The sequence below is a fragment of the Tympanuchus pallidicinctus genome, unplaced genomic scaffold (assembly GCF_026119805.1).
Source record: "Tympanuchus pallidicinctus isolate F22 unplaced genomic scaffold, pur_lepc_1.0 scaffold40, whole genome shotgun sequence".
NCBI lineage: Eukaryota > Metazoa > Chordata > Aves > Galliformes > Phasianidae > Tympanuchus > Tympanuchus pallidicinctus.
Window position 1 is genome coordinate 1,794,673 of NW_026294759.1, and position 130,815 is coordinate 1,925,487.

At 47.7% G+C, this 130,815-nt stretch overlaps 7 protein-coding genes and 1 long non-coding RNA gene across 35 annotated transcripts in view; 4 read left to right on the top strand and 4 right to left on the bottom strand.

Moving 5' to 3' along the window:
• Nucleotides 1–14,134, bottom strand: part of ING4 (inhibitor of growth family member 4) — a 16,133-nt gene extending 1,999 nt beyond the window's left edge. For 2 of the 5 annotated variants that reach the window (XR_008210699.1, XM_052701634.1), the window contains exons 1-5: nt 13,657–13,788; nt 1,074–1,145; nt 732–898; nt 443–557; nt 18–126 (exon numbers count right to left, since the gene is read on the bottom strand). Coding sequence is in view for 4 of the 5 variants with exons in the window: in XM_052701634.1 (XP_052557594.1) it covers nt 18–126; nt 443–557; nt 732–898; nt 1,074–1,145; nt 13,657–13,693 (500 nt within the window). In the remaining variant the exon portion in view is untranslated. Of the gene's footprint in view, nt 1–17; nt 127–442; nt 558–731; nt 899–1,073; nt 1,146–6,938; nt 10,421–12,839; nt 13,256–13,656; nt 13,789–14,021 lie in introns of those variants that run through there. The other 3 variants (XM_052701636.1, XM_052701637.1, XM_052701635.1) reach the window with 3 other exon arrangements.
• A 289-nt stretch (nt 14,135–14,423) lies between these two features.
• Nucleotides 14,424–20,106, top strand: LOC128089833 (uncharacterized). Its single transcript, XR_008210700.1, has 2 exons — nt 14,424–15,311; nt 16,649–20,106. It is a non-coding gene; the product is annotated as an uncharacterized LOC128089833 (long non-coding RNA).
• A 1,789-nt stretch (nt 20,107–21,895) lies between these two features.
• Nucleotides 21,896–43,915, bottom strand: ZNF384 (zinc finger protein 384). Of its 20 annotated transcripts, none has more exons than XM_052701627.1 (12): nt 43,584–43,915; nt 43,193–43,241; nt 42,489–42,590; nt 39,342–39,412; nt 38,949–39,189; nt 38,300–38,630; nt 33,573–33,653; nt 26,782–27,006; nt 25,947–26,129; nt 25,059–25,137; nt 24,078–24,236; nt 21,896–23,923 (listed from the first exon to the last, which is right to left on the bottom strand). In XM_052701627.1, exons 4-12 carry the CDS (start codon nt 39,405–39,407, stop codon nt 23,648–23,650), a joined length of 1,641 nt encoding a protein of 546 aa, XP_052557587.1. In that variant the 5' UTR covers nt 39,408–39,412; nt 42,489–42,590; nt 43,193–43,241; nt 43,584–43,915; the 3' UTR covers nt 21,896–23,647. The 20 variants fall into 20 exon arrangements, with proteins under 20 accessions (XP_052557587.1, XP_052557578.1, XP_052557571.1 ...); XM_052701618.1 differs by lacking the exon at nt 42,489–42,590 and adding an exon at nt 42,160–42,319 and having other exon boundaries at nt 33,573–33,650; nt 39,342–39,408; nt 43,584–43,914; XM_052701611.1 differs by lacking the exon at nt 42,489–42,590 and adding an exon at nt 42,160–42,319 and having other exon boundaries at nt 39,342–39,408; nt 43,584–43,914.
• A 17,705-nt stretch (nt 43,916–61,620) lies between these two features.
• Nucleotides 61,621–74,096, bottom strand: PIANP (PILR alpha associated neural protein). 2 transcript variants are annotated; one of them, XM_052701736.1, is made up of 7 exons: nt 73,928–74,096; nt 73,515–73,655; nt 67,340–67,409; nt 66,669–67,234; nt 66,192–66,273; nt 65,832–66,059; nt 61,621–65,652 (listed from the first exon to the last, which is right to left on the bottom strand). In XM_052701736.1, exons 3-7 carry the CDS (start codon nt 67,354–67,356, stop codon nt 65,631–65,633), a joined length of 915 nt encoding a protein of 304 aa, XP_052557696.1. In that variant the 5' UTR covers nt 67,357–67,409; nt 73,515–73,655; nt 73,928–74,096; the 3' UTR covers nt 61,621–65,630. The 2 variants fall into 2 exon arrangements, with proteins under 2 accessions (XP_052557696.1, XP_052557697.1); XM_052701737.1 differs by lacking the exons at nt 73,515–73,655; nt 73,928–74,096 and adding an exon at nt 67,944–73,458.
• A 5,224-nt stretch (nt 74,097–79,320) lies between these two features.
• COPS7A (COP9 signalosome subunit 7A) lies at nt 79,321–82,384 on the top strand. The gene is made up of 7 exons (XM_052701740.1): nt 79,321–79,527; nt 79,621–79,696; nt 80,152–80,240; nt 80,316–80,518; nt 80,951–81,056; nt 81,347–81,498; nt 81,778–82,384. The coding sequence occupies exons 1-7, from the start codon at nt 79,366–79,368 to the stop codon at nt 81,815–81,817; spliced, it is 828 nt and encodes a 275-aa protein (XP_052557700.1). The 5' UTR covers nt 79,321–79,365; the 3' UTR covers nt 81,818–82,384.
• A 10,764-nt stretch (nt 82,385–93,148) lies between these two features.
• On the bottom strand, nt 93,149–100,689 carry MLF2 (myeloid leukemia factor 2). Of its 3 annotated transcripts, none has more exons than XM_052701744.1 (9): nt 100,666–100,689; nt 100,065–100,140; nt 97,985–98,111; nt 97,485–97,520; nt 95,960–96,013; nt 95,088–95,213; nt 94,583–94,742; nt 94,256–94,496; nt 93,149–93,750 (listed from the first exon to the last, which is right to left on the bottom strand). In XM_052701744.1, the coding sequence occupies exons 2-8, from the start codon at nt 100,112–100,114 to the stop codon at nt 94,318–94,320; spliced, it is 732 nt and encodes a 243-aa protein (XP_052557704.1). In that variant the 5' UTR covers nt 100,115–100,140; nt 100,666–100,689; the 3' UTR covers nt 93,149–93,750; nt 94,256–94,317. The 3 variants fall into 3 exon arrangements, with proteins under 3 accessions (XP_052557704.1, XP_052557703.1, XP_052557705.1); XM_052701743.1 differs by lacking the exon at nt 100,666–100,689 and adding an exon at nt 100,277–100,444; XM_052701745.1 differs by lacking the exon at nt 100,666–100,689 and adding an exon at nt 100,277–100,444 and having other exon boundaries at nt 93,149–94,496.
• Nucleotides 100,690–105,885: 5,196 nt separating this feature from the next.
• Nucleotides 105,886–108,661, top strand: PTMS (parathymosin). The gene is made up of 5 exons (XM_052701749.1): nt 105,886–106,070; nt 106,707–106,778; nt 107,482–107,563; nt 107,733–107,797; nt 108,332–108,661. Exons 1-5 carry the CDS (start codon nt 106,023–106,025, stop codon nt 108,380–108,382), a joined length of 318 nt encoding a protein of 105 aa, XP_052557709.1. The 5' UTR covers nt 105,886–106,022; the 3' UTR covers nt 108,383–108,661.
• A 14,671-nt stretch (nt 108,662–123,332) lies between these two features.
• Nucleotides 123,333–129,731, top strand: LAG3 (lymphocyte activating 3). Of its 2 annotated transcripts, none has more exons than XM_052701726.1 (8): nt 123,333–123,985; nt 124,128–124,317; nt 124,448–124,674; nt 124,920–125,177; nt 125,348–125,641; nt 125,975–126,265; nt 126,524–126,639; nt 128,935–129,731. In XM_052701726.1, exons 1-8 carry the CDS (start codon nt 123,937–123,939, stop codon nt 129,040–129,042), a joined length of 1,533 nt encoding a protein of 510 aa, XP_052557686.1. In that variant the 5' UTR covers nt 123,333–123,936; the 3' UTR covers nt 129,043–129,731. The 2 variants fall into 2 exon arrangements, with proteins under 2 accessions (XP_052557686.1, XP_052557687.1); XM_052701727.1 differs by having other exon boundaries at nt 124,146–124,317.
• The last annotated feature ends 1,084 nt before the right edge of the window (nt 129,732–130,815 follow it).

Genomic DNA, 130,815 nt, shown 5'->3' on the forward strand with positions numbered 1-130,815 from the left:
GTGTCTTAAATGCTTACGTGCGGACAAGCTTTAATTTCTTTTGGGCAGTCTTTGGTGCCTCCTCATCAGAATTCTTCCCTTTAGAGCGTGCACGTGCAGCTTTCTTCTCTTTTTGGGCTCGGCCCTCTGGTAACAAGAGAAAAAGTTATTGCGTATTCCATTCTGTTAAAACAGACACCTGACAGTAACAACCTCTTCAGCACCAAAATGCAATCCTGCTTTGGAATGTACATTGGCTTTAGGCCACGCATCTCATCTTAATTTTTATCTAGTGGCCTTGAATATGCTCACACAAGAAGAGCCCAGGTCACCATCTTTTTACCTGTCCTTCAGATTCCAGCGTAACAGTCTGTACCACTTCAGTGCCTGCCTTCATCCCCACCACTTCCACAGTCACTTGGCTGCCTCCTGTATCAATCTGCAGCCCAGTGGTGGTACTCACTCTTCTTGCCCTTGCTGGAAGAACTGTCATAGTCACTCGATTCTATCTGCTTCTCCTTCAGGTCTGCTTCAAAGCGAGCAAGATCTGTGTCCAGCCGCCGGATGTGCTTATCGACCTGCAAAAAAGACAGTGACCAAGAGTTACCACAGAACAGAGCCCAAGACAGCAGAGACAGTACAGGGCTTGCACTAAGAGCAGAAAAGCAAGAGTGGGTGAAGCTCGAAAGAGAGAGATCGGGGTCTTCAGCACAGTCTTTCATAAAATAACCACCAGACACTTCCCTTCATACCATCTCATAGGTCTGCATAGCCAGCTGAACCTTGTCATCCCCAAATTCTTTGCATTTCCCGTAGGCCTCCTGGATTTGCTTGAGGAGCCCCAGTTTTTCCTCTGACGACAAAGTCCGTGCGTTGCTGATATACTCTGTGGCCAGCTTATCGATCTCCGCCTTGAGGTCTGAAACAAGTTGACCATTCAACACGTAAATATGTGTACATACATACACAGGGTCCTCATAGGAAAGCTGCAGGTTTCCTTCTCTTCCCCGAGGTCCCAGATGAAGGCAAAGGAAGAAAAGCCAGCCAGGCTGCACGATTCCTTTCTCATCACAGAAACCATCTCTAATCCTCACCTTCTGTTCTCTGATCCAGATCTCGCATGAGCTGGAAGTTTCTCTGCAGTTCAAAAGGCAGGTTCTCAATGCCTGCAGGGAAAGAAGAATACATAGAGAAGTCAAGTCCCTGTCCACGATGTCAAACCAAAGCTAAGTTCAACAGTACTGACTGCTCAGCTTAACTAACGCCACAGCAGTCCAGCGATTCCCAGCACTCTCTCCTAGTTCACACTGGCGTGCCTCTAGCTGCTGTCAACCATAAAGGAGAAAGACTATAAAAACTTGATGCGTTTAACCCAGGTGTTCGATTCTACAGCACCAGATCAGCTAACAGAAAACTGCCACGCAGAAAGGCATGAATTATAATAAGCAGAAAAGCAGAAAACTTTTTTTGTAATACAGTCAGTCATTCTGATGCAGCATTCTAACCCCATCCAAGAACTCACTTCACTAATAAACAAAAAAAACCCAAAAAACAGCACAACAGCTGGTAAATAACACCATTTAGTTACTTCTATGCAAAACTAAAGCTGATCAAATGCTAATTCACTAAAAAGTGAGTCAGGATTAATATTTATTTTAACAGACAGAGATAGGAGACTTCGCAGAACCAATGAACAACCCTGAGGCAGGACAAAACAGTAAACAGCAGCCGTAACCCCCTGCTCCTGCCTTCTACACCACAAACTCAGTATGGCCTGCCCCGCACATGGAAGGATGCTAAACATTGTGAACAATAAAACATCTGTACAGCTCTGAACCAGCAACATGAAGCTGATAGCCAATTAATTTCCAACGCGCTGTGCTACTCAGCACCTAGTCATCACCACATGCTCAGCTGACAAGCCTGATAAAAACACTTCTTATTTTGCCATGCCTGTCTAATCACTGAGATTGACTGTCACCACATTGACCTGAAGTCCAAGCTTGATTGTTGTCAACTTTACACCTAATAAATAGCTTAAAAAAAAAAAAATCTTGCAAGTTGCTGCTGTTATTATTAAAAACAACAAAGGTGGGGAGGAGTATGGGGTTGTAGAAAAAAAAGCTCTTCAGAAGCACAACAGGAGCATTTCTGCTTCCTGAACCACCCTGCAACACACACTGTGTAAATGAAGGCATCCCTACCCTTACTCAAGGCTAACACATCAGCCCCAACAGCAGTCTCTATTTTTCACCAGCACACATTTCTACAGCAGAGACATTTCCGTGAAAAGCAATCACCCAGCAGGGAAGGTCTGCACACAAAGGAATTCAGTTATTTTGAAACAATTGCCATACACATGCCACAGAATTAATTTCTACAAATGTAAGAATGACTGTGGGCCTCGCTGGGCTTAGAAGCTGTTTCTTTAACAAATAAGATAACAAGTAAGTTTCCACACAATCAGAACATAATTACTTATAAGGATTTTGTACGTCACTTACTCAATATTGCTTCAATCAATTTTGGTTGCCATTTCTGTTTTAAGTATCTAAGAAATGTGCAGATAGTAGGCCCTTACGTACATGGATATATGACCACTCAGCACGCAGGCACCACTGCCCTGCATTCAAGGTTAATACTGCGAGATCAAGTTCTCAAAAAATTAGGAAGCAGCAACATTAAGGTTGTTTGCCTATTCCTAAATGTTGTGCTTCCTTGTCCACAGGGCTCAAGCAGCCCACTACCAGATTACGTCCCTACGGCTCAAAAAACAAACGCGCACCGACTCAGAACACAGGGGGCACACAGAACTGAAAACCGTCATCGCTTACAAAGAGAATTTGTGGCAGGGATGAAATTCAGCTTGAGAATCTTAATATCATCCCTTTTTCTTCTGTAATCCCCAGCTTCACTGACTGCAAACCTTTCAATTTGCACAGCAAACGGAACATGGTCATGCAGCAGCACGCTATTTTTCACTCTCTCCTCCAGGAGAAGTATCCTCTAGAGAAAACCAGCATTTGTTCTTGTGTGGTGCACAGTACGTCAGATATGCACAAATCCCAGGCCATCTGAATTCTTGGTAGTTTTTTAAAAAAAAGATGGATGTAATTTCCTTTTTCTCCATCTAAAAAAGAGCTCATAAAAGCACACGTTCCATCACATACTGTTTCCCCCAGCAAGGCTAGAAACTGTCAAGATACAGAGAATACCTCAGCTAGCTCAAAAACCAGTGGGATGCTATTCTCTGGACAGAACAACCCTAAATGAGGTTATGGCTAAGTTTCACACTCGTGCTTAAGAGAAACTCAGACAGGACTTTGCTGCTGTTGGAGAACCTGAAAGGAATCATGCCCTGGTTTTTACAGGTATTGCAGCAAAAAGAAAAGCGTCTCCAGCTGTCACACACACCAGTACCCCCACCTGGAAAAGCGTCCTTTCTCCTTTCACCTCTACAAGATAAAGCTGCAGCTAAACAAGTTTTAACTGAGCAATTTCTATGGCAGGCAGCTTACCTGTGTATGGGAAAGCTTTCTGCTCTCTGCTGCTTAACCCAAAAGAACTTATCTATTCTAACAAACAAAAGTACTAATAAATAAACAAATGCTCTTCATCACAGTATTTTCCAGTGGTCTGAAATTACTTGGCCAATGTTGTGACGGCTATCAGAAAACAACACTTCAACAGTCCTATAACAAACAGATGTCTTGGTGGCCTTTCACGATGGAGTTACATCAGTGGATAAAGAAAGAGCAACTGATGTCATCTACCTGGCCTTGTACAAAGCATTTGATGCTGTCCTGCATGACAAAATGGAATTGATGGATGGATCATCCACTGGAATAGGAATTGGCTGGATGGTCACACTCAGAGAGTTGCAGTCAATGGCTCAATGTCCAAGTGAGACCCGTGACGAGTGACGTCCCTCAGGGACCAGTGCTGGGTCTAATGCTATTTAATATCTTTGAAGGCAACGTGGACAGTGGGCAGTGTCACATGTGACAGTGGGCATGGACAGTGCATCCTCATCAAGCCTGCAGACAGCACCAAGCTGAGTAGCACAGCTGACACGCTAGAGGGAAGGGATGCCATTCACAGGGACCTGAACAGGCTTGAGTGATGGGCCCATGCCAACCTCATGAAGTTCAACAAGGCCAAGTGCAAGGTCCTGCACCTGGGTAAGGGCAATCCCAAGCACAGATACAGGCTGGGTGGAGAATGGTTTGAGAGCAGCCCTGAGGAGCGGGATTTGGATGTGTCAGTTGATGAGAAGGCTAAAGATGAGCTAGAAATGTGTGCTTCCTATCCAGAAGGCCAATCACATCCTAGGTTGCATCAAGAGAAGTGTGGCCAGCAGGTCAAGAGAGGCAATTCTGTTCCTCTACTCTGCTCTTGTGAGACGCGCCTGGAGTACAGTGTCCAGTTCTGGGGCCCCCAACACAAGAAGGATGTTAAGCAGGTCCAGAGGAGGGCCACAAAGATGATCAGAAGGCAGGAGCACCTCCCCTACAGGCTGAGAGTTGGGGCTTCAGCCTAGAGAAGAGAAGGCGGGGACCTTAACGTAGGCATTCCAGAACCTGAAGGGAGACTATAGAAAACCATGGACTCTCATTATTGCGACTTCACTCATTTGCACAGATCGCAGAGAGCAATGCACAGCCCCCCATGTATCCTGCATTCCTGCCACAGCAAGATTACCCTATGCATCACTGCACGTCTCCAAGTTTCTGCCTCCCCTTCCTTTTCTTACCTTGTTTTCATTCTCTATTACAGGTTAAACTTTTTATTCCTTTCTGCTTCCCAGGTCCTTGTCCTTTCATCATCCCCATTCTTCACTCATCCTTCATCCTTTTTCCTTGCCATTCCTTCCACCATTCCTGTTCTTCTCTCAACACATCTCTTTTCCCAAAAGAGCCACGCAGACCCTTAACTTTCCAAAAATTAGAATCCAGCACCACCCTCCTTCCTTCAAATCAAAAACAAAACAGAAAACAAATCAATAAAAGTAATGGGTGAACAGCTTTCAGTGCACGCAATCGACATTTAAACTTCAGCTGCTGAAATGAGATGTTAATTCACACCCACAACAAGCAAGCCCATGAGCCCATGGAATTGTACAATCTGGTAACTTTTGCTGTTCCTCATCCTCTCACTGTGCATGTTTCAGCAGTGCCAGACAATGGGTTTGTACTGCGAGTGTCCACATTTCCAAAGAGATCCATGGCACCAAAGTACTACACAAATACATGGTGCTTTTCCCAAGACATCCGCTCATCTACCATGTCCAGGTATGCTTACCTTTATTAAAAAGTCAAAATGCATTTTAAAACACAATCACAGTGCTTTATTAAACAGTACAGATTTCAACAACCAGCTTTAACGCTACACTGCTGACAGCAATTAAGAAATCCTGCTTGCGACAGACTGGCAAAGAAACAGGATAAGTTCCTTGCCCTCTGGAATGAAAAACTGCTGAGCTCTCATGAGGGAAGAACACAGGACTTTTTGGTGCTAAGAGATTTCAGAATTTTGTAGCATTTGAACTACAGCACAGATCAACTGGCTTGGGGTAATCTTCAGCAAGTTCCTTGCTTCCTTATTAAGTGGAATGATGTATCCTTCCTTCCCTCCCTTTACACAACGAAACCCTTTTAAAGTGCTCTGTCTACTTTGCTTGGTGTTCTCCATTTATTAGCTTCCTACAGAGTCCATTAAAATCTGAGCCAGAGCATAATGTACCTTTCTCTCCATTCACACAGTGCTCAGCACTACAGCAGCATGTGCAGCCTAACCTCCAACATTATCCTCACCACCACCTCTACAGGAACAGCACTACAACTAGTACTCAGGCACTCAGCAAATTGAATTGTTCAAGGCCAGCCAGGAATTCTGCTGCATTAAATATCCCAAGTGCTGGGCCAGTGCACTGCATGCCAGTCTAAGGCACATCTACGTCATGCACTGTCCAGAGACACAGTAACAGACAGCAACAGCAGTCCACGCAGTAGCCATAGAAGCCTAACAATCCCCAAAAGAGTGTGTGCCCTTTCCTGAAGGGATGAAGGGTTCTTTCTGACTTTTCAATACTACAGTATCCACAGGCTGTACTGACAGGAACTGTATCCCTGTGTTAAAGATCTACCTCGATTTCAGAAGTTTGCAGGGTACGGAAGACTGGCAAGTCAAATTAGAAACACTCCAGGCATTCCCAGCCCTCTGCAGATCTCCAAGGGCACCACCAAAGAGAGAACAGGAATGTCTGACAAAATGGTTGCACCAGATTCGGTTTTGGTCAAGCGAAGAAACATGGAGAAAATGCAGAATGTTTTGTCTTATAAAACCATTTGGCGGAAGCTCTGAAAAAATTACCAGTCAACAACAAAATCAATTTTAAACGAACTGGCCATTAGCAGTAATAAAAGCATTAGCTGAGTGTGGGTTGTGCCTGTAGCTTTCACACAGAAACAAGCGATGCCTATGAATCACCAAATCCTCTCCCTTTCACGAGATCCTTTGTAATTTTCCATAGACCATATGTGCTGCGTCACAGATGCAACTAATCCGAAGTCTCATAAAGGTGAAAGGCATCTTTCAGTACGCTGCACTAAAACAATTTAAGAGATGTGTGCATCTGAAGTGTAACGTGAAACGATTCATAAGCAGGAACTGAAGGCTATGGCCACATACTGCACTGGTAAGAGACATTCCCGTGGCAGCTGCAGGGGAAGAAAGATGACTTTCAAGAAGGTGGATGCTGCTACTGTTGCTCTGTGCTTATTCAGGAATAAGCTTTCTAATACTGACAAGCCTTGAACCAGTACATGTCCACATGCCAGTAGAATAAAAGGAGCAAAGGAAACTTGATGTCTCCCTCATAAGGATAAATAATAATAAATAAATGAAAATCAAAAGGGAACATTCCCCAGAAGTGACTCCACAGTACCGTGCTAACTTACCAGCTGAGGACTCCATCGTGTCCCAGTGTCTACTCCTGGAATAGGCCCTGACTGGCAGTCTCCAAGACAACGGGAGGAATGTCAAGCAGCTATCAGAGCAGACAGACCAGTGACATTCTTTTGCTTCTTGAGCTCACTGAGGCTACTAGCTCTCATCTGATGACTCTTCCAAGTATTTAGATCTAACTTAGACCAAATGTCGGCAGAATCTAGATAGTCAGAGGTTTGGGGTGGGAGAAGCTGGAAACTACTTTTTTTAAAAAATTGTCCCTTATCATCATTTTCCAATGACATTTATTCACTAACTCAACTATAATGAAAATCTGAATTTCCTTCCGTTCTGATACACACTTTCCAAATGGAATTATAAAAGTTTACGTTCAGCAAGGCAAATAAAGCCAGAGCCTCATCTGTCCAGATTGAAAAATATGCGGTGGGCAACAATGGCTGGAACCAGCAGAGAAGGCACCATTTGATTTCCTAAGGGTTACAGACCCTTGCAAAGTAGGCAGATGTATCCTTATCATAAGGAAGCAAGCAGAGTGCAGTTCACAGTAAATTCAGGCACTAGACAGTTGGAGAGTGGTACATTCCTCGGTTCTGCTGCCATAAAGGATTTTTGTGATACCACTACCTGTAACTTACTTTATTCTGACGTCCTCTAAGTAAATAAAGAGATGCATTGACTTTACTACAAAGACAATCCCTACAGTCGTGACACTTTCACAGAGACTCACAAAAAACTCACAGAAAACTGTAATTTCCCTCTATCCATGCATTTCATTGATGCCTACTAACAGCTCTACAGTCCTCTTGAAACATCTAAACACAAAGAAAACTCTGGTGTTTGCATCTTGTCTTCTAGAAGATCTGTATTAGTCACCCTTCCTTTCTCTCCCTTAAAGCTTGCACTAAGTATTTCTAGCTCTGTAAGAGAGCAAACACTGAGCCAAACACAGTAACTAGAGTCTGACCAAGCACAAACTCATTAGAACAGCTTTCACACACATGCAATCACAAAATACCACGGTTTTCTTCCCTATTACTCCTCCTCCATCCCTTTCCACATTTCTAATTCCTTTGCATCCATGGCTTCCTCCAAACTAAAGTTGTGTTCCTTTCTTGGCATGGAGGAACACACTTCAGTATCTGGCTTTCTCTCCTCAGAAGGAGACATTAAATACTTTATAGACCATTAAATGCTTTAGAGAAGGAGAAACAATATTTGAAGAGATGGAAAACTTTTCATGCTTAACTTCAGTCACTAAAGGAAGGTGAAGAAAGAGCCACACAAATAATCAAAGAGAACAGAACTGGAGCAAGAAACATTCCTCCCCTCTCTTTAATCCTTTGGCTCGGTATTGTCATCAAAGGGACAGCTTCAGTTTGGTGGAGGAAGGAAGGAGGGAAATCAGAGAAGACCCAATATGGAGCTCCTCTGTGAGGCAGCTCAGCACAGAAGTAACACAGACATTTTTTCTGCTGCAGGAACACCTGCTGGGAGCATAACATAGTTCAGACAATTGAGCTTTAAAATTAGCACCTTACAGCAGGGGCACGGAAGGGTGTGTCTAATCCTAAACCTAAAACCAGTTTTAAATTACAACAACCACTTGAAAGCCAGTAAAATACCAGGGCTAGGAAACTGACAGACAATTCTACCAAGAACTCTGCTGATAACCTGGCTAGCACAAAAATCTCCTGGAAAAAAAATCTTGAGAGGTCCAAAATAGAGAACTCAAAAAGTCACAAGTTGAAATAACTAAGCCTGTATGTACAGCTTTGTCAGATCTTCTGTGCATTTTAACATTCAGGCTTCAGTTGCCACATGGAATGGTCATACCAGCTGTTTCTCACACCAAACTACTGACTAGTGACTGAAAATTTATTTTGTCCTTTTTGCTTAATAAGAGTCATCACATACACTATCCAAAACCCAATCTGAAACCCAACCAGGCAATCAGCTTTTCAAGGTGCTCATTAATATGACATGAGAATGCTTTCTCATGACACTGCTATGGGATAGCCTGCTTCCCTCACCAAAGGAATGAAAAAATGAGATAAAGAGTTAAGGCCATGTAATTGCAAACACGCTTCTTTAGATGTCTACAAATGCTACAGTTTCTCACAAGTTGGAACTATCTGCTCAAAGCACATTTCAGATGCATTCATCATGTGCATTCTGCAAGTCTATTTCTCTAACTACAAATGTTCACCCAATTTAAGGGCAGAATGATCTGTTTGAGAAGAACTTGTAAAAAGCACGTCCTAAAAACAAACACAGACATGAAACTCACTTCATCAGGGTGGTATCCAACTGCCTCAAACACGAGACCACCTTTTTAATTCCTACCATCTGCACTAAATTCATCATACACCTTCCTTTCTTCAAGGATTTGAAGAGGTCCTACAAACAACTGCCCTCCTTCATCACATCCTCCTCACACATTCCCTGAGCAGATCCAGCCAGTGAACGACATGGAGGAGAAATGCTGTGGGAGGAAAAAAAAAAAAAAGTCAATGGAAAACTGTATCTAAACTAGGTGCTAAAAGAACACTCTTTTCTTTAGTGATTAAGCTACAGTTCGCATCACATACTTGTGGTACCAGAAAGCATCTTGCATCTATAATAACAACAAAAAGCATAAGATACATTAAAATGAGTTTAAAAGGCTACATAGGGCTTCTGAACTCATTACAGACAATTACAAGCACCACTCATGCAAATCACATGTGAAGTAGGCCTTGATGCATTAAAGAAGTGTATCTTGCCTGTAAGTGAGATAGACTGGAAGAACAAAAACAAAAGGAACAGACCACTAGGGCAGTAAGACAACAGTCTAACTCCTGATACATTTTATCTCGTCTCGTGTAAAGTAATACACTTAGGGAAAGTAAGGGATAAAGGATGCCAGACCGTATTTCCAAGAAACAGAAAGGCTTGATTACTATGGCAGATAACTGCCAAATAAGAACTTCCAGCTGAAACACAACAGCCAACAGGGATAAGGGCATGCTCAACAGAGGAGCAATAACCTGACTTCTTTAGTTAGCGCCATAAAGAAGACTGGTACTAAAGGACTGCATTTTCAGAAAGTCAGAAATTCAAAGCTGTTGACAGAAGATTAGAGTAGGTTTTGTTTGTTTGTTTGATTGCTTTAGTTAATTTACCAGAAAGAAGATGATTTATTTAATTTGAATCCACACAAGCAATAAACATTTAGTAACAGGACACTTGAACGTGGCAGGCAGAAGGCATTATAGGTGCAACAAAATATTGAAACTGTGAAAATGAACTACTACAAAACAGTGACAGGAAAACCAATCAGTAAACTAACTCATTGAAGGATGATATGATATATTCTCTTCCATAAGTATTAAAAATTACATACTCCGCTTTTCTAAAGGAAACTCCTAGACTGAGCACAGCAGCTCTCTTACAGTTAGCTAATAACGGGATGTTGCATGTGATACAGAATCACAGAATCACAGAATTGTAGGGGTTGGAAGGGATCTCCAGAGATCATCGAGTCCAACCCCCCTGCCAAAGCAGGTTCCCTACAGCAGGTCGCACAGGTGGGCATCCAGGCAGGTCTTGAACATCTCCAGAGAAGGAGACTCCACCACCTCCCTGGGCAGCCTGTTCCAGTGCTCCGTCACCTCACTGTAAAGAAGTTCTTGTGCACATTTGTGCAGAACTTCCTATGCTGCAGTTTCTGGCTGTTTCCCCTTGTCCTGTCTCCACTCACCACTGAAAACAGTCTGGCCTCACCATTCTGCCCCCCACACCTTAGATACTTAATAGACCTGGATCAGGTTCCCTTTCAGTCTCCTATTCTCAAGGCTGAACAGACCCAGTTCACTCAGCCTTTCCTCATAGCAGAGATGCTCCAGGCCCTTCACCATCTTTGCGGCCCTCCGCTGGACTCTTTCCAAGAGATCCCTGTCTTTTTTGTACTGGGGAGCCCAGAACTGGACGCAGTACTCCAGATGAGGCCTTACCAGGGCAGAGTAGAGGGGGAGGATCACCTCCCTCGACCTGCTGGCCACGCTCTTTTTAATGCACCCCAGGATGCCATTGGCCTTTTTGGCCACAAGGGCACACTGCTGGCTCATGGCCAACCTGTCATCCACCAGGACACCCAGGTCCCTCTCCGCAGAGCTCCCCTCCAGCAGCTCATCCCTCAACCTGTACTGGTGCATGCAATTATTCCTCCTCAGATGCAAGACTCTACACTTGCTTTTGTTAAACTTCATCCGGTTTTTTTCTGCCCAGCTCTCCAGCCTATCCAGGTCTCGCTGAACGGCAGCACGGCCTTCAGGCGTGTCAGCCAATCCTCCCAACTTCGTATCATCAGCAAACTTGCTGAGAGTGGCCACTGTCCACTCATCAAGGTCACTGATGAAGATGTTGAACAGGACCACACCCAGCACAGACCCCTGAGGAACACCGCTGCTTACAGGCCTCCAACCGGAATCTGCACCACCAACAACAACCCTCTGTGCTCTGCCAGTCAGCCAGTTCTCAACCCACCTCACTGTCCACTCATCTATCCCACACTTCCTCAGCTTTGTTATAAGGATGTTGTGGGGGACAGTATCAAATGCCTTGCTGAAATCAAGGTAGACTACATCCACTGCTCTCCCTCCATCCACCCAGCCAGAGACAACATCATAGAAGGCTACCAGGTTGGTCAAGCACGACCTCCCCCTTGTGAACCCGTGCTGACTACTCCTGATAACCTCCTCTTCTTCCAGTTGTCTGGAGATGACATCCAATACAAGCTGTTCCATCACCTTTCCAGGGACAGAGGTGATGCTGACTGGCCTATAATTGCCTGGGTCTTCCTTCTTGCCTTTTTTGAAGACCGGGGTGACGTTGGCTATCTTCCACTCTTCAGGCACCTCCCCCATCCTCCAAGACTTCTCAAAGACGACAGAAAGCGGTTCAGCAATCACCTCTGCCAGCTCCCTCAGCACCCGTGGATGAATCCCATCGGGTCCCATGGATTTGTGAACACAGGATACCAGGATACCAAACAAAAATCAAAGAACACAAAGCCACTGTAACAAACACTTTGCTCCTCCTAACATCTGTTTAGCCAGAAGACACATTAAAAAAAAAAAAAAAAAAACAGCACCACTCTATTAACATCTACCTGCAGGACCACACATCCTGGCTGAGACATAAAATAGAAGCTTGTAATTTTTGCTGCATGTTTGTATTAGATGAGGATGAAAGAGTTTCCACAGAGTTCACAGACTTTAGCTGACAGTGACAAAAATCCTGAGGCACTTGGCATTGATGGGAGTACTCTAGCTACCAAACTCATCTAAAGCTTTTCTCATCTTCAACTTCATGCCTGCCATACATCACTACACTCAGCAGCAAATCTTTCTCATTCCTGTCTACTGGCTGTAAAACTCAATCTTTCACTACTTCGTCTTCGCAGCTCTTAATATACACTTGTGCTCCCTGCAGTAAAGAAACACTGCATCCCCCACACGCTTACTCTTCATTTGTCTCCTTTGCTCCACTCTTGCCTAGCTCCCATCCTCCCATCTACCAGCTATCTTTGTCTCCTTGTCCAACTTTTCTTCCTGCTTTTTGCATTCTCCTTCTTCAAAGCTCCTAGATCAATATTCTTGCCTGTCCACTACCAGTGTCTCTTCAGCTTTTTTGGCAAAACATCATGTATTGTGGTTCTTGACCTTCCTTAATTCACTATATGTTCCCGTAGATCGTAACGCAGGGAATGCTTCAGCTCTGTTCCCACAGAGCAGCTCTGTGCTGGAGGAGATCTAGATTAGCACAATTCCTGAAGAACCATGCTCCAGTGCTACCTAGCATATGCCAACAGATGTAACTTGGCCAAGTAGACTGAAATAAAAGATACATACCACTAACATCATGCTCTAACACACCAAACTTTTTCATCTCCAGTGCTGACATCCAATCAGAAAATGTGAAAACTGCATTCATCAAAGAGGTGACCCAATCTTAACCTATGAGTATATTTCTTCAAGCATAACTCCTCCAATCACTTTACTGGTCTATTTTAAGAAGACCGGAGGGGAGAAGGAATATATTTATATTCTAAGTCTGACCGTGCGGAGAACATAATTTGATACAGTTATATGCAACTTAAAGGAGTACCATCAGTATTCATTGCAGAAATAAGGCTGCATTTTTAAAATGTCAGCGAAAGCAGCTGCAGCAACAATCCCCCAGCAGACACAGAAGTTGCCCTCAGCTTCATTCCACCAACGCTGCACCATCAGCGAACCCAGAAAGGCTCCCGAAGCCGCGCTGCCGAGGAGCAGCAGCAGCCGGCAGCTCCTCCGGGGGCAGGCAGATAGCGCGGCGCCGCGTCCCCACGGCCGGAGGCAGGGCCGGGCTGCCGAGGCAGCTCCTCTGAGCCCCGCCCGGCAGCAAGCTACGAGCGAGTAGCCGGAGCCCCTGCCGCCGCCTCTAAGCAGCCCCAGGACGCCTCTGCGCGGCGACGAGGGAAGGAAGGAAGGAGGAAGGGAGCGCGGCCGGGAGCCCTCACGGCTCCGGGAAGCCTCACAGCCAGGCATCGGGCAACGCTGCCATTCGCCGGGCTCGGGGCAGCCGCGGTTCGGCCAGCGCCCAGGCAGGGCTCAGTCCCCGCCCCGAGGCACAGTCTGCCCGTCCGTCCTCAGCCGCGGCCCTCGGCCCCGCCCCGGCAGCTCTTACTGTCCAGGTAGTGCTCCAGGTACATCCCCGCCGCCATCTTGGGACCGGACACACTGGCGCTTCCGGCAGGAGCCGGACACCGGCGCGCCCTCTCCTCCGGAAATAGCTCGTGCCATGCCGCCGAAGCCGCTTCCGCCCTTCTTCCCAATCGTTTCCGCTTCGTTGCTGTGGACATGTGGGGCTGCGGTTGGGGGGGGGGGGGGGCTGCCTCTTCGCCCGCTCTTGGCGGAGCGCTGACCTGAGGGCTGTCGCACGGGGCTGCGGAGAAGGGAATTGCCCTGCGCGACCTTTCGCCGCGAGAGGTAAACGCCTGCATCCTTCTTCTCCGTGCTAGAAGAATCAACCCTCGTCGTTTGGAGGCTTACCAGAGGTCGCTCCTGGCTGCGCCTAACTTCCGACAACCCGTCTAGGCGCTCCCGGGGGATCGGCTGGGTGAGGAAGTGCTGCTGGTTTGTAGTAGTTGGCGGTTTTGCCATCCACCATGCTGCTTGCCAGCCACGAGTAACTGCTGCGCTATTACAGTTGGACTTTGCTGTACAGTGACAGCAGTACAGACTTTAGGTACGTACCGCACCGCTAGAACAGTTACACCAAGTTAAACACGTGAGCGTGCTTTTTTTTTTTCTCCACCTCTACAAAACCGCTTTTCTGACTGTGCACTGCCACGTATTACTTCCAGGTTACAGGCCCTTCTGCTACAGACTTCAGGACTCCTTCCCCTAAGAGCCCTTTGCCAGTGGCTGCACATGCAGCGTGCAAGGGTGAGAAGGTGAGGACACAAGTCTGATTATGAAGGAACTGAGACAAAATTATCTTGTTTCTTTTGATCTTTAGACCAAAACATAACATCCAGGATTGCTGTATCAGGAGACTGAGTTGATTTTCTACGATGCAGTGTTGAAGAGACAATGAATTTCTTTGGTAATGTTAAATTTCATTTGCATTTTTGCTGCCTGCTTTTTTTTGTTTGTTTGTTTTGTTTTTCCCTCTCCTTTTTCTCCTGACTGACTATACAACAGCCATTGTTCAGGGTACCTTGTTACTAGATACCATCCACGAGGAAAATTGATCATATTTGATTCTTCTTGTTCCTCCTAAAAATCTTCCAAGGCACCAGATCTTTATTTATATGGACCTGCAGGGATTAAGTGTTCTAGCAGTCTGCAATACAAATGTGAGAGGCTGCGACAAGAATGAATCGCAGCTGTTGAAATTATTGACCGCTTTGCTGACAGACTATTTGGTTAATGCAGAGATCCACAATGTTCTGGAGATACAAATAGTCCTGTTCCTGTAGTCATTAAAGTTACTCAATATTTTTAATCAAAACCTTTTCTTACTCTTTTTGGTTCTTTCATGAAGCAACTGGTTTCACTTAAGCTGAGCATTATTAAGCCTCACTTTGTTGTAAAGTACTTCAAAATTGTTATACAAATTGCCTTATACTCTTTAATTAAAGAGAAGGATATGGCTGTTATATAAAAATCGTATTTCCTATATCCTGTCACAAGACTAAACCACAACCCCAAAAAGCATTTTGTTTGCAGTTACCATGGTGGATGGAGCTGATTTTAAGGAAGAGGTGTTCTTCAATATTACCAGTTTGGTCAAGAGACTACTCAGGAATCCCAGCTTATCCTCCAAGCCAAGGCTGTGTATGTGTCAAAACACTATTCCACTGAGGTAGAAAGAAAAACACCGTCTGGCTTTGCTGTCACTGCTGATATGAAAGACAGTATACCTTTTCCAAAAATATAAATGATAAACCTTAGCAAAGTGCACAAATGAATCTTTAACCTCATTAACTACTGCTGTAAAATTGAAAAACAAAAAGGAGAGGGAATTTTGTATACTCATGTGGCATCATGAGCAGTAGAAATAAAAACTCTTCCAACAAAAAACTAGTTCCTGAATTGAGAAGTTTGCTTTCTTCCTGTTTATGCTTTCTTTAAAAACTCAAGATTAATGGAGAAGTACATCTCTCAGGTTTCCAGAAGAATCCTGACCTGCAGTGAGGTTACTACTCTTGTTACTGCTGAGGTGTGACATGTTTTAGCATAAACACTTCTATGAGTTAAAGTACCAGTGTAGCAGTGTTGGATGAGGTATGAGCTAATAAACCTCCCAGTAAGGCTTCCTCAAGGTTCTGACATCCTGAGACGTGCCAGGACAGGTGTCCAGTGCCGCACTGGAACTGGTTCTCTGGCCAGGAACAGAGGCAGAGAATTATCTGGAATCTCTTTCTGCTTTTCTGTTGCATTTTTCAAGCATCCATCACATACATCCTGGCTGTTCCTCACGAGGAAGGTGGTTGTTCTGCCCTGTGAAACCTATCTGGAGTACTGCAACCATGAGGCCGTCAGCATAAGAAAGATGTGGAGCTGTTGGAGCAGGTCCCAAGGAGGCCACGAACATGCTCAGACTCTCCTCCTATGAAGAAAGGTTGAGGGAATTGGACTTGTTTTGTTTGGAGATGAGAATGCTCCAGGGACACCTCATTGCAGCCTTCCAGTACGCAGCAGGAGCTTATGAACAGGAAGGACAGCAACTTCTCTGATGGTCTAATAGCAATAGGACAAGGGGGAGTGGCTTTAAAGTGAAATAAGAGAAAATTAGATGTTAGGAAGAAATTCTTTACTCAGAGGGTGGTGAAGCACTGGCACAGGCTGCCCAGCAAAGCTGTGGATGCCCCATCCCTGGAGCTGTTTGAGGACTGGTCGGATGGGACCCTGGGCAGCCTGAGCTGGTGGGTGGCAAGCAGCAGATGGGTTAGAGTTCAGTGATCTTTGAGATCTCTTCCAACCTAAGCCATCCTATGTCTGACACAGGTAACTTTAAAGGAAGATAGGTTGAGTAGGTTCAAGGCACAATATCATCCACTGCTATCCCCCACCCAGCCTCACATATTGATAGTTGAGTTACCATTCTCCTCACCAGAGTTCACCATTTCAATTACACCCTGTTGCTAACATGGTGACGTAATTTCACGCAGGATCTGACTGTACCCCACAGAAGGCCTGCACAGCTCACAGAGGGAAGCTAAACAGCCTACTGAAGACTAGTGGTTCTCAGCCTTTATTGATCTACAGATGCCTGCATATTTTCCCTTGGAAATGTAAACACCTGCCTAAAATGTAAGCCTCTGGTTTTTCAGTTACCTTACAGACCTCTTAAATGTTGTCCACGGACCACAAGGTGAAGGTCAGTACTTGAGAGCGATCATTATGCACACCCAGCAGGTAGCCTACAATTTCAAAGTCTCTCACTTAGTTCCCTTTTTTTGCCATAAAGGTACACATTCAACTCTTCTTGGAGGTCCCTGCTCTGTATTTCCTCTGCAGGAAAGACTAGTTCCCCACCCCCACCCCCCCTCTCACTCCATTCTCACAAACATCAGTTGATCTGGAGCACTTTCCCCACGCGTGGTTAATCAGCCTTGCATATGAAAGACGATGCCAAATGCCCCAAACTATAGCTGCATCCACAATCCAAAAACATATCCTAATTCAGCAGCAAAACTAGGCATAGACTCTAGTTCTTTGGTGTCATGATTTCTTGCAGTTTTTTTTTTTTTCCATTCATTACATAGACACTACATGAAATCGAAATGTTTGTTGGACCAAGTCACTACATCTCTTGAGTACTTTGGTGTTCTACTATACAGAAACAAGAAACCATGCACACAAATTTAATCTGTTGTACCTGAAATGACGATTGGACAGGTACCTATCATGTACTTAGCGAAATGTACAAAAAAATTTCATTCTATGTTCAGAACTGTACTAGTAAACTTGGGCAGCTTTCGGGTACATTACCTGCAAAATCCTAGACAAGATATATATCCTTTTGTTGATATAAAGATGATAAAATAATTGATAAAAATATAGAAGACAAGCAGAATCTCCTAGTTATATTCTATATTATGAAGAAAATTGGATGATGTAGACAAATCTATGAAGTAATGAATTATTACCTATTGCCAATGATATCTATGAAGACGTTTAGTTCCACCCATAAAACATCCTAGAATTTGCATAGCTATAAACTCACAATCAAGAATTTTGAAAGAATCATCTGGCAAGCAAATGGAAACAATGGCCTTTCCTTTCAAAACAACTTTGGAGTTTGAGTGTGTTCCAGAAAGCCAGTAAATACTTTCATTTTAAAAGTATTTGAAAAATAAGAGGGATCATCTCGGTAGCTTAGAAGCCAGTTGACCTAATGCTGACTTGGCAAAATCAAAGCGTAATCTATTTGGGTTACACTCAGCTAAGAAAGGAAACATAATAGCATTTGATTTAATTGAATGAAAAAGATCTCATTAAAAGAATTACGTGTTCTTTTGTGGCAATGTAAGTTTGGTACTTCAAGATGGTCCAGGACTAACATAGCAAGACTTGCATCTAAGTACAACACAGCCTGGTCCTTTTGTAAAGGAAAAGAAAGGCAATAGCTAAGTGCTACAGGAGGGAGCCAAGACTTACTGGGAGACACCTACACCAGCTCAATTAAATTCAGTTGTTTGGAAAGATGAATACATCAGCTCGATCACGGGCATGTAACTCATTAGAAAAGATTTTTGATAGCAGAAGACTTTAATGTACTGAAGAAAGGCGTAATAAGACCTTATGAGAAGGAAAAGAAAATAAAAAAAGAAGAGAATGGCAGTTTCAATGGCAGTGAAAACCAGCAAAATAAGCGACATGGTTGATCAACCGTAGGGCTTTAAATTGTGCAAGTTTAAAATCTTTCTTGAAGATTTAACTGAATTATAGACCAGCAATGCTATCATTAGTCATGGCTGAGATTCCATTACCATGTTGTGGGTGACTTTTCTAAATGATTTCCAGCCTACATGATGTTTCCTTTTAAAGCAATGAGAATTTGCAAAATCCAGCTAAGAAGTGACAACCGATTCAGGAAAGGACAAGGAGTGCTGCCACATTCCAGCAAAGACTCAAGATGCAAACTAACACAGAACTCCAGAATCAATACCAAGTCTTCTTCGGTATACACATATGGGAACAAATGGATTGGCATTACGAAGAAAATGCGGAGTTAAAGATTTCAGGAAGCTGAAGAGGAAGGACCACAGGATCTTATTGGAGAATATCCTGCAAGTGGAAGTTAAATATTTGAACTGCTGTCAGCTTGAGAATACAAATCTGACAAAGTCACACTCTGAAACTTGAGGCTTCTTCTCCATAGCGGATAACTGTGTATGGATGTTATGCTTTGCATCCTGCATGTAGCTACTATACTGTTTCTGTTACCCTGAGGCACTCTGAATGTCTTAAACAGCCTCAGAAATTCAAAGAGAAAGACCTGATAAAAACTCAACTAGGTGACAATGAGAATGAAGTATTTTTCATTGTTTCTACCCAGATTCCTGTTGCTGGTGTAAACAGAAATAAGAAATTCAACTGATTGGGGGGGAAAAAAAGTCCAGGAATAAAGTGGCACTTCTGAAACTCAATGGGAAAGCACCGTAATAAAAGCCAGTTTCCTCCTGTGTGATAGTAAAAGTTACAGAAACAGCAGCAAACTGCACAAACATAAGCAGTACCTTTGAAATTACCAGTAACAAATGAATTGTACAGCCTTAAATACACAGACATCCCTGTGCTTGGTAATAGATTCCAAGAAGGAAGGATAGAAGACATAAGAAAACAATGCACCAAACAAGGGAAGGTGATCTCAAGCACCTTTAACACAAAACAAACAAAACAACAACAAACCTCACAACACTGCAAGAAATGTTTTACCTTGCAAGACATTCCCCAAGGTATTCAAGCAGTCGGCCAAATATCCTTCCCATTTTCACAATTAATTTCCTTAAAACTAGACGCTGCACCCAAAACAAGCCGATTTCTCAGAGCTCAACACGATGCATACAAGGCATGGCAATGTGAGTGCAAACTGGCAGTTTTATATGTTCGTATTGAACATGGGCGTGTGGAGGAGAGCTACAGGCAGTAATAAACCTATGCATAGTCTGTGCTTCACAAAGCAAATTCCAAGGTGAGCAAACTTGTGAACTGAGTTGTCTGGAAGAAAAAAAAAAAATGTAAGGCGGGAAAATGTGAATGAAAACTATTCTTTAATTAAAATAGGATTGTATGGCCAAAACCATCCCAATTCCGCAAAGCTTTCAGGAAAAGCTTGTTCTGGGTTCAGTGAGAAAGTCTGTGAGCAAGAAAAAACAACTGAAACAAGGGGGAAAAAAAGACAAAAGGCCAAAATACAACACATGGAAAAGGGGAAGGCCAGACACATGAGATAAAACAGATATTATTAGATAGAAAAAAAAAAAACCCTCAAAAACTAGTAAGGAAAAATTTGCGACAAGCAAAACCACCGATAAAAGGAAAGGAATTTTGGAGCTTTCATTTGTTTTTGATGTGTTTTTGTTGGTTTTGGTTATTGTTGTTGTTGTTGTTTTTGTTTTTTTTTCAATAAAAAGCAGACAAATAAATACTGCTAATATCCATGCTAAGTAAAAATGATTAAACTGCTAGAGAATAAAGAAAATCAGTCAGCAAATACTTCTAATCCCATAGTCAGAAACAGAACGTGGCAGGAGTATGAAAATAGCAACTTCTCTTCAGTACCGTAGTATCAAAGCAAGAAATCAGACAACATCTATTGGGGACATATATTTTTAAGTCAGTAAAGAAACAGTCCTAGAAGAGTTGACTAACAAGCTCTCTAGCCCAGCAGTTCCAATTTTAATTAAATGTGGGATATTAGAGAAATACTGTAAGACATTCACAACAGTATTCCCAAAATGCAAATGAAAGGACTCAGCATCAAAATCAGTCTGAGGCAAAATAATGGAAAACCTGTTAAGATGAAGAATGAATGAATGAGTGAAGAATGAATCCTATAACCCAAAGATTTACGAAATACAGGTTTTGTAGAGGGGGGAAAAAAAAAAAAGAAACCCTGGATTCATTCATTGATGACATCATTATACGTTTGGTTTAACAAAGGGGACTGCATAGGTGCAACATACTTAAATTTTCATAAGGCATTGACCTAGCACCATAAGTCAAAAAGATTTACTGTACATAATCACATACTAAGAGGATTAAGAAATGCCTTCTAGCCTGCAAGTCTCAAAAAGAAGCTAATAAAAAGTTGCACTGAATGATGCTTTTCAAGTTAGTGTAGGTCAGATGGATCTGAAAGTTAAAAAGTAACAACTGATACAGTTTGTGGGTGACAAAAACTGGCAAAAGTGGCTTGTGACCTGGACCACTATAAGCCAGGTCAAACAAAATGGACTTTGAGACCATCTCACATTAAACAAGCAGGAAATAAGAACTCTGACTATCTCTATAGAAAGGGGAGAAGATTACCATAGGAAACTGAGATTTCTGATGATTTAGGAATTGCACCAGATAAGCAGCTAACATGAGCTCCTGTATAATGCTGGAGAAAAGAGAAAATGCAATCCTCTGCAGACTTAAGGCAAAGGGAAGGGCAACCTTGTCCATGGCACCGGAGATTGAACACTTAATTCAGAAGTGAATGTTTTTACAGGATTCAGAAAAAATTGATGTGAAAATAAAAGATAAGAATAATTCACAGGCAGGAGGAAATCCTTTATAGTGGAAGACTGAAGGAGTTCCCTCTACTTAGCTTGTAAAAAATAGATTTTGAGAGATGTTAGTGTTTTAAATACCAGGTCAGAGGAGGAAGCTCGAAGGTTCTCTAAATCAGTAGGATGGATCTGAACTGGAAGCCAAAGGCAACCAAATCCAAGAGAAACAAGACTTAGATATTTAGAGAGCAAGAACACAAAGCCCTTGCAGCGGGTTACCAATGGAAGGGATTTGCTATGTCCCTGTGCCTCAAAATCAAGCCAATACATTCTGTGAACATGCACTTAAAATACACCTTAGCTATCGAGGCTCAGTGCAGAACAGCTTGAAATGTCACCTGTAAAATGTAGGAGTCAGGTAGTCTCTTCTAGCCTCATCTGTGAACCTACAAAAAACTTCAGCCACTTGCAGCCAAGCCTGCTGACTAAACACAGAGAAGCAACTCTCTGCCACAGACTACCCAGGTGCAGAGCTCCAACTTTCACTACGCAAACCACAAGGCTGCCTGAAGACAGGGATGCGTTACTCACGGTGCTCGGTGCTTGCAGCAGCAAGATGCTCGTGCTGCAGTCTGGTGCGTGGGGAAGGAACACACGGCACAGGGGCAGGGTGCCTGCAGTAGCACCTCTGAGGAGCCTTTTACACCAGTTTATTTCTACACAAGGTGATTAAAAAAAAAAAAAAAAAGCTCCTTTTGTTTGTTTGTACAGAAATCTGAAACTATAGGCTTTGAGTGGGTATTTTAAAATCCCAACACATGCTTTTTTCCCTTGCCTTTTCATTTGAGTCAGCCTCCATGATCCAAAGAAACTAAGAAGTGATACACAAGACCATAGTCATGTGGACCAAAATAAAATAAAATAAAATAAAAAAATTAAAACAAACAAATAAACAAACCAAAAGGGAAGGAGAAGAGAAGACAAAGAGAGAGGGAAAAACAAACGAAGATTGAAAATAAAAATTTGCCAGGATAATGCGTTTTATAAACACAGAGATAGAAACAGTTACAGCAAGGACAGAGCGGGCCAGGGGTGGGGAATAGATATTTATATATATATATATGTATATATATATAAATTCACGGGGCCTTCAGTTTATTCTTGTTGGCTCCCCGTTCTCTTTAGATTGGTCTCTGTGTGGGGATCTTCATCCCTTTCTCTCCACTGTCCACCTTTTGGGGATTCTCTCCCATGATCAGGGTCCAGAAGAGGCCACCACTGCCATGTGAGTCCAGCCCGTCTTGGCAAGAGGAGCCTGAGAGAGCACTCTGGTGGGAGCTGAGCAGAGAAGCTAGCCTTTCCCTATCACCCGCCGGCTCCTTGAAAGACTGGTCTACTCCTCCTCCTCCTTCCCTTTAGGAAACGGGGCAGGACGGGGGGGGTGTGAGTCAGAACTGCTGTTGTTCCACCTTGCGAGAAAGGGAGTAGAGAGAAGGGCGATGATTATTTTGGCAGTCTCTCACCCTCCCCTCCATTGCTTTTTGGTTTGTTGTTGATGCCTGCAGGCTTTTCTGAGGAGGTGGGGGAAGCAGGAGGGAGAGAAGTACAAGCTGCTAGGACATCATCCACAACGGGCAGGAAGAGCAACGAGCAGGAACCCACATTCCTATGGGGCCTTGGCCATTACGCTGCTCAGATAGCTGGGAGAGGCAGCAGCCAGTTCCAACAGACTCCTCTCTATTGCTCTCCACTAGGGGAGAAGAAAGAGTGCAATACTCCATAGCCCCCAGGCAGTGCAGGCACCTGTCCAGCCCAGAGAACATGCCTCACCTCTCCCCCACACTGGTCTCACTTTCCACTGGGGAGGTTTCTCCCATCCAGTCCTGGGGGCAGAACAATCGACCCCTCCTCCCTTTCACAAGCAGGAGGAACAGGAATGGATATTTCCCTCTTAGACACTCAAGGAAATCCTCAAAAAAAAAAATAAAATAAACCATCCAGTTGTGAACCCTGCCACATTCTTCTGTGGCCCACTGAAAGCATGTCCAAGCCCCTGTACATACTAGGACTCCATTCCATTCACCACGCATGTCTCAACACCTCCCCACCCCTTCATACGCATCCTACAGTGAGAGAAGGCAAAACAGAGGCCTTTCTTTGGGTTTTAAAGGAGGGGCTCTTGCATGAGGAAGTGATCCCAGCACAGGAAAGGAGCTCTTGCACAAGGAAGCATCCTCCTACCAGGCAGGTTGTTGCACAGAAGGAGCACCCCCTTGATAAAGGCTGTTATTCAAGGGGCTGCCATGAACAGGGTTACACGGCCAGAAGAGGCTGTTGCAGGAGGAGAGGCCGGAGACTGTTGCACGAGGAGGGCCACCACACGAGCGGTGCCCCTGGGCGCAGGCTATGCACAAGAGGCTTTCTGCTCCCTGGCTTGAGGTCTCTCTAGGAGCTGGAGAGGTGCTCCACTTGGATGGCGCTGGTGCTGACAGTGAGGCAGATGTCCTTATGATGCTCTGAAGTCTTGTAAGGAGTCAGGTCAAAGGAGCACTGAGGGGGAGGATTGGGTTGGTTAGTGTCTCCAGAAGGGCCCCCTGCTGCCCCACCTCCCTGTGGCTGGAAGTGCTGCTGCTGCTGAGAGGCCTGGGCTTGGGCCTGAACCACCTGCTGCTGTGGATCAGGGATGTTGTGTTTCCGCATGTGCTTCATCAGGTACGTCTCCTGCAATGGGAAGAACGGCATGACAGGTGGGGATGACTCAGAAGGAAAAAAAGGAACAGGGAGGGATACGACAACTCATGGTGCTGCTTCCACAGAACCTACTCTCTGGGGAAGTGTTCCCACTTCTGATAGCTCTCAAGGAGCCAACACTCACCGAGGTGTAGGCCCGGCTGCAGATGGAGCAGGTATAGACCTTGGCATGTTTCACCGTGTGTGTAGCCAGGTGTACCTCCAGCGAGGCAGCATCTGTGTATGCACGGTGGCAGTTGTGGCACTTGAAAGGTTTGTCTTTGTTGTGCTGCCGTCTGTGGGACTGGGGAATGGCAGCAGGGCAGAGGAAAGAGAAAGCAAGTGCAGAGAAAGAGGTGAATGTTAATACTGGAGATTGCTTTACCACTCCCTTCCAACCAGGCTCCAAGTCCCCCAGGACCCAGTATGCTGAGCTAGGTACACCCAGCTCCTAGCACAGAACGTGGTACTTTCCACTCCAGCCCACTGTGTCTTCCCCACAAATTCTTTATCAGCCCTTCTGCACATTTGAAAGCAGTCTCCTAACTCTCCGCAGCATCCATCTTCTCAGTCTCAATGCAATTCTTTCAATCTTTTCCTGCCTTTCTTCACACTGACTCCCCATGTCTATCAACTGTCAAAGCAAGATCTTCCTTCACTGATCGCTGACATTTTACTATTTGGCATTTTTCACTCTTCCCTTCCTCCTCAATACTGCAACAGGACATATTACTTTTGCTTTCCTAAATCTCTAGTCTTACACTAATTCCATTGTAAAACAAACAACAACAAAAATATCAGATAGTGAGATTTTATTCCACTCATAACATTTAGAAAATTTATTGCCCCAGCTATGTTAGAAAACTGCGGAACAGATGGGAAGAATGTTACTAAGGTCTCTCCACATTCTAGTCAAGCTCATAATTTTACAGGATGCAACTGTTTTTGGGACTTATTTGGGTCACTAGTGCCACAAAAGCCATGAATCTTTTCCCTACTCAGCACTTCAATAGTATTTCTGTACTCTTTCACTCTCCTCCCAGCTACCCCAATTTCTCCACCTCCTCCCGCTTGACAGCTGTATTTGCCACCCACACTATTGAGCAGGGCATGCCCAGCCTCTTACCTGCAGGTTGGAAAGCTGCGTGAAAGCCTTTTCACAACCAGGGTGAGCGCATTTGTAGGGTCGGTCCCCAGTGTGGATACTGTCAAGGAGGAAAAGCACAAATGGGAAGCAGTGAATAGACAGGCAAGGCGGACTGCCAGGGCCTGATGCTATGATCAAATCTCACAGCCACTCAGGAGAGCAAGGGTACGGATGATGCTGCCTCCAGCTGCTGTTCTATCTGGACAAAGAGAGCTCTGCCCAGCTCCTGTGTCCAGCTTGAAGTTAGAAAGTACATGCAGACAAGCAATGTTCAGAATGTCACTAGGACTGAGGAGTAAGACTTTATGAATGGGTGGCTGGCTTGGCACGTGGGCCACCTAAAAATGGGTGGTTAGGAGTCTGGGGGCCCAGGCTCCCTACCTCAAGCTCAGGAGAACCAAGAGGAATCCATTCTCCTGCTTCCACAGTATCAAGAAAGTAGCTCTGCTCCTTCTCAGGATACACACTCCAAAAGTTCTCCCCTTATGTTATCAGGGAAATGTGTTCATGCCCCTGTCCCCCTGCAATGCCAGGACAAGCTTCCACACACTCAGTCCAACCCCCGAAGAACCGGGCTGGGATCCCCTATGGCCAATGCCTCTCACTCTATTGCTCTCTCTCTGTACCCCCCGCGGTGCCAGACCAAGGATCCCCAGGGATAGCACATGCCCGCTTCTGCCCTGCCGTGGTCAGCGTCTCCTGCGCAGTCTCCATTCCGTCCACTCTGCTGGGCCACCTCCTCCTGTGTGTGCAGCCGGTCGCGTCCCCCGCCCGCCCCCCGCATGCTTGGCGCGCGTGTGCTCCACAGGTGCATGCCGGCAGCGCGGGGGGGCCAGGGCCAGGCCCCCAGCCTCCTCTGGCCCTTACCGTGTGTGCTGCTGCAGGTGGGAGAGCTGGCGGAAGGCCTTCTGGCAGTAGCGGCAGGTGTAGGGCTTGGCCCCCGAGTGGATGCGGAGGTGCTGGGCCAGGTAGGATGTGTTGGCGAAGCTCTTGGAGCAGTGAGGACACTTGTGCGGCTTGACAATCGCCGTGTGGAGCTTGGAGTGGATCCTGCCGAAGAGGAGGAGGAGCAGCAGCAGTTGGACACGACCGCCATCTGGCTAGTGCTGACGGAATGAGGGCACAAAGGGGGTGGGACAGCACCACTATCTGCTACACAGAGGAACTCCAATATGGCATGAGCTCACTCAGCCTCAAACCGTGCTCCCCTTGGATTCAAGAGCCTGTGGTCTGTCCGCACCGGGGGAGGATCCAGAGAGAGAAACTATAGAGTTTGGACTGAGGGGCATTGGCAGAGCTGTGTGTGGAAAGCCTATGGCTGAAATAACAGGGGGCTGCAAGCGTGGACTGAGTTGTTTGGCAGAACTACGCTGGGGTGACAGGGAACAGATCTTCTATGTGTTCTTTACTCTAGTGCTGGCAAAACCAGCCCTACCTTTTGTCAGATGACGTTGTTCCATTGCAGACACCCCTCAGAGTAAGAAACATTAACCTCTGCGCACACCCAGCCCCTCACAGCAAGCAACAGGTCTCAACGTGTCAGATACCACGACTGCTGGTTGGTTGTGTCTGAGACGTGACCAGCCCACAGAAATCAGCAAGGTCTCCCCGAGTAGTCACCCACGGAGGGTGCCCACTCACAGCATGCTGGGATGACAGCAACATGCAGTGCTGAAGGCCCCCAGCCTCCTCTGGCCCTTACCGTGTGTGCTGCTGCAGGTGGGAGAGCTGGCGGAAGGCCTTCTGGCAGTAGCTGCATGTGTAGGGCTTGGCCCCTGAGTGGATGCGAATGTGCTGGGCCAGGTAGGAGCTGTTGGCGAAGCTCTTGGAGCAGTGAGGACACTTGTGTGGCTTTGTCTCCGTATGGGACTTGGAGTGGATCTGCATCTCCGACTTGGAGTAGAAGGTCAGCGAACACATCCGGCACCTGGGACCGGGGTGAGGGGAAGAGACAGTGTCATATGGGGGCAAGCCCCAATATCTATCAACTCTAACTGGAAGGGCTCATCCACACTGAGTGAATATGGGATATTTTCTTACTATGAGGTTCTGGGGAGGTTTCACCTGGGACATTGTGCTCAGCTGCAAGTGCTCCAGTCCCAGAGGAACAATCTTAAGCTAGGAACTGGCAGAAGAGACCAAACTATACTTAGCAGCCATACAAGTGAAGGTCTTGGGAGAATCAAAGAGATTAATTTATTGCGCTTACAAGGAAGACAGGGCAGCACTTTGGAAATTTTTCTACAGCAATCTGAAGGGGACAGGAACAACAACTCCCAGACAAAAAACATTTTGTTCATCTATTATTTATTTCAGCCAAAAAAGTTGGAAAACCTGAAAATCCCAGGTTAACGTTCATCCTCATTATAAAAGTTAATTCCATGTACTGCAAAGTCTGCAAAAGCAGTTATGACAAAACCATTTAATTCTGCTCCCATTTTTGGAGAAGACATGTTTACGAAGACAATGCTGGAAGTAACAACAGTGCTGCCTTCCTAGTGAGTCTCAAAAGATGTTCTGCATATCAGATCAGATATTTCACTGGTCTAATTGGCTTTCACCGTTTCTATCTCAGTGATGTTTTGAAATGTTTTGTCTGGGAGTTTGAACCCATCTGTTCCCACAATGATCAGAAGCTTGTTTGATAACACAGACTCTTTGAACAGGGAGAAGCAGTGGGCAACTATCTCCAATAGATGCTGATGTTAAAAAACATTCCTCCACCATAATACCAGGTTAAGAGAAGATTGTACTTTTATAAAATTAAAGGTGGTAAAAGAGTTTGTGGTTAATAACGTGACAGAGAGCTAGAGACTACATCCAAGTTACTGAAGGTTATCATCTTCCCACAGAAGTGCACGCCAACAAGTGGCAGACTTAAGGTTTCTCTGAACTAAAAGTTTTTCCACTTGCAGACTTCTCAATTAAACAAGACAAAATGGAACCTGCACTTGGAACTTCCAGGGTCACACCCGAGGGAAAAATTCCACCTACAAGACCTCTGTTCAATCTGTTGTGCTGTGTTAATTATGTTTTGTGCCTGGGAATTTCCTTAAGTTTTACAAGCACTTAAGAAATTGCTCAGTGACAAAAGTCTCTGCAGTTATTACAAACAACAGAGAGCTTATCCTGCTCCTTCCTACATTCAAGTGTTTCTCCTCCTCCTAGGAGAATACTTCATTACATTTACTACAATGGCTATTTATTTTGGAGCCAGAAGCCTTTATGAAGCATGTGGTCTAATTAGCACACGTAATGTAGGCAATATTTATCCAGAACCTACCTTCACTTCCACAGGCCCTTCCAAGCCACAGCTTGATTTTGAGCCATTTAACTGGAAGCCATGCCTCCCCAGCGAGAACTCTACCACACATATGCCATTTTTCTTATATATCACCGTTCCTTTGAATTCCTTATCATCTCTAACAGTTGTTTCCACATTTTCTGCCTTCATCTTTCTCTTACGTCCTTCTAACTGCACAACTGAAAACACCACATAAAAGAATGTGTTTAACCTATAATTCCTCCCTCACATACACACAACCATCCTTTCTAGCATCAACAAATAGAAGCAATCTGTTTATCCCTAGGTCTATTTGAGATGCAAGGAGCAAGAAAGAACATCACCTTTTAGAAAAAGCAGGTTTTGGTTTACAAACCCTCTCTCTCTCTCTAAACACTTGTCCAGTTTGCTCTAGACTTTATGAAAAATTTAAAGCTACACTTGAAGACAGCACAGGCACTCCACAATTTTAGTCATATTTAAAGAATGAGAATTGTATTCCTGAAAGTAGCAATGCTAAAAGGAACTTTAAAGTGAACACTGAACTGAAAAGTATCTCCAAGTCCAGTGCCCTGCTAATGCAAGGAATTAAGCCATAACCCCCATAACAAGAAACAGGATCATTTCAACCATGAGAATAATACATCTTTGGAACAACATTCAGAGGCTGTATTATATTCCCAATCACTTGGCTCCTACAATGACTAGTTTTAGAATTCAGCTACCTGTCCAAGTGTACTACTTTTCTAGACATGTATCTCTAGTGTACATACAGTCCTGGGAACTGTTATCTTCTCTGCTGTATATGACCATTTATTTTAAACATCCCATTCTTTTTTGAAAAAAAAAAAAACTAATGAACTTTACTATGTCTAAGCACTCCCACCCATTAAGTATCTAATGACAATAAAGCCAACTAGTTTATTGTCCAAAACATCTGCGCAGCAATTTCTTTACTTCTTTGCTTTGTCAGGTATCTGCCTTCAGGTCAGAAATTCCCTAGAATAAACTTTGATGCAGAGAAACAATGTTCTTCTCCATTCTGACAAAAATCTCCCTGGAACCTGCATAAGAATGGAAGATAAATCTCAATGCGAGGAAAAACAGCAAAACCAAGAGACCCCACACCCACATACAAAACAAACAAAAAACCCTCCAAACCTCAGAAGATAAACAACAACAACCAACCTCACTTGTCTGCGTTTAGCAGTTGCAGAGGTCTCCAAATTGTTTTTAAAACAATATGAAAATATATTCCATATATATGGACTCATTTTCCAATAATCCAACTAGCATCAGCTGAGAGAGGGCAAGAATGTTATGTAGCATTAACAAATTCATCAGCCTTACGAGTTGAAAAGGCCCTGGAATAGAGCAGACAGCTGCATTTTAGAGTTCTGCATTATGCGGTTGCAGGCATTTTCATGGGAACAAGCGATCTATTTAATTAACAGCTTTGCATTTTGCCTCAGACTACATCTAATATTAAAGGGGAGGATGCAGTCAGTCCTCTGGTGGGGAAATATGGATTCAAAAAAATGTTTAAATCCATACGGCTAATGAGGACATCGCACCTGACAACTGCAGTGTTTCAGTATTCTATTTCATTGAAATTCTCCTTGCTGGGAAGAGGAGAAGTAGGGAGTGCTGTTTGCTAAGCACGGACACGGCGCTACGTGACATAAGTCATCGTTTTTGTTAATATGCATTTTTAACCTTTTCTCCCCGTTGTGCTTCTGAACTACTACTACTTCCACTGTATTCTGAAAGCAAGTAACAGAAATGAATGCAGTATTCCCATTGAGAGTGTAACAAAAAACCCTATGACTGTTTGTCATGGCTCTGCAAATTTAGCCTCGGAGAATAAACTCTTAATAATGCAGAGGTGCATTTCTCCATATAAATAGTTTTATATTCATCAGTATACTAGGGAACAGAAGTAACACCTTACAATGTTTCTGATCTTTTCTTTTTATAGGGAATCTACAGAAATAAAGTGAGATAAAAAGAATACGTGCATGGTAAGACTAACACCCTCAAAAAAAATCATGAAATGCCAGTAAAAGTTGGATACATAATTCTAATTCTGCTCCCATATGAAAGTCATCATGATGAGTCACAAACAAAATTATGCTTATAGGAGCTAGACTACAACTCTGAGGCACACAGTGCCATGTTTTTGCTCCTTCTCATAGAATGTTTTGCCTCATTCATCACATGCTGTTATAAGATAAAATACCATCTGACATATCATCTCATAGTAAAATCTGCCTACCATGAATTAACAGTATTTTTCAATCAAGTGATTAATTAATTGGTATCACAGTTGTGAAAACTGTAAGCTTTTACATGACTTTCAGAATTCAATTTCCTATTGAGATTCATCTTCAAATTTAACTGAGCCCTTGCTCTTTCTGCTAGACTTCAAATACACCATCACAAGTTAAAAATAATAATAACTTAAAAGAACAGATCAGAAAGGTCAGAAGTTAAACTAGTTAAGTTTAGGCTTCCTGAGTCAACAGATATTTAGTAAGGAAAGAAATTTACTGCCTTTGCAATGCAGAGTTAATGAAGTAACTAATGCAATCATTGCATAATAATGGATGCACAGTGCAGAAGAAATGCTGATTTAACCTTCAAATTATCCCATATTTTAAAGCAAATTAAACATTTCCTCACTAATATTTTGTAAGAGGCAAGGGGAAGGAGATAAAATATTTAAGATACAAGGCTAGAAAACTTGTATAAGACCTAAATAAAAGTGTATGAATGCCAAATGCAAGCTTGCAAAATTGTACTCCTGCATCCATTTGCCAATTTACACTATTGACATGCATGCTATCAAGTCTGCTAATTACACAGAGATCTTCATAGACTTATTTCCACAGACCCTCCATTGCTTGGTATCATGGTAAGACTACAGAAAACAAACATGCACCATTGTCCTGGCAAAGCAGTGACTATTTTTAAATGCTCTCATCATATAGCATTTCTCCAGTCCTCAGAGGTGATTCCTGCATTCTGTCAATATTTCCAAATGATCTTAGAAAAAAAAATGCCAGACTCAGAATTTTGTAGCATTTCAGTGTGCTTCACAAATTGCCTGTCTTCCTTTAAATACCTTGTTATTTATTCTTTCAGCAACTGCATTTACCATCTTCTGTCAGAGCCTCACACTGGGAACTCACATGACGTCATTTAATTTCTAGAAGTCTTCTGCACTGCTTTCCAGGACACTGTTTCCCCATTACTTACATAACTTATTCTTTAGATTAAAGATGTTCAACTACAGCCAACAGGACACTTCCTAGAATCACTTAATGTTCCGAGTTGGAATGGACCCACCACAAGGATCTTCGAGTCCAGCTCCTGGCTCCAATTCTATCCAGGCCTACATTATTCTTTTAAATAGTGCTTGAGCATCTAGGTCTCAATCCCTAACTCTGCTAGAGAAGCCAGGCTGTATTAACAAAGAAACTAAGCCTTACATTGGGCTGTACTAAAACCACATTTTGCTTGAGCAGCTCAAGTTTACAAGCCACATAAAACTTAGCCTTTAAAACAACAACAACAACAACAACAAAACCCACAACTATCTACCAGCAATTGCTTCTATCTGTAAATTGTCAAAAGATTTTCTGTTGACCTCTGAAACCACTGAATGACATCAGGCTTAAGACCTCTATCGATTTCTGAAATCGGTAACCATTAGAATAGACAACTAGCAAAGCAATAAAATACAATAAGGTATTTCCTACGAACATGATAATACCCAATGCTAAATTAAAAAAAAAAACAAAAGCCCCATAAGAAACACTAATAAATTTGGAACCAGAAGTAAGGTCATCTGTGTCAACAAAATTTGGCTCTGCAGTGCAGCCACATATTCTGATACAGCTTTATCGACCGCTTCAACAGAACTGCATCCTTATTATGTTGCACAGATAGATACTTAACAAGCAAGTGGTCAGCATTCTTCATAACCACTGTGATGCATACAGCATCAGACTTGTCAAGCGAGTGCAATTCCAATCTCAGAAGGCAAAATCACTCCTCTGTTTGAGCCACACAGAAGTATCAGCGTTCCACACTCATCTGTCCCCACAGCATCCATTTCTTTTTTCCTAACAGTAGGAAGTGACAAAAGACAGGAATGAAAAAAAAACAACTAGTAAGATATACCCACTAACTCTGAGTGGCTAACCCAATATCCGCAAACGTTGATTTTCCTTTAAAGGAACTTGACAGTACATGCATTTAAATCACAGCCCCTGTAAGACTTCTGCACTGTAGCTGTAAGATACTACGCTTCTGCAAAGCTAAAAAGGATGCAACATGTAACAGAGGACTATTCAATGATACTTGGCAAGGGATTATGGTTTTGGGAACACCAGATGTGACCTAACTTGTGTTTGCACAGTGTAGCCTGAACCACGACTTAAGATAACTATTAAAACCGTACCAAACAGCCTACAGGTTCTTCACATTAGCAGTCAATTGCCTTCCCCAAATCATCCTTATCCTTCTCAACTCCACAACCCCATGCCATTTCAATTTTTATACTGGTCCTAAGTAAATTTTCTGGACTCTGACAGGCTATCAAGTACACTATAACTGTAAACACATAAACAAAGATGGTACAAAAGTGCATTGACTCAATGGGGTCAAATTAAGGTGTGACCACGCAGACGGATGTGTGACATAAGAGATTTGATGCTCTCTCTCTCCAGCTGAAACAGTTACTGACTCCCTCATTCCCTTGCACACACTGACAAGCAAGTAAAATGCACTAAAATTAAAACTCGTGACTTCCTGTTCTTTTTACTTTGCACTATGATGAACTACAATGAGAACACACGTGCACATGCAAACACGTAGTTAAAACACCATAATAGAAGGGAGAGAACTTACCATAATCCAGGTTTTCTCCTTATTATATCCCGAGACACATGGTCAGTCTTAACTACCATTTCTAACCTTCTGACACGGTACTCATATACAAAGCAAAGCTTACAAACAGTGTGTATATAAAGAAGTACATGTGCACCTGTCCTCCTTAGAACTTTGAAAGTATAAGCCAATTTTAACCAAATCCGAAAAAGGGGTAAGAATTTTAAAATCACAACAAGTGTCACAAAAATATGCAGCTGGAAAAGATAAGAGACCCTCTTGGAGCCCCCTGCTGAGGGAAAGGCTAGTGAGCTCACCCTTGATTAGACATCAGAGAATCCACACAGGAGAGAGCCGCTGGAAACCAGGCTTCATTAGTTCCGCTGCTCACGGAACTACTTGTTAAAAAAAGCAAACAGAAATTCCAACATGTGGCATCACACTGACACCCACATTGGTCAACAGCAATCTTAAGAACCTCTGCACAGATTCTGCCACCACAGCTAGGACAATAAATGATATTAATAGCAGTTTGTTGTCTTTTTCTAGCGTCGGAGGGGGGTGAGGCTCTTTGCCAGAGGAGGTTATATACTAACTAGTGCTGACAGCAGAAACGTGGCAAAATTTAGGAATGCTGGATTTAATATTTCTAGGCTTTGGAGGGAATGTGGTCAAACTTCCTGCCCCATACTTCAATCTCTATTTCTCCTTTGCCTGTAGCCTTCCACCCTGTTGCAATCCCGTCTCTCCTGTACCAATACCCAGCCCCAGGCTCTTTTCCCATATGCCCCAGCCTCCTCATCCTCAGTTGCCAGTAACTCTCCCCTGTTCGTTAACATTTATCTCCTCTCCCTCACACTTCTACTTGTCTGTCCACATCCCATGCTCTTTTCCCCATCTGTTCTGTTAATCTGAGGTACCTCCTTCATTTTCCAGCTCCTCACAGATCTGCCTCTTTCTTCCTGTTTCAGTCTTGACCCTCCCTAGCTTTTCTATAACCTTGCAAATAGGCTCTCCGTCACATCCTCTACTTTGTGAGGCTCTTTCCTCTCTCCTCCTTCCTTTCAGAGATTCCCATCTCTGCCTTATCAAGGTTCCAGACTTCAATCAGCTCCAAGCCCTAGCCCTATCTCACTCTCGTCTCCACCGCGTTTGAATCACGCACTGCCTTCTTTCACCTTGCCATTGCACCTGCAAGAGGGGAAGGCTCCTGCCAACTCTGAGCACAAAGATTCCCTTCTGAAGCAGAATGAGGGCTGTGACTGAAGGAAAAGCAAGCTTGGCTCTTCAGCACTAATCTAGAAGACGCTTATCACAGTATAGAGAGCACACACATAGTACAGCCTCATATAAACACAGAGAGGTCAGAGCCTATTTAGTTCTTCTGTGGAGACAAACAGTCTGGTCAGGGCCTGGATTCATGCAAACCTCAAATACCAACAAAGATGATACAATAATCTTTGCGTATTTCAACTACTAAAGTATACAGCATCTCAGAGCATGCTTAACCGATAACTTTCAAAATTTACAACTTGACCAAATTTTCAGGCAGACACGGCTTATGAAAGCCATTACCAGCACATTTCAAATCTATTAAAAAACAACAGCAAAATCATCACCACAGGGGAAGGTCAAACAGCAACACTAAATTCAGTGTAGGGCCAAAAAAAAAGGGGCTGAAAAAAAGGACATGCCCACCACCTGTTGTATTCAAGCCACTGGCTCCCCTTACTTCCATCCCTTATTTCCATCATCCAGATTTTTCCCCTTTCAGTTTGTCTCTGCTTCTTGCCAAGACTTCTAAGGCTTCTGCACATTTTTTCTCCCTAGACACACTTCAGAAGCTTATGTCTCTTAGCTGGCTATTGTCTCCCAAGCTAAAACTCCCTCCAGCCCAGAGAAAGTAAGGAAACTTACCAATGAAGGCAGGAAACAGAAAGCTCTATGACTACAGTGTAACAGCAAGGTCCTTCTCATGCCTACAACTTTTCTACACGTACCCTTTGCTCAAAAAGCAGAGTCTACAAAACCATCCCAGACAGAAAACTTAATATATTGTGTCAGTGCTGATAAAGAGGTTCCTTCCTCCAGTAAATGCAAGACCAAACTATTCAGAGAACTGTTTGACAGAGAAAACTGACGATCTGAACCAGAGAGACTGAACCATTTCAACCACCCTATCTACACATCACACCAGAAGCTTTAAGAAGTGAATTTGAACACACACCAAAACAGTACTGAGAATTACCGCTGTCTGCAGAATCTATGCCCTTTCTTCCTCAGTACCTTTTAAAGTTCTGATTAGAAATCATGTGCTTCACACACTGACAGCATCTTAGTAGAAACACTCTTGATGCTGATCTCTTTTTCCACAGGAGAAAAAAGTAAATTCTACCATGATGTCAGGAGACATTAACGAAGAACTGACAATGAATCCAGACAAGTCTGAAATGACATTATTCATGATGGAAAATGCTTCACAGAACTGGTTTAGATGCTTGTCCCCTGCAGGTACAAGCCTCTTCTAATATCACAAAGCAGAACAAGGACTCTTGCCAGACTAATCCTTAGGCTAGATGTGCAAGATCTGCAAGCAACAGCATCATCAGTAAAAGCCTCACGCCTTTTCTTACCGAGAAAAACCTAGTGGTAAAAGATTGTTGCATCAATGCCACAGCAGTCTAACTCACTTCTAGAGACGGCAGCAGAACATCTGCTATTTGCTGGGGCAGGAATCGCTACATTCAATGGGCTGATCTGCAACACTCGTATCATCTTTGTGCCGCAATCCCTTCAAGGCCTGCCTGCAGTACTGCTCATTCAAGGCCTCGATCCTTCTTCACAATATGCCAGGAGTCAAGAATTAGGGAAATTAGCCACCAGCTCAGACACCCATGACAAAAGAGCTCATGAAGATAAAAAAAAAAAACAACAAAAGTAGTCAGACTGATCAATATAGTACAACTCCTTCCAGGCATCTGACTAGACTGTCCTTAGCATATCAGGATGAGTCAATGAAATCACACAAATGCCTGCATGTACACCACAAGCAACTCCTTCAGCCCACAAGGGATCACGTTCAGAAAAACCTCCCATGCAATCCTAACCTAGCTAGGATACGTCTGCGCACTACAGTAACCACTTATTATTCATTATCACCTAGAACAGTGAAGGAACCCACGAGTTCTCAAGTTTTAACCTATGGATGTTATATACAAACATCTTCCCACAGCTACAAGAGCACTCATTGTCCTTTATATTTAACAATTCTTTTTAGTTCCAGACTTGCATGTGGAAAGCATCAGACAAAGAAGAGACCCCTTGGTGGCCTTCAATAAATCTCAATTTGGCTATCTTGCACTTTAATACTGCTCAGAGGAAGTTCGTCTTCGAATGGGAACTGGAAGAAGAGACAGACTAAACGTGAAGACGTGAAATATTCCTGGTTACAAGTTTCCTACATATAAACCTATTTGTGTGGGGTTTTTTTCTGCAAAGTCTTTTTCATGATCAGTTACAGAGACTATGGGCGTTCATAAAGTTTCTGCTGAGTCACTCCACACGGTCATTGGCATTTTTTTTCCAAACTTCCATGTAAACAAGGAGCTATAATTAAAGCTTTGGTTCAGCTTTAATTCTAACGTTCACTGCCAATTGTGTCCCCTGTAAATACATATCTAACAACCTAATTAGCAACCCAGACTGTAAGCAGCTTGAGTAGTGTGGAATTGTGGCTAGGGCCCAAAATAAATGGTGGACTTAAAAATAGCAAGCTACCTAACACTCCCACCCCTCTTCACCATACGCTGATTGTATTTTCAAAGTGGAAAAACTGGGACATTGGGTAAGGGAATAAAAGGACTGTTCCAAGCTCTAGTTTTGCAGCTATTTGACTGTATCGATTTAAAAATGTAAACATTTTAAAAACGCTGTAGTTAAAAATGAAACAAGAGTCTGGGATGGATGCATAGATTCTGTGGAAGTGCCTTCATACTCATGACTTACTTCCAGAAACATAACTAAACTGGTACAAGAAAGAAAAAAAAAAAAAAAAAGAGGTAAAAGGGAAACTGAGAAGGATTCATGGACACATAGTAGGGAAGTGAGATGAGCTACGAATCATATATTTCTGCTTTGACTCACTGACCTTAACCAGCCCTCAGAACCTCAGAAACACACATCACTAAATACCCATACTGGCTCCTGCTTCCCAACCAACACTGACCATCACATCCCCACCCTAGCACTCATCTGCTCTGTCCAGCTGCCACGTTCTCAAAAATGTTGTACTCCTTATTACCCTCTGCTTTAAGTACTTCCTTCTAATTAACCTCTCTCCCTTTCCCAGCACTCACTTGTGCAAGCTCCTTAAGCCACATCCCTCCAAGCTCAGAAACCCAACCTCAAGGCTCAGAACGCTCTCCCCTCCTATCGAGTAACTTTTGGGCTCAGTAACACCCTTACATCTAATTCAGAACAGAACTTTTTTCCTGTTTTGTTGGGAATGCTGAAACAGTAAGACAGCACATGGGGCAATGCACACAGGAACAGATGCTATCACCACAATTCACTTCATCTGTGTTCCTTCACTATGGAGAATTTATACTGGACAGATTGGAGTCCTCATTCAGGGGCATTCAGGTACACTAGGACTCTCAACCACACCAGAAGTGCTCCAGGTGCACCAGACAGTGCTGCACTCTGCAGTATGCCAGCCACAGCACCCAACTGCAGCATCAAGGATATGGCTCAGCCTCTGAAGGAGCTAATATTAACTAACCGAGCAATACTAACATTCATATGTTTAGAAAACTGAGGTTGTTCACTACAAAGAAGATGCTTAGTTTGGGGTGAATCTACCAGCTTGCAAACATTCCAAATTATCAAGAAAACTCAACCCTCTCTGCAGCTAAGAGTTTCTCTATTCAGGGACTCTACAAGGAAGAGGCAAAGATCTCTCCCACCCCCACGTAACCCTCCAAAGAGCTGAATATACCCCCAACCCCATGCAACGTAACAATCATGGTTTAAGCCTGCTCCCCACCTGTATGTCTTGCCATCCTTGTGCTGGTCCTCATCATCCTCGTTTGACAGCACAAAGGGGTCGCTCATCTCTGGCAGCCCCGATTCCTGCAATCGTTTCTTCTTCCGGCCCCGAGGCGGTTTGGGGGCAACTCCCCCACCCCCGCCCCCCCCCCCACCTTCGGAGAGGGTGGTTGTCCCCTTCTTGGTCAGATCAGGCACCACCTGGAGGGCTGCCTGGGAGCCAGGGGGTAGTGCAGAGACGATCATGGGAGCTGAGATGGGGAAGGTTTGTGCAGAGGAGGCTGTAGTCACCAGGGAGCCTGATGGAGAAGTTATCACGAGACCAGGACCTGAAAACAAAGATGCAGGTCAAGTATTACCCTTCTAATGATCTCCTCATCTCACAGAAGTAAGGTTTATACATCTACATTTAAAACAGAAGAGCAGCTTAACATCTCCAAAACATTCTCAGTCTTCACAGCTAGAAGTCAAACATCAGCACAGAGGCTAGACGAATAGACTTCCTAGAGATTCACAGTGAAACTACGCTTAGAGGCAAGGCAGTCTACACCATCAGAAATGCTCGGGATGATCTATAGTCCCAAGAGGATTTTGCAGAATCCTGCACTACACACATCCTGGCATCCTCCTGATGCAGAGTTCCCTACCTGCTGTCATGAGCCCAGCAGACTGCACTGGCACCACGGTGATGTTCTGAGTCACAGGGGCTTGGCTGTGTGGTGTCAGCTGCTCCGGCTTGGTGTCAGAGTCCATTGCAATGCCAGTGGGAAGGGCCACTGAGGTGGGCACTGTCAGCAAGGCAGGGTAGTGGGGGGGAGCAAGGCTGCAGCCCTTCTCTGTGGGCAATAGCTGCTCCTTCATCTTGTTAATAAACATGGTGTTGTCAATCTAAACAGGTGGGAAGAACAGCTTTTAGAATATTGCAGTACAGCCTCTTCCAGCAGTTGGCTGAGCAAGAAAAGCAACAGAAACATGCATCATTCACAAACTTCTAATGTGAAGCAACATCAGCAAAACGGGTTGAAAGACAAAGATCTTACCTGTCCCGAAACCGTGGGCACTGCTGGCCAGAAGTACGGAGAGGAGTTGAAATGAGATTCTTCCATCCTAGCTGGGCACAGGGGGGAACAGGAAGGGGGAAGGGAAGAGGAATGGAGAAAAAGGAAGACAGAGACAGACGCACACACACACAGAAAAGGAATATTAAACCCAAAATGACTCCAACAGGGAACTGCCTCAGTCTAATGCTGTGACAGTTCCTTAATCTCCCCTTTCTCATTTAAGCAGTCACTCCCCACTTTTGAGCTATCTACCCAAATCCTGTTATTTTCAGGGAAAAAGTTATCTGCTATTCCCACAGACTTAGGCCCATACCTCTTGCCTAGTAGTTCTCCATGCAAAATAAAATTAACAATGATTACACCTGACCCAAAACACCTCTAATATTCCCCAACTACCGTCCACCCAAGTACATGGCATAAAAGATCAAGTCTGTGCACGTGCAACCTGGCTGGCAAATACAGCTGAAAGCCATTTTTCACCGTCACAACCATCCTGACCCCAAAAGCAGTGAAAGTTCTGGACCCTGCCTGTCCCTCCACCCCAGTTCACTAAGGATCCAGATGCAGCAAGGGCACATTAGCAGCATGTTGTACAGGAAGAAGGACAGGCAGAGAGAGGGAAACAGACTTGTCCAAGATAACAGACAGCCACAGAAGACCAAGCAGTAAAACTCAAGGCTCCTAACTTCCTGCAGCCCTCTGCTCTGACCACTCCAGCCCCACTCTTATAAGAAAACCAGAAATGTCACTCAATCCTGACAGACAAGATCCACCTCTTTCATCCAGCAAGACAACAGAGCAGGGAAACAACCTGGCTGCCCTGCTCTTGAGGTATCGAGGTATTCCCAAGAGGTACCACATCAAGCTCTCTGTTGCCTGTTGCAGTCCTGTCTCCAGGACAAGAATCAGTAGCATTCTGCCCTCAGTCTAGTGCCCACTGCTCAATCTCAGCTCTCCATGGACAAGTCAGACACCAGAAGATAGTCCTCTGAGGACAGAGGCTTAATCTCTTTAGGATCACCTAGCTGAAAGAATCTATTTTACTGTTCTTTCTATTCTAATCCTGTCATTCCTCTGTGTAATATCATTATCAAGAGCAATTTGCAATGCTCCATAGATGCTATTGAAAAACTAAGAGATTCACAAAACAGTATTTTCTGGAGTAGATGTACCTGTTTCTGAACAAATATGGCAAAATCGGCAGGCAAAATAAATGCAATAAAAGCTGTGCTCAGTGAACATTACATCTGGCACAGCAAGCTGTTTAGATAAAGCAAACACTACAGGTTTGCAGCTATCTGCAAATCGTACCAGTCCTATTTCTGTTATGATGTGGCAGCAGACTAATTAACAAGTAAATATTGTTTCTGAAGGACCTATCTCAGTCATCAGATAAGCTAAGGAACATGCCCCAAGAAGCATGAAACATTTTCCAGAAGTACATTAGGACAGAATAAATACATGTGGAATTACTGTGTATGAGCCAAAACGCAGAGATAATTTTCCTCTATGTAGAGAAGCAGTATTTAAATGAACCAAATTACCTGTTAATTTTGTTTTTATGAATTGCTCACGCAACAGCAAAGCCAAGTATTCCTGCCTCACTCACTCACTCCAAATCAACCAATAAACACACTTAGGAATGATTTATTTACCTTGCATCAGTGGCATGCAGACACACTGCTAGCTGCCTGACTGAATTACTCTGGATTTACATTGCAGCAATTCAATCAGAATCCAATGGGGCACATATCTTTCCTTTGCTTCTTTTACTGAAATTAATTACGTATTCTGTCAACAACAAGGCTCTATGTACATAACACCCAACTACACGACTGTTTGCTTCCACAGAAAGAAAAAATACATGTAGAGGATAAGGCCTCCCTTGGCAACTGAGCGCCACCTGAATCAAGAAGTTTTTTTTTGGCTGGAATGTAAAGGAGCTTCGTTGTTGTTGTTTTAAATCAGTAAGCTCCTATTTGCTCAGCTAAAGAAAAAAAAAAAGCCAACCCTAAGCAAACCTGATTACGTAAAAATGAAGTCTCATACAGTAATCACATACATTTTTTTAAATAAACTTGGTAATTGTCAAGTCTTGAATCCCTCAGACTCAACCTAAACTTCAGCAGTGAAATGCAAGGACATCAATTTCAAGAAAAACCTCACAACAACTTTCTTACTTAAGGAGCATAAAGCATGAAAGGCACCTCCATCTTCAGACTGTAAAATCCAAATGAGCACAGACAGGTGGCACGCAGTGGCCTCCTGTTTCTATCTAGTTCCTGCCAGATCTTCATAAAGCACCCATCTTTTGTTTGCTTATTTACAAAATGTTTCAGTTTAAAACCAAAACAAACAAAAACGCCCACACACCAAGAAAAAAAAAAAAGCAACAAAACAACACAAAAACGAACCAAAGAACCAAAGAAGTTCTCAATGATTCTCAAAAGGTGACTATGCTGTTTTCACTAAACTCTCTAACAATCCTTCTTCCCATCCAGCAGTGTTTATGCTTGAGCAGCTATTGGACTCAAAAGACTTGGCTTGAAAGACTGAGATGTAATGAAGTTACAAGAATGTGAAGAAAAAGGAGAAACAGTGTAAGAGTCAAAGCTGTCATGCAGTCTCACTAGCAAGCCAATCTTCCAAAGAGAGAAAACAAAGATAAGATTCCTCTACCAAACTACCATTCTAATACCCACAGATGTCCCTCCCCTATCCCACTTTTAAGCTAAAGGACATTTTGAAAACATGCACCCCTATTCATAGCCCCCACTTTAACACCACTCACACTTACTTTACCAGAACTCTGCACGCAACCCTTCCAATTGCTCTATAACTATCCCACATGGGCTGGAGCTTCAACCCTGTACCACAGCACGTTCCCACTGCAGTGCCTTCATCATCCCAGCTTCCACAAACAGGCCAGAGATGGGACCTTCTTCCTATTCACCAGTCTAGTATCAGACAGATGTCAATGTACCCTCCTGATATAAACCAAAAACACCTTCTGTGTACAAGCCACAAATGTACATGCACCAAATAAACAACTGAGTGAACCAGAGAACTCACAAGGGACAAGGAAACTGAAGTTTATATCTCAGAGAACTTCACAAAGTCACATACTTAATGGGCTGGGCTTATACTTCTTTGCAGGTCATCACTTTTAATCACAAACACACAGATAAAAAGCACGTGCAAGTAAACGGTGAGGCAGAGGCTGTGTTTCTGGAAGGTATAATCAAGGTTGGATATGCAGATATTTACAGATTGACTTTAATGTAGTTTCCTTTATTCTCCAGATACTCAGCATTTATTTATACGTAGCATAGAGCTTTCATCTGACAAAACAATTATTGAAATTGTCATTCTGTGTCTGCCCAATACCTTTGGCCAGTAAGAGTGAGCATTTGGGCTCAACTACTGCAAAATGCTATAGATGCTGAAGGCCACACAGGATATGGGACCAAATGCCAAAGTGCCTCCCCTAAGCTCCTCAGTACCAACAAGATCAAGCACTGCTATGCACAACAAGCACATGCAGATGTACATCAAGAACACCCCAAAGAACGGGCAAACCCTGAGTCCCAGGCCCCCAGCCCACACACCACAGCTACAGCAACATTGGTGCTGTACCAGACATAGGGGCAGCCACCACCCCGGCCGACCAGACCCGGGCAAAAGCCTCTGCCTGGCGAGGAAGCGCCCGGCACCCCACCGGCCCCATCCCCTCTCCCACCCCTGACCCTGAGGTCCCGTCCCGAGGTCCTCCCTCCTCCCTCCGGCTCTGCGCGCTCTCAAGCCCCGGGCGCTCTGCGGGCGCTGCTTACCCCTCTCACTCTCCCTCCTCTTGCATCGCTCCTCCTTCCAGGGCCGTCTCTGCAAACAAACCGCCAGGGTTACGGGGCTGCTCGGAGGCCCCCATGACGCGGGCCGCCCCTCGCTTGCAGCCCCCCGGGGTCGGGCCATGGGAGGCGCGGGGCTCCCCGCAGGCACCGGCGGGATCGGAGAGGCCCGCACCCACCTCCCCCCGCAGGGCCCCGCCACCGGGACGGACGGGCGAGCGGACAGACAGGCGGCCCGCTACCGTTTCCGCTTCCGGAGCGCCTCGAAGCCGGAAGTGCCGCTTCCCCGGGTCCCCCCGGCCCCGCACCCGCCGCATTACCGAGCACCACCCCCCAGCGGCGACCCCAACCCCGACTCCGGCGGCGGCCTCCTCACCGGAAAGAGGAGCGGCGAGGCGCTTCCGGATCAAGAGGAGGAGCGCGACTCAGCTCTTCCGGGGCGCCGAGCGGAGCGGAACGGCGTCATCGACGGCTTCTCTTGAAAAAGAGGAGGAGCGGCGGCAGCCGCCGGCCTGGGTCAGCTTCCCGGCGGCGGGAGCGTGGTGGGCGGGCGCCTGGGCCGGAAGCGGGGGGCAGAGGTGGGCGCGCGCCTACCGGAAGCGCGGGTGCTGGCGAGCGGAGAGCCCGGGTTGCGGGGAGGGCGGAAGTAGCTGTGGCGGCGCGCGGCGCTCCCCAGCCCGGCGTTGAGACGGCTTCCGGCCCAGGAGGCCTCCCCGACGTGACGTGCGCCGTGCGGGTGCGCGGCCCTCGTGAATATTCATAAGAAATATGAATATTCATGAACGGTCCCGCCCCTCCGCCGGGCTCCCGTCCACGCGCCCTCACCTACCTTCGTCCTGGCCAGCCGTCGGAGGCCGGCGCCGGGCGTCTCTTCTGCGCGGCTCGGGGCAACCCACGGCCTCCTGCCCTGCCCCGCGCCGTGTCGGCCGACCTGTCGCCCTGGGCCGGACGCCAGAGCCCTGCGCTTCGCCGGTGGCCGGGTCAGATGGCCTCCTGTCGCCGTGTGGGCCGTGCCCCGCAGTTGCGCCGGCTCTGGCACGGCCCCGAGCTCGTGGCGCTGACACGCTGGCACGCAGCCCGCCTTGCAGCAAGGCTGTTTTCTGCCAGCTTTGCGAGTCGGAGCGCCTCAGCCACATCAGTGCTGTAGCAGACATAAGGGAGAGGCCAGGCTTAAAGGAGGCAGGGTAACCCCCTTTCTGCAGTCGCACACAGCATAAGCGCACCTATACGCTTTTTTTTTTCATTATTATTCACAACTTGACGCCGATGGGGACGGCAGCTCACAGTTTGACAATGTGGTTTTCAGATTAGGCCCAGCTAGACTGCTCGTGTTGCTGTGCAGCGTGCTTGGCTGCACATAACGCAGTAGCGCATCCTTCAAGCCTTGGTGATGGCACAGGATGAGGCATGAGGCTGTTCCTGGGCAATGCAGTGCACCTTGAATTGGAGAAGTCCCACGCAATCATGAAACCAAGCTGGCTATTGCAGCCCTACCCTGCCCTAAACTTTTGTAATTCAGGTGCTGAGAGACTTTTGGATATAATCTACTTCATTCCACCATGTGCAGCAGGACTAACTTTGGCACTGGAGCCACCTTCCGGGTTAAATTAGGTTCCCTTCTCATTTATGTTATTACTCGCCAAGCATTTGGCTGAGCTGTTTCAGTACTCTGACTTAACAAAAAACTTTTCTTTTTTTTTTTTTTTTTTAATTGTTATATGAGATTTGTGCCAGCTTGGCCTGCTGAAACAGCTCTTCAGGGCCAGCATGAGTAAGAGGGTGGGACCAGGGAGCACACAGCTGTAGCAGCCCGCATTTGGGTTGGCTGGGGTGATCATGAAACCACAATATCCGGAGTGCTGTCCAAAAGGAAATCTGGTGGCCAAGAGGTAGTGCCTGCCTCACCCAAAAAGGTGCTGGGACAATGGTCATCCCAGGCAATGCAAAATTTCTTCCTGTGAGGAGCCAGGATTAGCTCTGTTCTTAGCAGCAGTCACATGAAGGCAATTGTTGATTTATTTAAATAAAAGGAGTTGGCAGACTAATCAGTTTGGAAATTAATTTCCTTGTTAATTTGGGGGTTTTGACTTGCTCATGAATATTCACAGACTCTCATCTCTTTTATTTTTTTTCCTCTATGTAATTTACTTTTGTGATTGTCAGATCACCTCTGAAGGTGACATTTATCATTCTGCAACACAGCAAATTAATACTATCTTATGTCTCAGAAGAAGAACTTTGGCCTGACACTGGTGTCTCTTATGTCTCTCCTTTGCCCCAAAGCCCCTTGTAGCCTCTCTGCACTTCTCCTTCCCTTCTCCTGCTGCCTAAAAAGAAATTAACCTGAGGGTCTCAGAGAAAAGGCTGGCCTTGCCTGGGTAGCTGGGAGAGCTAGTCAAGATGTCCTGCACAAGGTAAAACCACAGTTGCCATGAGGAGTGGGACAGGTGGTTAATTTTCCCTTACTATGCATGGAGTTTCTGGCTTCCCACCCCAAGCACTGCTAAGCAACTTTCAGAAGCACGTGAAGCAGTGTGACTAACATCTGTCACAGGCATTTGATTTCTTTATCTCCTTAGCAGATAAAGTAAAAGAAACAGAGGTGTGTTTCTCTGGAAAGCACACCTAACCTCTTCACCTTCCTTCCCAACTATTGGGTGCCCCCCTGTACTTATCCTGCCTGTCCTTGTTCCTTCTGTGTGCCACAAAAAAGTATCCTGGCCTCTGTCTCATGCTACTCCTTGATGAAGCGTGCTCATGTCCCACGTGCTTGTCCTTAGAGCTGCTGGTGGTTAGCAACACCTACCAGGTGAGCTAGCCTGAGGATGGTGCTGGTTGAAAACCCAGATGGAACTGGTGCAAGCAGCTCTGAAAGTGCGGTGGAGTTCCCAAGAGACTGCATTGAGACAGATTTGATGCAGCCTTCACATATGTAATGTCCTTTCCTTTGGAGGGCCAAGTGCTATGCAAGGGGAGATGGCAGTACCACACCAGCTGCAGGTTCACCTGGCACAAAGCTAGGCTGGTGAGTGGGAGCAGGGCAACTAAGAGGAGCTGGCAGTTATGGGGCAGGACAGCAAACAAGCAGAGATGAACAAGAAACTGGGGGAGGCAGGCAAGACCCAGAAGGGGGTAGCAGGTGTAGGCTAGCAGGCCTCAGTCCTGGGAGAGGGCACACAGCAGAGCTGAGCACCTCCTTCCTGTGAGGGACCAGCTCATAGAATCATAAAATGGCTTGGGTTGGAAAGGACCCCAAGGATCATCAAGTTCCAATACCCCCTGCCACAGGCAGGACCACTAACCTCCGGATCTGGTACTAGACCAGTCTGCCCAGGGCCCCATCCAACCTGGTCTTGAACCCTACCAGGGACAGCAAATCCACAGCCTTTCTGGGCAGCCTGTTCCAGCAGCTCACCGCTCTCTCCATGAAGAACTTCCCCCTGACATCCAATCTAAACCTTCCCTCTGTGAGCTCATGACAAACTCAGAAAAGAAACTATGTGGAGAAAGGTACCTGAGACAAAAGCTGCCACAGCAGCTGCTCTCTCACAACCTTTCTAACAAGCTTTTCAACTCAGCTTTGACCCAGGAGAGAGGCAAACACAACTCTACACTGCTTGCCTGCTCCATTTCCCATTACCCCATCCTGTCACATCTATTTGTTACATTCCTGTCTCAGCTCTTTCTGCTTCTCTGATGCCTTCATCCCCCTCCTTTCTCACCACTCTAACACAGGAAACACCTACCTCTGGACCTTCAATAGTCACTGGAGACCACTTGTGGCACCACTGTATGCTCTGTGTTTGTCTTCTGCCTGCATATTAACTGCTGGTCATGGTGGCCACTCCATCAGTATAAGTGTTAGGCTGCACAATGGGGTCCTAGTGGGCTGGCAGACCTGGTGCATTCTATAATTAACCTCTCTTGCTACTTGAATTCACTGATGGACAAACGGGATTGGAAAGAATCATGATGTGGTGACATCCATTTTAAGGATGGAGGCTGCTCATTCTTGCTCAAATTTTCATCTGCTTGTGGGACAACATTAAGTTTATCCCAAAGCCACTGTTTTGTACTCATAAGCCAGTGAGTACATTTCTCAGCAAGGCATGTTATCCTCACTCTTTCAGAGAGCTGACATATCTTTGGCAATCGGCTGATTAATTCCCCTGGCAGCGCACACTAGAGAGCATTTCAGCACGTCATTTCTGGCTTTCTTTCCACTGCGTGGAAATAGATTGCATCTTTCCCTGCTTGGTAGCTTCTCTAGTTAGTGTTGTAAGATTTGAGGAACTGAGTTGTAGCATTATCCTGCACATGCTTGCCCTGAATCATGGCATTGCAGCCGCATCTACTCTTTCAGGGGCAAGAAAACACACATCTGGGATTTACTTTGGAACCTAAAGCACACACAATAGCAATGTGCTGCATTTTTCATCGAAGGAAGCAGTTGCTCTGGAGCTGGGGACACCAGGGTCCCTTGAGCAGGAACATGGTAACTCAGGGCTCCTGGGATTCATCAACCTTAGCCACAGACCACTGTGTTTTGTTTGGCCACTGTGATAAAGGCAATTATTTACCAAATTTCCTGGCCAGTGTGTCATGAATACAAGTCCCATCATTGGGAAGGAGAAAAAGGAATCACTGGACATGTGAAGAAAGGCATAAAGGCTGTGCCTGAGTACCTTCAGCACAAGAGAAAAAACACTGTCACATTAGCAGTGCCTGAGGGGGATCTCAATGGCATGGCCACAGCCAAAGCATACCAGACAGGCACAGACAAAACCTGTTCCAGTGCAGTAATAGCTTCTCTGTGGCAATAACCTCAACAGGCTTAAATCAAAATTATTTTTATTAGATCACCTCAAAAAGTCTCAAGTATTCTGTGATTCTGTGATTCTGAATATTATCCAATCAAGCAAGCGTTTCAAGCATGACATATGCCTGCAACCTAGGCTGCATTAGCAGAAGTATATCCAGCAGATGAAGGGAAACTATAATTCTCATCCATGTGAGATGTGTGAGGCCACATCTGGAAGGTGTGAGCTGAGGTTGCAAGATGCATGTTAACAGACTGCAGCACATCCTGTTAAAGGGCCCCACAATAGAGGGCTGAAGCACACACTGCACAAGGATAAGGCTGAGGGAGCTGAGAGAAGGCCAGAAGGGTGTCAAATTGCTGGCTGCCCCTACTCAAGGGAAAGTTGAAGAGAAGATGGAGCCAGGCTCTGAGGAGGCGGCAAAGTGAAAGGACAAGAAACAAAGGATGTAAGTTGCAACAGGGGAAATTCTGAACAGAAAACCTCTCCCTCTTGAGAGCACTTTAGCAGTGGAACGAGTGCCTACAAAGGCTGCAGAATCTCCACCCCTGGAGATGTTCAAAATATGGGGAGAAATGCCCTGAGAAGCCTGATTTGGCTTTACACTTGTCCCACTCTGAGCAGGATCCCTGAGGGGACTGGACTATATGCTTCTGAAAACTCCTTTCTGCTTGAATTTTTCTGTGAGTTTGTGATTTGATCTGTGCTACCGTTTTGCTGTGAGCAAATGTCCAGTGTCCTCATAATACTACAAGCCAGAAGGGTAGTATGCTTGTTTGACCCTGTGGAAATGCATCTCTGTTGACAGTAGCACTGGCATCGGCAAAGCCCTGGTACACGAACATCTCTTCTCTAGCTGGCTTGCTACCCTTTGTAGCTCTTCTCAACCCGTCTTCCTTCTCTTCCAAGTACAGGCACATCTCCTAGCAGCAGGACCTGTTTGGTTTGGGGATCACTCCCTTAACCGTGACATCCATATTCTTCTGAACAGCAGCAGCCACAGAAATGTCATTCAAAATGCATGAGAGCATAATTGTGGGTGCTTGGCTGATGCCCTCCTCACATCATCTTCAGTGCTCACCAAAGTGCTGCTAAAGCATCTCCGGGTCTTTACAGCTGCCTTGATCCATTTTTCAACAGGAAGGATGATGCTGAGGAAGGTGGGAGGAGAGACAGTGGAGAACAGTAAGTTGTATCAGGGCAGAAGCAAAATTCAAGCACCAAGACCAGAGCTCTTCTTGCTTCTATATTTGTGGTTTTACAAAACTGGCAAGTCTGGGGAGCAAAGATTTGCAGCAAATCCATCAAATTCAAGGTAAGTATGCGAGGAGTGGAAAAGGGGAGCTATATTTCAGGAAGAGAGAAAACAAAGTACTCAGGGCCTCTGCAAACCCATTAGTCTAGTCTTAATAGAGTGTAAGGTTAAGAACAAATTACAGAAGGAAAACAAAACTACAGCAGTAAGTGGAAAATAGAATCAAATACAGGATGGCTTTGTCAACAAAAGCAATATGTGCCTTTAACTTGGTCTTTTTCTTTATACCTCCTTTCCTTTACCTGGATGAAAAAAAAAGAACTTGGTAGAACCAATCTAGCTGGATTTCAGTAATGTATTTGCTACAGTATATGGTGGAAGGCAGTTGTGAGGTGAAATGACAGGAGTGGTTAGGAGCATTTTAGATGGGTAAAACACTGGGGAAAAGGAGGTGATGTGTTGAGTCAAAAGGGAACTGCCACCGTGGAGCAATGTTACTGGCCTTGGGAATAATTCTGTTTGCAGTAATGGCTCTAGCTCAGCAAAAAAAGCAGCATGAAAAGGAAGTTTGCTGATTAAATGCATTTAGAGGAATTACTCACAGACAGTGTAAGGCCCTGTTCTTTGCTCCTGCTAACAAGAATTTTTCTTATGTAGTGAGATTCAGTGGTTAGAAATGACAGAAGAAAAGACTGATCTCTGTGCATTCGTCACTCACGAGGTGATTATGAAGCACAGATGTGACGTGGTCACAAAGACAACAGCCTTAAAAAGATCATTACGTGAATCTTATGGAGGATGGTGTTTACAATTTGTCAGAAGCAAGACAGGCTCAGAGCTGGAAGCAGTGCAGAGGAGCTGCAGTAATAGAGTCTGCCTCTTTGCTTCCCCCGCCCTCCCTGTGAGAGGATGTAGGGAGGTTGGCTTCTTCAGCTGGGCAGAGGGCTACTCCTTCCCCAGAGACCTTCTTTCAAGGGTAAGAGATCAGTCCTCAGTCTAATATTCTTAATGCAGAAGATTTATTGGTTTCTATCCCACATGACATCTTCTCCCAGAAGCCCTCCGAGGAAAGAAGTTTAAACCCCAGGATCTTAAAAAAGGCTCAGTTCTCTGGAGAGGTACAGAAAAGCCCCTCTGAACTCAGTGTGTGGCATGCCTGTGCAGACAGAAGACACGACAGTTTCATTTTTGGGTTCTCAGCATCAGGAGAATGGCTGATGGTTTACGGGACAAGGTTAGTGCTGGACTAACACCTGGCCTGTGAGGAGGCAGTAAGCAGAGCTTGCTATGGCTTGTTTCTGTCAGTGGTTTCTGAGGTCTGCTTAATTTAATTGAAGGAAATGAAACTGGGGTGAGACCTCAGGCAATGATCTAATTCATCATCCTGACCCAGGGACAAGATTAAGTAAGCACAGCTCGTCCCTGACAGATATTTGTTGAACCTGTTCTCAACAGTCCCCAGTGACAAGACTCCCTTGGCCAATCTAGTCCAGCATTTTACAGCCTGAGAGTTAAAAAGCTTTTCCAACCAGGCAGCTCAAGTCTTCACCAACGAAAATGAATCCTCTGATTTCAGAGGCCCCATTAGAAATGCCTTTTCACTCCAATGGCACAGTGTTCTTGAACCAGCTGTAAACACTTTTTGGCAATTTCATTCAGATTTAAGCAGTTCCAGACAAAATTCTTTCCCTAGTTTGTTTATGAGATTCATGCCTTCCTTTGAAGTCTCAAAGTCAAAACCCATCACATCTATTGCATCCCCCCAGTCCACCCGGCCAGTTACCCTGTCAGAGAGTGAAGTTAGATGGGCTTGATGTGATCTTCCTGATGAATTGACATCAGAGATTTCTTTTCTGAAATATACATTGAAATATATATTGAGTAGGAAGCTAATTCATACATGCTGTTGCTGCCTGGAAGGCATGAGAAGGAGAATTAAGAGAGAGGCATCTGGGGCTGTGGCAATCTGAAGGGAAGGGAGGCAAAAGAATAAAATGCAGGAGTAAAAAACTGAAATGCAATAGTGAGAAAGTGAAATGCAGAAGCGAACAAGCAGTCTGCTATTTAAATTCTGGAGCTGCCAGTAGCCCCTCAAGTAAGCACCAAAAGCTCAGAGGGATGGTCTGTAAATGCTTTTACAGGCTGTAGTATCATTGAGGCATCACGTCTATACCAGGAGTGCCTCTGAAATTCATTGCAGATTCTGACACAGCAAGAGGCTTTCAGACCAACACACTCAGGCTGCATCACTCTGAGTGGCTATTCATGTTTCAGATGCTCTCACATCTCTACCATATTCCAAAGCTTTCCTAATGTCTGGATCACATCCCTTGGGCAGGACTCCCAAGTGTCAGGTAAGCACTGTGTTTACACACGTGTTTACAACATTGTCTGGGAAAACTCACCAGCTGCCTTGCTTCCTCTCACTGTACCACAGATAGATTATCTCCCTGCATTATTTCTTCCTTCTCCTCGTGATATATTTCCCAAAAAGCTAAACCCAGAAACAGTAGTGTTACCTACTCACAGCACATCTTGCAAACTTTCCATCTTTTCTCAATCCATATCACGTACCTGGATGCTTGTTTGTCCTTAGCAGCCACAGTGTGTAGTCACCTGGTAGGAGATTACAGGTCCCTACAAGAATGAGGGCAAGCTGCCATGTCCTTCTTGTCCATACCAGCTCCATCCCTTCACCTGGGACACGGAAGACACCTTGCCCTCCTTGTAAGAATCACAGAACCATAGAATATCCCAGGTTGAAAGGGACCCACAAGGATCAATGACTCCAACTCCTTGCTCCACACAGGAACACTCAAAATTTAGCCCTACATCTCAGAGTGTTGCCCAGTGCTCTTTGAACTCCAGCAGCTTGGGGCTGCCCACCTCCCTTGGGCAGCCTGTTCCAGGGCCCCAGTGCCCTCTGGTGCAGAACCTGCCCCTAACCCCCAGCTGCCCTTCCCCTGACACAGCTCCATGCTGTCCCCTTGAGCCCTGTCGCTGTCACAGAGAGCAGAGCTCAGCGCTGCCCCTCAGCTCCCCTCACGAGGAGCTGCAGTTGCCATGAGGCCTCCCCTCAGCCCCTCCGAGCTGAACAAAGCAAGAAGCAGCCACATCTAGAGCTTTTGTGGCAAAGCGCACAGCCCAGTCACAGGGCTGGGACCTGCAGCCACTCTCCCCTTCACACCACTGCAGCTGTGGGGATGGCACACTTCGGGGGCAGTTCCCAGTGAGTGCATCTGATGTGGGTCTTACGTTTTGGGGACAAGCAGATTCTGCTGTCCACACTTATGGCTGTGATCTGTACATTTTGACAGAAAACACCATTCTTTTTACATTTCATACGCTCTACCTTTATGTTTCTGACTCTTCATAGCGCAGCCTGGTTTCTGGGTAGTTGTGCACCAGAAAAACTGAGTACACTGTGGTTGGGAACTTGTTTCTGGGTGTTCTTGACAGACCCAAAAGCTGCACTGACAGATTAATTCCTGTTGCTGTTTCTCAGCAGGAGCACCTCTGACTTTCCAGACAGATGTACGGAATCCAAGAGGATTCTCAGATTGCCCAGAGGAGTGTGGGCACCATTTGGAAACCATTTACTGCACTGCTCCTCAGAAGCAGTGGATCCTCGGGCCAGTCTGTGTGAGTCGGGCCCTGTTGCAGGAAGCTTCCAACAGGCCAGGTGCCTCCTGCCTAGCAGGCTGAGCAACTCCTCCCAGGTGGGCTGCGGTTACTATCTCCACATCCTCAGGGCAGTTGTTCCTAGAAACTCCTTTGCATCATCACTTGGGCTCATTTTAGCAAGGTTTCTCATGTTTTCCGGGGACTCCTTCAGCAGTGTGGTCACCTGGGGCTGTTTTCCAGCCTTACTGGCAGAGTGAGCATCTGCCACAGGAGCCCTTGGCTCTGCCTGGGGAGAAGCTGCCACCTAAGAAATTGCTCTGCACTCACTCGCTCTCCCCTTCTGGATCGGAGCCTTCCAGGCCTGCCAGATGAAAGCTCCAGCTTTTCCAGACTGGTTCCCACCATCTGCAGGTAATTGCAAGCAGGCATGTGGATGAAAGGGAACTGTTCTAAGAAAAAGGGAGGTCCTGCAGAAAGTCAACATGCAAAACAATAATAACAAAAAAAACCCAATCCCCAAAAACTAGAGAAACTAGGCCATAGATTTAAGAAATACTGCTTGGTGCCCCAAAACTACTAGAAATAGGAGTCCAGCACAAAGCCTGGTTTGACAGGACACGAAGCAGTCCTGTTAGAGCAGGACCAGATGGGTGGCTGCTGCTCAAGCTGAACCTTCTCTCCTGCAGTACACTGCTTAGCTGAGCATAGCCAGCAGCAGTGACTGCAATAAGCTTGTTTAAACAATCGGGTTTTTTAAAGCACTAATGGCTTAATGGGTGAGAGGAAGATGAGCTGAAAATGGCAGCAGTAACTGGGAGGGGTGCACGGGGGGGGGGGGGGGGGGGGGGGGTTATTCTGACCATTCTCTACTTCTGTGCTTGAAGATTCGGCAACCGCTGTGTTTTAGAACTGATCCCTGAGCGTCGTGCACCTCTGTAACTTGCTGTAATGCTGGCCTGAGTTACCTGTATGGAGAGTCCAGGAGGGGGCTGGAGCTCGTGGCAGCCTTCTCGTGTCCTTACCTTAGACAAAGCAGCCTCTATGGCCAAGCAGCATGACTGCAGCTGCACAATAGGACCAACGGCGTGCTGTGCCGGGAAGCACGCAGCCCGCCCAGCTGTGGCAGGGCGCTGTGCTAAGGGCGCTGCCTGCTTGAAGCGGCTCTCGCCCACCCTCGGGACTGCAGTGCAACTCATCGGAGTGCTCCCAGTGGGCGCTGCACTGCTCTTCCGAGGGCCTGGTACCACGGGGATGCGTTTTTATGGGCAGACTCGTAGCAGAAAGTTTTTCCACACTGTTTTTGCAGAGTGGAGAGTGCCTGGTGAAATCTTTGCCCTACGACATCCTAATCACCCGCCATCTCTCCCTGTACTTGGAAGCTCTGCACTGAATGCCTGTGTGTCTCATAGCCAGAAGCACTCTGTTTCCATCCCAGGCTGGGATCCGGTTTATCCCCCAGCATATCCCCAGGGGTCTGGCACTCCCCTGCCTATATACCTTCATCATGGCAGAGGGCTTCGTACCTGACAAGTGAATGCAGCCGGAGGGCTGGCAGCTCAGAGGAGCAGAAGGAAGGCAACCTGGGCATGCATCTTAACTCTAAATGTCCTGTTTTTCCACCAGTTTGCGTTTTGATGAACTCAATGTTCTGGGAAGGAATGAGCTATCACCAAGCAACATTAACTCTGTGTTAACAAAGGGCTTTGTCATTGAATTTAAGCTTAAGGACAGTGCTGGCACAAGAATGAATTATTACAGGCTGGGCCATCAGTACACTGAGGCTAGAAATTAGAAGAAGCTTCACACCTGATAGCGTGGAGCAAGGAGCTGGCACAGCCTTTGGAACAGCAGTGCTGGGGCCAGGGGTCTGAGCTTGCTTGGAGACTGGGAGTCCCTGAGCAGGAGTAGATGATGGGGCTGCCTGCCACAGGCCAGGAGATCTCTGCCAGCCCTCTTTTCTTATGGGATTGCAGGACATTTTCATAATGTCTTTGCTCTTCATGCTGCACAAGCCAAGTAGGACGCCTGGGGCTTGCCTGGAGCTGGTGCCAGCTGCTCAGGGTGGTGGGGATGGTGCCCAGTGGAAGCTGCAGAGAGAGCTGTACTGCTGTAGTCACCCAGGGAGTGCAGGATACAAATCCCAGAAATGGCATGGCTGCCTGAAGCACATGGAGAGCTGGGGTGGAAATAAGAGCAAACACTAAGTGACAGGTAGGCCCAGGGCCAGTTGCCTTGGGTGACAGCTGGGTGTCTTGCAGATCCAATGGGATTTCTGATAAGCAAAAGGGGGCTGGTCCACATCGCAATGATTTTACAATGCTTTAATGGGTCGGGCACTTAAAGTCTTTGAGGCCATCTTCTCCACTGTTTTCACTTTATTAATGGAGGTTTTGCACACAAGCTGACGTGAGGATCATACTTCACCCATTTCCAGGCAGGACAATATGGACAGTGATGAGACCAGTTTGGCACAGAGATGAGAGAAGGGGATGCCCCAGGAGCAGCTGCTAAGGAGAAAGATGAGAGCATTTCTCTTAGGACTGGGCATGCCACTGGGTCTTGCACCAAGCAAAAGTATCTGCCTTGTAGCCAGCCCTGGACATCAGCAGCCCTGGACATGGCATGCCTAGCCACCCGTATGTGGCCAATTGCCCACAGCAGAAAGCCTTGCATGAAGTATTTCACTGTAGGTCACAGGGGGTTATGTACAAGCCCAGTGTAAAATGGAAGTTACAGCAAGATCTGTGACTGGCTGTGTTTTCTGCTTTTTAGTATAAGATTAAGGCATTGCTGGAGTGATGTCTACATCTTCCTCAGTGATGAAAGCTAGGGGTTTCAAGCCTAGCTGCTGACTCATAGCCAGGCGGAATAAAAAAAAGGGAAAATTAGCATGAAGAATGTTGCTGAAATGGCTTGTATGTGTTTAGAGATTAGTGTAGATATTGTATTGCTGCCTGTGTTATGGCTGATGTGTTTAGTTTTTGTTTTTTGATGGAATCTGATCTTTTTAAGAACGTAGGGCACCTGTATCTACAGCATTTTGCCTCTGTCTGCAGATTCGCTGCCATAAAGGGCAGATCATTAAGAAGCAAGCTTTTCCAGAAAGGAAGTTTAATTCTTGACGTTGTAACACTGGTATTTTTTTCTAAGCCCAGATGCCTTATGACATTTTACTGAGCTCTTGAGCTGCTGGATGGCAGATTGCTGCCCAGAGTCTAGCTTGGCTCTGTGGGGACTGCAAATTGTTCTCTGTGAGTGTATGTCTGTGGGCTCTTCTGGGACATGAATCTGGAGTCCCAGCTTTCCATTAAATCCTCTCCCTCTGATTGCTCTGACTGGCACAGATCTGGAACATGACCTTGATCCATGCCGCATCACCCCCATGGATGTCACCTCCAGATCCAGGCTGCGGCAGGTGGGGGAGGCTCGGGCTGCTGCTCTTGAGATAACTGCAGGGATCGGTGCAGCCAGGGGAATGCTCAGCCTAAACAGGGGCTTCGCAGTCAGGGTTGCAATCGCACTCAAATTAATTTCAAATATGCACAGTAACACAAGAAGTGATTTGCATAAGATGTCACATGGAGTTGCATACAATTTTGCATATTTAAACAAAATACAACAAAGCACAGCTCGGGCAAGTACATGAAGTCATTTGTGCAGTGAACCATGTAGAGAAATGACATACAATTATCACAGAAGAAGAGAACAAATGTCTGCAACCATCAAGGATGCACAGCCAGCTCAGAAGTTGGGAAATTCTGGCCTCTTCCTTCAGTCACCAACCTGGCAGATGTCTGGATTCACATTATCACTGCGTGTGAGTGCATTGCTTTTCCAGCAGGCACTTGCCCCTCTGATGTACAGGATGATGTGCATCTATCTGATGTGCATGCCACCACTCACTCCTTCATGTTTACATCCTTGGCTTCTTTGCAGAATGTTTTTCACACATGTCATTATTCTCTCTGGGTTTTCTGTTGTATTCGTAGCTGAGTTTGAGAGACTGCCCTTCTCAGTACACCCCACTCCAGGTAATATCACTCTTGCATTTTAAGCTGTAAAGCCCAGAGGTCAAAATACCAGCTATGGGAGCCCAAGGGCAGACGCTGACAGCATCATCATTGGTGATCTCTGTGCTGTGCATATTCTGACCACAGCCCCTATACTTTAATTCCTGGTACCCCTCTAAGCCCAATGATACGGCCTCCACCTCAGTTCCTTCAAAATGGTGGCCAAATAATTAACATCAAGAAAGGAATATAGCAACAAAAGGAAACAACATGTGTCATCCTTTGGAAGGAACGTCAAGAGGACTGAAACCTTTAAACCTGCAAAATGGATGCAGGGCTGGGGAAGCTGCTCCTGAGATGACTGCAAAGCTTAGGAGAGCTGGGTCAGCCCTAAACAGTGGCTTCAAAGTCACTGGCACCCTTGTACCTATGAGAACTTAGACTGCTCCTTCACCTTATCTTCTGTCCTTCTTTACTCAACTTTAAAGCCTCCTAAATACAAACTTCCATTCTGATTCCTTCCTCTGACCCTACTTCCTCTTCCTGCTCCATCCTTGAATTGTAGATAATATTTCTGGTTCTGCCCACTCCCTGTTTGCCCTGCCTTTTCCTGCTCTTTCTTTATCTCCCAGCTACATTTCAAGTGTTTCCTCGACAGCTCCAGCTCTTTGTGTTTCTGTTAGGCCATCTCTTTCAGCATCAGCAATGTGCTGTCACTGAGGCCCTGGAAGAGACAGTGTTATCCTCAGTCACATTGCATCCCAGCTCTTCTCTGAGTAGCAGGTACCATGGGAAAATCAAAGAATCACAGAACTGTAGGGGTTGGAAGGGACTTCTGGAGATCATCTAATCTAATCTTCCTGCTCAAGCAAGTCCTATAAAGTAGATTGTGTAAGGAAGGGTCCAGGCAGGTTTTGAGCATCTCCAAAGAGAAAGGATACTCCACAATCTCTCTGGACAGCCTGTTCCAGTGTTCTGTAACCCACAACGTGAAGACATTTTCTTCATGTTTGTATAGAACTTCCTATGTTTCAGTCTGTGCAAGTTGTCCCTTGTTCTGTTGTGGGGCATCACTAAAAACAGCCTGGCCCCATCCACTTGACTCCCACCCATTAGATATTTATAAACACTGATAATCGTAGAACCATAGAATCATAGAATGGCCTGGTTTGAAAAGGACCTCAAAATCATCTATTTTAAGCCCCCCTGCTATGTGCAGAGTTGCCAACCAGCAGACCAGGCTGCCCAGAGCCACATCCAGCCTGGCCTTGAATGCCTGCAGGGACGGGGCTTCCACAACCTCCTTGTACTGGGGGCTCCAGACCTGGACACAGTACTCCAGATGGGGCCCCATAAGAGCTGAGTAGAGGGAGACAATCACCTCCCTCTCCCTGCTGGCCACCTCTTTTTTCATGCAGCCCAGAACACAGCTGGCCTTCCGGGCTGCAGTCACACACTGCTGGCTCATGTCCAGCTTCTCGTCTCCCAGGACCCCCAAGTCCTTCTCTGCAGGGCTGCTCTCAAGGGGTTCTTCACCCAGTCTGCATAAACACCTGGGATAAGATCTCCCCTCTATTCTGCTGCACTCAGATTCATTGCACCATGGTTTAGACAGCCACCAGCAGGCTAGCCAATATGCCAATATGAGTAGCTGCAAGAAACTGATATCTAGCTATAGATACAATCTTTTTATCCTCAGCTTTACTATGAAGGTCCCAACACCCGATGCACTAGAAATTTCATTGTAAAGGAGGGATCTCTACCACCTCCTACAAAATCCTGTTTTGTATCTGGAAGCATGTGGTAATGCTAGGCAGAACCTTGGACTGCATCTCTATGATGTTCGCTCACATGTAGTATGTCACTCATGAAAGGAATCTGTAAAGCAAAAAGACATGAAAAGGAAATCATTTCAGGCTCAACTAACTCATCCTGGTGTCACCAAATGGATCTGAGTCAACCTAATGGCACTAGTACAAACCTCCGCTGTAGATGTGTTCAGCTGTTGCATGCAGAGTTTGGTTAATAAATACTTTAAACCAAAGCTGCATCTGCTGCACTAAGCTGGCTAGACACTAGCAGACACTAGCAGAGGACAACCACCACATCTCTTGGTTTAGGGAGGGCTCAGAAAGCTCCTACTTTCTTGGTCACTTTTTGGAGACTCAGATGATAACCTGCAAGAATCATGATTGCCTGTCCAGGCATTCTCTGGGGAAACCAGCCCTTCAGCCAGGCTGCAACGCAGCTGTGACAAATAGGCATCAAGCTATGGTCCTCTGACATTCAGAAAACAAGTCACCCCAGACTTGTGTGCTTGCTTGTTATATGAACTCCCACACTATGTCCAGCCATTGACAAAGTCTGGGCTTGAAGCTAGGCTGGCTGCCCTGCAGTGACTGCTCTCTTGCCACCAGAGCTCTGACAGGGATGCAGGACAAGTCCCCGGAGCAGAGACTGTCATTTATCACCCTGCCAAATCCCTTGTGGGGATTGATCTGAAATTGAAGATGGTTTTGCTTGCATTCTGGTCACTTCCTGAGAAAGCTGGGCTTTGGATCAATGTGGAATGCGTCACTGAATGGTCTATTATTCACCAAGTGCAATGTGCACTGGGAGACAGAGCAGCCCTCAGTAAAGATTCAATTCTGCCTCTGAGGATCAAAGCAGGAGTAAACCAAAGGAACTACTCAGCTCCTTCACATGACACTGAAATGTGTGGTCTCTTGTTTCAGGGTGATTCTTCAAGGCAATTTTAAGTTGTGCATTACTCCCTATTAAATTGCCACCTACACAGCTGCATCCCTTGAGCATGGCATAGAGATACCTCTGACTTAAGCTGGTCATGCCTTTTGCCACCATTCCCAGTCCATACCACAGGCTTGAGAAGCACAGGGATGCTCAAAATTCTACAGGTGCTTTCCCTCCACTGCTTCCATGCCCATAGTGCTGGGCTGGCTGTCTCAAGGGCACTCTATGAGGGCACACTAAGTGGAAAACAACATGACAACCCCATAGGGATGAGCAGTGTAGGGCACATGCAGGCCTAACTCCCAACCCCAGCTGAGGAAGAATTCCTTGAGCAGGGGAAGCAAGCGAGTGCTCTAGCTCACTGCCAAAACCCTAACATGGACAGGCACCACCAGCAGACTTTTGCCTGAATTTTATTTCTTTTATTTTTTACATTATGGGAGAATTTATTGCAGGTTATTGAAGGCATTCAGCTGGAGGGAATCCCAGCTTTGGGAGCTGTTTTCATAATGTGTTTCTGCAGTAATCTCTTTCCCAAGAAATCACAGTGGTCAGCAATACCTTGTGCTTGAGTTTTGACCTCTTCCTGAGGGGCTTTTCACGTGTCTTGATGTAGTTGTGCAGTTTTTAGGTGTTGTTCTGTGATTTATTTGATGAACATGTCCCTTCCTTAAGTCTCCACCACCCTTTGTTTAGCATGCAACTCCCCTTTCCAGCCCCCTAAAAGTGAGCAACAAGGATGGGTATTCAAGGGGAGGAGGCAGAGCTGGGAGCAGGCTGAGAGGATGGGAATTCAGAGTGAGAAGTGGGCAAAAGCCACAGAGTGGAAAATGGTGGTGAGACAGGGCCAGAGTGGGGAGTCAGTACTCCAAGAAACCAGCAAAACTGGGTCAGTTCCTGGAGCTACTCCTGGTGAAGAAATGGGAAGCTCCCACTAAGCGCCTGCAGCCTCTGCAGAGAGGGCATTGGGGAAAAAAAAGCATCTGCTGACAGAGGAGCTAACAGGAAGGGCTGAAGCTCTAGCTGGAAGCAGCCAAGGTTTGTGTAAGCCATTTCACTGCACCAATGAGCATGTGAGTCTGTAATGTCAGCATAGTGAGAATCTGCCACCTCTCCAGCAACATTTCTTCAGCCTTCCAGCCCCACGGTCTCCTTACACAGCAGGTGAGAGCGGATTGGTCTCCAGAGCCAGTGATCAGTCACCAAAAGCAGCAGGGCTAAGGGACAGCCTCCTCCCACCCCTCAGCTCAGTGACAGAAAGAGGTGCTATCAGCCTCCCACAGACCCGGCTGGGGCAGCCCTCTCCACTATACTACGATGCCACAGCTGCCCTCTGGAGGTGCCACTGGCACTGCTGTAGTCTCCAGTACCCCTTCCTTGCCCACCCTAGCACCGATCAGCACTGGAGCTCACGAAGTGGGGGAGTTGCAGGAGACGAGGATGCTTAATTACAGTGCAGCCCTGGAAACCAGCAACAGCAGCAGCAGCACTATGGCCAGGAGGGGAGGCAGCAGGGCTGTAAATAGAAATTGCGGAGGCAGCCGCGGGGAACAGAGAGAGGGAGGCTTCTGCTCCTGCATCTCTCTGTCTCTCCAGCTTCACTCACCTCTCACCGCCACCCTGGCTCTCAGCACAAACCCGTGTGTGACAAGCAGCCCCAGAAAGTGGCTGGGTGGTAGCAGTTCTGCCACAAAAGCAGGGCTGAGAAGTGGGTGTGCAGAGTCCCCACAGCTTCCTGCAGCAGGACCAGCTCCTGGGGAAAGCTAGAAGGAAGGCTGTGAGACCTTTTTGGTCATGAGGAAGCCAAGTGAGATGAATGCAGAACTAAGACACTCTTGCTTTTGGAGGAAGGCACAGGACAGCAGACGCCTGAGCTCCAGTTCCACTGGTGTGAAATCCCTCTCTTCCCACCCCTGACATCTCTGTTGCAGCCTCTTCCACAGCAGCAAGAGCTTTGCTTGCAGTATTTTGCAAAGGTTTATTTAAAAATGTTGAAACTAACATCCCACAAGAATTGAGTATTTCACCACAAGAAGAAGAGAAATCCTACAAAAATATATATCACAGCGCACAAGGGCAGAGGAGGGGGAGCGAGACCGAGCGGAAAGCAGGAGGAAGAGCAAAGGGAGGGTGGGAGCTGCAGCAGAACGAGACCAAATGGTAGAGAGAGAACGAGAGCAGAGTGGGAGAGCAAAACAGCAGGAGGGGAGCAGAACCTGGAGGGAGACTCTGGTACAGGACAGGAGCAGGGAAACAGTGGGAGGGGGAAAACAACAGGAAAGGAGGAACAGATTGCTGACAGCTGGTGAAAGAAGGGCCCCCCTCCATTGTCTTGCCAAGGTAGGGCTAGAATACAGTGAGACATAGCCGGGGTATGGTTGGTTAGCTGGAGTTTGGCTCAGGGCTTTTGTACTGCAGGACTTGACTATAATGCTGTGCCATAGGAGTGGTTTTTCAGAGCGAAAAGCCAAAACCACAGTTTTACTCAGACCGATCTGAAGATGATGGTGTTTTCATATGAGAATGTGTGGGAGGTGAGCAAACAGCTCCTTTCCAAGCAATTTTCCTTAGCATGAAAGGGTGTGAAGGGCCAGATTTACAAGGGCACTTCGGTGCCGCAGAGGAAGAGGTAGATAGCCCTCTCTGAAGCTGTGGGACGCCGGGCTGGCTGTGTCGCCGTAAGTCACACTGGAGGAGAGCTGTGGAAGCACATGGCTGAGCTCTGTTCCCTTGTCAACCAGTCATCACCAACCAGATGGGAAAGCTCAGGCAGGATTTGGCCTAGTGGTCACCTCACTCTGTTGGGTGAAGAGAGTCGGGGTCTTGCTCCAACACAACACAGGGCAGGGGGGAAGGATTGTGCCCTGAGCCTTTCTTCCTTACCCCAGAAGGAAGACAAGGCCTCTTGTTTGCAAGAGCAAGTCCCTTGAGGAGTTCCACAGGGACGCGGCTGCCCAGCCCACCCAGACATTTCCATCTAAAGGACCAGAAATATCAGACAGGTCCAGCCCAACTCAACAAATTTTTTCAGTAGTTTTTCCCACACACATTTCTCTCTGTGAAATTTCCACTGGGCAAAATTCAACCCAGATCTTTTTCCTCCGGTCACCCGGAAGACAGGGAAACCTGTCAGATTGTGACTGAAAGGGTGCTGGCCTCTGCTTGGTGGTGTCAACTGGTCCATGTGTGCGCGCATCTCACAGAATATTACCTGGACCAAGTGAGGTGGCAGGCTCCATTCTGCACAGGGGAAGGTGGTTTGTAAGGCTCCAGCCATGGGGAAAACAGATGCAGTGAGATTATTTATTGACTGGAAGAAGCTTATGTGTCCGAACACATTTTGAATGTTTTGAATTTTGGAAGGACAGTGAAGGTTTTTCCCATATTTAACCTGTTTCACATGAGTGAATGACCATGATAAAAACATGTTTGGCTAGAATAGTTGGTGTTGGAAAAGATGTTCAGCGTTTCCAAGCTTCTGTTATTTTAAGAGCTTTCTTCACAGCATTTCCCTGCTTCCATCTTACCACAATGTCCATGGAAGGTTTCATTCCTTGGAGATACTTTAAATAGGAACAAAGACACATTAAAGGAAAACAAAACAAAACACTGAAATCTGATGTGTTTGCAGAGTTTACAAAGCATGTCCAGCAGAGCACAGGGCTTTCCTGCAGCAAGTGTTGGAAAAGGTTTTCACTACCCCTTCTGCAGTGCCCTGCCACTTTCTCACAGGGCTTCTCTTGAACACAGCATGTGGAAAGTCCAAGGACAGCCCTTGAAGTGGTAGAGTCTAAACTCTGGCCTTGTTTCAATGAGCGCTATTGATCAAAGAGCAATCTAATTAGCCCGGTCTGGAGGATTACTTAAACAAGTTGAAGGCATTATATTGTAAACTGCCAGGAATAACTGATGCAGCCCTTTGCAGGCTGCGTGCAGACGTCCCTCTCCAGCTCTGTTCATGCCAGAGCGAGGGGGAACAGCCCTGACCTGCACTCAGGGGTGGTGGGAGCAGGGCAGCGGGCAGGAAGAGCCAGGGGCTCCCTTGTTTGTCTGTCCGCAACTTGAAATGTCCACTAAAGCCTCGAGAGGGGCCTCAGTGAAGAAAAAGCTCAGTAATAGATTGGTTTACAGTGAAGCAATAATATCCACTGCTGAGAGTGGAGACTCAGCCTGTGCTTAGATTAGAGACCTCCAGAGTCCTTTTCCACCTACATCTTTCATCCATTCTGTGCTTCTAATAAGCCGATAACTTTATTTGACCTGTCATTTTCTCCAAATCTCTACTGTTTTCCATGAAGCTTATTGTAAGTTACCCTCTCATTTAAATGTCCTTCACAGTGAGCCAGGTGGGACCTGGGATCACTAGTCGTTCAGCTGGGTAAATGGGCAGAACCAGACCCTGTAGGAAACTCCCTGTGCTTTGTCCTGTCAAGAATATGCTCTTACTACAGAGATAAAGGGGGAAAGGCCATTTCCTATTTTTGGAGATAAAAGATAATTTTTTGTCAGAGACCTTGTGCCGTACACTACAGCCTTAAAATGGTGGCCGAGTTCCTGTCTCTGGACCCATCAGTCCATTAGGTCTTGGGGCAACCTTACCTAAATTTGTATCATTCTGCAGTTCAGTGGCTGCTATGTTAGTCTGCGAATTTATTTGAAGGTATCCACAAAAGCCAAGGGGGGGGAACAACTGTTGCTAACAATGTGTGGTCAGGGAAGTTGGCATCCCGTGTCTGGCGGCACATAGGTACCCCTCTCTCATGCCCTTGGCGAGCATTGCCTCAGGGCTCTCCCATCACAAGGCATTCCAAAAGAGACCTCCCAATAGCGCATGTCAACCCCCAAAGCTCTCTAAATCACTCTTTTCCATCCCAAGCAAATAGAGTCATCTCTGCTGCTCATTGCCTGCAGCCCGAGTGTCAAAAAGCAATTCCCTACCACAGCCCAGCAAAGCTCACACTCCTCGTACGCAGCTGTATCTGCTTGCTGCATTTTCGCTGCTTCAGCAGGATCTCAATGGACAGGACTCTTGCTAAATGCCCAGAAGGCTTCAACTCTGATTTTCTGATGAACATCACCACAGAGTAGAGATAAAACCTTGATGAAGGAGACTGAGGGGGCAGAACGGAGCAGCAAGGAGACTTCCAAGGGATCTGAACATTTGGAAAACTAAAGGAACTTTTTCCAACCTTAACTGGCAAGAGAAAAGGGGAGAAGGAACTGAGAGAAAAAAATAGAAACACTGGGAACTAAGATGAAGAATGATACAAGCTGAAGACAGAAAACAGAGGAGTGCTAGGCAGAAAGAAAATGGGAAGATGTGAATATCAAAGGTGGGGTAATGCTTCCTTCAAGGAAATGGATAGCTGAGAGGGACAGGTGCTATGTGAGCCTCTTCTTCCCAAGATTTGCCTTCGGGCCCTCAGGAAAGCCAAGGCCTTGGGAACAGGAGGATCTGCCACCACCTGATCCCAAGCCCAGAGGTGAAGCTGCAGCCACTGAACTCCAGACATTCACATCAAAGCACACGACACAGGAAGGGACACACAGAGGGGCCATGGGGACAGGGGGACAAGGGGACGCCTTTCCACCTCACCTACCCCTTTGTCAGGCATGCACTGGTGGCAGAGTCGCAGAGGTCGGACAGCGTGTGTGTGTGTGTGCGAGGAGAAAGGCAGGGCAGGCTATGACTTCACAAAACCAACAGCTGCCTCCCCTCCCACGTCCTGCTCGCTCCGCATCCCGTCCTGCACGGTGGCCTCCAACCTTCCCCCTCAGGATGCTAGCAAGACCCAGCTCGTCCATTTGCCCAGGCACATCCTGGTGGAGTTAGTTAACGACTGTGGCAGCGGGCCGTGGCACAAGGAGATTGTTTTTTTCCTGGGGTAGCAGAGGTGGCAGAAGCGTGGGCTCCCCGCTGTGGCAGGAGGGTCGGGGAGCCAGCTCTGCTTCTCCCATCTGCATCACAGGTTCACCAGTGGAATTCTGGGGGGAAAAGGGAATTGGAAAAGAATTAAAGGTGGGTGCTTGAGCTGCCCTGGAGCCCCCCTAACCAGTCAGTGCTCTTTTCTCCCAAAGGCCCTCCTCGGAGGGTTGAACTGCCCCGCTCATCCTCAACCTTATGCTCTCTGTGCCTGCCACCCACGGCTCCCTGCTGGACTCACCGGTTGAGCTGGAAGGCGGTGCTTTTCCCATGGCCCCCCAGTTTCTCTACACCCTCCTGCCCCTGCCTGGGTTCCTCCGCTTCAGGGGTGGGTGCTAGGGAGTCACTGTAGGGCCCCAGGATGCTGATGGCAGTGGGGGACAGGTCTGTGAGGGGCTGCTGGCTGTCCTGCTGCCTCCCACCGCTCTGCTGCCCAGAATGGCGCCGGCGCTTCTGATTACGGTCCCAGCTTGGGAGAGAAGAGCAGCAAGATGATAAGTGCCCCTTGCATCCAGGGGTTCAGCACATTCTTCAGCACCCAAGTCCATAGTCCCAGAGCACCATCATGAAACAACATCCATGAATTCCAAGCACCACTTACCAGAACTTGAATATGATCCCAGTGGCAACCAGGACAATGATGATAGAGATGGTGATCGTGACGTACAGTTGGGGATCCACTCCTGCAAGACAAAGGGGACAAGGACAGTGTGGCAGCCACCCTATCAGCCTCCACAAAGCAGCAATTTATTCAGGCTTCCTGCTGGGGCACTGATGGGTTTTGCAGAAAGACCTAAGGGAATAACACAGAGTTGCATCAGGGTAGGTCAGACCGGGCATTAGGAAAAGGTTCTTCACCAGAGAGTGATCAGGCACTGGAACAGGTTCCTCAAGGAAAAGGGAACAGCCCCAGGCTGCTGGAGGACAACACTTTCAAAGAGTTTGAATTTTGGGATGGTCCTGCATGGGGCCAGGAGTGGGACTTGGTAACATCTGTGGGTCCCTTCCAACTTGGGATACACTATGATTCTATGGTTGTAGGCAAGAACGATGCTGGGAGAAGCAACAGGCAGCCTACCTTCACCCCGGGGCCCGAACAGGAAGGGCCGCAGGGTGGCTGGGGTCTCACGCAGATTGAGCCCCGCATTGTGCAGCAGCGAGTGGGAGTTGGGCTGCGCCGTCGCCATCCCACGTGGTGAGACAAAGGTGTAACCCAGTGGTGGGAAGCCGGGGTTGGCCGAGTTGGCATCCCCTCCATCCTCATCTGACACTGTGGGGCCCCACACTATGGCCCAGGGGTACTGGGAGGAAGGCATGCCATCCTCAAAGCCAGAGGGGGTGGCAGGCCTGACTCCTGCTGCTTGGCGTCTCAGCCGCACGGTATGGCGCTGGTCCCCTCCTCGGGGGATCAGGACCCGCTGGCGTGGCGTGGCAAGGCGTGAATCCCACTCCGGCAGTGAGGTCCTGTCCCAGATGCATATGGGCCGGAGGGCCGAGGGGCTGCGACGGGCACAGAGAGGCCGGGCAGCCATGGGGCCACGAGGGCGGAGAGACCAGACGGCGGGTGGAGGAATGGCTGAAACCAGGAGGAGGAAGTGCCATAGCTGCAGGGAGTGGATGGAGGAGACCAGGAAAGGCATCCTGCTGCGGGAGGAGGAAGAACAAGTTACCCAGTTGTCTCTCACGCTAGGAAGGCCCGCTGCATGTGCACCTGTCTCCTTCCCGCATACACAGGGGCTGTGAACCTACCAGGCACCGGGGTCCATCGCAGATGCAGCAACACCTCGTCACACGGCGAGGTCCTGCCTCATGCTGCTCACTGGAAGGCAAGAGAGAGAGGTTAAGTTGTGCCCTCACCTCGTGGCTGTCGCTCTCTGCTCGGCACTGGAAACCCCCAGCCCTGACGGGCAGAGCATGGCACAACATGGCAGTGCATGCAGGTATATCCATCACAGCACTGCTCCCCAACCCACAGAAACACACACAGGGGAGCATGAGCTGCCTCCTGAGCACACGTGTAGAGACACGTGAGCAGCCTCCCGGGAGACACTCCTGTCTGAGGGCCGAGGGGGGGCTCCGGCGCTTTTGTTTGCTTATCACCAGAACAAGTTGGAATCTTAATTCCCGTGTTTATTTATAGTGTGGAGCATGTAATCCATTTATTAAAAAGGAGCCTCTTCATTGTGTGCCGGGGTGAGGGAGCGAGAGGGGAAGCGCACAAGTGATAAACCAGGAAGACTGGGAAAGAGAGAGTGAATCAGCGAGAAAAGTCCAGCATTAGTGAAGAACTTAAGAGCGAAATATGCCTATCAAATATTTAGTATTTACTTTCCTCTTAGCTAAACGGAATTACCTTTCTACACTCCTTGTCCAAGCGTCCTCCGCACCGCACCGCCCCTCCCTTCCTCCGCCAGCTCTCCCATTGCCAGTCACCCATCCGCTGGGGGCAGCGCAGGGCCGGGCGCAGCACCTGGATGGGTTTCGGCACCAGTCCGGCAGCTGCGCTGCCGCCTGCCCTTCATGCCGCTTGCCTCTTCCCTTCAGCGACTGGCGCAGCGCCGGCCCTTCCCCAGTGAGCTGTTATGTACCTGACCCGGGATTCACTCCGCAGCACAGACTTCATGCAGGAAAAATCATTCACGACATTCAGCTTGTCCCTTCACCGTGAAGGGGGAAGCTCGAGCACTGACAACCCCCATTTGTGCCCTCCTGCGGTTCTGGGATGGAGAAAAGAGAGCGCTTGGCCCTGGGAACTCAGGAGGGAGTCATCGTGGAGGCTGAGCATCTCCAGTCCTGCGCCCGCCGCACTGCACCTTGCAGCTCCCAGGGAGCCGCGGCTGTCTCCCTTCTTGGTCCTTGGCAGCCCTGCACCGCAGCCCCTCCCGAGCTGGAAGCCTTTCTCCTGCAGCCTTCCTCGCTGGGCTGGGGGCCCTCGCCCCACCGCGTGCGCCTGAAAAGAGGGGCTGGGAGGAAGAACACCTAAGAAGAGAGCATCTGTCTGGTTCCCACTGCATTAACCCGGGATATTTTTAGTTTTCTTCTGTTAAATATTTAAACAAAGTTCACAGGAAAAAAGGAATTGTCGGCTAATGTGCCCTGCCCTTCCCTCCAGGGCAAGATCTGTCTCTGGAGAGATCCACAGATGAAGATGAGGACAAAAGAGCAGCTATTCTCAGCGTTTCTTTGTACTTTGCTCCTGAACCTCTAAGCCTTAGAAGGGGCTCGTTAAAATGCAGCTCTGTGGAGAAGCAGCAGAATGGAGCAAGTTTCTTCCAAAGCTAGAGACTCCCTCATGCTAGCAAGATCTTGGCCATCTGGATGGTGATCATGATGCTGTGGAGGATCGTGTCTGGCAAGGAAATCTGAGACAGAATTTCCTTTGGACTTGGGAAAGGGAGGGAATTCCAAATGTCAGGAATCTCTCTGTGTGAGTCTGTCAGGCCAGGGTGCATGCAAACCACTGGGCTGCCTTCAGGATGCCACAGCTGGTAATAGACAGCTGTTCCCTCTGGGTGAAAAGACACATTCTGCATGGAATTACCAGTCACAGCACTGGCATCAGGCCGAAGATGTGAATATGGGTAGTGCCACTGCAGAAGTGGAAATTCTCTCCATCTGGAGGTGAACAGCCATGCTAGTCCCACAGGGCAGAGGGGGACACAACTAATAGTGCCAGCACTCCTCCTTGGAGAGCTATGGCACGATATGGGGCACAGCGCCGGCCTGCATTCCCCCCCCCTCACCATGCTCTGTTTGCTCAATGGCACGAGTCACCCAGCTCCAGTCTAGCAGTAGAGACTTCCCTGCACTGCCTGCCTCAGTGAACTCCAGCAAAAGCACCGAGCATTCCCAGGATCTAAAGCCTGAAAACAGGGATCCCTACTATACCCTACAGACCCAAACTGTTCTCGCTTTTGCACCTGGAAACCTAAATTTCAGCCCTAGGAAGCAGGTTGTGGCTGTAACCAGACCTGAGGGCAGGGAGCGAGACCCGCACATCTGCTGTGATGGTGACAGCTGGAAATCAGGTGCAAGGCTCAGACCTAAGGCACTTTTGTAAACAGATCCTGCCACAGACAGTGAAAAGCAAGTGATTTCTTATGCCCTACCCTAAAGGCAGCTCCAGAGGAGTGCAAGACTGAGACAATGTCAGTTGCTGCCAGTCAGTGCATTCTGTTTTGTTCATGATATCGAGGCCAGAGACTCAAGTGTGTGTCCTGGCACGAGCAGAGCAGGCATGTTTGATGAAAGAGCACCAGCATTTCTCCCACATGAGAGCAAAGGGGAAGGAATTCGTGCTGAAATGCCAGCAGCAAGGGCTGGACTCTCCTATGCACTCAGCACTGGTGCTGAGAGCAGGGCATGGATCTCCCTGCAGTGTACCTGCACAGCAGCAGATAAAGCATGTCTGGGGCATTCTGCGTTGAGCTGCTGACAGGGGGAGTTGTGTCCTGAGGACAGACACTGCCATGCTTCAGGGCAAGCACAGCAAATGCCCTTGACTCAGTTTCTATCCTGCTGCTGAAAAGAATAGCAGATCTTTGGGGGGAAGGAGGAAGCTTGAATGCTCTTCCTGCCTGGAGATACAAATCCCAGTGTCTTTGCACCTCACACCATTCAGGTGGTTGTTGTTTGCCAGGGAGACTGGATTTCTGCATCAGCACCACCTGGCACAGTTCCTGCATTCAGCTGTCTCCCAGGTCTAATTGTGATAAAAATGGACAGGGCTGCTTCCAGGGTGAAGAGATGGACCTGTGTGCTTTCACTCTAGGTACAGGGCCTTCATCACCGTGTTCCAGCGTCCTGTTATGCACAGATGACAGAGTGTGAATGACAAAGCTATTTCCCCAGGGCACTTCACTGAGCTCAGTTTGTGAATCTCGGTGCTTGGAAGCAAGGAGTAAGAATTACATTGCTCGTTGCTATTGCATACAGACCCCACTACGGGGTCAGACCGTAGATCTGGAGCCAATCCAGGAGTTGGAGATTAGGAGTTGCTCTGAGTGAATTTGCAGGATGGAAGCCCAAATCATGCTGCTGCTCCCCTAAGCCAGTGATACAGCCAAGCGTCCTCCCTCTGTAAATCTCCTGCAGCCCACAACCACTGCAGCTGGGATGTGAGAGCAGATCTCAGCAGCCCTGCCTCAAAGCACACATGGCAGCTCACCAAGGGAGCTGGGAATGTGCACCCTAACTAGTGCCTGGGAGTGCAACCTGCTGCATGCCAGCTCTGAGCAGGGAGCACAGGTTGAACCGCAGATATGACTCCTGAGTTCTGGAGGACAGATGCCACCGTGCTTGGATGAAGCCCTGAGATTTGCTACGGGCAACTCCTCCATGTCCACAACTCTGGTATGCAGTAGTCCCAAGGAGAAATCCTATTCCAATATAAAAGCTCTCACTGGAATAGAAGAGTGGAGGTGCCAGCCACGTGCAGTACTACCCGTGCTGTAGCTCGCTCACATCAAAAGCAATCTGTAACCTTCTGTTACAAAATACTGAAGTTTGACAAATTCATATGGGGAACAATACTATTAATAAAGAGGGCTACATACTAGAACGGTTTGCCTGAGACTCGGTGAATTCCCTGCTGCCTGAAGCATTTACATGTATTTCTCAAAGAGATGCTCTAGTTCTACCCGAGGCTGTGGGCTTGACACAGGAAATGAAATGGGTGAAATTCTCTGGCCTGTGCAGCACTGTAGATCAGACTGGATGATCAAAATGGTCCCCTGGCCCTAAAATCTGAGAATCTCACAGCTCTCGGTGCTGAGAAGAGATCGACTCTGACCGGGGATGCTGGGTGAGGCTGAGCACACGCAGGACATGCTGGTGACAAGCGGGCAGCCTCCTCCATCTGGGGATGGGAAGGGAGCTGCGCCCACTCCTGCCTGGCTCGGCTGGCAGACGATGATCTATCTGTATTTTTGTAGCATCTCGGGCTCGACTGCTGTGCTACTGTGCCTCTAGGAATGGAGCTGTCTGCTCTCCAAGCGCTCCAGCTAGTTCCAAATGCAGCAGTCTGTTTGCTCAGCCACTCAATCTGTCGGGAATGCATCACCGTGCCTCTCCACACCGCTCTCCTGCGAGAACCGGGTCTGGTTAAGGTCTCCAAGCCGGTATTCAACATGGGATGGGGCCCTGCAACCTAAGCAATCAATCACCTCTACTTATGTAGCGGTGACCTCACGTGACAGATATATTCCAGTGGAACAACAAAATTGCCGACCACTTTGGGGAGCAGGGGAGGGATAGGAGAAGGGAAAAGATGCTTATGGCCCTGAGGAACAGAACAACCACCAGAGGTGGGCCAAGATTATGAAACTTGCTACCAGCTGAAACAGCACTCGCCATTAGCAACCCTGCAGCACCGAGAGCTTCATGCAAATCCTCTCTGTGCCTGGCTCCCCCACGGCAACGATCCCACTCAGAACGGTAATAAAAAATCAAAACAAACCTGAGGGGGACCCAGCCTTGCTCACGGAGGCAGAACGCTGGCTGGCATTTGTAACTCCCAGCCAGCACCCAGGACTATGGTGATAGCTACTGATAGGTAATGGCACTCTGGGACTGTGGAGCCCAGCAGCTTCCTCTGGGCATTGAGCGGAGAGAGTTGGGACACTTGGCAGTGAGATGCTGCAACACCGCTTGTGCCCCAAGCATCCTGCATCTACGTTTTTCTTGGTGGCTGCGAACATCCTGGAGCTTGTGGTCCAAGATGCAGAGCTGCAATCGTTTTGGTAGCAGCAACCATGAGTCTCAGTGCTGGTAAGAAGGGATTCTGCATCCTTCTGGGAGGGAACGGGGAAAAGAAAGGATTCCAGGTCAGCTGCCCTAAGGAAGCAGTCGGTACACTTGAAGGAGCTCAGACCGCTGGAGGTGTGAGGCGAAGTACTGGTGCCCAGCCATGGGAGAAGCTGAGCCCATTTGGGGAGGGATTTCCTGTGTGCTTGTGGGAATGATGGCTCACAGAGCAAGTTGACCTCGGGGCTGGCATTCTGAATGTTGTGGCTCATGTCAGGCTGCTCTGCCTGCTTCCCAACAGGAGATAGGCTGGTGGTAGTGCCGTGGTCCAGCCAGCCTCATGGAGGGGCCTGTGGGCTCACTCAGTGTCAGTGCAGGTCCTGCAGGGCTCAGTGCCAGCTGGCGGGCATACCACTGCTGGGTGCCAGGGCAAGAACCCGTGGGCTGGGCATGGAAATGCTGGGCTAGGGCACACTCCAGGGATGCAGAGTTGATGGTGCCCGTGCATTTGGAAACCTCGGTATCTAGGGAACAGGATTCACTACAGATATCCCTGACAAGCGGTCCTCTGAGCTCAAGTCTTCCTGCATTTGGGAACTGTGAGCATGGCCCCATTCCAGCCAGCACTCTAGGATACCGGTCCCCTGCCATCTAGTGCCTGCCTGCAATACATGTCATGAGTCTGCCAATCTCCTGCCTCCCAGCTTTCTACTGTTCTCAGGCATCCGAGTGCTCCAGGTGCCGTCTCCCCATCCAAGTTGCTCTCTGTGACACGATGCACCCCTGGCCGTGCAGGAGGAGGGATTGACCTCTCCGTTTCTTCTCTCCAGCTGCGCCAATTAGGCTGAAGTCGTCTGGCTCAACGCAGGCTCCGGTGCTCCAGAACAACAGGTCTGTGATGGAGCCCGGGGCTGGAGGGCGAGAGGCAGCAACGCCGCGGCTGTGCCCGCTCCCTCCCGGTCTCTCTGTACCTCCAGCCCGGAGAGGAAAAGGAGGAGCGGCGGGGAAAGAAGACGGCCGGCTGGGAGGGGACGGGTACCTCGATGGGGAGAGGGGAAAGAAGGGAGAAAGGACACGGGGAAGGAGACGGGGAGAGAGGATTCGTGGACGGGCGCACACCGCCCGCCCCTCGCCCTGCGGCCCCGTCCCCATGCCGTGCCCGAGCCCGGAGCGAACTTACCTTGCGGGGAGCCGGGCGGGGCGCAGCCGGGGTGGTGGGGCCGGGGGCAGGAGGAGCACGGCCACTGCCGCCGCTGCCGCTCATGGTCAGGACGAAAGAAGGAGAGCAGGAGAAGGAAGGTTCGGCGAGGCTGAGCCCTGGCTGAGGGAGAGGGAGCGAGAGATGCCTTGAAATAAACAGCTGCCGAGCGCTGGTCCAGCCCCTCTTTCTCTCTCTCCGTCTCCGTCTCTCTCGCTCTCTGCCTCCCGTTAACCCCATGGCTGCTGGCACGGCCGCGGGCCGGCACCGTCGCCCTCGAGCCTGCTGCAGTCCGAGGAGCGCCCTCCCGGGAGGCCCGCCGCCCGGAGCCCCGGTGCCGGGTTTGCAGGGGCACCGCCGGTCCCTCCCCGCCCTCCCCGGCCGCCCCGCCGGACCTGCCCGGGGCTGCTGTCTCTCCGCCGCCGCTGCCCGCTCCGCGCCGCTCCCGTCGTGTCGGTTATTTCGGGATCTTCCCAGGAAGCGATTGGGTTGCTATGGAGAGAGGTGTCTCCAAGGGACCCGCCGCTTCCCTCGGCAGAGCGAACGCCTCCGCCGGACGGCTCCGGCCTCGGGGACCCCTCGGGATCCCCCTCCCCGCCGTGCCCCTGCCGCCTTCGTTCCTCCTTCCCCCGCCCCGCGTCCCCGTCTCGCCGAGCTCCGGGCCCGGGGCCTTAGCCCCGGAGGCCGGCGTGGGACCGGGGGAGCCCCACGGGCAGAGCCGAGGCGCCCACGCGTGGGCCGAGTGGGACACCGGGTGCTGTGGGAGCAAAGCGGGGTCTGCTCCAGCCGCGGGATCGGCCCGCAGGTCCCCGAGCTGTCTGCTGGGGATCGATGGATGCGTCTGGAGATGGCAGGGATGTGGCGGTGAAAGGAGAGAAAAAAGATTGTGTGCCTCGGAGGGGCTGCGTGTTTTGCAGGGAGATTCGCCCTCCACCATCAGCACCATCAGCAGGCACAGGCCAAATCAGGAGGCGGCTGCCAAGCAGCCCTGGGTAGGAGATGAAAGTCGGAGGCATCAAGGCAGCTTCCACTCCAGGGTCTGAAATATGAGGGAGCCAGAAAGCAATTTCCTCAGATCCTCAGAAACAATCAAACTTTTCATCATGAAGTGATGAGGAAAGGCTGTCACTGACCCTGATAAAACAGGAAATAGTACAGATGGCGCTGCTCTATGAAGCAACCTGCCACAGTACCAGGAACAGACACAGGTGACCAAAGGGCACTCAGTACACAGCCCAAGTGCAGCGCGTTGCCTGGAACAGGCTGTGCCACTTTCCGACAGACCTTAGGGCTCTGGGGCTGCTGCCGTCCATCAGACCCTCCGTGAGTTCCCTCCCACACTTGTGAGCAGGACTGTGAACACCTTTCACCCATCAGGTCTTTTGTAAGCCTTTGGAAGCGTCCATGGGATTTTCACATTTGGGACAGTGACTGTGCATGGCTGGATGTGCCTGCACGCCGCTGCTCAGGGTGGTTAGAGGACAGGACAGGACAGGATAGCACTGACTGGAGACTTGTCGTGGTTGGGCTCCAAGGGGAGCCAAAGGCAGAAAGCTCTGGAAGGGGCTACCTCAGCCATACAGGCTCCTTCTGACCTTTTCAAATTATGATGAATGTGTTTAGAATAATTGGGAAGCACAAAACAGTTGAGAAAATTCAACCAGGGAAAGGTCAGTTAAAGGGCGAAAATCAAAATGACGTAAACACTAAAAATCCCCCTGAAGAGCAAAACTGCAGAAGGAAGCCAGAGGCAGGAAAGAGAAGGAGGAGGAGGAAGATGCTGTAGGGATCAAGGAAACCCTGGGAGGTGTGAGAGAAGTCAGGAAAGGAATTGGGGCAACGCGAACAGCAAGTGCAGGAGCTGATGTCATGCTTACATCACTCTCACCTGACATAAAGGGAAAGGCAAGCTTCTCTGGGAGCATGGGTCTGGAAAAGCAGAGTGACAAAAGGAGGCACTTGGGATGGGCTGAAAGAAACAACAGGGACATTTGAGTGAAGAGCTGCATCGGGTGGGCTGCTGGAGCTGCAGGTGGATGGCTGTGAAAAGAGAAGATGAGAGATATATTAAGAAGGAAGTGTTATTCTGAGGGTGTTCGAGTGAAGGTGATGTGAAGACAAAATGAAGATGGAAATGTGAAAACTCCCTCTGCTGTGTATTTGGCCAAGATTTGGACCAGGATCGATAGTGTACCTTCTGCACCATCGCACCTAGAAAGATGGAAGGCTGTTATTTCTGCCTGGCACGCTCATCACGTAGAGGTTATTTACACCAGTCCTGAGGCCAAGTGGACCTCTGCTGCTCTGATTTAGCTATGTGTCCTGAGGGCAGTGAGGCTCCTGCAGTTGCTCTGCTGTCCATCAGTCCATCAGCTCATCTTCAGTTGCCATGGGCCGCATTCAGCTGGGCTTGACAAATGAAGCAGAGTCTGAAAGGTAAATAAGCTCCAATAAGTTGTATGAGAGAGAGCCAGCAGTCAGACAAAGATGCTGCTGGTGACTGTGCTGGAGGAGACCCCATGGCCATGCTGCTGGGCAAAACCCTGCTGGGCAGAGCAGTCTGGCCAGCAAGCTGAAATAAATTGAGCAGAAAATACTGAGGAAGCTGTGTGTGCTAGAGAGTGGTGAAGGAGGAGCCCAAGGCATTGGCTACAGGCAAGGGGAAAGGACTTGCAACTGTGGCACATTGCAGAAAGGATGTCATCAAGGTACCTCGGCTGATGGCATGGCAAGTATAAAATACAGGCAACAGATCCTTAGAGAAGCCAGGTTCCTCAGTCCTATTCTCGAAAAACAACTTGTTAATAAGTTCTGGAATTTCAGAGATGTCCCAGAAGACTGGAGAAGAGCAGTGCTGTGCTGGTGTTTGTAAAGAGCAAACAGAAGACCTGAAAATTTCTAGGCAAAGCAAGAGAAGAGCTGATATGAGATTCTTCAGCTAATGCCAGTCAGCCTGATTTGAAGGAGACTGATCTTGCTGCATAAACTTGTTTTGTTCTTGTCAGTCTTTGATGTGACTTCAGGTTTATTTGGAATAGGTGATGGCTTAGATCTATTTAGGCTTCTGGAAGCATTAATATCCCAAAACAATCTGGTGAGGAAAAAACAGCCTTACACAATATTAACAGAGCAGGAGATTAAGTGGACCAGTTAACTGTGTTGAACCAAATGCAAAGGGCCCACGTCTGAAAGCCCCTCACCGAGTGACAGTTTCTGATGTGGATGCCCAAGTATGAGTCCTTGGTCCGGTGTAAGTCACTATTTAATTCAGTGCTTGGTGAGCAGATATGTTTTATTCTGATAGTTTGCTGAAGACACGAATATTGTTAGTATTAAAAATAACGAGGGTAGGGCCAGTGCAGAATGACCTGTTGCATTGGTAAGGTGGTCACTCTCCTAAAACTTCTTGTAAGACAGATGAGAGCAAATTGTACAGCTGTGAAAAGGAAAAGATGTCCACGAAGTAGATAAGACTATGTCTACAGTGAGCAACTTTCAGTACTGAAAAAAAGGTATCTTAAAAGGAATCAGACAGAAAACAAACAAACAAAAACCAACACCAGCACAGTCTCTGTGGACAATACTGCAGAAGTGCCTGGCTGTGCAAAGACAAGAGTGAGAAGAAGAAGGGAGATGATCAGGCCTCTCTGTGCTGAAGTCCATGCTTTAAAAATAACTCTGAATCAAAGACGATCTGAAGGCTAGAGATCTCAGTAATTTAAAGAGGTCAACCTGTTTAACTTATCAAAAAGCAGAAAGAGACATGACCTGACTACAGCATGACTTCCTTCCTGGGGAAAAGCATACCAGGTATTCTGGCAGAGAATAAACGAGAGCCAGTCACTGGGCAATGCCTAATCACAGACACAGGCCATCATGTGAGGTGAAAGTTCCTCTCTTCTGGAGAATCATGATTGGAGGCTGTCTGAAAAAAAGAGTTCCTCATCTGCAAATTCCCAGGGGAATTAAGAGAGTGCATGGGAATAAGAATTACTGTGCAGCCACCGTCCTCTTAAACTCCTTTATAAGCAATAGATGTCAGGCTGCCCTAGATGTAATTAGGCACAGGTCTTACCACTCTGTGTATTAACCTAGTACAAGTTATAGGGTTAAAAATCTTCCTGATCTTGTTGCGTGCCAAAGAGATTTGCCCCATTCTTACAAGCTCTTTGCCTAAGAGTCTGTGCCACTTGCACAGAGTTGTGAAAAATCATCTCAGAAGATGTGACCATGTTTGGAGAAGGGCTAGAGAACAAATATTGTCAGCATATTGACAAGTCATTTTGATTTTGCAGTGGTAAAGAGAGAAGCCACTTAGAACAATACAGTATGACTCTGCAGACCCTGCAGGCTCTAAAGTGGGGCAGTGGGTACAGGGGAAAGAAGGTGGATCTACAGCAGGAAAAGAATGGTACTTTCATTCTGGGAAGAGGGGGGTAAAGGGAGAGGTAGCTGCAGAGAGGACTACAAATCCCCAACACTCAGAAATAATAACCCACAACCTCCAGATATTATGAGATTCATCTTAAAATTTGGAAACGCTGTAAAGGCTTGTGTTCATCTGCACTCCTACTTTTGACCCCTAACGTTTGACTCAGGTTACACAGACATCTCATTTCACAGTTACCCTGTAATGTTAAGATAGGCATTCAAGAATTTGTAACAGAATGAAATCATGGGACTTAGAGACTCCAAAAATCCGAAATTTAATCTCAACATCTGTTGTTCTGATCTAGGGATGAGGCAAAGGCTTTGCTAAGTTACGGGTAAGATACCGTGCGCTCACATTGCCCACAAGACGATGGCCTTCTCATTTAGAGAGCTCAGGGTGTGATTCATTCCTTGCCCTTGTTTTAGCTCCGTGCAGGACAAAGGAGAAGAAAAATTGTGGTGACCCTGCAAAGAGCACACAGGACCTGGGGTCAGCGCGGAGGAGGAGAACGGAGGGAGGCTGGTGCAGCTGGGATGCTCAGGCTGCCTTGCTTTATCGGACTAATAATGAAAGGCAGCAAGCGTGTCAGAGAGTGTGAGAGAAACAGATCGATAGGAAGATAAAACTGAGATGGAAGGAGCCAACGAGGGGGCGGGGGAAAGAGCAATAAATGCTACAGAGCAGCAGGGCTATGCTTTAACCTGATCAGAATGCACCCTGCGCTGGTGTCGGTGGATGCACCAGGTGTCAGGGTGTGGTGAAGCAGACCTGAGCACGGGAATGGAGAGGTGAACGCAGGAAGGAGATAGTTATACCTCGTGTTGTAGTTCACCTGCACGGCCCCTGCTCGACCTTGTCAGCCCTTCTCCTCCCTCGATCCCTCCGTAAGGAGAACCGCAGGCCTCGCTATCTCTGAGAGTAATCACGGCCGTTCCCCACATCCCTGGCCATAGCGCTTGCGGCGATGCTTGTGGCTGTGGTGAGCAGCGAGCCACTTCCACGGCATCCGAGTGGCGGGGCCGCCACCATTATAACTCAGACTTCCACCTCGGCCTCCCAGCACTGGGCCCCCTTCCTGCCGGCAGCCTCAGCGTGGAGACCAAGCTCTGGCCTGGCCCCGACCTCCGAGGAGCCCAACGGCGCCAAGCGGACGGCAATCCCGGTCAGCACCGGGAGCCGCCCGCGGGACCGTCCGGCCCGCCCCGCCCGAGCAGTCCTCCGCCGCCGGGGGGCGCCCCGCCGCTCTGCCCGCGTGGCGTCACACCCGGAAGCTGACGGTCGTGCGACGCCGCCACCATAGAGGAGCGGTCTCGGGGCGGGCTGGAGGTGGCGCCCGGCGGCGGGGCCGGGGCCTGCGGGACGCCATCGCGGCGGGACCGAGTCCCCGGCGGCGGCGGCGGGATGGCGGCCGAGGGAAAGGTGACGGGGCAGAGCCAGGAACAGTTCCTGCTGCTGGCCAAGGCTGCCCGCGGCGCCGCGCTCGCCAGTCTCATCCACCAGGTGCTGGAGGCCCCGGGCATCTACGTCTTCGGGGAGCTGCTGGACATGCCGGCCGTCCGCGAGGTGAGCCCGCCCCGTCACGCCCTGCCCTGCCCTGCCCTGCCCGCGGCTGGGCCTGGGGCGCGGCGGGGCTTGACTCTTCCCTCTGTCCCGCAGCTGGCCGATTCCGAGTTCTCTCCCGTCTTCCACCTGCTCACCATCTTCGCCTATGGCACCTACGCCGACTACTTGGGTGAGGTCGGGCTCGGGGGCTTGAGCCCTGTGCCACCAGGCTGGGGGCGAGGTTGTGTTTGGGCATGGGGCCGAGGAGGCCCACAGTAACAGGCGCTGCTGCTTGCGTGCTGCCATTTGTGTGCTGCATGGGGAACTTCCAAAAGCATCTTGGCAACGGTGTTTGTGAGGAGTGGAGGGAAGGACTGAGGAATCCATTGGGATGCGGAAGCCTCCATAAATAAGGTGTGGGACAGCTAGAGGAGTGGCTTGAAATGGAGGAGAGGAGAGGCTGCTCGGAAAAGGTCCTTTGAGCTGTGGATTAATGGTGACGGCTTGTCAAGATAAAGCATCGCTTTGGGGATTGGTGTGCTGAAGCTCTAAGAAATGGGACTGGTGCAAATGTTTCCATTGCAGGATTGGGTAATAGAAAATGAGGTATGAATTCTAATACCTGCTTCTTCCCTTTGACGACAGCTGAAGCAGCAAACCTCCCTCCCCTGACAGAGGCTCAGAAGAACAAACTGAGGCACCTGTCAGTCGTCACTCTGGCTGCCAAGATCAAGGTAATCCCCCTATTTTACCTCTAGTTTTCCTTCTTCTGAGTTTACCTCGTGGTAATTACTGTCATGTCCCCACAGTGCATCCCCTATTCGGTGTTGCTGGAGCAGTTACAGCTGAAGAATGTCCGGCAACTGGAGGACCTCGTGATCGAGGCGGTGTATGCAGATGTGCTGCGAGGGAGCTTGGATCAGCGGAACCAGCGCCTGGAGGTGGATTACAGCATTGGGAGGGACATCCGGAGGGAGGAGCTAAGCACCATCACCCGCACATTGCAGGAGTGGTGAGGAGGAAGCCGCCCATATTAATACCTTAAAAAGTTGCAGGAATGGTCAGGGGCTTCGCCAGATCATCCTCTGTGTGTTGATGGAAGGCAGCGTAGCAATGTGACCTTCTCTATTCCTTTTCCCTTACGGCAGTGGAAAATAATTTTTGAAATTCTTCCACATTGGAGGGGTGAGGAAAACTGCAGCAAATTTTGCATCCAGTCCCACCTGCTGGCAAGAGTCTTTCTGAGTATATGTCTGTAGCTCCTAACCTAGTGCCACTTTGTTATGTGTTTCCCTCCTAGGTAATAATGTCACTACGTTATTACATTGGACTGGCGCCCCTGTGCCTATCCTGCCTAGAGTAGCCATTGCCTTCCAGAATTCTTGCTCTCTACAGTTAAATCTATCATCTTCATGTCCTGTTCAGCTTAACGTTTTCTCTACAGGTGCCAGGGCTGTGAAGTTGTCTTGTCTGGCATTGAAGAACAGGTTAGCCGAGCCAACCAACACAAAGAACAACAGCTGGCACTAAAGCAGCAGATAGAGAGTGAGGTGAGTGGGCTGAAGAGGGAGAAGGCAGTACCCCTTGCTTAAAGAAAGAATAGAACCAGTATCCTGTTGTTAACTTACAGCCCTTGCTCAAGTAAGGCATTACCCTGTGCTAAAACCCTCGGGGGGTTGTGCCTGAAGAAGAACTGTGATTCAGCTAAACATTTCTCAGCATTGCAGAGGTCTGGACAGCAGTTAGCACTTAGCTCCAGGTCTTTTAAAAAAGGGAAGAGGAGAAAAAAAGAGAAAAAAACTTGAGAAATTACTTGGTTTTTGTTTCACTGCTGTTACAGGTGGCAAATCTGAAGAAGACAATTAAAGTGACAACAGCAGCTGCTGCTGCAGCCACATCTCAAGACCCGGAACAGCACCTCACAGAGCTCAGGGAACCTGCCCCTGGCACCAACCAGCGCCAGACCAGCAAGAAGACTTCCAAAGCCAAAGGGTGAGGAATGGTGGCCAATGAACATAGCCTTTGCCTTATGTGTATTCAGGGGAGTTCTGTTTGGTAGCAGTGAGGTCACTGACTGCAGGGGTCTGCACCCTAGACCTGGGATGGTCCAGCCTGACCTCTGCCTCCTGCTTATTCAGAAGGTGCAGCTTTTGATCTGGAGCACGACTCATAAGCCTTCCTTGAATGCCAGCTGCTCTTTGTGTACACTTAGAAAAGGAAGTCAGAGATGAAATTTAGTGTCCAGTCTAAAACTTCTTCATCTCTCCACAGGCTCCGGGGCAGTGCGAAGATTTGGTCTAAATCAAACTAGTTGGATCTCCCTTCACAGGTCGGAGGGTGAGAGGAAGAGACTTGGGACTCTTGCTACCCCTCCACCTCCTAAGTGTGATGCTTCTGAGCTCGTTTCTGAGATCTGTCTTGCCAACTAATTTTCCTGCATGTTCTCTCTTCTGTCTTCTTTACTTCCTTTCTGGGCAGTGCTTCCCACCTTTTAATCATGTCACACTCTAAGCTTCCAGTTGAATGCGTTAGTGTTTCCTCTACCCCTCAAGGTTCCATCACCACAATCACATTTCTTTCTTTATCCCTGTCTTTTGGCAGGTAAATTTAAAGAGTCATAAAAGTCTGTCTGTCACCTTTGCATCTGTAGGGCATCACAGAAGCTTGGAAAGAGTGCAGTGGTGCTTAGCAATCATTTTGGCTCTCTGAGACCCCTGGGACACCTTGTTCCAGGATGCAGCTGCCATCTCTGATTGTTTAATCTTTGTTTTGCTAGGTGGGAGGGTAGTTTTCGAAGGGATTCTTTTAAAAGAATATAAATATATTATAAATATATATAAACAATAAAAATATAGATCTATGGACATATCTGTACAAACTTGTGCTCCTGTGTTGGTGTCTGTTTATCTCATATACCAATTTTTAGATATTTTAAAATAAGCCATGATTTTGAGAGCCCCTGTCCTATTTATGGGTGCAGTGCCTTCAGAATACCTCTCATTCTAGAAGGAAGTGCCACGTTGTTGGGATAACAGTCCATAAAGCTGGAATTAACCTTAAATAGAATTTAAAGAGTCTCTTATGTAATTGCTTTGCATCCAGAATATTGGGGACCCTCAAAGGTAGATGCAGGCATTGATGGGGGAAATAAAAAATCATGTTTGTTTCGGTTCACAGGTTTTGGGAAAAAATGGGAAGTGATGATACAGAGAATTGTCTGAAAAACGAATGACAGTAACACAGTTAGTGCCCTTCTGGGGAGTTTCCATAGAATAGGTGTTGCTCAGCCTGTTCTTCGATGACACCAAGAAAAAAAATCCAGTGAAATTGTCTGCTGTGAGGTGCCCAGAATAAAGCCATCATGTTCTTCAGAGGATGCATCTATGAGACTGGCTTGGAGCAGAGGCAGCCAGCTGCGCATGTCACGCTGCATGATGGCTCTGTGGCAGTGTACGCTGATGTAAATTGACGTTGTGACTCCTATACCCACTCAGTTCTGCCTGTGCTAACGTTTGATTCTTTGAATCTGGATTTTGTGCCTGAGCGAGCCACCAAATAATTAGTGTAACAACAGAAAACCCTGAACTTTGTCTGCATGAATGGGACTTACTCAATTCAGTGGCTTGGATGAACTCGTCTGCATCATTTCCCTATGCAAGCCTATGAGAGCTGGAGCTAAGGCAGTAGAGGGGAGGCAGTACAGAGGGGAGCAAGGCTTGTTAAGGATGTATGGCAATGGAGGGTTTGAGACCATTTTTGAAGTGGTAACAAGGTGTGAGGTCATCTCAAACACCACAAAGTGCCATCTTGTGTCATACTGATATTATTTTGCTGGTTCTGGACTGACGTACTGCAGCACTGAGTTCCAGTGGGAAATGAATGTCTCCTGTGCCCAGAAACTGCCAGCGATTACAGGCAGAGTCATCTTTGTGGGTAGCAGAGGCCCCATGTGCAAGGTCAGGTAGGATATGCCAGCTGCTCCTGTGTGATATCTGTCCCTGGTCAGGGGCTCCCTAAGGGCAGCCCCAGATTCATGATCCCATGCACCAAGGCATCAGGTGCAGCCAGCTGACACAGACATACTAAGTAAGAGAGTTGTGGCATGATGTTGTCTGGGCAGGAGGGGCAAATCTGCCTGTGGGAGCAGATTTGCAGATTGCAGGCATCTACATCAGGTTTGTCTCAGCATTCTTAGAGAGGTCTGGCTAATTGGCAGCAATAGTGAGTTTACTTGATGAGTCCTGTTTTCCATAAAACACAGCAAGGGGTGGTGACTATGCTTTCAGCTTTTGTTTAAATTATTTTGAGCCTTCCTACCTCTGCATAGCATCACCTTCATCTGTTTGTTTCAGTGAAGAAGGTTGCTGTGCTCTCTGCATTTGCAAATGTCTGAGAGATGCAGTGATGACTGCATGCATCAAATTTGCCCACCTCTGGGAAGGGCAAGTCTAGGAGAAATGTTAACAGGGAAATGCTACCTGGCAAGCACTAAGATAGCAATCACATGTCCTTTGGAAAGAGGAGCCACTTGTAAAGCCACCGTGCCTTGAACCTAGGGAGGGAGGAGAATGGAGAATGGACTCTGAAGGGGAACAGAAGGTAAATTAGAATCTTTTGAGCTGGAAGGGACCTTTGAAAGTCATCTAGTCCAACTCCCCTGCAGTGAACAGGGACATCTGCAGCTAGATGAGGTTGCTCAAAACCTCCAACCTGACCTTGCACATTTCCAGGAATGGGGCTTCCACCACAGCTCTGGGCAACCTGTTCCTGTGTCTCACCACTCGTATTATACAAAATGTCCTTATATTCAATCTAAATCTCCCCTCTTTTAGTATGAAACCATTTCCTCTTGTCCTGTCACAGCAGACTCTGCTGAAGAGTCTGTCCCCTTCTTTCTTATAGCCCCTCTTCATATACTGATAGGCCGCCAGCAGGTTTCTCCAGTGCCTCCTCTTGTCTGTGTTGATCAGCTCCAGCTCTCAGTGTGTCCTTGTAGGGGAGGTGTTCCATCCCTTGGATCACTTCTGTGGCCCTCCTCTGGATGTGTTCCAATAGGCCCATGTCTCTCCTGTACTCCACATCTGGACGCAGTACTACAGGTGAGGTCTCACCAGCTCAGAGCAGAGGGGCAGGATCACCTCCCTTGCCCTGCTGGCCACACTTTTTTGATGCAGCCTAGGATACAGTTGGCTTTCTGGGCTGTGAGGGCACGTGGCTGGCTTGTGTTCAGCTGCCATCTGTCAGTAACCCCAAGTTCTTTCTGACAGGGCTGTGCTCCATCCTTACATCCTCCGGCTTGTCTTGATAGAAAGAGTCGCCACAGCCCAGGTGCAAAACCCCCCACTTGGGGTTATCGGACCTCCTGATGTTCACCTGGACCCATTGCTTGAGCCTGTCTAGGTCCCCACGAATGGCATCTCAACCCTCGAGCGTGTCAACCATCTCACAGCTTGGTGTCATCCGCAAGGGTGACACTGCTAAGGGTATAGCTGATCCCATTGCCAGTGTCATCAGTGAAGATGTTAAAGAGCACTGATCTGTGAAGAACAGGGCACAGATGGGGGAGGCACTCGGGCACTTCACAGCTACCCCAAGCTAGTGACGTGATGCAATGGGGACGGTGTGGTGACACCTCTCGACATTTGTCGAGAACCCACCACTGGAAGAGCAGGCACAGCTGTCTGGCCGAGCACAGCTGGCACTCAGGCTGCAGAGCCTGCAGCAAGGTGGGCGATACTCTAGCATCACAGGCTGTAACTCTGCACTGGTCCGTTATGAGCACAGCTTGGGCACGCAATCGCTTTGCGTTTTCAAGACACTACCATGGCTCTGTGCACTTCTCAAGGCCCCGTTGTGCCATATGTGTCCAGAGAGAGGGATTAAATGTATTCGATGGAGAGGCATCTGCACAGCACTGAAAGTCTTTCCGTTTCTTCACTTTCAGAAGGGAGCACCTTTAAGATCTCCATTAAGAAAAGAAGGAAACAGAAGGTAGCAGATAAAATTAGACCTTTTGTATGGCTGAAAAATAAATGGGAGTTGCTCAACACAGAATGAGAATATTGCTGCAAATGGCCTTGCCTTGCAGCAAATAGTGGGCAGGAGCAGAGGTTTCCTTTTGCCCTTCACCTGAAAACCATGCTTTCTATTTCCCTGCTCACTTCATCCTTGACTTTGAATTTGAGTCAGGGAGAATGTGGAAATTAATTAATTAGTTAACATTTGTAAATCACTTTGAAGATGGCAAGGGTGAGATAAGTACTGAGCATTATTATTATAGGTTTTAATTTTAATTTTAAATGTCTTCTTTGTGTTTTTAACCCCGTAATCTCCCAAGGAAAGGAGAAGCCCTGAGTACAGCAGAACAGAGACATCTGACACAAGACAGCAACAGCACCGCAAAGGAATGAGGCTCAGGGGGCTGTAGGAGAGGCGTGAGCTGCGTCAGCCCCTGCTCCAGGAGCAGGAATTGTGCCAGCCCTGCATGCAGAGTGCCAGCCTTGTTGAGCTGCAGTTGGCTGCCACCCTTTTCGTGTACCACACATAGGGCTCACGCATCTGGATTCAAGAGAGAGGAAAAGGCAGCAACTGAACTTCTCAATCCCTGCTCCTCCCAATTTACACCTGGGTGAAGAGAGCGATGTCTGTATTTCGCCAAACACCTTCAGCTGTTCCACGCCGAGAGGCAGCCGTATTTTCTTATTAGGAGTTGGGGTTAATGCTGGCAATTCTCTTTACTGCATGACTGGGAAAAATTCCTGCCTGCAGAACTCCCCAGCTCACTGCTGCCAGCCGCAGCCCTGCACTTGGCAGCACGGCACTGGCAGCGGCAGCCAGGAGCTGAACCTGAGGCGGGATCTCCCCACATCCTGGCTGCTCCCACAGGAGCACAGCTCAGCCTGGAGTGCCACTGGCTGCCCACACGCCAGGCCCAGTACCAGCAGCAGGGACACAGAGACATCCTCCCTCAGCACCGCATCCTGCTGAGCACCCCTGACTTGGATCCACTAGGCCTTTCTGCAGTTCTCTGCTGGCTTCCCAGCTGCCCCCCTCCTGGCAGTTTCTCCTCAGAACTGCCCCAGTTTTCGGGACAGCCCTGTGGGTGCAGTATGAGCCAGGCCTGATGGCCGCCTGCTGGTCTGGGTGCTGCTGCTCGGGGGAAGGGGCTCATCCACAGCAGAACTGTGTGTGCAGTGTGCAGCCACATTCATGTTGTGATGTGTTCATTTGGCACCCAAGTGTCAGCTGGAATTAAGAGCTGTGAACTCTGGACGGATAACAAAATGTGCACCATTACTATAGCATGGGTGCACAGATGAAAAGCAACTGCAAGGCACAAGTGAAACTGCAGCCCCTTCTGGTTAGGGGGATATGTTTGTTTGGAGGCTTTGCCCCATTTCCTCCGGAATTCCCTGCATTTAACAACAGCTTCAGAACACAAGAGCAAGGACAGAATACAGGACCACTCATACTGCAGGTGTAGAATTAGCAGGAGGCTCATTGACCAGGCGTGAGCTCTTCGTGCTGCTGGCAGTGCTGCAGTCCTGTGTGTGTGCTCCTCAGGTACCAACAAAAACCTGGTTAATTTTATCATCCCCATGACTCTTTCAGGAAGGCTGCCCTCAAGCCTGACTGCTACACTTGATAGAAAGTTCTTCTGATGTCCAGCTTAAATGTATTCACAACTAGTTTATGTGCTCTCATTCCTGTGCTAATGTGGCTTTAGATTAAGCTGTTCCTCCTTCCAGTCTCTCTCCCCTGTGTTCAGACTTTTCTTTGCCCAATCAATCTCTTCCTATTGTGTGAGCTCTTCACACAACGTATCCTACGAGCTCTTACTTGCACTCTCAATTAAGTTTTCTTGGCTAGAAACGAGCACAGATGCATTGGGCATCTCACTGGCATCTTGCACAACAGTGGTAGTGCATACCCATAACTACTAGAAATGCCTTCAGGATTGCATTTGTCTTTTTCTTCTTGCCACAACAGATGCTTACAGTTATTACGTGATTTACTGGTGATCCTTTCTTCTTTTCTGTCTCTCATTATCAAAGAGGTTCCAATTTACAGCTAAGAGGTTACAGCTACATAAGTCTTAATTTTAGTTTGTGCAATCCCTTTTGCTGCTATTGACATCTTAAAGGCCATCTCCTTTCTACTGCTCGACTCTGTGATCCAGTTTGGGAATGCGTCTGTTTGGCTTTTTCCCTGTCACTAGTAAAGGAGGATGTCAAAAGGCTGTATTGCCACTCTCGGCAGCAGCAAGTGGAGACAGACAGCACTGATCCCATTTTTCTTTGTATCTCCTTTCCCCTCTCCCTCGGATTGCATTAAGAGCCCTCAGGATTTACAAGCCCAGCCAGCCAGAGCAGCCAGATGCAAGGAGATTATGGAGGAAATAATAATCCAAATGGAGTTTCCTCATGGGGACATTTTAGGAAGTGTTGTCTTTAAAAAAAAATAAAATTCCAAGGAGCAAAAAACCAACCAACCATCCAACCAACCAACCTCCAGTTACATTTAAGCCAGGGCTGAAAAGTAAAATCCAGTAACTTTTTTAGAACGTTTCCCACATCAGCTAAACATTGCAAAATCACGCCAGTGATATTAACCTCGACTCCGGAATGAGGTCTATCTGAAATCCTACCGCTCTCCAATGCTCGAGTCCGCGCTGCAGGAGCGCTGTTTGCCTTCGGGATTTTGCACTCGCAGTCTGCGCTCGTTCCACAGAACACGGCGCCTACAGACAGCTCCGTTTCCTGCAGCTCTGCCTTTTGTCCTCCCTGCGCTGAAGCATCTGTTAGGTCACCAGTTTTCTCCCTCCCCTTCTCACCCTCCCCTGCAGTCTCGCACCCTGCCAGCCTGCGCTCCTTCTGATTCATGGATTGTAAAAGCCTGATGGGAACAATTTAATCGTGTAGTTTGGCTCCTCGGGAGCTGACTCCTCTCGTTCCTGTGCCTGCTTTCCTGTTTGGGGACGTCCCATCCCGGTTTTGGAGCAGCAGGAGAGTCCCCTCCCGTCCCAACGACTGCGTGCGGCGAAAGCCCGCGGCTCGTTTCCAGCTCCGTCATCGGGAAGCCGCGTGTTTTCTGCGGGGTTAAAGAGCCCTCTGCTGTCAGAAACCTGGCTCCCATCAAGCAAAAGCCATGCAGGCTCGGTGAGCCTGAGTTCATTTGATCTCCAGGTAATTCTTCCTAGGGTCCATCCAGAGTTGCCAGGAAAGCCCTCCATCTTGAAAGAGCACAGCGTACATTTATTTGCCTAGACGCACGTCCTTCTGTTCTCAGCGCAGCCAGAAATACTGTTTATGAGTAAAGACCACACCAGTGGTTACAGACTGCTCTGTGCATCTCATCATTTACCAAAATTTATCACCTCCGTTTTTGCTTGTGTCCCCTAAAAACTTCATCAGCACTGGCTTAATATCTTCTCTGAAATCATTAATCAAGTTACTAATGAGCATTAATTTCAGAACAGCCTCCTACCAGAAATACTTTAGTGTTCTGGGGACTCCCATTCCTCTCATTTCTTGAAATTTATCAGCAGACCACGTTTTATAATGTATGCCCCTTTGTTGTTTTAATGACGTCACTTTCATTTATTTTTAACCAGAGAATAGGCCTGGGTGGCAAAGTTAGACCTGCCATGCTGGTGTAACTTCAGATTCCTGCAGTGCCTTTGTTAACCCAACCCACGACTGCATCAGAAAACATGAAAGTAGTCAGGGATAACTTAGAGAAAGCAAGCATGAGAACTGATACATCTGTCTTTATTTTTAACCTGATTGACCTTTCAAGCTCTTGATTTGATATCAGTCTAATTGGTTTAAGGCTATACACATATCTTCCTGCAGGGCTGCATTCTTCTTTCCTAAATTTCATGCCACTGATGATTGCCTTTCAGTAGCACCCAGGGTAAACTACTCCATAACTGTTCCAGGTACTGAGGCTAGACTAACATGTTTCCCAGGTCTTCTCTTCTGCTCTTTTTGTAGATTGATGTAACAATCTACAATGCTCTAACAATGAGCTTTCCAGTCAGCAGGGACCTCTTCCCAATCCCGCAGTTCCCAGTGAATTGTTGGGAGGGGTCCAGCCATAACGTCCACTAACTTCTTCATTCTGGGGGGGAATCTCAACAAGCCCAGCAACAAGAAGACATTCCAGGGCTTTGGTATGCCCGGATACAAAAGGTGGTCTACTTTTAAATAGGAAGTCATTTTCACTTTAAGCCAGTTAATAGGAAGTGATCAAGTTCAGCGTGATTTAAAAGCAGAAGTTGTAGGGGTTTAACCAGCAGTGGCCTTTCTGACTGCACATGTTCTTGTTTTCAGGCATTTCAGTTGGCAGCGCACCTTCTGTGCACAGACTTCACCTGCTTACTTTAAACAACTTCAAGCTCCTCATAGTTTTTCTGAAGATGGGAACAGGAATAAATAAATGGTTGTGCACACACTTCTCCTCAGTGCACGCTATCTGTTTGAATTAACAACCTGTATCAGTAATCAGTAAGCAACTTTTCATCAAACCAGGGTCTGATGAAAACCACAAGTAGCGTTTGCTGAACAAAAGGCAGCAAAAACAGTGAATCTATTCCCACTGCTCTGCCCTTTCCCTCTTCCTTCACATTTTTTTTTTCACAGTCCCTCAAGACGCTTATTGAAACACCGCTGTGCCCAGACCATTGGCAGCCTGGAGCAATTGAGAAAACTTTAGCAGAACCCAGGGTAGCTGAAGAACCAGCTCCCAGGTCTAGAGGAGTAAAAGGAATTTACCCTCTTCACTTCTTCAGGAGGCAACCTGCTGCTGCCTAAAGTCAGATGTTAACATATTGAGGGATTATTCCCTTCTGCTCTGTCTGCGCAAGACCCTCACCTACAGTACAACTTTCAGCTCTCAGGCCCAAAGCACAAACAAACCGTGGAGCTGTTAGAGCAGAGATCCAGAGAAAAGCCACAAAAATGCCCAGAGGCCTGGAGCACCTTTTCTGTGGAGATCAGTGGAGAGAATCGGGATTTTTCAGTCTGGAGAAGGTTCTTAAGGGAGTTCTTAAGAAGCTTATGAGGAAGAGGGGAGGAGACTATTACATAGTGACATGGCAAGTGGTAGTGGTCTTAAAAGAGAATAGAATTAAATTAGATATTGTTTCACAATAAGGGTGATGATGCACCAGAACACACTGTCCAGAGAGCCTGTGGATGTCCCATCCCTGGAGCTGTTCAAGGCCATGTTCAAGGTTTGGGTAGCCTGGTCAAGTGAGAAGCGTCTCTGCCCATGGCAGAGAGGTTGGAAGTGGATGGTCTTTAAAGGTTCCTTCCAAATCAAACCATTGGGTTGGAAGGAGCCTGCAGAGTGGCAGAGGGGAGCTCCTCCTGTCCTGGTTTTAACTGAGGCAATTTTCTTTACAGTGGCTGGTACAATGCTGTGAATTGGATTTAGGAGAAAAACAATGCTGATAACACACCAATGGCTTATTTCTTGCTGAGCAGTGCTGAACAAAGCCAAGGGCATTTCAGCTTCCCACACTACCCTGCCAGCAAGGGGCTGGGGGTGCACAAGGAGCTGAGAGCAGAGAGAAAGGACAGTTGACCTAAACTGGCCAAAGGGATCCTCCACACTGCGTGGCTTCATGTTGAGCATTAAAACTGGGAGGAAGTAGGCCAGGGACTGACTGGCTGGGCATCAGTCAGTGAGTGGTGAGCAATGCATTGCTGAACTCTTGTTTTGTTAATATATTTTTATATATATAAAAATGTTTTTTATATATATATAAATGTATATATAATTTCACTTCACTTTCTGCCTCAGTAAATTGTTTTTATCTCAACCCATAGATTTTACTATTTTTTCCTGTTTTTTCCCCCCCATCTCAGTGGGAGTAGCAAACAGCTGAGTGGTGTGGAGCTGCCTGCCAGGTTAAACCACAGCACCTCCCCCTATACTTCCCGTACATATTTTTTGATTCAGAATCTCTACAACTTCTCAGGGTCCTGTCCTCTGCTTCCTACCTTTAACACAAGGTCCTCTAACTGAACCTTTTCCTCATTTCCCTAGAATACCAGAGAAGGCAGAGGCTTGGAAATGACTTTACAGCCATTAACAAGGTTCAAGAAGCCAGGTAACTCTCTTCTGCCACTCTTTACCACCAAGTGCAAAAGCACATGATTGAAGATCCGTTAGCAGGATGGCACCTAGTAAGGTACAGAGGCTGAATCCAGGTATGGAGGCACTACTCAAGTGTTGTTTCAGCTTGTGAAGAGTCACTGTTGCAAATGGTCATAGCACCCCAGTTGTCACATTTCTCTTCAATCTGTTCTGTGTCAAGATTAGGGGAATTCTCACGTGTTTAAGGACCAAGTCATTCCCTCCATCACTGTGTCCATCTCCCTGTTCTCTACTTCAGACATCAGCTTAAAGAACAGCCAGAACTTTGTGGCTGTTCACAGTCTCAATGCTAAAAGCAACTTACTGAGCCCAGGTGGTTCTTTCCTGGATCATAATATGAGGTATCATACCTTGCATTAGCTTGAGACTACTGCTGAGATGAGGGCTCTATTGTTTCAGCTCCTTCTCTCAAGGTCTGGCAACCACAAGAGGACTGATCTTCCACTAAGCCTCCTTCAGTGCGTAGCTATTTCTTTGACCTTGCCCACTTCAGGGCCTGCCTGGACTACGCAATCTCCAGCAACTCCAGCCACTTCCAGCGAGCAGCCAGCTTACGCCCTTCCAACACTTACTTCACTGTCTCAACCAACTTTCCTCTCATCACTTCCATGGATGCTGGAGGCTTGTCTGACTGCACCCCAGCTGTGGAGGCCTTGTAAATGGCCACCGGGAGAACAAAACTCCTGCTGCGTTTGCTATGGGACAGAGAAGGCCATGGAAGTGGGGAAAGAGCCTGCCATAAGCCGAGGCTCTGCCCCGTGCATCCTTGGAGGGTAGAATTTATGTACTCTACATAAAGCTTTAAAGCACCAGATTCCACATTTGATTTTCAGGACAAAACAACCAGTACTCAGTGAGATCCCTGTTCCTGTTAGCTCCCAGATGGGCAATGTGGAAATACATGGTAGAATCCTGGCACACTACTTTCAAGTGTAAATCACTGATTTCCTTCGTTCCGTTCCAAGTGAATTTATGAAATGGTTTATATATCAGTGCATGCCAGAGCAGGAAACTGGCCCAAAAACACAGGAGACCTTTCTTAGTCGGGTATTCCTAATGCCTTTCCAGCTTCATCTAATACCAGAGTTAAGAAGAGATCATTAATAACGATGTCATACGCTGTCAGCCCCAGTTGCAAAGAAATAAAATAATGGGAATATTCCCAGTCATGCAGGAGCCCCTTGTTCAAGGCTGCACAAACAGCCAGGCAGCAATAAAGACCAACCAATCCCCATCAAACATGCAGTGAAACCACAGCCATGAAAAAGCATATTTTTGCAAACAGTGGAAACCTTTTACAGTTTCCACGTTGTCACTGAGCATTATCTCACTTCCTAACTACATGAGAAGCCTTTACAGAAAAGTTACAATTAGACACCAAGTTTCTCTTCAGTAATTTCCCAGTGATACAAAAGAAGTTACTTAATTCCACAGCAGGCACGATTAGATTAGCAGAAGATAAAAACTGATGGAACAATTCTTTACAGTTTGTTTCTTTATTCAGTAAACATCTAGTTACAAGTTTCACAAATTAAAAAAGTGGAGGAGCCAACTGAAGAAATGTAGAGGAGGGGAGGGCACAAGCTATCCAGCTTTTGTTCTGCTCCTCACCTCTCTAACGCACATCCTTCAGCTACTCTGTAGCTGTACCAAGAATTCAAGAGGGGAATAGAAGCCTTTGTCCCTGTGAGGGGACTAACACAGAGGGGTCTAGCAGGATTCCCTCGTCTTTCTTTCACAGGGGACCAAACACAAACTTCATAACCAGCCCAACCCACCACAGAAAGAGTGGAAAGGACAGAAGCAGCAAGGTGGCAGCTCCTCGTGCCCACCACTACTGGCAGAAAGAACAGAATCAAAGGAGGACAGAAAGGGAATGGTCGATTAATGTGTTCCTTGGACATTAGTGAGATGCTCCATGAACCACTGCAGCACCCAAATGGGGCAGGAAAAAAAAAAAAGGCAATGCAGAAGATTAGTTGCTTTATTTCAATTCTTAAGTGGCAGGGAGGTTAATACTAAATTTGAGAAGGGTCCAAGTGGTGCTTTGAAGGGGCTTTAGAATTTCACTGTCTGTACCTGGAAGGAAGGGAAACAAAGAGAGAACATAAAAAGAGCAAAATGTGATTAGAAAGCAGCTAAGACAGATAAGATTTAACATTTATAATAATAAAAAGAAACCCCAAATTTCAAGTTCAGGACCATATCAAGGTGAACCCTCAAAGCACAGGCCAGAAAGCAGCACTTGTTTTAATTTCAAACTGGACTGGCAGTAAAAAGTCTCTAAGTTCTACATAATGATAATGTAAACACTCTATAGATTGTGATCCTGCATCACCTCATACCATTTCAACCATCACCTAAGGCTGACATCACATATTTTTCTTGGTGACAAGGCTAACCTTGCTGAACCTTTCCATTCAGTATTTTCTCAAGACTTTCATCTTCCTCTGCTCTTTACATGAAGTGAGAAAACATTCTTCCAACCAAAATAATGCAAGACTGGGGTAATGAAAAGAAAATCCATACGGTTAAGAGGCAACCAGGCAATGGAGAATGAAAAAAGAGCCGTGTTAGGACTTACAAGAACGTGTAGGTAGACTTGGGGGTGACCACGTTGCACCCCCAACAAGGTCTGCTCTGCATTCACCAGTCATATCGGCGGGACTGTCTGGAGGGAGAATCCTCCGGGCCCTGGATCGCAAGACGAGTCCCTTCAGCCCGGCGGCTGCCGCTGCCGTCGTGACGCCGGTATTCCAGCCCTCGCTGCGGCCGGAAGCGGGATGTCTCTCGCCTCCACTCATCATCAAAAGCGGCTGCATCACCTGTGTCAGCAAGAACAAGCTCAGCCAGGGAAAAGGTGGGAAGCGGCAGCTGGGTTTGCTGAGATGGAAGACGGGACAGTACTCACTTTCATCCATGTTGATGTAGTCCTGCCTCTCTTCCTGGTCACCTGTACGATGGTTCCGGGATCGCTGCATGATGTGCGCTCTGTCCCTGATGTGGTGCCCAATAGACATTTGTTCCAAGCCACTGTCTGAGTCCCTTACGGTCCGCCTAGTCTCACGAATCTGAGGGTAGATTTGACAATCAACATTTTAATTCATTCCCCCAGCCCGGTAAGACACTCTGGTTCTTGCCTACAGCACTTCAGTCATGCTGCGCTTGCCACCAGTCCCAGTCGAACGGAACATAATAATAAGGAAAAAAGACTTCCTCTCCAGCTGGCACTTCCCATCTCCTCTCAGGGGCGCTCAGCATGGTTCAGTGACTCACGACACATTCCTCAATCCACAACTGACTGCAGAGCAGAAATGCTGTGGGTGGCCAACACTGAGCCGCCAATGAAATTCTATCCTTCCCCAACAAAACCAGCAGCCTCCTGCTGGGATGACACACTGTGGCCTCCTCCTTACCCCGCCAGGTGCCGAACGCATCTCTGAGGTCTCCTGATACACTTTGGGCCCATCACCCAGGTTGGAATAGGAGATGACAGTTGAAGAGGTAAATGTCTGGCAGTTTGCACCACTTGTCATATGTTCCTGCAAAAGAAGACAGGCAATGGCATAACGAAGAAAAGAGTGGGAAGAAAGATAACAGCCATTTCTCTCTCCATACAACAAAGCAGGAGAGAATTACAAAAGTATCTGTGCTGCATTCACCCTGAAGGGAGGGTGCAATGAAGATGGAACCAGGCTCTGCTCAGTGGTGCCTTGTGCCAGGACCAGAGGCAAAGAGCACAGACTAGAATACAGGATGTTCTCTCTAAACAACAGGAAGCACTCATTTATTGTGCACCAGCACAGCACAGTTTATGGAGCACCAGCACAGGCTGCCCAAAGGAGTTGTGGAGTCTCCTCTTTGGAGACCTTCAAAAACCACGTGGATGTGGGACTGGGCACCCTGCTTTAGGTGTCCCTGCTTGAGCAGGGTTTGTACCCAATGACATTCAGAGATCCCTTCCAATCTCAACCATTCTGTGATTCTGCAAGTACAAGCCCCATTGGTCCATCTTTCTGGAGAACAACTCCTGTTTCTTGCAGAGGTCTACTCTCATGCTTCCATTCCATTCCATCTCTCCTCCCTGAATTCAGCAGGCATGCCCCAGGAACAACACCTCTGTCACTCCATCCTGCTCAGCAGGATGTTACAGCTTCTGCACTCTAACAGCTTGATCACAGCCAGCACTAAAGAGGCACACAATAGGACAGCAGACAACAGAGAGGATGGCAGAAGCACCATCAGTACTTCCCTCTTTCGTGCAGATTACTTTATTGAAGGTTCTTACCATGTTCCCAATCATGTCGTTCATCATGCCAAACATGTCTATAAAGCCACCTGCCTACAAAAACAGACAGCACAGGAATAGTCAATTTGGATGGGTATGAGAGAAAAGAATTACAACAACCCGTCTGCAAAAGCCATGAAACTGCTGCTGAGAGGAAAAAAAAACAGTTTTTTTTTTTCTTTTTCTTTCTATCTATTGAGAGAAAAAAAAAAAACCAACAAATTCACAGTTGCTGTTCCTTGCAATCTCTTCAGACTGCATTGCCTAAATGTTCCTGCTCTCCAGATCTCTGGCTCTGACATTCTTTTAGTTTAGCTCTGATACCCAATGCACTAAGATTTGTAAATTCAGGCATTCAGCAATGTTAAGACATGAAATCCCAGGATACACACTACTAGTAGACTTAACAGTAAGACAGTCACCATCATCACTGTCAACTCTTGATTTAAATCACAAAGGAGTTTTCACAGTTTGTTTTCTAACATAGGAACTTTTCTTCCTTTTCCCTATAGGGAAAGGAGACGTGACTGTCTTTAATCTGGCAAACCTAAGGGCTGCAGGTAGTATACTCAGCCAGCAGGTCTCACAGATTAATTGTGCAATATGTACACAAAATTAGTGTCAGTTTAAATGCGCCGATTCCTTTTTCCCTTCTTCAAGTGGCTTCTTGTTCTCATTTACAGCAGACCAGCACTCACACGCAATCTTATTATCCTTTGAAGTCCAACTGTTTGTATTATTAATCCTTTTCTGAGCTAGAACAATTCCAGGACGCTAGGCCTCTTTCAGTAAGTCAATACTGAAGAGTGAGGCAGCTAAAGCTGCTAGATCTGGAATAACTTATTTCCAATGTTTTACTACAGCAGATGACTGAGATCAACAAGCTCCAGGAACAACGTTCTCACATACATCCAGCTACTCTCATTCCAATTCTGTTCTCTTGAATTACTCTCTTGGCTTCTCATTCTGCAACCATTTTCAAAGGAAGTTCAATTACTGCCTCTGCCTAATGACGGCCGAGTCTTTTCCTTGTGTCATCACAGTTTCACAATGATCTCCAAACAGATCCACAGCCTCTTCTTAGACACAAGGTTAAGAGACTCTCCATTCTTCCTGGATATTAACTATCCCAATTCCTATGAAATACCATCCTGTAACAGCTTTATGGATCTTCTCTGTTTGAGGTGCCTCCTCAAACAGGAGTCCTGTTTGAGGACTCCTCTAAAACAGCTCCACAGACAAAAGTACAAGGGAAAGAAGTGGAAAGTCTAAAATCATACAGCAACTCAGGAACAGCGGTCCACGGGAAACCAGTTATCTTCAGTTTCAATTCAGTTCACCATTTATTATAAACCTAATAATAAATAGAGCTCATACTTGTCTCTTCAAACCATCCCACTCTCACTACCTGTTAAGATATACGGACTTACATTTCTGCTACTGGTTGCCCACAGCTCTAACAAATCTCAAGGTGAAGCTACTATTAGTGAAGCACAAACTTGGCACTGAAAAACAGAGGACTTACCATGCCCAGCATCCCAAAGGGTGAAACAGCTCCTGCCTGTCAACACAGCAGAAAAACAGAATAAACAATGACCCTGTGGCAGCCAAACAACTAGATACTCCTCAGAGCACCCTCATCCTTCTTGGAAACAGGACTTGGAACACTCAGAGCCAATAAACGCATGAAAAAGCAACCCACTGACTCATGAGGGTTCAATCAGTATCACCACTAACAAACCATACAGAAGGGATATTCCCCCAATTTCCTTCAGTTATAGTGATTTATGGCTTTGAGACAGCATATACACTTTCCCTTCCTCCCATTCAACCTAGAACACAGCTGCCAAGAAACACATACATGTAGAGTGAACAAACAGCAAGAACATCACTGTTTCTGAAACCAGTTGTACCTCCACCATCTCTAAGAAGGTAAGGGAAACGCTCGATCCAATAACGGTGGGGGAAAGAAGCTTAACAAGACAGTTTAAAAAAAATCTTAGCCTGTAGTCAGCCCTCTCTTACCTGCATCCTGCGGCCAGCCTGACGAGCCCCTGGCGTGGTCCCATCAGTGATACCAAGCAGTGGGCCAAATCCAAAACTTCCAGAAAGCATGCGGTTCATGTGCTGCCGGTGGATAGCAAAAGGGTCCCTTTTGGAAAGATTGAGAGAACAATGGTGAGAAGAGGATGATAGAACACAAAGTCCTGCATAATACACCCATTCTGACTCTGAGTTTCTCTTACGCAACTGTACTTTCTAAGCTGAAAATCCAGAACCCCAAGAACTCAGTATCACATGCTAATCCTTGGGGCTGGATCCCATTTCTTCTTTTGTGACTGAAAGTATTATGCCACAGAAGCTCTCTTAAGCACTAACTGATGTCTATTCAGCAGCAGCTCCATGTCCTGTTCCCGCTAATATACTTTTGGGCCAAACATGGCTAAGGATATTCCAAAACCTCATTGCTCTAAGAGGTAAAAGACCTGCAGTCCAAGTACTACCATCATGTCATACTCATTTCCTTTTGAACCATCAAAACATTAACAGCCACAACACACAAACTGTTCTAGAAGAATAGTTCAGCATTTCGCAGGGAAGCACGCAAAGACCACTGCCCTGGCTGCAAAGAAAGGGCTGCATTTAACAGGATGAGAGTGTACATAGTCCTAATTGTTGTTCTTTCACCTCATTAGGTGCACGCGCACAAACACAGTAACCAAAATCTCCAGAATACACCACGTGGTCTGACACTGTTTGATATTCCTCTGCCCCTAATCATCTCAATTTGCTGTTTTCCTGGGACGTTATGCACACAACCACAAAAGGCTGACATCACAGAAAGCTTTTAAAGGTCCAAGTCTCGGTGTAAGAATGAAAGAGAGCAATAATTAGGGTCCCTACATGTTTCTCCTTTCCTTCTTGTGCAGCCTCCATTTTGAGGACATACTTGTACACTAGAAAAGCAAGGAGGGAAAAAGTAGAACGGGGACAGTCAGAGAAAACAGCCGCCACACTAAGGAGTCTGAGAAATATCACAGCATTTCTCTGCATATCTGGTAGTTCTGCATTCATCCTTGCAAAGCACAAACAACCTGAACAGCACGTAATTTCCTGAGATCACAAAAGCATCTAGCACAAACCAATATACTTTCCTGTTTCTACTGGGAATATTTTGCATAATAAAAGCAAGACTCATAGCTGCCACATCAGTGAGAACATACACTCATCCTGTGACTGAGACATCAAGGTCTCCTCTCCTGCTAATTTGTTTACAGTTGATAACATTCTTATAATCAATTTTATAAGCAAGAGCACAGCTTTGTTTTCCTTCATAAATTAATTCGAACAAATTTATAGTAGTGCCAGGCTCAACACAAACCTCCCACTGTATAACACCAATCCTTAACTACTTTGGCAAGAACTGCCACCTCTGATCAGCTGCAACCAATCTCTGGGCAGGGGACAGAAAAAAAGTAATCAGTAAGAAGAAACCCAAAGAAGCATTATTGGGAGCCGCATCAGATTTTCAGACTTGTACTTTAAAACTATTAGAATTCTCCTCGTTTAGTCCCTTGCAACTTGACAGCTCCTTTAGAATTATAGAATGGCCTGGGTTGAAAAGGCCCACAATGATCATGTAATTTCAACCCCCCTGCTATGTTCAGGGCCGCCAACAACTAGACCAGGCTGCCCAGAGCCACATCCAGCCTGGCTTTGAATGCCTCCAGGGATGGGGCATCCACAACCTCCTTTCTCCAGCTTCATTAATGAATTCTTCAGCAGAGCCGCCACAAACAACAGGCACAGAAGATATAATCAAAACCCTACTCCATATACAGAAATCCTTAAGCACAGATAAAGGTCGGGTACTCCAGCACTGTCAGACAGCCAGGTGCGCTCTAAAGGCCTACTTTATTTAATTACACTGTCCTCAGCCACGGCGGTGGCTCCCCGCACGCCGCCCGGCCCGCTCCAGGAACGCTCGCGCTCCCGCGGAAGCCCCGCGCCGCCGCACGCGGCCCCGCACTCAGAGCCCCGCTCGGCAGGCGCCGCCACAGCGCCCCGGCCCGCCCTCCCCCTCGAGCCTCCCCAGCCGACTCACATAGCGAACATGGGGTCCTCCGGCTCCCCGTCCCTCATCAGCCGGAACATGCTGCTGCCCTCCACGGGGGCGGGTTCTGCGGAGGGAGAAAGAAGCGCTGAGAGAGCCGCGAGCGCATCGCACCGCATCGCACCCCGCCCGGCCGCAAAGGCGGCCGCCCCCAGACCCGGACCTCACCGCCCCGTCACCGCCACCCCCGGGCTCGCCCCCACCTGCCGTGCCCCTTCCTTCCCCTGCCCGCAGGCGCGCCGGGCGGTGCCGAGGGGACGACAGCAGGAGGAAGAGGAGATCGAAGAAGACGCGGGCCGCTCACGCCCGGACTCCCATGGCGGCCCGCACCCTGCTCGTCCCTTCCGCTCCAGCCGGTTCGCTTCGCGCATGCGCGCACAGACCCGCGGCTCCGTGCGCTAGCGGAGGAGGCGGGGAGCTGGGCCGGGCAGGAAGCGGCGCCCAGGCCCCGCTCCTCGGGGCAGAGCGGCAGGGGGCCGGCAGAGCGCCTCCTAGCGATAGGAACATCTCGCCCCTCCTCTGGTGCTTCTTGCTCTGGTGCTTGAGGCGCCCTGCCGTCGGTCGGAGCCCGCCTGTGGGCACGGAAACTCACCCGGAGCTTCTGCAAACACTGCCTCGGCCTCCCTGCCTCCGGTTTTGTGATCTGGAATCACCCCTCAGTGTATTCCGGGCTGGAAAGCATTTCCTGTTCGGCGTGTTCTCCTACCACACGGGGCGGGCCCCATGCTGGACTGGGTGTGTGCGGCTAGCCGGCAAGGATCCGGGGGCAGGGAGAGAGAGTGCTGCTTGGACAAGAAGGAAAGCATTTTTATTTATGGGACTGGGAGCAAGTCTGGGACAAAATGACCTGATCCCAGCAATCATCCCACCCCCAGAGATGGCAGGGCTCCTTCATTTGTTTCCAAACACAGCGTCAGTCGTTGCTGCCTCCCAGAGCGGAGGCAGGGGAAGCAGAGGTGCAGGAGCACGTGCTGTAACCTATGTCACCTATGTTACCAGCAGTGTTACCACTTAGGTAACTGTCTCGCTGGTGGCCAAAGCTATGTGACACCTTGGAAAGTGGAAATGCAGCCTTTTTCTGGAACGTAGACAAGTTCCCCGTTGTCAGAAATGCAGAATCTCACTTTTGCACACTATTTGTACGTGAGGCTTCTGTACTCCACTTTACATCCAATGTGCACCAAGTGGATGGCCATTTGCTGACACTGAGTGCCTAAGCATGGCAGTGTGGATGCACAGCAAGGCTCATGTTTTTGTTCTGCCACATTCTCTGTTTAAGCTGTTTCAGTTTTCTGTCATGAATCAAAACCATTACTCACATTGCCTCATTTCCTTTCCTTTTTTAAGCTGTCCAGACAGGAGAATGGGGAAAAAGGAGGTGGTGAGTAAAGGGCGAAATGGAATCAAGGACTGATGCCACTGCCCTGAACTCCATCTTCTGCTGCCTGCTGTTGACTTGCTGCCAAGCAGAATTCCTCCCCCCTAACATCCCCATCACTGTTAGCTGTGCAGTCAGCCAAAGGGGCGACCACAGTGTATGCATTTTAAAAGCAAACTGAATATCACGTGGTGTGGGTAAATAAATGGTACGCTGAATATCAGACCTTTTACCTGCTTCTTTCCAGGGACCAATCATTGTGGCCAAGAGGACAGAAACAGCTTCTTCCAAGAAGGCAGAAACACATCCAAATATTCCAGGGAATATCCATGTGACAAAGAAATTCTCATTATCAGAAGCCAGAACTACCCACAGCCACTTCTGCTTCGGTTCCTTTCATCCGTGCCTCTTACGTAATCCTCAGCCAGCAACTAATTCTGACCTCACATGAAGGACACCCTAAGAGGACAGCTCTCATTTGATCCTCAGGAGCGACAATATCTGGAATGCTAGAGCCAGCTTGCAGTGACTGGGGTATGCGTTGCTTAGCAGTGATTACTTTCAGAATATTTTGCTCAAGAATGAGTCTGTCACAATATGAATGAGAAGCACAACCTCCATCTGCGCTATATTAGTGAAGACAAGTTCACAAAAATCGTGATTCAAAGCCTTCCTCCCCTTTCTGATCCTCTCACAGGCTGGCTCTCATCCCTAATCACTCTTACTCCCCTTGCTTCCTCTCATTATGCTATCTGCACTGCTCCCCAGCCCACAACAGTGCTCATTTGCATTGCTTCTTGCAAAGACATATTTCCAAATGCAAAGTTTGGCCAGTGGTTGAATTTCTAGAAATTTCCTCATGACTTCTGATTATGGAACCATGGAGGACAAACAAAATCAATAATCTGTATGACTTTTAATGGGCACAGGATAGAAAAATGAACAATGTGGATTAAATGCATAAACGTGCACCCCCCCCCTCCCCCCCCCCCAGATTTGGCTGGTTTCACCTTAAAAGAAAGGATAGATACTCTATGCCTGAATTTCTGAACATCTAAGAAAAGCTGAGGCAAACACAAGGCCTTCTGCTCTTCTGCTGTTCAGCAAGTAGCTTGGAAGAGTTTTGGAACCACTTTTGAGTTAGTTGTCAGAATAACATTCTTAGAATACTCTCATACCCAAATATGATGTTTTGGTTTTGTTCAGAGTTACTTTTGCCTTCACCATAAACTAGTAACTCCTCCCCCTGGCTACAATGGTACTATGACAAGACTAGGAAGGTATTAAAACAAAATTAATAAATGCATGTGCTAGAAACATAAAAATACATACCATACAAATACACAGCCACATGCTCACTATGAAGATGCGTACTGGCAGACTTAACATTTAACATCAGTAGAAATATACCATACTTTCACAAAAGAAAATGCACAAAAAGATAGAAAACACCATCACTGCACACAAAAGTGTAAGTACTGCAGATGTACACACCCACAAAAACACAAAGTACAAACAGCATGCTACACAAAAATGGTAACTTACAGAGAAAATTACATTCCCAGGCTGCAGACATGCATATTGCCGATGTTCCCAGTGACTTATCACGCAACTTCTGTACCTCCATCATCCTGTCTAAAGGCTGAAGACTCCAAAAAAGATGGAATATATTCTGCTGAGTTTGCAAAGCAACTTCAAGCAAAGACTGCTGAACATACTGAAAAGTGACTTACATCTTCACATTGCATGATGAGTATAGTTGCATATACTACAAAAGGGATGACTTCAGATGGGGGAGAGAAGAGCAGAGAAAAGCTGTAAATTGATCCAGCAGACAAAATGCAGAGAGGTACCAATGTGATGGAGGAACAGAAGGCCTGAGAAACACAGGTGTCAGTGAAAGGTTGCCCACAGGGCACACTAGAAGCCAATGAAATCCCACTATCAGGATCAGAGGAGCAGATGGGATACAGAAGCAGGCATGTCCCAGGGCATGAAGAGGAGTTTCACATAGGATATGAGGGGAAAAAAAACTACAGGCATGCAAGGAAAAATGGGACGTGAAGAACGAAGGGGACACGAGCTGAATTTTGTACATACAAGAAAGGAAAACAGAGACAACGTGGGAGCAATGGCCATGGGAACAGCACTGACAAAGAATACAGATACGTAGCAGAAGTTCTGAATCAACAGATCTGAGTAAAAACTGCAAAGAGAATATGGTGGGGAGGAAGAATAGGAAGAAGCAAGACTGCACTCTGACTACTGGAGGATACACAGGGGGAAGGAAGAGGTCACAGACCTAACCAAATGGTTCTTTCACAGGTGGCTGGAAACATACTTCCCTCACATAAAGTGCTGTCTGTGTATTTGCATCTGAGGGCACGTTGCCTGTGTCAGTGTAACTGTTTGGGCACAGTGTCATCACCAAACACAATCTTCATTTTTTCTTCTCTGGGATGTTGTGTTGAGGTCTGTTTGTGCGTTAGCATGGATGTGTCTCTGGTACAGGATGTGTGATGGTGCAGGAGTTGAGGATGTAAAGATAAGGACAAAAATCCTGGATTGGTGCAAAGAACAGCAGAGCTGTGAGTCATGCATCTCTGACAAGGAGAAGCAGAATATGACAACATCCAGCCATCAACTTCATTTTTTTTCCTCCTATTTTTGAATGCAGCTCCAGAAATGAAGATTTACCGTTTCTTGCAGAAAAGAGGGATGAAAGTGGAACCAAATGCCAGGACTCAAATTCTGACAGCATGTAGACCTGAAAAGATGGCTAGAGGGGCTTATGAAGCAGGAGGAAAAACACTGAATGCATGCATTTTCATGATGTGCTCTCCTGCATTAGACTGGATCTGCATGTCTGTGTTAAGCACAATTTCCCTGGGGCAGGCAGCACTTACTATATGCAGCCAAGACGAACACAGCTTAGTCACGTTATCTGAGAGGAACTGCTCTAGCTGTGAAGGAGACAACAGATGACAAGGTAGGGATCCCCCACCTCTGTCTCATCCGCGTGGTCTTTCACCCTTCCTACTGTAGGAGATGTATACTTATCACTCTCTCTACGCACCAACCTCCCTTTCTATCACTCAAACTGAGTACGAGAGGCGCCTCTCTCCCGGCACGGCAACGCCCAAGCGTGCCACCAGGTGGCGCCGCTGCACGCCTCCCGCCGCCCTCAACAACTGAGCAACGCAGACGGTGGCAGTGTCGTCAGCCCCGCGGCAGCGCCCGGCCGGCGGGCTCAGACCGGCGGGCAGCGGGAGGGCCGGGCTGCCCGGGGAGCAGCCGCAGAGCCCCGCAGAGGACATGCAGATTCGTACGCCGCTGCGGTCGCTGCCGTACGGCCGCGGATGAGCCTCCCGCAGCGCTGACGACTCGCAGGGGGCCCGTAGCGCTCCCGAACGTCACCCGTCGTCCCTCCCTGCCGGAGGTGAGAAGGCAGTCGTAAGGAATGGCGGGACAGGCTGAGAGACGAACACGGCGGCAGCGGCGCCAGCACCGCCACCGTCCGCCCCGTACTCCGTCCTCGCGCCGCGCCCGCATCCCCACGTGCCCTCCCCTGGTCCTTGCAGCAACGCTCCCCGCGCCCCCTCCCCCACGCGGAGCCTGCCCCCAAAGACCAATAGGAAGCCTGTTGCCAGGCAAACTGCTCATTTGAATGGCCCAATCGGACGCCCACCCTCAGTTCCTCCTTATATGGGGAAGCGGGACGCGCTAGCTACCCCTCCCCCACCCGCTTCAACCCGGCGAGCGGCCCCGCCCCGCCCCCTGCCGCCGCCGCAGAGCGCGGGAAAAACATCCTCCTTCCCGCCCCGCCCCCACCGCGGGTCCCCGGCCCGGCAGGACGCGGCCGCGGGGAGGAGCCCCGCTTGGCAGTGGTTGCAGGGGGAGGGCGGCAGCCGAGTGGAAAATTCCAGGCGGGAGCGGCACGAGCCAGCCCGTCGGCAGGCTGCTCGGCCGCCCCGCCGCGCGTCCCAGCAGCATCTCTCGCCGAGCCCGCCACGGCCACTCGTTCCCGGGCGATTCCCTAGACGGGAACAGCGGCGCGCCTCGGCCCGCCCGTTGCCCGGGCGAGGCGTGCGGGCGGCGCGATGCCGGGGCGGCTCCTCCTTCGCACCTCGGGGCCCTCTTCGGGCGCGGGGCGGGCCGGCCGAGGGCACCGCCGCGCCGTCACCCGACCGAGCGGCGGCGGAACTCCGCGCGGGGCCGGCGTGTGACCGCAGGCGGACGGTCCGTGCCGAGCGCACATTGTTCTCAAGGCCCGCTCTGCCGACGGCCGTCCTCCGCCTCCCTCCGTCCCTGCCTCCCTCCCTCCTCCTCCGCCTTCTCCCCTCCCTTCACCAGGTCCCTCCTTCCCTCGTCACCCGGCGCGGTATAAATCCCCTCCACCGCCGTATCCCCCATCGCGGCAGACCTAGGCACTTTGGCCCGGGGGCGGGAGCCGTGCTGCCGGACCGCTGGGACTCGGAGCTCCCGCCGCGTGCCACCCTCCCCCCTCCCAGCGCCCTCTCTCCTCGGGGCTCCCCGACGTTCGCGAGCGGCCCCGCGCTGCCCCTGACGGGATGTCGGAGAAACGCGTCGAGGAGGCGCCGGCGGAGCTGAGCGCCAAGGTGAGACCCCCCGCGGCTCGCTCCCGCCCGGTGCGCGCGCCCTCTCGGCCGCCCCCTCCCAGCGGCCCCGACCGCCCGGCCGACGGGGGGGGCGCGCGCGGCCCTCCGCCAATGGGGAGCGGGGGCGGGGGGCGCGAGGGCCCGCGCGCGGGATCCCGCTCGGCGAGGTTGGGGGTGGGGCGGAGCGGCGCGGGGCCGAGCGGGGCGAGGAACGACCGGCGGCGCCGCTCCGTCCCGCGGATCTGGGAGCGCGCGAGGGGCTCCGCGCGGCTTCAGCGGGCGACAGAAAAGCGGAAAGCCGACCAAAACGGAGCGCAAAGGTGGCGGCAGACGGCCGGAGGCGCGCCGACAACCTGCCGCCCCGCTCCGGCGGGAGGAGGCCGGGGGCGGGCGCCTCGGCGCGAGAGGGCCGTCCCCTGGCCCGGGGCCGCCCTGCCCGGCGCCGCGCGGCCGGCCCCGAGGCGTGCCGCCAGCCGAGCTGCCCTGCGTGCTTGGGAGAGCCGGGCTGCCCGCCGTGTGCTGTCGCCTCCGTTCTGCATCTTCTGCCCCGAGCTCTCTTTGTCTGGGACCGCGCGTCCGATCGGCTTCGTTTCTGGCCGCTGAGCGCTGCCATGTTTTTCCCCATGTCGCCTATAGGAAATGAAGGAGAAGAAGGAGAAACTGGAGGAGAAAGCAGTCCACAAAGAAAAGAAGAAGGAGGTAGTAGAGGTGAGGCGTGGAGTGATCTCTTCGAGGCGCGGTTAGAGAGATCGAGGGCTTTGGGAAGGGTCGTCGGCAAGAGTCGCTGCAAGTAAGAGTGAAGGGAGATGGAGGAAGAGAACAGAGCAGACAGGCTGCGGAGGGAGGGGGGCAAATGGACGAGACCTAGGGTAACTGGAGAATTAGTCTTGAAAAACTTGGTGTAGTGAGCACTGCCGATGAGCAAGAGGATCAAAGGGGAGAACGGAGACAGGACAGGTGGGAGTCAGGAGGTGGCAGTAAGAGGATGCGGCACTGCATCTCCTCAGGTATCCCCAGGTGCGTGAGGGAGCAGCAAGGAGATACACAGATTGACAGAGGTCAAGAGCATCTGGAGTAGATGTACAGCTAGCACCAGCTGTCATTAGCTTGTAACCAGAAGGATGTTCCTACGTGTGTTATGATATGAGCTCAACGCATGTCACAGGTTCACAGTGTGAGAAGGGAATGGGGGAATTGATTTTGTCAAGGAGGCATGAGGGGTGGAGGGCTTTGGCAGTGTGGGACAGCTGATGTGGGAGGGACAGAGTCTGACTAACAGTGCAGAGGTCACTTGTTTGGTGTGTGCTTGTAGCTGGAGGCTGGTGTGGCAGGGATGTTCTCTTGCAGCAAAGAGCACATGGGAACGTCATCGTGACAGTAGTTTCTGTTCTGACAAATTTGTTTTGCTTAGGATGAGGAAAATGGAGCTGAAGAAGATGAGGAAGAGAATCCAGAGGATGTGGATGAAGAAGAAGGTGGTGATGAAGATGACGGTGGGTATGATTAGCATAGGAAGAATGGGGGGTTTGCAGGGAGGAGAAATTTTGGGGAAATAAAAGAACAAGGAGGAAAATTCCTCTTCTGAGCTCTTTAACTGTGAGATTACGTTTCCTTAAATGCTACTTTAATTAATTCATAATTTCTGCTCTTGGTTGTGCTTAGAAGGAGACGAAAATGGGCAAGAGCAGGACGGACATGCAGAAAAACGATCTGCAGAGGAGGAGGAGGTAAGTGATTGTGTGGGTAAAGGCAGTGAGAAGGAACGAGCTGGTCATGTTGTGTGCTGATGAAGTCCATGAGGATGTTTTTGCTGAGCATCTCAGTTCATCTTTGCATCTCATTGCTGTTTCAGCTGCAGATGGGTAAACAAATCTGATGTGGAAAAGGGACAATAAATCCTTATGGGTTCTTGGTGGGATCCAGGGCCAATTGAGCTGCTGGGTGATGACCCCGCTAAGACCTGTAATTTCTGGGCTGCAGGCCAGGCCTCAGGGTCTGTGTGAAGTGGTGTAAGCCTGTGCTTGCTACGCCTCCTGAAAGCAGCAGTGCAGGTGCTCCTGCAAAAGAAGCTGTCCATGTCTTAACTGTTATCAATGAAACAGTCATCAGACACTCAAAATACTTCAAAGAGGAATGGATTTCGGGTGGCCAAATAGGATTTTTGTGTGAAGGAACGAGCAGCAGTAAGAATTTTTTGGAGAAATTATGTCCTGGTGCAGTGACTGCTGGTAACTTTTTTTTCCCCTCTTTGTCATACTCAGGATGAAGTGGATCCAAAGAGGCAGAAGACAGAAAATGGGTCCTCCGCTTGAGCCCTCCCCTCCCATTTCCTGTGTTCCGTCCATCTCTCCTCCTCCATTCCAGCCTGTGCTTGCACTGTTCATTAGCCTCTGGCTTCACACAATCTCAGATGAGGAAAGGTTAAAAAAAGCTCTCAAACAGGGAATACAGCAGTCTCCTTCCCACCCAGAGATCCAGCCCATCTATGATGTTCCCTACCTGAAATTATTCCACCTCCCCACATCTTTCCAGCTGTGCCCCACATACAAATGAGCCTCTTCCCTCAAGAATCTCATCATTTTCCATCATGGCCCAACGCGTAACCTTGCCAGCCTATACAACTGGCTGTTCACATGGCAAGCACCTCTCATTCCTTTTCACTTGCCCTCCCTCTCCACTAGTGTGACTGAGATTCTTGACAGCTTCTGCTCCCAGGACCTGCTGTCAGATGTTCTCCCTGAGTCCAGGAGGCTGCGGGCACAGATCTCATGGTGCATTTTCCAGTCCTAGGCCTCCTCTCATTTGCTTTCCCATTGAACCCTGAGAGACAAGTAAAAAGAATATTACGAGCAAATAATGGTTCTGTTAAACCATATGCAGAGATGGGATTTATCTTAAGCTTTTTTTTTTTTATTTCAAGTTTACATGACGGCAAGCTGACCCTCGTGAATTTTTCAGAAGAAAAGGGTTGTTTTTATATATGAATTTCATCTGAACTGCATATTTTTTTAATTTGGAGGCTTTTTTAAAACAAATCAAGAGATAGATAAATTGGGGACCAAACTTTGATTTCCATTTTTCTGTTGAGATTCTCTTGTGACCATTTTTTGTAAATTAAAGGCAATATAGCCACAGCATTTTCTATGGCACAGACATCACGAGGATTATAGATATAAATATATATATTGTTTTCAACTAGCACTGTAAATAAAAGCGTTTAAAAATATTTCAGACAACTTGTGTGGATGGTTGTGTCTATGTCTTAGGTTATGCTCTGACCAGTAGAAGTCAGCCTGTGGAAGAAGCAGGATGGCTTGGATAGCAGCTGGTGGAAAGAAGTCAGTCAGTTAAAAAACCTGTGATAATTATTTAAATGGCACCTGCATGCTGCAAATCAGCACGCAAGGGTTCTGCTCCCTCTCACACAGCTCCATCTGCCAGGCACTTGCAGTGAGGATGTGCAACAAACGTTAAGGTGAAGCTCTGGGGCTGTCGCAAGGCTCTATGAACAAACCGAGCCTCTGCACCAGATGATGGTGGCTTAGAAATGGAGCCTAAGCTGCGCCTGCTGGGTGCAGGCAAGTGCTGCTCTGCAGCATCCCTGCCCCAGCTGGCATCAAGCATGACCTGTGCAGTATCAGTCACAGAATGAAAGGGAAATGTTTGGAGTGCAAGAGCTTCAGCTCTTTGTCCCACCAGCTGCCTGGGAGAGATCTGTCAAATAATTGCCTTTTATCTTTGGAGACCTTTAAAGTTGCTGTTACTGTTTCTTCCTTTTTAAACTTGTATTTTGGCAGTCACACAATGAGTGACCAAGCCTGGGAGCCGTAAATAATACCAACTTTTGTCTGAGCATCAGCAGCTTTGTGCATGCCCAATGACAGCAACAGATGAGATACTGACAGTACAAACAGTCACAGGTCTCTGGAGATGCAAGCCATCCATTGTCATTTTCTCCAAATGTCCCTGTTTGGCTGCAGGACCTGGCCTGGCATGCAGAGTGACAAGTATATGGTGCAAACGGTACAGCTGCTGCCAGCCCTCTTCCCATCTATGCAGGTCTCTGCGACAGCCCCATCTCCAGCTGAAGCCATACACCAGGCTCTGCGTTTGGGTGCTTTGCAGCAAAGCTGTCACACCAACACAGGCCGTGTTCGTGCAGCTCTGCCCTGTGTCGTGGAGCTCTCAGCAACTGCAGCCACCTCCATTTTGGCCATCTCCCCTGTGAGCAGCATTTCAAAAGCAGGTAGCTCTTGCATCAGGCTGACTTGCAATGCCTCTCCCTGCTCCCGCTCCCCCTGGGCACTATGGTGAATGTGCTGATTCAACCCGCACGTATCGTTTAACCACGCTTGTGCAATTCTATATTCCTACTATTGCTCCATTTAAAAAATTGATAGATTCCAGTCCCTGCTCATTTCAAAATACTTTCACGTTGGAGCAAGTCCTCAGGATTTGCCCCAGATTTTGCTGACCAGACAACTTTTACTGTTTGGTACCAAATATGGATCATTAGAGGACAATCCAACCTCTACAAAAGCCCATTCCAATTTCCATGCATCTTCCCAGCAGTGATGCCATAGTTTGAGTAGTGAGGAGTGCTTGTGCAGATGAGGTGGGAGAGGTCTCTGCTTTCCACATGAGTACAACATCAGCATATCTGTATCTATCCATCTGATCACCCTTAAGTAAGTGCGGCAGCACCTGCCTTTTAGGCATATGCAGCCATTCCCCATTTCCTCCAAGGGAAATGCTGCAGGACAGAGAGAAGTGATGAGGGGCTGACAGCTGGTTTCCATGTTTCTATGGAGTCCTCAATTCCACAGCTTCTGACAGTTCTTCCATCTTGTTTACTTTTACTGGACACCTTTGTCACTACCTGTGGACAGAAGATACAGCTGAAGGTGAGGAAATAGAAGAATATCTGCTTCCACATTCATTCATATCGGTGCTCTGCAGGATGTTATTGTTGACTTGAGTTGAGGGATACAGATAACGATTGGGTATTGCACAGTTCAGTTCCTTTCTTTGGAGCAGACTGGACAATCACAGCAAGTTTCAGAGTTCCAGAAGTTTTGGATATGGACTTACGCCCTGCACTTTGCATCCAAACCTGCAGAAGTCTTTCACCATTGAGCCTAATTCTTCTTCTGCAGTAAAATCGGTGGTGGGATCCCTCAGAAGCAGTGGTAACATCCAGAAGCCTGAGCCACCTTTCTCAGCTCTGCGCTAATCCTCTGCTCATTTCAGTTAATTCCTGTCACCATCTGTCAGCTTCATTGGCTGGGGGCAGAACTCCCTCAAAGCTGTCCAAAGGTCACACTAGAAGTCAGCACAACTGGGATTAGACTGCAAGAGGCTGTCTGTGCACCGGGTGGACTTGTCTTTTGGTCAGGGCAAGTGCAATTGCAGACCAGACCTTAGTTTTTTAATATGCCTGCAGTGAAGTCCTTGCTGGTTTCACATGAAAGAGGTTTTGCTGTCAGGAGGCAATTTTGTAAGCAGCTTTCTAGCCCTGATCACAGTGTTGCTAGAGGTCTCTAGATGGTGGGTGTCAATGGCCCCTTTCTTGCTGCGATGTTTGGTGGCCCTGCCACCTGTAGGTAATACACAGAAGGTTGTGTCTTGCTAAAGGAGACAAGCCCCAGTGGTTTCTGGGCATGGACTGGCTGTGTACACAGCACAGTGTGGTGGTTTGGGTAAGATGCCTCCATAGCTCTAGAGGTAATTATTACTTTTCAACTGTGTTCTTCAGTTTGAAGAAGCTGAACAAATGGAACGGTTGGACAATGGGTCCACCAGCTCACATCTGAAGGTGTGGGACTGAGTCTCAACAGCCTCAGCATGACCATTGGCAGGGGGTGACGGCAATGCTGGAGGCTGCATGGGACAGCTAAGCCCAGCCAGCGTTGGCCGCTGGGAACATTCCAGAAGTTCTGTGGCCACACCAGGCCTTCCTCATCCAGGCAGCACAGGATAAGGGGGAAGCAGAACAGCAGGAAGCTGTGAGCAGATGGAGCTGGGTGCCTGCTCCTCCTCAGGGGCCAGGTAGGCATGGCCTCATGAAGAAGACAGCTCTGGATGTGCTGGTGAGCTGTGGATGAGAAGCATGAGAGGAGGGAGCCGGTCCCAGTGTTGGAATTAAGTTTGTCAGTGCTGTTGGTACACGTAAAAGAATCTGATCTACCTTTGGCGTCAGCTCTGCTGTGAACAAGGAGATTGGGCTAGAGACCTCAAAGGTCCCTTCCCACCAGCATCTTTCTGTGAGTGTGTGAAGAAAAAGAGGCCCGTCGTGGAAGTTTGAACTGAACTGCTGAGCACAGAAACAAATATTCTTTGCATATTATATCTGTCCTCTCCCCATTTCCACCTCAGGCAAATGATGCTCCCCACCCAGTCTCTTTGGTCTTTCACATCAGTTTCAAGCCAGTAAATGAAACAAGATTGTTGTAATCAAGAGCATCGTGCAAACAGAATCATGAGCCCTCCTTCAGACCCGGAACAAGTGGGCCCTCTGAACACTGCTGGTCAGGGGGGAAAAACCTTTAGTGCTTTAGGAAAGTCCATAACCACTCTTTTGTATCAGCTTTAAAAAATAATAATAATAATTGCAGATACATTACTTTTCTTCCCAGTGCTTCTCTGGGGGTAAGGGGCCTTTTCAGGCCCCCTGATTAGTAGTCACATTTCTTAGTCAATTCCTATATGCCAGATGGGAAACCAATGCAACTTGCCTTTCCAGATCCGTAAGAAGCCCATGTACTTTTCCCTCCCACTTCTCCTTTATTTCAAGAGTGGAGTCAAAGATACATTTGTGGCTGATTCAGCCCGTGCATTTTCTCAGGGAGGAATTCTGTGCCTACATGTGTGGGCTCAGACTGGGGACGTATGGCAGAAGGGCAGCACTGGAGCGTTGCCTATCACTGGACAGGTTTGGGGCTTACTTCCTGGTGAGCTCTTACTGTTGTAGCAAAACATAGGCAGGACAGGCATAAGGATGAGGGAAGACCCAGAGTGTTAGTAAGCAAAGGCCCTAGCTACGCAGGATGACTTATGGACCAAGCCTGGTGTCATCAAATATAGCTTTGTTCTTATGAAAGGCATTTCCCATCAGACACAGAAGAGGATGCTTTCCTATCTCAGGCTGCTCTGGAAAAAAAGGCTCTACATCCCAGCTGGAAGTCTGTGGAGAGCAGTTAGTTGTTCCTTAGCTGAGCCTCAGAGAACTGTCAGTTCAGAGAAGGCAAAGCTCCCTCTTGGGAGGTGTACTGGGGCAGGCAGGTGGCTAGGAGCCTTTCTAGAAATCACCCTTTAGAAAGGAAAGATGAGCGTGTAACCCATATATGAGCTGTTGATGACACCAAGCTGATGTTATCTGTCACTAGGTGGCTGTAAGACCTGCATGTTCTACAGATTTCTAGAGTTTTTAATAGTGACATTTATGGTTCCCATTCTCTGCCGTGTATCTTAAACAATTTATCTCAAAAAGTCCAGTTCAATATTTCCACTGCCCTAATAGTGTTCCACACGCTTTCTTCTCTATTTAGTTGCTTCACCCATGAAGTGGCATCCTCATGTCAGCAGGGTGTTTGGCCACATCTTGCAATGAAGAATTCTGTTGCTAAGTCTGAAATGTTACTGGGGCTTCATATATTCAAGCTCCTAAAACCAGTAAAGGCTACAAGGTAGCATAAGTAGTCAATTTCCTGAGCTCTGTGATTGTGTCTCCCTTTGCTTCTTTGTCAAGTCAGGCAGAATCATGTTTTAGACTTTTCCAGGTATTCCAGCAATTCATTTTACATACTGAAGATGTCAAATCTTTTTTTATTATTATTATTTTTTATTTTTACTTTTCATTTTTTTATTGTTTTTGTTTGTTTCCCTGGAAGCTCAGCCACCACCTCAGTACAAATGCAAAGATAATGATCAAACTTTGAAACTAAACAAAATTAGGATACACAACGTGTTTTTAAAATCTTTGATATCCCTTACCTGAAGCATCCTCCAACATCTGTCTTCTGTTGCATGTTGAGATGATTTCATAAAAGAATGTCTGTTGGACAGTGCTCCACAGCATGAACTCAGGCACTGCTCAGTTAGGCTCACCTATAAGCATACCAGAAAACAAATCCAAAACCATCCATTTGCTGTTTTCCTATGTGAAAGACAGTTTCTTAGATTCTTTTTCCTATGTCAAATCCAAAGGCTTGAAACTATCCAAGGCTGTAAGATGTAGCTCCAACAAACCTCCTGAACTCCTGAGATACCAGTATGGAAAATATGGGTGCAGATTTGAGCTGGGATTCAAACACTTCTCCACAAGGTTAATTTCACAGAATACCCAGTAGAGAAATTTCAGAAAGCCAACCTCAGTATTAAAATAACCCCTAAATTTTGCTCATAGTTAAAGAAAATGCAGAATACTTCAGAGTCTTCCATGGCTCATCTTTCATTGCTGCAGGAATAAGCATTCCTCTATGGCACTGCTAACAGTGTGCTATGTTGACTGCAACTTCCTGTTGTCAGAGAATCCCATTCCACCTCAGTTTCTCTGTGTTTTAAAGGGTTTCCAGATCATATTCTGACCTAACGTCTCCCATTTGTGGCAGGTGTCCCACAGGTGAGACAAAATTGCCCAGTGCTGCATTGACTTTTACTCCTAAGACTGAAAAGCCTGCAGATAGCTATGGGATCCCAGACAGCAAACAAGAAAGAACACTATCTTGGAACAGGAATATAGTGCTGTGCAGCAGAATATCTCAGTACTGTATGTGCTGTCATCACAGTACTGTCATCACTGAAGCCTCCATGGGGACGCCCAGCAGGGCTCAATCCTCCCGTGTCATCCGGGCTCTTCTGGGCACAAAGGCTCTTCTCTCAAGATCTATGCTTGTACTCCAAACAGAGCACCATTCGAAGATAACAGGCAACACAACCAGACGTAGTTTGAACTGATTTCTGTTTCAGTTTGGAGAGTGCACCTTCTATTGCTTTCCCTAAGCCTCTCAAACGGGTTCATGAGAGAGAAAGGGACCGGAGTCCTGCAAGCGCAGGTCTTCATCTTTCCTGTCTGAAGCGCCCCCTGGTGGCACCGCATCGCACAAGTCGGTAAATTCGTGACCGAAAGACGACGAACGGTCACCCGGAGTTTCTTCACGCCGAGAACGTTCAGCACAGAGCGTGCTGTGAGCTGCTCCTTCTTGGAGGAGCCAGGAAGGACTCTCATCGCACCTGAGCAGCTGAGAAGTTCCCGTGTGGTTGTTGTCTGCTGGCAGCAGGTTTATCTGGGCCGGCAATTTGAATGCACAGAGATTGCTGTCTGGCTTCCAGGAGAAACAGTTCTTTGCCTAGAGCATCCAAGGCAGGTGTAGGGGACTTGGAAGGAGGTTCATCCTCACTTCAGTCCGCTCCTATTATATGAGATGCTGCATTACTTTCCTAACAGCTACTCCAAAAAGCTCTCTCCTGGCCCAGTCTAGATCTTTCTGAGCTTTTTGTTTGGGTCAGAAAAGTGACGTTATGTCCAGTGCTTCCTTTCTCCAAAACAGGCCTTGAGGGGTGTATCATGCTGCTAGATGCATCAGACACAGGGTGTCTGTGCTCTTCCCTCATCTGTTTTTCTTATATGCTGTCAGAGGAAGGTTGCTTGGAAGGCAAGACCAAACAGAACAGCTCCTGAGAGCTGCTTGCACAAGTTCAGGAGCCTTCAAATGCTTGTGGGAAGGCTCTACTAATCTCAGGACTCACATCTCATCTTTCCTGGCCATGACTGGATCCACGCATGCAAGTCTGAAAGTCCCTCCACTTGAAATGCAGGTACATATTGAAGTCACTTGCAGTCTTCTAGTCTGCATCTGTGTGTTTCTTTCTTCTACTTTTAGACTTAATGTCTATGTTGGTTTGACTGTCTGCCCCATACAGGGGCATTTTATCACTAAATGCGTGCTGGAGTGAGTAGGTAAAGCAGGGCAGTCATGCTCAGTGGAGGTAGGACTGGGGCATATGTCTTTACAAAACCAAGATGCTACTTAACTTCAGAAGGAGACCTTGTAAATAGTTTTGTTTGACAAAGTTGCTAAGTTGTGTTTAACAAAGTTGCTAAGTTGTTCAAGAGAACCAGTAAGAATTTAGAAAAAAAAAAAAAAGAAGTTCTACCATGGCTGCCATGGAGACAGTCAGGCATGGGATGCACAGTTGGTTGGGTGAACCAGGAAGGCTGTAACTCCCAGGTACCTCATCCACTTGGGAAAGAGGGAAGGTGGTGTGTGGCCAGGGGGTTGGGAATAGAATGGGCTGCATCTGCTAGAGTTTTCGAGTGGTTTGGCAGGAGTTTATGTCCATGAGCCCCCCTTTTATTCAAATAAATGCATTTTTTCAGAACTCCTCCGTCTCCTCTTTGACCATCAACCTCTGACAAACAAAATTTTTTATACAATGGCACTGGGACAGGAAGGCAAACTTGGAAAAGAGTCTCTTAGATCACTTTCCTCACGGGAGCAGCTGTATGGTGGGATTCCACACCTACCTTCTGTTCAAGCACCTGGGAAGTTTTACAGGTCATCTTCATACACCACTCAAACAATCGTTTTTCTCAGATGAGGGGTTAGTCTTGGGTTTGGGGTTTGTTTGTTTTTCCATTTCTTGGGCCCCTGTTTTTTACTGTGGCATGCTGTTCCTTTACTGTGAGTTCTGAGCTTCACCTTGTCTCATGACCAGAGCATTTTGCCCATATATTCTCCCCTAATACACAAGCTGATCTGGACTTAAAGTTCAGGCACAGAATGCACATGAAACTCATGGGATTACCAGTCTTTCAGAGTGACTTTTATTTGAAGATAATAAGCAACACGTTAGGGTACGAAAACATCGAAAAGAGAAACCCTTAAAGCTCCTTCAGGTTTGGAACAAGTGAGCCCTCTGACCACCTGTAGTTAGGGAAAAAGAAGCAGCACCCTTCTAAACCAGAGGGAAAGTCCCCAAACACACATACCATCACCACCACCACCTCCTCACCCTTCCTTCTCCCTCCAGATTATGTGCCTCAGCTCAGCACTCATATTCTTCTGCTGTTTCCCAGTTCTGTGCTGGAGTTCCCGGATGGAGCAAGACTAGATAGCTTTCTGTTCTGAGTCTTTAAGCCTCCCTACATGTCAGAGAAAATCTCAAGTGAGAAAATCTAAAGGAGAAGTCTGGAGAAACACGAATAGTGTTTTATTCTTTTGATGCTGATCAACTTTCTTGTCTTCCTCATTCCTGCAGAGAGCCCCATATCCTACAGCTGAGCAAGAGGATGCCATCAACCATTTTCCACATCGACAGTCTGCAGGTGGAGAAGAGACCACCAGAAGAGTTATCCCTATATCAGAGCCTTGCTGTAAAAAAACATGTATCTCATTTCCAGACAGGTTTTGATTTTAATTTTGAACCACTGGTTGTCCTTACTCTCATCTATCAGAGTAGAGAGCCTGCCTGTTTTTCACATGCTCTCTTCATGGGGAAAAATAAGAAAGATAGATTGCAAATGTGAGAGCATGAAAATGGATGCATTGGATCAGCCTAGTGTTCTACTACACCCACAGGCAATATGCAACCCCAAAGGAGAGCAAAGCATATATAGAGACCTCCTGAAGACTAGGGCTAAGGGCATCCTGAGCTGGCAGTCGTACTAAGGCCACTATATTTAAAAGCCAGTGAGAAATGGACCCTCCACAAATTACTTAGTCTCGGTTTGAACTCATTTATGCTCCTGGCCTCCACAGCCTTCTTTGACAAGAATTTTACCATCTTTCCAATATGTAAGATAAGTTTATTCTGTTTGCACTCAACCTGCCTGAGCTCACTGGAATTTCTTGCGAACTGCGTAAAGTAGGTCAAACTCCTCAAGTCCTGTACATCTGAAAACAAGATCTCTAGTCCTCAAGTCAGGTTTTATTTTTGTACCACTCTTCTAAATCCTTTTTCCACATCCCTTCTGAATCATGAACATGTTCCACTAACTCACGCTGTAAAGAGAGGTAATACAATCTGTTCCCTCTTTGAGATCCCCTATCATGTGCCTCCCTCCCTGGAGCCTTTGCTTCCCAGGATTCTTCTTCCCAGTATCTTCTTCTGGTAATGGGATCCACATGCTTTGTTCCAGACATACAATCTTATGTTTTAATGCTAAATCTGACCAAAGGTCCAAGGAGGTGGTTGCTTCTCATTAACCGTGCCAGGAGAGACTTTCACACATTCAGAGCTGTGAAGCCCTCCTACCACATTGTGGCTGCATAATACAATCATGGGCATCACATAGCAGTTGGATCTTGAGCAAATAATGTAGCATCCTGGAAGTTCAGTCTAAATTCTTGAGTACTTTCATTTCATCAGCAGAGGATCTGAAGTATGTGTACAGATGACAGAAAAGCATTAGCTGCTTAATCTTATGCTCTCACACGTGCTTTACAGAAGGTTCTTTGGTCTTTTGTGTCTTTCTGAGAAAAAAACAGGCAGAGGATGAGTGAATGGTGCTCAGCATGGGCCACTCAAATTGTGGAGAGGAGCTGATATATACACAGAAAAACTTCCTAGGACCTGGAAAAAATGTTAGACAATTCCCCCCCCCCCAAGTTTAAATCCAACTTTTTCTCATGTGACTTTAATTGCCTGCCAGTGACTGACTCCTGGCAGAAATTCCTAGAATTTACTTTGCTGAAGCTACATCTTGAGAACCTAGATTTCTCCCACACCTCCTTGTGACATGAGAAATGCCACCTATTCTTATGAATTTAAAAGCTTATTTACACAAATACTTAGTTTCTGGTCCCGGACGCCTCCAATGACAAATGAGAATCTGCCCTAACATCAACAGAAACTTGCACAAGCCATGATGATTGCCAGTCATCTTCCTGCACGATGAGGCCTGGGTGCCTCCAGAGCTAGCAGGGTGTCTTTTCAGAGATGGAGGCTAGCCATGTGCTGGGCTTTATTAGCAAGAATACAGTGAGCAGTGATGAATCCCATCTTCATGGCATATAGAAAGCTACAAATGCTACTCCGTGAGATGTTGACACTCTGGAGAAAGTTCAGCAAAGGGCTCTAAGATTGTGGTGGGATAGAGGACATAACAAGGGTTGGTTGTTTAGCTTGGGAAGAGAAGGCTGATTTTGTTAATTGTTGTCTGCTACCACCTACAGGGGGGTAGAGAGAAGATACTGCCTCAGCCTTCTCACAGGGGCATGGAGAAAGGACGGGAGACAGCAAGCAAAGTTGGCAACAAATGAACTTCTCTCCTGTAAGGATGTTTCAGCAGTGCAACAGGCTCTCCGAGATGACGCAGAGTCCTTATGCTTGGAAACGTTCAGGTTTTTCCTGGGCAAGGCCCTGTGCAACCTGATCTAACTTTGGAGTTACCTTTTGGGAGCAGAGGGCTGGAGTGGAGATCCACGGATCCTATATGAATCCTGCAGGATTTTGTGACTAACAAATGGATTTGCTTGATTTTGCCTTTTCTTTCCTTTTTTTTTTCTTAGTGGGGTATTAGAAGCAACCTTACAAGACAATGCAGATGGTTAATTGTCTTCACATGCCAAAAAGAAAAGAAATGGAAAAACCAGCTCAGCTGCCACCACACTCTGAATTTCAGTCTATCACACAATCATGTTAATCCAGCATAAGTGTGGTGTGACAGAAACAAGTGATGCCATCTTTCCTTTCATCTTTCAGTTTAAAAGTGCACCATCTCTCTCCCTAGCACTGTTCAAAGCAAAATGATTGGAGGTCACCAAACTAACGACTTTATTCTCTTTATCAGTATTCTGGGGCACTGCTCTCCTCATTGATGCGCTCTCATCCACATGAATCTTTTCAGAGATTGCATTCGTCTTCAAATTATTTTTCATAATATCACACGTTCTTTGAGTTCCTCATCTTCTTTTGTTTCATAACTTTCCTTCTAAGAAAACAAACAAAAAAGCATGTTCTTCATGAATAAGTGGAATTTGCCTGTAGCTTCCAGAGCTCCGTTGTACCATAAACTACAGGCTCATGTTCTCCTGCCATAACGTTTTGTGGAAGCAAAGCACAAGGCCAGATCTACTTTTTCACAGTTCCTCAGGACACACATGACTAATCCTAGAGCCAGACGTCCCCTGTGCCCTGTGCAGTACTCATCCCAAAGCATCCGAGAGATGTTCAAGCTGTCTCTTCTGTGTCAGAGACTCACATTGCTGCCAAGAGTGAGACAGAGAGAGGATTTGAGCCCCAGAAGCAGTAGGCACATTCTGCTGTAGATGTTCTTCTTTGAGGGGGATACTTGCTATATTGACAGTTGAAAGCAACAGCAACAATGAGGATCTGTGCCTGGCATTTCTCAACCAACTTCTCTTTCCTTGGCACTCAACAAACACTGCTATTCTATCACACAGCTCAGCTGTTGACACTGGGGTTTTCAGCCCAAGGTGGCTGCAGAAAGCTTTGTCCTCATATTTCCCCTTTGTTGCATGCACTGGGATACATTCTTGTTCTAAAGAAAACTCACTGCAACCCTGGGATGTTTGGGAGGCTATAGAATACACTTCTGCTGGATTAAAAGCAAAGTATGAACTTCACAGTGAGAAGTGAGTCAAAATGTAACCTCGATTGCTGGAGGGAGTTTTGTAGATGACCCCATCACTCTCTGTGTTGCAATACCACATCCTGCAGCATCAAAAATATCCCTTAATTAGACATCGGCCAAGATACTGGTACCCATTATCATCTCCACGGGTAGCTGTGGATGTCCAAAGATGATACAACAGCATCCCATCTCTGCTGTAGGAGGGATCTGAGGGTCTTTAGAAAGAGAACAGGTTTCTATACTTCACAGTTAATGCTGGCCAGATACAAGATTCTAGCGACTGGAGAAAGTACCGCATTTGGTACCCAACACTGCACAGAATTGGCACCTTGGTAGAAATCACTATAGGCTTCTGGGGCAGGGTAGGCTGCTTTGCACACCTCTACCTTAGGGCCAGAAGTCTCCCAGTTTTAATCCCAGCCTGTCAATGTGACTGCCTGGCTGTTTAGAACCAATCTACCTGACAGCCTTTGCTCACGTAATGAGCTCTGTCTGACCTGTTCTTCTCTGCACAAGGGTTTTGGTTCTGTCTTATTAGTGAGGGACTTCTTCCTGCTCACTGTGTTTGCTTTAGCTCTGGGCAGACAATAATCAAGATGAGGTCCTTTGATGAACACTCAGACAGTCGGACTCTACTTATGTAGCCAATAGCCCAATGATTGAGTCACAACATGATATCTTAGGTCAATTAAATTCTGTAGATAAACTACAGATCACCTCAGAAAGCTAACACAAAGCAGAAAATTATGATTAGCCTCAGACTTGGTGCTATGGGGACTAAAATGTGAAAGTGGAATCACTCAGAGAAAAACATGCTATCACAGAAATCTGGAAATGCAATGGAAAATTCCTTCAGCAAGACTAAGTCAATGATACTGCAGAATAGTGTTTTCTATTCTTATTTTACTTGGTACAGGCAGATTGCATCCGTGCAATATACCAAATGAGACAAGAGCAATGTATGAAGGTTGTGTGTAAGGTGGCTGATGCAAGCCCTGGCTGAAGCCAGTTAATGCCTAAGGCAGACAGAGGAGTACTTAGTGAGCCGGCCTTCTGTGCCCCACATTTTGAGTTGTCGCAGTCACAGCTCTCATTCTTGAGGGCTTCCCACACCCTCCATTGGTCCTTTTGCTGGTCAGGCTGTGGGGCACCCATGCAGGCATTTTTCGGAAAGCGCTCTTGTGCTGACCTCACTCTGGTCATTGTCATTTCTGCTGCAAGGTTCTGTTCTGGGAGATGACAAAAATGCCACTCAAGGAAGTCAAGTCAGCATTTAAAATGGGTTTTTGGGGAGAAACGTCATCTGTGTCTTTGTTGAAGATAATCTGACGATGAGTAAAACAGTGCCTCCAAAACCTTCATTTCACAACATGACTGCTCAGCATTATAATGCCCCCCTCCAGTGCCAGACAGCTGCTGCCACTCTCTAGAGCTCTCCATCAGCCCTTGTGGCTGTCTACTGGGAAGTGGCAGCAGCACCTGCATGTTTTGCTGGCTTCTATCAGAAAGAAGCATTTTCTAGAGTAGAACTGAGGGTGTATTGGGAGATTGGTGGGAAGGGTACCAGGAAGCAGCTTCTAGGAGTGAAATGTAGGGACAGAAGGTGAGCAGGGAGCTCAGCACGCCCAGGGACATACAGGCAGGTCAGAGGTATCAGGTGGCATTGGGCTGCAGAGCTGCATGTGTGGCCCCACCATAGTTCCATCTCCTTGCACGCTCTCATCCTCACCCACACACTCACACCATCCTCACACTGCTGACTCAGTGGAAAGAGATGTTGATGTTTTCTGCTTGGACACCACAAACAGTTTTTCTATAGCAGGAGAAAAACACATTTCCCCCCAACCATCACAACTACCCCCCAAGCTTCTCTCCTCCCCTCAACGTGATCCCATGGGCTGTGTAACACAGAGGGCATGAAGGGCTGCAAAATCTTCCCCCCAGCAATCACAAGGTTGTTCCCAGTTCCCATACACTTCATACTGATCACATTCCTCAGGGGGCAGAAGAGCTGTGTGCAGCAGCAGAGATGAGAGCTGCCACCACAACAGGTTGCTGCTTCAGTAAGGCACACCACTCTTTTATGGTCTCTTTTATCCTCCACCCGCACCACCTGGCTGAGGAAAGCTAGAAAGTAAGCAAGGATGCCTCAGCAGTGAGGCAGCCACCTTCACCTGCCTTCCTCTAGCCCCAAGAAAAGCCCCAGCCCACCCAGCTAAGGGACTTGGGTGTCTGACACCACACACAGAAGGATGATTAAGTCTGAAAGAGTCAGAACCAGTGGGCTGCTGGAACGTGTGAGCCATGACAGTGGGGATTCTCTGAGGTAACAGGGGGCCTGGGGTGAGGCACATGAGTGGAAATGTGCTCGCCCAGCACGAGAGCTAGATGGGAGCCAGAGCAAGTCCTCTCAGTGCACAGCCCAGGTGGATTTTCCCCAGCTGTCCTGGAGAAGGATGTTTTCTCCACACAGTGTCACAGTGTCACAGCGTGCAGCCCCTCCTCCTCAGTGCTGGTCACTTCTCCTGGGCACTTCCTCTACTGCCACTTCCAGATGGATGACCTTGTCTTGTCTTGGACCGCCTCAGCTTGCTCACAGACTGCCCTTGAGGACATGTAACTCACCACAGACCCTTTTCTCATGCTGCCTTTAAACTGACCAATTGAAAAAAATGCCCCGAAATACATTGAGGAATGGAAGAGTATAGAGGAGGGGGATATCATCAGAAAAAAAAATGATTACAAGTTCTGAAAGACCCTGAAAGAATTAGAAATAAGCTGTGAGAGGCGGAAAGATCAAACCAAAAAAGGCAAGAGATGAAAGAAAAACATGAAGAGCACTTGCTGGGAAGTGTCTTCTATACTTTTTCCATTGTCTGTGTAGAAGCAAAACTTGTAAGAAAAACAACAGCGACCCAAAGAATTTCCACTAAAAGATGCTTAGAGCAGTGCCTCTGGTCCCCCCCCCTCCTCTCTCTCACTGGCTTCAGCTCTGCCCTCACATGCCTCAGCCCTACGCCTGCTTCTTGGTCGTGACGCATCTTCTTAGTGATATGAGGAAATTAGCTGCCCACCCACAGTATAAGGGTGCAGAGGGAGATGCTTTGATCAGAAGGAGAGAGAGCACGAAAGCAAGCAAGACCAGCTGGCCTTCACTCGGTTCACCCACCCACTCCAACACCTGCTTGCCAGTGCCTTATTTTTGCTGATCTCTGGAAGCTTCAGACCCCACTAAGAACAGACCAGCTCTCACGTCTCCTGGAGGCCACCATGAGGCCGGTGCCCCCAGTGCTACTCCTCGCTCTGCTGGCTGTCGACGGTAAGAGGGACTGAGTGCAGGGAGGGCAGAGAAGCTGGGTGAGCCAGGAGTTTGTCCCCTCCACATTATTTAAGCTCTTCATCCTCAACTGCAGATGGCCAGATTTCACCCTCTACTTTGTGACACCCCACCCTTTGCTCAGCCCTCCATCTCGTTACAGCAGGCAACATCCTACCAGGAGCAGCAGGGGTGGAAAACAGAGGGCAGAAGGTGTGGGCCAGAGAGGGGAGTTCGACTCTGCTGCCCTGCTACCTGAGCCCCAGGAAGCGCGGGAAGAGTAGGAAACAGCTGTCTGACAGGACATCCGTGCTCTGGAAGCGGCACGGGGCAAGGTAAGCTAAGGCAAACACCATTCTGTCTTCTTGTGGGGAGGAGTGCTTTCCCACATCCTCTCTCTCCCGCCCCAGCCCTTGATCTAGCCTTTGCTCTCGGCAAACCTACGCCCTCTTGTCCGTGTCTCAGTGCCCCCCAGGAGCTGCACGTGGTGCTGGAGGTGGAGTACACAGGCCTGCGGAAGACGGCTCTGCCCATGAGGCCACGGGTGTCAGTCTTGGACTCTGCCTTACGCAATGGCAATTTCTCCCTGCGTATCAACCCAGTCAGGAGTGACGATGCGGGTCTGTATGAGGCACAGGTGACCTACAACACGGAGGTCCGGAGCTGCCAGGTGGAGCTGGGGGTAGTTACAGGTAAGAGAAGGTGGAAACCTTGGAGAACTTTGATTTTAGGAGGCTGTATGGGGGGGGCTGTTGTTTGGCACAGTGTTTTGAGTACTGACAGCGGCCCCCCGAAAGCCCACAGCTTCCTGCCATCTACTCTCGCTTTTGGAGAGGGCTGCCTGAAGGACAACGCTGGGACAGAAGGTGGACAAAGGGAGGGCTTGGCGGTCCTCCTCTGGTTAGCCCTCACTTCCCTCCTTTCTTTATGGTTGCAGTAACCCTCAATCCACCCAGACTTGTGGTAGAAAATGAGCCGCTTTTGCTGAGCTGCAATTCTAGCCACCGGGCCAGTCTGGTGGAGACATGCTGGTTTCACAATGGGCGCCCAGTCCTCAACTCTGGGACCTTCTGCTCTTTGCATGGGGCTCTCTACATCCTCCGGCCCACCGTGAGTGACTCCGGATCCTGGCACTGCCAGCTCAGATACGCCGATAATGAAATCGTTTCTGCCACACACAGTCTGCAAATTCTAGGTGAGTTCAGCCTCTGTGTTGCTACTCCAGCTTCTCTGAATTGCTTCCTTCTGTATGGCCACTGACCAACTCCAGTAGTTACAGCTTCGCAGCTCTCATCCTATCCTCATTCCCCAGATGGTACTCTTTCCAGCCACCACTCCAAATTGTGCTCTCTCTTTCTCACTTAGGTTTCGATGGCCCAACCAACCCTGTGGTCTATGCCGCAGCTGGCTCTGCAGTTGACCTGCCCTGCACCCTGAACTACCTGCCCAGTGCCTTTGGGATCCGTGTGGTGAAAGCCCACTGGAGCCACTTTGCAGGAGGACACTTGCAGAACTGGAGCATCTTGCAGAACCAGAGCAACAGAAGCTTCCCCCTTCATCTCCCCGTGGTGGGGCCGGTTGACGCAGGGCGGTATTGCTGCACTGTTGCTGTTGGCAACAAGATGCTCAGCAGGGACGTGACCTTGGCAGTGATAACAGGTGAGAAGAAAGACAGGTAGGTTCATCATCCCTTTGGGATCCTACTCTGATAAACCTCCTTCTGCATCACTGCAGTGAGTGTAGGTTGCTCCTGCCTGTAGATTCCTGCCCCAGGGTGAAAAACAAGGTTTCTATTTGAGGCATTGCACTGCACTAGACTCTTCTTAAAGCAGAGGTTTTCCTGGGCAACTTAGTTATTTGTCTGAAGGACTGAGGGAAAAAAGAAATTAGAGGAGGTAATGAAGGAGGCGTGTAATAGAAAAAGGAGGGTTTAGGAAGAGATGTGGATTTGCCGGTTGACTTTCCTGAAGGTAGCTTTCTCCGTTGCTGTAGTCACCCCAGGCATCCAAGGACCAGTTTCCGAGGGATCTCATTTGCTGCTCACCTGCAGCCTTACACATCCCCAGGGACATGAACATTTCCAGTGGAAGCACCTCAGTTCTGCCTCTGCTGGCAAAAAGTTGACTGTGGCCACCTCCCACAACCTGAAGGACAGCCGAGTCCAGACTGGCCCTACCTTGGAAATACCCCAAGTGTCACAAAAGGATGTGGGCATCTGGGAATGCAGTGTATATGGCCCAGAAGGCAGACTAGGATCAGTGGAGTATGGACTGCAGATCACAGGTACTGTCTCCTGCACATCTGAAACCAGCCTCTTCTTCTCACTCTGTTAATTCCCTTGGTCACTTCTTTTTTTGGTCTCACCCCCCTTTGACTGAATCCCATCTAATTGCCATCTTGTCTTAGCTCTCATCAGTTCTTCCCTTTGCTCCATCCAGTTCCTTTCATACTTTTCCAGTTTGCCTCTGTTTGAGCAGTCCAGTCTTGCTCCAGTGAAAAATAAACCTTTGCCTCCTTCCTAATTGTGGTTCTTCCTTGTAGGTGCCCAGGTCTCCAGCTCTCCCACCATCTTCAGTGGTCAGGTTACTTTTGGGCTCATGCTCACCCTCTTCTTCCTGCTTATGGTCTGTGTTCTGGCTCTGGGACTGCAAAAAAGGGTAAGTGCCCATCATGCCATTTCTGCTAGTTTTCCTCTACATCGCCCCTTATTTGACCTTCCCCTGGGTACCCTGGAGCCAGCAATGGAATATCTGAGCTGGAGGATGAAAGGGGAAATCTGTGGGATGAGTCCCTGGCTGTGGTGCTGAAGGTGCATAGATGTGTGGTGAAAGTCATACATCAGGTAGCAGAAAGTCTGGCTAGTGCCAGGGTTTGTTTGGTGACTGGGTGCAGGTCAGGAACCTCCAAGGAGGAGTCGGAAGTCTTAGGGGACATCGGCAGCCCAGACTTGAAAAGCTCCTTGTTTACTCTCATAGAGATCAAGCCACACTGAGGCAGGTGAGCCTCCGTGCTTTTGTGGGTATCCTCTTGTTTTGCTGGATGCTTTGATATAATAGCAGTCTCTCATTCCATACAAATCCCTGTCGGTTCCCGGATGCTGATCTTAACTCAGGTCTGTTGTGCTGGCTCAGCCCTCCTGCCTCTGCCATTCGCTTCCAGCAAGATACTGCCCTTTATTTGCTCAACTTCTTCCAGTATCTCAGCTTGCTGCTGAAAACAAATTGTGCAGACAAATCACACTGTTTCTCTGCATTTTTCTCATGGTTTCTTTACAAATTAACTTCATGGCAAATTCTTCCATCAGGATTTCTCTTTGCTGGCAAGGGGCACGTCTCATGAATATGCAGCACTCTGTGTGAGGTAGCTGCTTCTACCTAGCTTCTTGAGAGGGCCAACAGTGAAAATCACCTTCCATTGCTGTGGTGGCCCACGACTCAGAGGGATCTCAGGTGTTGGCGCTTAGCTCAGCAAGGGGGCTGGGGGGCTTGAACCTGCCCTGAGCTGGAGAAGGAATGTTACAGCAGTAACGCAAATTCCCAGCAAACCCCAGTGGCTGGAAGCTGAAGACAGGCAGCATCAGAACAGGAGCGAGATGGACTTTAAAAAAATACTGTGGGCATTGCCAGAGTGACCTGTGATTTGTTCTTCATCATCCATTCTTAATTAGAACTGATAGTTATTTGCGAGAGTAATCCACAGTTTCTGTAGATTTCTGGGTTACCCTTCAGACTGTGCAAGCCTAGGGGTAGGATAAGATGATCAAACCCACTCACAAATAGGATACAGAGATGTCCAGTTTCGTTAGCTTAAACAGCTCTAATCCAGCCAGAATATTAACATCTCACAGCATTTGTATATGATCTCATGGCCTTGCTGTTTGAAGTAAGCAAACCTCTTCTGATGAAACAGAGATCCACTGATGGTTCTCAGGCCCTTTTCAGCAGAAACTCCCTGTTGGGCTCATCCCTTGTGAAAATGCAGATAAGGAGGAGCAAATATATCTTCTCTTTCTCTCCCTCTCTTTTCTGGCATTCTCTAATGGTACATTTGTTCTTCTTGCATGGGTCAAACACCAGCGGCTCGCAGATATTCCTTCCTTAGCTCTTAATAACACAGTAGGCATTCCTGTTCTGAATTTCTGAACCCACCAATGTACAGCTGGCACTGTTCTGTTTCACTCACCATCTTTCATCTCCTTATTCCATTCTACTGAAATATCTGGGTCTTAAGTGACATTTTCTTCTTCCAAACTTTGGAAACTTCAACTTTGGCTCATCTACAGCATGGATCAGCACTTTCACATACACAGCCATTAATGACTGGTGCCACAGCTGATCTTTGAAGACCTGTGCTTACTATTTCTATACAGGCTGGTAGAAACCAGCCAGCAAAATCCCAGTCCCTTCTCCTTGTGTGAGATCACACTTACAATGCCATTCTGCTAATACCATTTCCCAGTTGCATTTTTTGTCCAGGTGGCACAATACACTTTATCACCACCAGGAACTATGATTTCTGCCTCTTTTCTAATATCTAGAAAGTCACTTGCTAAAGCAAGATGTGGAATGGGTTCTGTCTTTATTTGGGTCTTATCTCATTTTGCACAAAGCTTCATGCCTGTAATTATTCTCTCTGAAAAGTTATTATTAAAATCTGGCATATAATTGAACCTGTCAATGGTCTGAAAATTGCCCATACCGTTCTTTGCTCTCTCTCTTAAGTATGTCCTGTCTTTTCTATCCGTTCTGTCCATGACACTGCAGAGAGGGCAGCATTGAGCCAGTCTTCCCCAGAAGTTGCATGCATCAGACAGGCGTGTTCTCACTGGCTTTAGGAGGCAATGGGAACCTTGTCATGGAGAGCAGTAGGACTGCGTCTTCCATTGCAGGGAGAAGCCCCAGATTGTGCCACGTCCCTCCAACACCTAACGCTGCCCCCTTCTTCTCTTTCAGGCGCGTCTGCCTGCTTCCTTCCCAGCACTGGAACGGATAGTTGCAGTCACTGTGCCAAAGGAGACGGAAGAGAACCAGAAACAGACAATCCAGCAGACTGAGTGCTGATTGGAGCATGGGCACCAGGCCTGGTCTGCATGGGAGGATGAAGCCCTGTGTGCTGTGCTGAAGAGGAATGGGCACATGCAGACCTCTGAGGAGGGTCTAGGGATGGCATGAGCATTTCAGGAGACCGTGGGAGCTCTGCAGAAAGGCTGGGAATTGCATACCAAGACAAGATGAAAGCCACCACTGCATTAAGGGAGCAGGTAGCACAGATGCTTTGGAGCTGTTGGAAGCATTTGGGCCAGCAGCCATCGCCTGCTTCAGTTTCACTTCTCACTCCCAGCTCTTGCCCCTCCTTACTGCCCTCTCAGCCTTTCTCTGCTGGGCACTCAAATGCAGGAGGCAGCCAGAGCCCAGCTCCCTGACAACCCTTTGGTGTTTTCTCCCCATGCCCAGTTTCTCCTCCCACTCCCTGCACTGCCCTGCTCCTGCACTCCTTCAGTGGCAGAAGGGATCCTACAGAGAACTGCACATATTACATATTTTGAGCATTTTATTTTATTAGAAATTATTTGAGAACGTAAAATAAATGTCCAAAAAAACTCTGGTCCCTTTGTGTGTTTGTAGAGGATGCTTCCTGATGGCTCTGGGAGTATCTCAGTCTGCATGAAGCAGCTTCTAAGGACTTTGCTGCCTTTCTCTTACAGTTTGGCTTTGCTGAAGTTGACTGTTAATTTCTGAAATTTTGATGGTGGGAAAGGGGAAATTAAATGTCACTAGAGAAGAAAGAATTGCAGATTCAGCCTCTCATTTTTGCTGTGATTCAGTGTCTTTTGGTATTGCTTTTTTTTCCCCTGTCTGGCTCTTCCTGTTTGTTGATTTATTTATTCCTTCTCTTATTTCTCAGATTTTCCTGATAGATCTCTCACTGATGCTGGGACTTTCTAACACTCTCCTCAGACTCATGATGTACTTATTAAATGTAGGAGTGAGTCCACCAAGTCCCATTTCCCACAGTCCTTAATACGCTTAGTTTTCACCTAATTAGAGAATTTTTCTCACTTCCTCTCCAAATGGCCATGGAAGAGGACTGCAGTACTGCTTAAATAGTCATTGTATACCACTTCAGAGGAAAGGCTCAAAGAGTTTCACATTTAGCTTCTCCCATATGGGTTACTGGGATGTGACTGCTCCAGCAAGGAGGCATTGGCACGAAACTTAAGCTCTGAGCATTTATGAAGGAAGTCTTTCTTGCTTGGATTAGAGGACTTCACTACCAGGCCAGGTTTTCTTATTTCTGCAGACCACTGAGGAAGCCTTCTCACTGCGTGGCCCTTGCCTGACCCAAGAGCTTCAGCTTTTATTGTGTCCTCAGTGAGACCTCTGCCATGATGCCCAGGCTCTTTCCTGACCTGGTATGGTTACAGGAAGCCAAAGCTAAGATGTGGTTATGCTGTTTATATTTCCCCTTTGGCTACATGACTTTGGCAACAGTGGTGCTGAATTTCATTGGCCTTCCTAATGCTGATGAGCTGTTTTCTTAGATGTCTCCAAAGTCTTTACCATTCTCAAGTTTCCTGATACAGTTAAATAGGTTCGTGCTATGTGTACGCTGGGCCTTTTTCTTCTTACCCCCTAGAACATTAGTAACTCATGATTTAATTTTGATGGAGGTGGGCTCCCTGTTGCCTTCAACAACTAGCAGCTTGGTTCCACTCCTTGCTTCCCAGCCCTGAACTGGCTCTGGGCACACAGCAAGGCTTTCTTGCTTGCCCCTGTGCAGGGTCAGCTCATTGCCCTGGGTAACCCTGCAGCTCCATGGAGGAAAGAAAAAGT

Coding starts and splice junctions, on each gene's coding strand:
- COPS7A (XM_052701740.1), top strand. CDS start 79,366: ATGGCGGCCGAGGGAAAGGTGACGGGGCAGAGCCAGGAACAGTTCCTG. Junction 79,528..79,620: donor ACATGCCGGCCGTCCGCGAG/GTGAGCCCGCCC, acceptor TCTGTCCCGCAG/CTGGCCGATTCCGAGTTCTC. Junction 81,499..81,777: donor AAGACTTCCAAAGCCAAAGG/GTGAGGAATGGT, acceptor ATCTCTCCACAG/GCTCCGGGGCAGTGCGAAGA.
- LAG3 (XM_052701726.1), top strand. CDS start 123,937: ATGAGGCCGGTGCCCCCAGTGCTACTCCTCGCTCTGCTGGCTGTCGAC. Junction 123,986..124,127: donor CGCTCTGCTGGCTGTCGACG/GTAAGAGGGACT, acceptor CCCTTTGCTCAG/CCCTCCATCTCGTTACAGCA. Junction 124,318..124,447: donor TGGAAGCGGCACGGGGCAAG/GTAAGCTAAGGC, acceptor TCCGTGTCTCAG/TGCCCCCCAGGAGCTGCACG.
- ZNF384 (XM_052701611.1), bottom strand. CDS start 42,212: ATGTGGGATAGTTATAGAGCAATTGGAAGGGTTGCGTGCAGAGTTCTG. Junction 26,130..26,781: donor CACCTGCAGCAGCACACACG/GTAAGGGCCAGA, acceptor CCTCTTCGGCAG/GATCCACTCCAAGCTCCACA. Junction 24,237..25,058: donor CGCAGCTTTCCAACCTGCAG/GTAAGAGGCTGG, acceptor GCCATTCCCCAG/TCCCACAGACGGCAGCACAA.
- MLF2 (XM_052701744.1), bottom strand. CDS start 100,114: ATGTTCCGGCTGATGAGGGACGGGGAGCCGGAGGACCCCATGTTCGCT. Junction 97,521..97,984: donor AGGCTGGCCGCAGGATGCAG/GTAAGAGAGGGC, acceptor CTGTGTTGACAG/GCAGGAGCTGTTTCACCCTT. Junction 94,743..95,087: donor TGCGTTCGGCACCTGGCGGG/GTAAGGAGGAGG, acceptor ATCTACCCTCAG/ATTCGTGAGACTAGGCGGAC.
- PTMS (XM_052701749.1), top strand. CDS start 106,023: ATGTCGGAGAAACGCGTCGAGGAGGCGCCGGCGGAGCTGAGCGCCAAG. Junction 106,071..106,706: donor CGGCGGAGCTGAGCGCCAAG/GTGAGACCCCCC, acceptor TGTCGCCTATAG/GAAATGAAGGAGAAGAAGGA. Junction 106,779..107,481: donor AGAAGAAGGAGGTAGTAGAG/GTGAGGCGTGGA, acceptor TGTTTTGCTTAG/GATGAGGAAAATGGAGCTGA.
- PIANP (XM_052701736.1), bottom strand. Junction 66,274..66,668: donor GTTCGGGCCCCGGGGTGAAG/GTAGGCTGCCTG, acceptor TTTGTCTTGCAG/GAGTGGATCCCCAACTGTAC. Junction 65,653..65,831: donor ACCGCCTTCCAGCTCAACCG/GTGAGTCCAGCA, acceptor TTTTCCCCCCAG/AATTCCACTGGTGAACCTGT.